The sequence below is a fragment of the Trichomycterus rosablanca genome, chromosome 10, assembly GCF_030014385.1.
Source record: "Trichomycterus rosablanca isolate fTriRos1 chromosome 10, fTriRos1.hap1, whole genome shotgun sequence".
Lineage (NCBI taxonomy): Eukaryota > Metazoa > Chordata > Actinopteri > Siluriformes > Trichomycteridae > Trichomycterus > Trichomycterus rosablanca.
This window is the reverse complement of record NC_085997.1, coordinates 28,044,063-28,188,241: the sequence shown is the minus strand read 5'-3', so window position 1 is coordinate 28,188,241 and position 144,179 is coordinate 28,044,063. Positions and strand designations below refer to the sequence as shown.

The following is a 144,179-nucleotide window of genomic DNA, read 5'->3' as shown; positions in this document are numbered from 1 at the left end:
CCAGCACAACCCACACTAACACACCACCACCATGTCAGTGTCACTGCAGTGCTGAGAATGATCCACCACCCAAATAATACCTGCTCTGTGGTGGCTCTGTAGGGGTCCCGACCATTGAAGAACAGAGTGAAAGCAGGTTAAAAAAGTATGTAGAGAAACAGATGGACTACAGTCAGTAATTGTAGAGCTACAAAGTGCTTCTATATGGTAAGTGAAGCCAATAAAATGAACAGTGTAGAAATAAGGAGGTGGTTTTAATGTTATGGCTGATCAGTGTACACTGAAGATATAACATTTGCACCTTTAAGGGTACCACCCCACCAACCAAAAAGAATACATACTTTTTAAAGTATCCTATTGAGTGTGTGCAGTCATATCATGCCTGGTGCTCAGGTAAAACATCTGTTTGTGTGTAGGGGTGTAAGCAGTGTGGTACGCAGGTGTGTAAATAAACACACAGGACAGGAACTAGCTGTAAAGATCATTGAGATCACAGCGGAGAAGATGACTCCGCAACAGTTGGAGGAGGTTAAAAGCTCTACAATAAAAGAGATTCATGTCCTCAGTGTGGTGAAAGGGCACCCGTCGATCAGTAAGTTATACATTTCAATATTTTACCTGGTACACTTGATGTTTTTATTTCTCAAAACAACCATTCTCTTCTGTTTTTAGTCACTCTTGTAGATTCCTATGAATCAACAACCTTCATCTTTTTGGTATTTGACCTGTAAGTAATAGTTTTAAGTTTTGTTTTCTGTTTTTTTTTTAGTTGTAGCATAAGTAACAACATTTTATTTGTGAAAGTATTTAATAACATTGTTTTACCATGCATTTTTATTCTTCTTTTTATTTATATAAACCCAGCATGAGAAGGGGTGAGCTGTTTGATTATCTAACAGAAAAGGTCACTCTTAGTGAAAAGGAGACCAGGTGAGAAGTTGTAGCCATGGTTTGTCTGTAATGTTTAATATGATCTGAAATTCAGGGAATGGAGAGAATGTCAGAACTTGTAACAATGCATTCATATTCATTTATAAAGAATGCATTTATTTGTCATATGTACATACACTGATCAGCCATAACAGTAGGAACATATAGGAACACTTTGTAGTTCTACAATTACTGACTGTAGTCCATCTATTTCTCTACATACTTTTTTTAGCCTGCTTTCACCCTGTTCTTCAATGGTCAGCACCCCCACAGGACCACCACAGTGTAGGTATTATTTAGGTGGTGGATCATTCTCAGCACTGCAGTGACACTGACATGGTGGTGGTGTGTTATTGTGTGTTGTGCTGGTATGAGTGGATAAGACACAGCAGCGCTGCTGGAGTTTTTAAATACACTCACTTTAATGTCCATTCACTGTCCACTCTATTAGACACTCCTATCTAGTTGGTTCACCTTGTAGATGTAAAGTCAGATGTAAAGACAATCGCTCATCTATTGCTGCTGTTTGAGTTGGTCATCTTCTAGACCTTCATCAGTGGTCATAGAATGCTGCCTACGGGGCGCTGTTGGCTGGATATTTTTGGTTGGTGGACTGTTCTCAGTCCAGCAGTGACAGTGAGGTTTTTAAAAACTACATCAGCATTGCTGTCACTGCAGTGCTGAGAATGATCCACCACCCAAATAATACCTGCTCTGTGGTGGTCCTGTGGGGAAAAACATTAATCTCTGTTCTTGGTAATTGATTTATGTCAACTGATCATGTTCAGGAGTATGATGCGTGCTCTTCTGGAGGCAGTTCAGTATCTTCATTCCCTTAATATCGTACACCGGGACCTCAAACCTGAAAATATCCTCCTGGATGACCAGGGACACATCAAACTGTCAGATTTCGGTTTCTCAGTACAGCTGCAACCTGGAGAAAAGCTGAGAGGTGAGTGGTCAATAAAGATACAATAGTCCTCCCAGTTTTCTGTGAATTTGCTTTCAAAAATATGGAATGAAAAATGTCATAAACTTTAGAATGCACTTCATTCTAAGTGCCGTGTTGAATTCATCTTGCGCCGTCCTGCCTCTGAGATGAATCCACTTCTTCGCACTCTATCCATTCTATATCCACTCTATACTGTCACCACACAGCAAGAAATTCCTGGGTTTGATTCCCAGGTGGAGCAGTTCGGGTCATTTCTGTGTGAAGTTTGCATGTTCTCCCCTTGTCTGCATGGGTTTCCTCCGGAAGCTTCGGTTTCCTCCCACAGTCCAAAGACGTGCAATTGTGGTGAATTGGAGATACAGAATTGTCCATGACTGTGTTTGACATTAAAGACTTGAACTGATGAATTCTGTGTAACAAGAATCTGTTCTGTCATGAATGTAACCAAAGTTACAAATGTTAAAACATGTTAAAATCCTAAATAAATAAATAAATAAGTATCCATGCTGTATACATAGTACCTGCAGTTAGTCACGTAGTAGCTGTCTTGGTGCAGTAATGTAGTGTTTAACTTGCTGTGTATGCTGTGGTTTTTAAAATGTTATATTATATTATATAATATTGTAGTTTAAATAATCGTTTATTGTGCCTCATTTAGAAATTAAACTTTATCATAGGTATGTGTCTATATGGAAAGCATATTATACACATAGGGTTTAGTAGTATCCATGCTTTGAAATGGTTTAATATGGGACTATTGTATCTAATTATGATATTAGTGTCTAACTTAAATACAATTATTATAATAAAATAATTTTTTGTATTAGAGCTGTGTGGAACTCCAGGATATCTTGCACCAGAGATTCTGAAATGTTCTATGGATGAAACACATGAAGGATATGGAAACGAGGTTGACTTGTAAGTACAGATTTAATAAGCACTTTTTGATGAGCACATGCCACAGCAGTGTTGTGCTGAATTCTGCAGCCCTGTGGTCAAATGCATCCCCTTTTCATAATTTTAACCAATAACGAGGGACTAGAATAGAATGAGAATGGAATGCCTTTATTTGTCATTCATACATACTCCGATCAGCCATAACATTAAAACCACCTCCTTGTTTCTACACCCATATAGGAGCACTTTGTAGTTCTACAATTACTGACTGTAGTCCATTTATTTCTCTACATAAATTTTTAGCCTCCGTTCACCCTGTTCTTCAGTGGTCAGGACCACCACAGAGCAGCATTATTTGGGTGGTGGATCATTCTCAGCACTGCAGTGACACGGACATGATGGTGGTGTGTTAGTGTGTGTTGTGCTGGTATGAGTGGATCAGACACGGCTTCGCTGCTGGAGTTTCTAAATACCGTGTCCACTCACTGTCCACTCTATTAGACACTCCTACCTGGTTGGTCCACCTTGTAGATGTAAAGTCAGAGACGATCACTCATCTATTGCTGCTGTTTGAGTTGGTCATCTTCTAGACCTTCACCAGTGGTCATAGAATGCTATGGGGTGCTGTTGGCTGGATATTTTTGGTTGGTGGACTATTCTCAGTCCAGCAGTGACAGTGATGTGTTTAAAAACTCCAGCAGCGCTGCTGTGTCTTATCCACTCATACCAGCACAACACACACTAACACACCACCACCATGTCAGTGTCACTGCAGTGCTGAGAATGATCCACCACCCAAATAATACCTGCTCTGTGGTCGTCCTGTGGGGGTCCTGACCATTGAAGAAGAGCATAAAAGAGGGTTAACAAAGAATGCAGAGAAACAGATGGACTGCAGTCAGTAATTGTAGAACTACAAAGTGCTTCTATATGGTAAGTGAAGCCAATAAAATGGACAGGGAGTGTAGAAACAAGGAGATGGTTTTAATGTTATGGCTGACCGGTGTATACTTGCTCAGGGGCCCAACAGTGGCTGCATGGCAGAGCTGGGATTTGAACGCTCAACCCACTAGACTACCACTGTCCCCTATATTATACATTAAAATATTAACATTGTTCAGTTGCATCTTATTATCTAATTCCCCTACGTAATCCATCCCATGACAACAAAGCTTAAACTAACTACTAGCTACTGACTTATGGTATTTAGGTACAGTTGCAATTGGAAATATTCAGCCCTCCTCAACTTAACAGGAGCACCAATGCTGACTCTCTACTAATTTAATTGTTTGCTTACCTATGTTTTGCCTAAAATTATCATTAATCTGTGGGGTTTTTTTCAAGATGGGCATGTGGTGTGATCTTGTTTACTCTTCTTGCTGGCTCTCCACCTTTCTGGCACCGCAAACAGCTGCTGATGCTAAGAATGATCATGGAGGGTCGTTATCAGTTCAGCTCTCCAGAGTGGGACGACAGGTCTGACACAGTTAAGGACTTGGTAAGACTTTATACACAAGGTTGCTTATAAAGTAGTTGTTGTAATTCTGTTTCTTTGTGTACATTTTACTTGCCAAATTTGTAGCATTATTTATGCAATATACACCAATCAGCCATAACATTAAAACCACCTCCTTGTTTCTACACTCACTGTCCATTTTATCAGCTCCACTTACCATATAGAAGCACTTTGTAGTTCTACAATTACTGACTGTAGTCCATGTCTTTCTCTGCATGCTTTGTTAGCCTGCTTTCACCCTGTTCTTCAATGGTCAGGACTCTCCCAGGACCACTACAGAGTAGGTATTATTTGGGTGGTGGGTCATTCTTAGCACTGCAGTGACACTGACATGGTGGTGGTGTGTTAGTGTGTGAGTGGATCAGACACAGCAATGCTGATGGAGTTTTTAAACACCTCACTGCCCCTGCTGGACTGAGAATAGTCCACCAACCAAAAATATCCAGCCAACAGCACCCCGTGGGAGGCGTCCTGTGACCACTGATGAAGGTCTAGAAGATGACCAACTCAAACAGCAGCAATAGATGAGCGATCATCTCTGACTTTACATCTACAAGGTGGACCAACTAGGTAGGAGTGTCTAATTGAGTGGACAGTGAGTGGACATGGTATTTAAAAACTCCAGCAGTGCTGCTGTGTCTGTTCCACTCATACCGGGTGGCACGGTGGCTCAGTGGGTAGCACTGTCGCCTCACAGCAAGAATGTCCTGGGTTCAATCCCCAGGTGGGGCGGTCCGGGTCCTTTCTGTGTGGAGTTTGAATGTTCTCCCTTTGTCTGTGTGGGTTTCCTCCGGGTGCTCCGGTTTCCTCCCACAGTCCAAAGACATGCAAGTGAGGTGAATTGGATCGCTAAATTGTCCAAGACTGTGTTTGATATGACCTTGTGAATTGATGAACCTTGTGTGATGAGTGACTACTGTTCCTGTCATGAATGTAACCAAACGCACACACACGTACGCACACACGCACACACACAGAGATAAGACAAGACAAATCCATTTTTTTTGTTTGTTCTTTTATTTTATTTTATTTTTTAGTTCTTTCCTCTCTCTTCAATTACTATTACTATTACCTTTCTTCTCCCTGTTGTCTGCTCATTTCTGTTTCCTCTTTTACACTCCGCTCTCACCCCCTTTTTTTTCCTGTTTGTTCATTATTTTGCTTATATTATTGTCTTTTTATTATATGTTATGTATATCTTCCCTCTGCGTTATGACCACACTTTAGTACTTTGCATTAACAACAATAATAAAGTTTAATTGGTCCCCCAAAGAGGGGGGGTGGTGGTGGGTAAAAAAAAATAAAAAAAAATGAATGTAACCAAAGTGTAAAACATGACGTTAAAATCCTAATAAAACAAACAAAACATCCACTCATACCAGCATAACACACACTAACACACCACCACCATGTCAGTGTCACTGCAGTGCTGAGAATCATCCACCACCTAAATAATACCTGCTCTGTGGGGATCCTGACCATTGAAGAACAGAGTGAAAGCAGGCTAACAAAGTATGTAGAGAAACAGATGGACTACAGTCAGTAATTGTAGAACTACAAAGTGCTTCTATATGGTAAGTGGAGCTGATAAAATGGACAGTGAGTGTAGAAACAAGGAGGTGGTTTTTATGCTATGGCTGATCTGTGTATATCACTATAAATGTAATATATATTTTAGATCTCAAGACTTTTAGTTCTGGATCCCACGGTTCGTCTTTCAGCTGAGCAAGCCTTAGCTCATCCTTTCTTCCGCCAGTACCAGAGGGAGGAGGTGCGGCTCTTTAGCCCCAGAAAGACGTTCAGGGTAGGCTGTATGCTCAAAAATTTACTGTAACAGAAAGCACTTAAGCAAGCAGAAGTATTTGTGGGGTTATTTCTTTTTCTTTTAATGCTTAAGTTTATAACTGAATGTTAATATTTTTCCTCTTCAGGTGTTGATCTTAACAGTTTTGTCCTGTATTCGGATGTATTCCCGCTATAATCGGGCCAGACCTCTTACACGAGAGCTCCTGATAAGAGACCCTTACTCTTTGAGAGCTGTGCGAAAGCTTATCGATGGATGTGCTTTTCGCATATATGGACACTGGGTCAAGAAGGGAGAGCAGCAGAACCGTGCCGCTCTTTTCCAGAACACTAGCAAAATCCTTATACCAGGTCTTGAGGATCTTGACAGCTAGAGTAATGTATATTGTATGTCTAAAGATATTCCACACATGTTTATTAGAATTTTAATAAGAGTATGTTTTATTGTTACAGATATTCATTTGGTCAGACGTCAGATGCACACAGTCTATTTTTATGTTTCTTCTTAATCACTGTGATATTAAAGGTGGATGGTGCTTCATTCATACAAGCTTATACTAGAAAGACCTCACCTTTTATCTTTTTGGTAATTTGTTTTTAATATTCACTGATTTCAGTGTATGAATGTATCTTCTGTTGGACCTTCAGACTACAGTTGCAGCTCTTCTTTGAACACATTCACTGCAGACAGGGCACACACTGAGCTATAGTGAACAGCTGAATAAGCAAACACTGGACACCAAACGTGGAATATTTGGATCAGTTATCTATAATACATGGACTTACGTTTCAGCCAACCATTCCTTTTACAATATTATTCCAACTATCCAGCTGACCTCATTTCATCACTGCACACTTAAGAATCATTTTAATGAATGTTTTACATTTACATTTTAATTTACATGTTTTATGACTGAGTACTGTATTAACTATTAATTAATTAAAACGTTTACTATGTTACTACTCGAAGGAAAGCAGAATTTTCAAAATGCTGATATGCCTACATTAATCATTTCTGGAAAATGGAATTGTCTGGTGCACAGCAGCAGTAATGCAGATTATTCTTTCCATAAATGTAAATTTGTAATTAAATAAATGCCTTATCATTTTATATAAAAGCTTCGAGTACATACTTCTATTTTCAGTGTTTAGAATTGTATTAAAATTCATGGCAAGGGTTTCCATGGACGGGCAACTGTATGCAAGCTTTACATCACCAAGTACAATGACAAAGTGTCAGACGAAGTGTTATAAAGCATGCCGCCACTGGACTGTGGAGTGATAAATCACGCTTTTCTATCTGGCAGTTTGAATGAGTCTGGGTTTGGCAAATGTTACCTGCCTGACTGCATTATGCCGATTGTAATGTTGGTGGAAGAGTGATAATGCTGTGGGGTTGTTTTTCCAGTGGTTGGCATAGGTCACTTAGTTCCTATTGTCTATAGAGTGTATATAAAGGTCTAAGTCTGTGGAATTTTAAGCTCCAAGTTCAGATAATGCACAGGGTAATATAAGATTTTCTAATATTATGCTGGAATGCAATACACTGATCAGCCATAACATTAAAACCACCTCCTTGTTTCTACACTCACTGTCCATTTTATCAGCTCCACTTACCACATAGAAGCACTTTGAAGTTCTACAATTACTGACTGTAGTACATCTATTTCTCCACATATCTTTTTAGCCTTTCACCGTGTTCTTCAATGGTCAGGACCACCACAGAGCAGGTATTATTTGGGTTCTCAGCACTGCAGTAACAATGACATGGTGGTGGTGTGTTAGTGTGTGTTGTGCTGGTATAAGTGGATCAGACACAGCAGCGCTGCTGGAGTTTTTAAATACCGTGTCCACTCTATTAGACACTCCTACCTAGTTGGTTCACCTTGTAGATGTAAAGTCAATCGCTCATCTATTGCTGCTGTTTGAGTTGGTCATCTTCTAGACCTTCAGCAGTGGTCACAGGACGCTGCCCACGGGGCGCTGTTGGCTGGATATATTTTTGGTTGGTGGACTATTTTCAGTCCAGCAGTGACAGTGAGGTGTTTAAAAACTCCATCAGCATTACTGTGTCTGATCCACTCATACCAGCACAACACACACTAACACACCACCACCATGTCAGTGTCACTGCAGTGCTGAGAATGATTTACCAGCCAAATAATACCTGCTCTGTAGTGGTCCTGTGGGGGTCCTGACCATTAAAGAACAGCATGAAAGGGGGCTAACAAAGCATGCAGAGAAACAGACTACAGTCAGTAATTGTATGACTGCTTTTATATGCTAAGTGGAGCTAATAAAATGGACAGTGAGTGTAGAAACAAGGAGGTGGTTTGTTATGGCTGATGAAATTATTTAGCAAACACTTCTTACACTAATGCAAGGGGATAATATACTGATGAGATGTGGAGTAATGCTGTTAAGGGGGTGTTAATATTCTGAGCCTTTATGGGGTCACTGGCTGGAATGTGCATCCTATACAGGGTCTAGTCACACCTTGCAACATGGATATGATCCAGACTCACCACTGCCATGACCAGGATAAAGTGGTTGCTAAAAATGTTCATGAAGGCTACATAATGCTAAGGTGAATGTTAGAAAATACAGCTTATCATGTATTTAATTACTGACTGTAGCCCATCTGTTGCTCTTTACACCCTCATACCCCATTTATCAATTGTTGGGGACCCGTATAGTAACCCCACTGAATAGACAATGTTTGGTTAGTGGGCCATTCTTAGTACTACACTGACACTAACATAATAGTGTGTGCTGTTCTCGTATGAGTGTATCAGGTACAGCAGTGTTGTTAGGATTTATAAATACTTGTTTTTGTTTATTAGGAACACAGTCTACTGTACTGACACAGCAGAACATAAAAGCTTGTGGTCACTTTTTAGTTTGAAGCTTAATCTCCAGTGCAGCAAACGCTGTATTAAGCTGATCAGTCGTTTCCTGCAACCGTTTTTCAAGCTGAGCAGTCAAGCGCATCACTTCCTCCTTTACTTCCTTTTGAATTATTCTCCTAAGTGTAGCCTTTGGGGATGAATCTAATGGAGAAAATACGTATTAGTGTGCATGCAAATTTACCTCACTGAGATCATATATGTAGGTTACAGATTACAAATACAGTATGTGCTCACCAAGCACTTTATTAGATACACCTATCTGTATGTACTTTTATTGATTATGTATTTATTTTATAAGCCACACCTACATTACAGATTAACTTTGTCATACATTTACTGACTGTAACCTGTTGCTCTGTACACTGTCACCCCCACCTTCACAAATACACAATTCAATACCCTTTGATCAAAAAGGACCCCTGTAGGATCCCTATTTTCCTGATGTTATTTTGGTGGTGGACCTTTCTAATCACTGCACTGACACTAGTTCACTAGTGACATGACATTGTGTGTTGTACTGGTATAAGTGTTATTTTCATGACACCTCACTGTCAATGCTGGGAAGAGAATAGTGCTCCAACCCAAAATAGAACACTCACAGCATCCAGGTATTTGAAAAATCTCAACAACACTGATGTAGCAGATACAATCATACCAGAACAACATTCAATGTTAGTGTCAGTGTAGTACTGAGAATAGCCCACCAACCAAACATTGTCTAGTCAGTGGGGGTCCTATACGGGCAATTGATAAATGGGGTACATGGAGATGACAGTCAGTAATTGTTCATTTACACCGATCAGCCACAACATTAAAACCACCTCCTTGATTCTACACTCACTGTCCATTTTATCAGCTCCACTTACCATATAGGAGCACTTTGTAGTTCTACAATAACTGATTGTAGTCCATCTGTTTCTCTACATAAATTTTTAGCCTGCTTTCACCCTGTTCTTCAATGGTCAGGACCACCACAGAGCAGGTATTATTTGGGTGGTGGATCATTCTCATCACTGCAGTGACACTGACATGGTGGTGGTGTGTTAGTGTGTGTTGTGCTGGTATGAGTGGATCAGACAGGAGTTTTTAAATATCGTGTCCGCTCACTGTCCACTCTATTAGACACTCTTACCTAGTTGGTCCACCTTGTAGATGTAAAGTCAGAAACGATCGCTGCTGTTTGAGTTGGTCATCTTCTATACCTTCCTCAGTGGTCACAGGATGCTGCCCACAGGGCGCTGTTGGCTGGATATTTTTGGTTAGTGGACTATTCTCAGTCCAGCAGTGACAGTGAGGTGTTTAAAAAAACTCCATCAGTGCTGCTGTGTCTTATCCACTCATACCAGCACAACACACACTAACACACCACCACCATGTCAGTGTCAATGCAGTGCGGAGAATGATCCACCACCCAAATATTACCTGCTCTGTGGTGGTCCAGTGTGGGTCCTGACCATTGAAGAACAGGGTGAAAGCAGGCTAAAAAAGTATGTAGAGAAACAGATGGACTACAGTCAGTAATTGTAGAACTACAAAGTGCTTCTATATGGTAAGTGAAGCTGATAAAATGGACAGTGAGTGTAGAAACAAGGAGGTGGTCATAATGCTATGCCTAATGGTATGGTAGGTGTAGCTTTTAAAATAAGCAGTAAAAAAACACCCAGCGCATACGCAGACACGATTGGCTGTGTCTGTTGGGAGGGATGGTGAAAGGAATTTCTCAGTACTGCTGAAACTGTGACCTTTGCTGGCTGGGTAACGGTGCTTGCAAGAGAGTGAATAACAGAGAGCAGTGTGTAACTTTCCGGACGCGATAATGCTCTCTGTGTGAAAACATCTATTGCAGGTGTAGTGGTGTATTTTACAGTTTTTAATCCATTTCAGAGACATTTAAATGCAAACAAAGATTTATTGTAGAGTAATTAAATTCAATGTTCATACCTTGTTTAGGTTCATCTGTCTCTGTGGGCAGGGTTTCTGTACCAACAATTCCTTCTTTATTTGCTGCATGTGCTTCCTTTTCATTATCTTGTTCTTCCTCTGACATTCAAACATTAAAAAATATGTGGCTTATTCTCTAAAAAACAGATAAACAGTGTTGTCTTGTACCAACAAATAAGGGTTTACTGTACCAGAGCTGGCTGGTTCCTCTGCTGCAGGTTCCTCATGCAGCCCATTGTAGGACAATGACAAATCCAAATACATCTAAGCGTGAGAAGAATGTGCATTAATAAAATGAATGAAACAGAGCTTAACATAAAGTTTCTGCTTAATGTGTATACAGTCATGCTAACATACCTGTGGGGTGAAAATGTACTTGTAGAGCATGTAGTGTCTCATATAAGTGTTGATGAAATATTTTAGAATCTTAGTTACTTCTTCTAAATTAAAAAGATCAATACTGAATGGAGGTCTCTACAGAGAAATATCAAGAAAAAAATGTTGGGGTTAAAGACCTATTTTTTTGCACAAGAAAGCTATTATTGTTACCATACAAAAGTGGTACATTATTTTACTCCTAGTTTTCCAATGTCAAATATAGATGCTTATATACACTGACCAGGCATAAAATGATGATCACTGACCAAGTGAATAACTCTGATCTTTTCATCACGGCACCTGTTAGTGGGTGGGATATATTAGGCAGCAAGTGAACCTTTTATCCTCTAATTTGATGTGTCAGAAGCAGGAAAAATGGGTTTGACAAGGGCCAAATTGTGATGGCTAGACAACCGAGTCAGAGCATCTTTAAAACTGCAGCTCTTGTGGGGTGTTCCCAGTCTGTAGTGGTCAGTATCTATCAAAAGTGGTCCAAGGAAGGAACAGTGGTAAACCGGCGACAGGGTCATGGGCAGCCAAGGCTCATTGATGCACGTGGGGAGCGAAGGCTGGCCCGTGTGGTCCGATCCAACAGACGTGCTACTGTAGCTCAAACTGCTGACGAAGTGAATACTGGTTCTGATAGAAAGGTGTCAGAATACACAGTGTGTCGCAGTTTGTTGCGTATGGGGCTGCATAGCCGCAGACAAGTCAGGGTGTCCACCGCCGAAAGCGCCAACAATGGACACGTGAGCATCGGAATAGGACCACGGAGCATATAATGCATGGATAATGTTTTAAGGAGCACAACAACGAGTTTGAGGTGTTGACTTGGCCTCTAAATTCCCCAGATCTCAATCCAATCGAGCATCTGTGGGATGTGCTGGACAAACAAGTCCGATCCATGGAGGCCCCGTCTCGCAACTTACAGGAGTTAAAGGATCTGCTGCTAACATCTTGGTGCCAGATACCACAGCACACCTTCAGGGGTCTAGTGGAGTCCATGCCTCGATGGGTCAGGGCTGTTTTGGCAGCAAAAGGAGGACCAACACAATGTTAGGAAGGTGGTCATAATGTTATGCCTAACCGGTGTTTATACATATGCACAAACACTGCAAGGCCAAAAGTATGTGGACACTTTCATAATTAAAGGTGCATATAATCAAGCATAGAGATCTGCAATCTGTAAAACACTTGAGTGAAATAATCCGGGACTGTTTATCTTTGACTCATACATTTGACTCATACAGGAATTCTAAAGTACATACCCTGACAGAATGAACAAGTAGAAGCTCACTGCAGTAAGTAAAACACTGGTCCATGTTGTTGAGGGGAGTTTCTAAAAAGATTAATTAACATCTTAGAATTTTAAAAGACATTTCAACAAGTCAACTATCATGTTTGGATGGTAAAGATTTGTGGCTTTTGTGTCTATAAGTGACCCCCATTATAGAGCAACACAAGCTGTTCTTTCAAACAAAATATCTCACCTGCATTGAGCTGATGCACATTCTTTATGATTGAGAGTAGAACCGAGGTTTGTTCTGTATTGAATTTTTGCTCTCTGCAGAACAGTACTGTGTTAGTATAAAGCTCCAGTAGAATACCACGTCGTGGTTCAGAATCCTCAATGTTCAGGGCATCACAGAGAATCCTATAAAAAGCAAACATTAACCATCATTTTAAGTAATTGCATTACATTATTACATTATTAAGCACCTATGTATGTCATGAAGGTTTTAAAAATAGTATTTTTGTGCACCTTTCAATCTCTGGAATAGACTGTGCCTTGTTGACTGTATCTGTATCATCGTAACTAAGATCCGCCCTGCAGGTTTATACAACAGTACAATTATTATTTGTAGTTTTAAGTTGAAATACGTCTCATTTTATTTGAATTCAGTATATAACATACCATAACAATATTCTGCCCTTAAGGTGAGTAGACTCCTACAATGGGCACAAAGAAGTCAACAGCTATAATTAATCATGGTCACTAAAAAATCAAGGTCATGCTACATAAAGAAAAACATTACAGAACTTTCATAATAATACTGAGTTCTTTATAAATGGCAGCAGAAGACAATAATCTCCCAGAACTGCCATGACATGTAAATTATAAATGTACATTATAAATGTAAACTTCAACTGTATTAAGAAATAACTGGTGCATAAACTTACCGACTTCTCCATCTTCTTGAAATAAAAATGTGATTGTGTGGTCTTACTGCTGTAATTCTGAAATATAACGGAAACATATCAATAAAATAACTTACCACTGAATGTTTGGTCCCCAATGCTCTTAGCCTTTTTTTATACTACTGCTTTTACATCGATACTGCAGTGCCAACAATGCTGCTCCTAATAGATGGGATGGAAACCTGGCGTGTTTACAACAAACATGTCCAGAACTTACAACGGACTTTATCACAGACTGGACTGAACAATGAAGAACTCCAATTATTTTTTTTTATTTTTTTTTTGCTAGTTATAACTTTCAGATCAATGTAATTTTGTGTTTGTATGATTTGTTTAAATCCTATTTATTTAAAGTATCCTCCAGGCCACCCAAGTAGGATGGGTCCCTGCTGAGTCTGGTTCCTCTCAAGTTTTAAAAATTTTAAGGGAGTTTTTCTTGCCACTGTCGCCCTCGTCTTGCTCAATAGGGGTTTTTGGTCTGTTGGGCCTGGATTCTATAAAGTTGACTTGACAAATAGATAAATATATACTGCTCTAATGCGTGTGTACATGCTGCAAATGCTGTTCATTTACGACAAACTCTTTCCAAATGAGTTGTACAACATCAGTTTATATACACAAATCATTGCAGCAAAAGACTAAAATGGATAGTGTTAGAATAGTGAGATAAGCTTTATACTTTGTCCAGTATGTGTATATAAAACATAGTATTGCTAAATTGTTAGGTAACCCGTGTGTTTTACTTTTGTTAACAGAAATGTGATTTAAAATTAATAATGTTAATTTACACTAGAAGTATTAATACATAATTAATTACTACTTAGGAAATGTAGATCCAATAGTCATATTCCAAAATGGATGTGTACGTAGTGTACATGCTAAGAAGTGCGTAAATTATGACGTCAAAAAACAAGTTTTAGCTGATTTAGACCAGTTCCTATTTTCTAGCTAAGAAATCTCTGTTAACAATGGCATCTTCTACTGTCCTACAAGGTTCAGCCATAACATTGAAACCACCTCCTTGTTTCTACACTCACTGTCCATTTTATCAGCTCCACTTACCATATAGAAGCACTTTGTAGTTCTACAATTACTGACTGTAGTCCATCTGTTTCTCTACATACCTTTTTAGCCTGCTTTCACCCTGTTCTTCAGTGGTCAGGACCCCCACAGGACCACCACAGAGCAGGTATTATTTAGGTGGTGGATCATTCTCAGCTCTTCAGTGACACTGACATACATGGTGGCGGTGTGTTAGTGTGTGTTGTGCTTGTATGAGTGGATCAGACACAGCAGCGCTGCTGGAGTTTTTAAATACCGTTTCCACTCACTGTCCACTCTATTAGACACTACTACCTAGTTGGTCCACCTTGTAGATGTAAAGTCAGAGACGATCGCTCATCTATTGCTGCTGTTTGAGTTGGTCATCTTCTAGACCTTCATCAGTGCTCACAGGACGCTGCCTACGGGGTGCTGTTAGCTGGATATTTTTGGTTGGTGGACTATTCTCAGTCCAGCAGTGACAGTGAGGTGTTTAAAAACTCCATCAGGGCTGCTGTGTCTAATCCACTCATACCAGCACAACACACACTAACACACCACCACCATGTCAGTGTCACTGCAGTGCTGAGAATGATCCACCACCCAAATAATACCTGCTCTGTGGTGGTCCTGGGAGAGTTACATAAGGTTGTTTATTTTTGCCAGTGTTATCGCATTCACAGAGCCTCTGTGTGAGACTCTGTCTGTGTAATCCTTCTCTGAAGACAATATTAAAACTCTTTTCTACTCACAATCCAGTCTTTGAGGTATTTAATTAAAGGTTTTTTCACCATAAGACCTTTTTAGTAGTAACTCAAGTTAAGTAGCAACGATATACACTTGTGTAAGTGTACGCAGGTGCTTGTCGACGTCTCAGGTGTCCTCCTACCTGTTGTGTGTTTGCGTCGCTGTTTTGTCAAATGTATGTGGCTGTTACCTATAATCAGGAGACCCTGCTCAGTATTCGGGATGTGTGGTGGTGTTATTTGATTCAGCGCATTAAACCATTAAATAAGTTTATCCCACCGTTACTGCTGCTGACGGTTCCTCTGGATAGCTGTTGTCTTCGTTACCTCGGCGACAGTCGAACTGCGCCGGTTGCAAAAGGTCTAGAACTGCAAAAAGGTCCAGAACTAAAGAATATGTTTTACAAACATCTGTTAACAGAAGATATACATTTATACACATTTTTTAATTATTTATCCCACCCCCCATATATAATTTATATTAAGTATAAAGGGTTTGTTGTAAATGAACAGAAAAACAGCTTGTAGCCTACATCATTTATAAATGCATACATACATAAATACAGTATATATACACACACACTCAAACAACTACATGATCTTTTATTTAAAACATTTGTACCTTTTAAAATTCTAATGAGCTAACTATTTGTTCACAGTTATTAATTGTTAGTTAATTGATTAATAAAATTGGTAATTATAGTATACACCGATCAACCATAACATTAAAACCACCTCCTTGTTTCTACACTCACTGTCCATTTTATCAGCTCCACTTACCATATAGGAGCACTTTGTAGTTCTACAATTACTGACTGTAGACCATCTGTTTCTCTGCATGCTTTGTTAGCCCCCTTTCATGCTGTTCTTCAATGGTCTGGACCCCCACAGGACCACTACAGAGCAGGTATTATTTAGGTGGTGGATTATTCTCAGCACTGCAGTGACACTGACATGGTGGTGGTGTGTTAGTGTGCGTTGTGCTGGTATGAGTGGATCAGACACAGCAGCGCTGATGGAGTTTTGAAACACCTCACTGTCACATCTGGACTGAGAATAGTCCACTAACCAAAAACATCCAGCCAACAGCGCCCCATGGGCAGCGTCCTGTGACCACTGATGAAGGTCTAGATGACCAACTCAAACAGCAGCAATAGATGAGCGCTCGTCTATGACTTTACATCCACAAGGTGGACCAACTAGTTAGGAGTGTCTAATAGAGTGGACAGTGAGTGGACACTGTATTAAAAAAAACTCCATCAGCGCTGCTGTGTCTGATCCACTCGTACCAGCACAACACACACTAACACACCACCACCATATCATTGTCATTGCAGAGCTGAGATTGATCCACCACCCAAATTATCCTGATAGTAAGTTGTTACCAGTCGTAATATGCAATGTGAATCAGATCCTTGTCATCCCTCATAACATGTTTTACTGATATTAAGCAGCACATAACCTACAAATAAAAGAATCATTTTGCCTACTTATGAATGTTTCTTAATAGCTAACTAATACCCATCAGCTATTAATAAAATAATACAGTAGTCTTTGAGCGCTTTGTGCACTTCTATGTGTCTTTGTGTGATTATGTGCGGCTGTGTGTGCTTTTGTGCGTCTCTTTGCGTTTTTTATGTTTTTGTGCACTTCTGTGCGCCTTTGTTCTCTTTGAAGCGTTTGTGTGCGCTTGTAAATAAAATATTTAGGTCGCAAACCAGCTCTACCCCTATTTTAATAGATTTAGCTTACTTCCTTAATTTTTTTCCCCCTTTTTATCTGCCTTTAGTGCATCCAATTGTTCAATTTGCATTGTGCTTCCTCTCTGTCTATGCCAAACCCTGCCCTGACCGAGGAGATCGAAGCTAACCCATATCCCCTCCGAAACATGGGCAGCAGCCGGATGCATTTTTGCCACCCACACATTGATGAGTGTGGTGCCACCTAGTGTTGCATGCGGAGAGACACACCGTAAGGGCACTCCTCCTCATCTCTGTGCAGGCGCCTCTAATCAGCCGGCAGAGGTCGTAATCGCATTCTGACAGAGATAGACCCACATCCTGTTCTTTGTCCCACCCCCCAACTGAGCAACCGGCCAATCGTTGCTCATACAGCCACTCAGCCTCGAACCGCTGCGCCACCTGAGTGGCTACTTCTTTAATTTTACTTTTAAATTTAGCAGACGCTTTTATCCAAAACGACTTACAGTTATGACCGAACACGATTATGAGCAGTTGAGGGTTAAGGGCCTTGCTCAGGGGTCCAACAGTGGCAACGGTGGGGCTTGAACCGGCAACCTTCTGATTACTAGTCCAGTACCTTAACAACTGAGCTATCAAGCTAGTTCAAATCCACTGAAAACAAAGTTTAAGCTCTCTTAGTAAAATATTTAAGATAAGATAAGACTTTATTGATCCCCTTAGGGAAATTAACTTGTTACAGCAGTAGGAAGACAGGAAAAACAGAAAGAAATACAACTAAGTTAAAATATTGCACACATAGTGTGTAGTTGTTTACTATCAAAAATATCAAAAAATAATATATACATTAGAAATATGCAAAATATAGTAATAAATTACATATTGCATTTCTTATTACACCATGAACATGTAAGTATAGGTATGGGTGACATATTACATATTATTATTGTTGTAAGCCCTGATGGCTGCTGGAATGAAGGACCTGCAGTAGCGCTCCTTCTTTACACAGGGGGTGGAGGAGTCTGGTGCTGAAGGAGCTTGTTAGGTCCCCTACAGACTCATGTAGTGGATGTGCGGTGTTGTCCAGGATGGATGACAGCTTGGCTATCATCCTCCTTTCTTCCACCTCCTCTACAGGTTGGAGAGGACAGTTCAAGACAGAGCTCGCTTTCTTGATCAGCTTGTTCAGTCTTTTTCTGTCTCTCTCCGAGATTGCACCTCCCCAGAACACCACTCCATAGAAGATGGCTGTTGCTACCACAGTGTCATAGAAAGATCTTAGCAGTGGTCGGCACACTCCAAAGGACCTCAGTCTCCTCAGTAGGTGGAGGCCCTTTCTATATAGGGCACCCGAGTATTTAGTATTATTTAGTATTTAGTATTTAGTAGAGTATTTAGTAAAATACTTAGTAAAATTTATTTATCAAACGTAAAGTCTATTAATATATTTCTAATATTACTACATTGACAGTAAATATTAGTCAGATTTAGTAGTTCTGGTTAACTTTAATAACCCTGGATGTCTTGTGCAACCTTTAGTGTGAGACTTTTATTGTGAAGTTACCAGCGCTGATTCTATCACAGAACTCGTCCCACTGTTATTCACTGTTCCGGTCTTTGCGGCTAGCAAAGGTTTGTTACTGTGTTCAGACGTATTTCTGTACAATTCAGTCATTCGGTATTAAACTAAAATGTTTTTATCTCTCAGAACTTGCACAGACCTAAAGTGCGTTAATAATGAAGGAGCTAAACGTTTAAATTAGGTGAAAACGTCCGTGTTTACTGCTTGCTTTTATCATTAGCTATTTGGCTAACTACCGTGTTGTTAGCAAGCTTAAATTAACTGGTTAGATATAAAAATGTAGGGTTATAAACATACAATAAAATAGGGCGTTGTTTTAATCTTAGTTTTAAGCTACATATACACATACATATGTGTTAATTTAACTAAAATACAACACGTCATTTAGCGCATAGCATTAAGCTATTAGCATTCTAAAATATCATTTTATTATCTCAGCCACTGTTACTTTAATTACATTTACATTTTCGGCATTTAGCGGACGCTTTTAACCAAAGCGAATAACAGTTGTGACAGTATACAATCTAAGCAAGTGAGGGTTAAGGATCTTGCTCAAGGGCCCAACAGCAGCAACCTGGCAGTGGTTGGGCTTGAACCGGCAACCTTCTGATTACTGGTCCAGTACCTTAACCAGTAGGCTACAACTACCCTAATTACAGAAACATTGTGAAATTGTGTGTACAAAACACTTTAATCATTACTAGTATACTTCATTTTCTTATTTTTTGTAAACAAATTGAGAACTCTTAGGTTGACTTATATAAATGTCATTAACTACTGTTATAATTAATTACAAGCCAATTAGGAATAAATACTTATTAATTCATTTGGCATCTCATTTGTTTTCATTTATTTTGTCTCCTTAATCACTGTTTAGGATACCATGTTTTAAATGTAGCTAAAGTTGTCAACCATCTCTACCCTTTCCATCGATTTGTTTGTTTGTTTATTAGGACTTTAACGTCATGTTTTACACTTGGGTTACATTCATGACAGGAACGGTAGTTACTCATTACACAAGATTCATCAGTTCACAAGGTTATATCGAACACAATCTTGGACAATTTAGTGTCTTCAGTTTACCTCAGTTTACTTGCATGTCTTTGGACTGTGGGAGGAAACCCACGTGGACACGGGGAGAACATGCACACTCCACAAAGAAAGGACCCGGACCGCCCCGCCTGGGGATCGAACCCAGGACCTTCTTGCTGTGAGGCGACAGCGCTTCCCACTTAGCCACCGTGCTGCCCCCTTTCAATAGATATAAAGGAACCAGATTGGGAATTTGGGGCCATACCATTGCAGCAGTGATACTGCCACATTATAAGACTTGACTTAGACAACTAACTAACTCAATTATGCTCACACACACACACAAGCATTCTGACTGACAACCATGCAAGATGGGAGAAAAGGTGTCAGGAAGACTTGTATTTGTAAATCAGCCGTGTGTCTTTTTTATTATAGATGTTACTGCATGCTCAATAATCCAGGTACACAAATCCACAAAGTTGAATCAGTTCATCTGGACACAAGTTTGGTGTAGAGATACGTTTTACACTCATCTAAGTGACTTCTTCAGTCTGAACTGAAGAAGTCACTAGGATGAATGACGAAACGTATCTCTACACCAAACTTGTGTCCAGATAAACTGATTCAACTTTGTGGATTACTGTATAAAACTGTAGTAAGCTTACACGTAAACAGATATTCTGGTCAGTAGCGAACATGTATGTGTTTCAGTAATGCTGACCGAAATGATCAGCCAGTGTGTATACCTGTTGTCCCCTCCATTAACATGCCATTGTCCTGTCAGTTTTACAGATATGCTGGCAATGGTCCACCCAGTTAATATGTGTGCCAGATCTAAGTGTATGTGCAGGTGAAAATTGGCAGCTGGGTGTATTTGTAATGTTAAATTATTAAAAAGAAATGTAAGCAGCTGTCTTAATCTTTTTTTTTTCTCCAAGTATAAACCTTTATTTTTTCACTCTCTTATCCTTATTGTTTACCTTGCATATTTTTATAACTGAATGTGTTGTACTTGATTAAATGTCTACTGTAACTGCTAGTAGTTACAGAAAATCCCAATATTTTAGTATCTATATTATTATAATAATGAAAAATGTTAGAATGAATAACAAAGCAAAGCCATATTAAAATAAGATAAACAGTGGTAGATAGATTTTCATGCAAATGCATTTTACAATTTAAAAGTACATTACAATTTAAAAGATTCTGGTTTTATTGGATTATTAGATTTACGTTCATTGCCTAACTTGTAATTTTACTGTTATCTGCTTTTATAAAACATCAGGAAACAATGTCTGGAACAGGAGGAAAGCGTTCCTCTGGAGGGGATAGCCCTCCAGGGCCACCTGAAAAGAAAATGAAAAAAGAGGAGAAGACTACGACCACTCTTATTGAGCCCATTCGTATTGGAGGAGTTTCTTCCACGGTGGGTTTTTGCTGCTATATTATCCTCACTTTAGAGAGGCCATCCTGTGGAAGCCAGGCTAAGATCTAATGCAAGATTTTGTATTATTTTGCAGGAGGAAATGGACATGAAGGTCATTCAGTTCAAAAACAAGAAGCTGTTTGAGCGCCTTGAGCAGAAACAGGCAATTGAAGATGAGCTTAGAGAGAAAATTGAGAAGCTTGAAAAACGACAGGCGACTGATGATGCGACACTTCTAATTGTCAACCGTTACTGGACTCAGGTATACACAGACATAAAATATCAGTAGAAACAGATGACACAACTTAGGTACTTCTTCTGTCACATTGCATTGTAAACTTTCTACATCACATTTTGTAAAAATGGATTAGTAATCATTAACCAAAGGTTTTCTTTAATGAATTTTTTGTAGATATTTTCAGTTTATGAAGTTCTGCCGCTTGCACAACCCCCAATCTATGTCTGTTTTAGTGCAACAAAGCTTTGTAGTCATTTTAACACCTAGTATAGTCTCAGTAATTAGTAAAGTGTAGATGCAGCATAAACTTGCAGTTATTCAGATAACTCACTAACTATATAAATATTTATTTATTTAGTCTCTACAGTGCATTCATATTAAGTCATTTCATATTTACCCCATAGGCTAGATTTTACCCTGTAAGTTATTAACAATGTACAGTTGTTGTTTAAGGGTTTAATCTCAGTTGTAAGATTAGGGTTGGTATACCTAGTGCTGGCTACAAGCAACTGGCTGTTTTTAAAAGCAGGGCTGTCTATAATACAGCCACTTTACTGAGTGTCGTATTATCATTTACTGTGCACCTATAACTAATTTTATTATATAGACAATTATTTAACTCTAGCAAAGTTTAAAAAGTAAATCATGCCCCCCCTTCATCCACTTTTTGTATGCTGTAGTTGATTCTATATGTATATTAAACATCTTTTTATGTACTGTTTTATTTGTATACAGCTGGAGACACATGTTCAAGAACTGCTGCAACGGGTAGAACCTGAGGGAGCTCCAGTGCCTGTGCAGGCCCCTATTAGTCCTCCAACCTCTGCTGCCGATCCTGGTCCGGATCCCTCACCTGCCCCTGCTCCTGACATTTCTGCTTCTTTGAAAACTACAGTGGAAGGAAAGGATGGCCTTCCTCAGCCTCCACCACCAACAGAGGAGGAGGAGAAGGAAGAAAAGCAGCAACCTGAGCAGGATGTTCAGGATCAGGAGCAACACCAGCAGCCTGATGCAGTGCAGAAGCCTCCTGAGGGACCAAAAGAGGATGCAGTTCCTGGTAAACCCACATTTTCTTCATTTTGTTTGAGGTTAAGTATAGAACACAAAATATTTTTTTCTCACTGAGTGTATCTCTCATCATCTTATTTATTTGCAGCCCCTCTTCCACTCCCCCCACTGAGTGAAAGTGCAAAGGCCTTCCTCTCTACACTGGATAACAGCAGTGAGGAAGAGCTCAGCTTGCAGCTCCAGGACAGGATGCAGTTCAGCAAGGGTGCAGTGGCCAGCATCGTCTGCATCTTTGACCGGCTGCACAGCAGCATTCAAGATCTGTGTACTCGTGTTCAAGCAGCAGGTAAAAAAATCACACCCTGTAATTTACCTTACTTCTAACTCTGGTTAGAACGAAATATGGCTATTTTCACAAAACAAGCTTTTTGTGCTTTGTTCACTCCAAGGTTCGGCACATTGCGGCGATTAGGGTGGTGTGTACGTCTTTCACATAGTACACGTCAAAAATGCTTTCTGCTGCCTGCTCCACTGAGTGACAAATAAAATAATACACAATACTGAATGACAGCATTAACAGTTTATTCACATGCAGTTTTGTATGAAATATATTTTAGTTTAAAATTAAAATGTGTCGTCATTTGGAGACATGAGAAAAAAGGAAACGGGTTCATGGAAGTATCGTTTTAATCAAACGGTGCATTTCTATATATTCTATACATTCTATTCTATCTATTGTATACTATTCTATACAACATCAGGAAGATTTGGCCATTTCTTTCCATGGAATCCACTCAGATTCTTGTCCAGTCACTTGAAATCTCACGGTTGGACTACTGCAACTCCCTCCTTGCAGGTTCTCCTACGTCCACTATTAAACTCTTGCAGCTCATTCAAAATGCAGCTGCCCGTCTGGTTTTTAACCAACCTAAACACTGCCACATCACCCCACTGCTGTGTGCTCTTCACTGGCTTCCTGTAGCTGCACGCATTCAGTTTAAAACACTAATGCTTGCCTACAAAGCCAAAAATTATTTTGCTGTCTTTAAAAAATGATTAAAAACCCACCTCTTTACTAAGCACTTAAGCTGACTTGTACTTACTTACTAACGCTCTTACTCTTTTCTTAAAAAAAAATGAACTAACTCTGGGTTCTAACAGAGTTTCAGCAGATTTGTGCTCTTGGACTGTTGTCTACTTAAACTCAAGAAAGGTAATGTTTACTATGGAAGCACTTCTGTAAGTCGCTCTGGATAATAGTGTCTGCTAAATGCCGAAAATGTAAATGTACATTTCTCTCATTAAAGAGCTACAAACCCACAAGTAAGTACTGCACTGTGATGATGGTTTTTACAGGACAGATTTTAGACCCACCAAGACGAGGATAATGAGGTTATGTAGGATCAGTGAATGAAAGAAGCAAATCAATTTTTAAATAATAAATATATTTTTTCATTTTAGTATGTGAGGATGACATGCAACGAGAGACTATTGCCACAAATCGCACCCTGCTAGAGGAGAGCAACAAACTACAAGATCTTGCTTCCTCGCTACAAGGCAGACACCACAAAATGTCACTGGAGGTACTTATTACACAGGCTTGAGTACATGTGTGTGTATGTGGTGAAGGAGGTTATTGCCCTATTATTCCTCCCTTTGCTCCCTATGATACCCATGCTAGCCAAAAAGAGACTGACATAGTTTTCACAACTGATGTTTCCTCACTGAGAACCCTAACACATTCAAAGAACACTCCATTAGGACTTCTTTATTACTCTACCAGTCCTGTTGGCACCTTGACCAGACAGTAAGGGTTGCTGATGCAGCCTGCTTTTCTGATGTCAGACTTGGCCATTTGTGCATCCGACCAGGCCAGTGGCACCACTAAGACTTGAAAAGGGTCTCAACGTTTTTGCTTGAACTGTAGTTCTTTATACCACTGATGCTTTAATCTCAGTTTAAATCAGCTGTTAGCCTTTCAATCAAATACGCATAAAGATTAGGTAATGTACTAATATGGCTTTTGATAAGTGGTTCAGTGCTATTGCTATACTATCCTGTAAAACCAAGTGTGAAGTATTAATAAATAAATGATTGTACTTTTAGTACCCAAGAATGCAATGTTACAAATCACTCTCTTCTTCTGCTGTTCCTGTAGTATAATGAATTGGTTGACAAAGTGACTAGCTCTGAGACAAAAGTGTCTGAGATGGAGACTGCTGTGGAGGACCTGCAGTGGGACATCGAGAAACTTCGGAAGAGAGAGCAAAAGCTCAATAAGCACCTAGCAGAGGCTCTTGAGCAGGTCAGGCTTTTTTTTATTTCTTTCTTTAAACTTTCTTTTGTCATTTTGATTAGTTTTGGTGCAAATGCATTTAATAACATGAAATAATTACATGAATTGTTTTTCTACTTTTCAGCTAAATTCAGGCTACTACACTTCTGGTAGGTCTGGTGGACTAACTGGTGGTCAGATTACTCTCAACATACAGAAGGTAATTGTTGGTTTGGGATTATTTTTTATTTTTAAATTGACTTTTTTAATTAGATGTAGGCAAATGTATTTAATTTCTAAACAATTTTAATTCGAATACCTGTTTACAACTGTGTTGTCAGTTTGAGTCGCTGAATGCAGAGTTGGAGCAGAATCAGGAGTTAGCTAATAGTCGCATGGCAGAACTGGAGAAACTGCAACAGGAGCTTCAGGAGGCTGTGCGGGAAAATGAGAAACTTAAGGTACTGAATTTCATCGTGTGGGTGCAATATCATGTACGTACACATTAATAGATTATTTTCATTCATTCATGTGCACCAATCAGCCAAAACGTGGATCACCTTACAGTGCATCCTAGAGTAATTTCTTCTTTTGGAAAACAATTCACACATGCTCAGCTGTCCACATGATCTTGAGGAAAGCAAGATTCTTCTGATCAGTTAATCTCTCATTGCTCTGATGTCCAGTTAGATGATGGACAGGAGCTAGCATTGGCACTGTGTCTTGTTTGCGGTCCAAATACACAAAGGTACAATGCACTGGGTTTTGAAACATTCACCTGATCACCAGCATTAAAATGTCTTCAGATAGAGCCACAGTAGCATTTCTATAGACACCATAACCTTAATATCCTATGGCATTGATTAGTCTTGGCCAACAGCCTATCAGTGGTTTATGGCTTGTCCCTTCTCAGACCACTGTTGGTGGTTACACACCACACCCTGCTGTTTCAGAGATTGTTCATCCCAGTCTTGTGGCCATAATGTAGATTTCTACTGGCCAATCTGCAGCTGCTTCTTATCACCTTGCTGTATTTAATTCCCACACAGAGCTGTTTCGTGTACAGAGAACAAAGCTAAGCTTCAAATGACTTAATATGACTTTGTTTCTGGCAGCACTGGCGCAGGTGCGAGTATTGCATATCACAGTGGAATCAGGGAAGACCTCGATTGACCTTCTCTCCCTAAAACACGGGCAATTTTGTTTGTGTAGACACCCAGCCAGGCCGGTGACACTGCTGAGATTGGAATACTTTGCATTGGTTTGTTGGTTAACAGTAGGTTATGAGAATAATGTAATGTGACGTTTGTATCTTTTTAAGATTGACATTCGGAATGTCCCAGAGGAGGTGGTGAAGGAAACGACAGAGTACAAGTGTCTCCAGTCTCAGTTCTCTCTGCTGTACAACGAGTCTCTAGGAGTGAAGACCCAGCTGGACGAAGCCCGGGCTCTGTTACTTACTGCCAAAAATGCTCACCTGCGTCAGATAGAACACATGGAGGTGAGCATATTAAACGCATGCAAGTCTTTTATATTCTACATATGCATATTTGCAATTTGAAAATGCTTCCATGTCCACCTGTTATTCCTAAGAACAGAACACCTAGTTCCGAGTTTTCAACAATTTTAAGATTTTCGTTATGACCCCAGCACAGTTCCACTACCCACCTCATGTGGGGTGGCTAAGTGAGTAGCACTGTCGCCTCACAGCAAGAAGGTTCTGGGTTCGATCCCCAGGTGGGGCGGTTCAGGTCCTTTCTGTGTGGAGTTTCCATGTTCTCCCCGTGTCCGTGTGGGTTTCCTGCGGGTGCTCCGGTTTCCTCCCACAGTGCAAAGACATGCAAGTGAGGTGAATTGGAGATACTAAATTGTCCATGACTGTGTTCGATATAACCTTGTGAACTGATGAACCTTGTGTGATGAGTAACTACCGTTCTTGTCATGAATGTAACCAAAGTGTAAAACATGACGTTAAAATCCTAATAAACAAACAAACAAACCAACCCACCTCATGTGCAGGCTCGAGCTTCGTTGAAGGGTACTCTTTTGAGTTGCCAAGACCAAAGTCAAATACATCTCATAGATGCCTACCGGACATATGTGGTGGGATATGGTTATTATCCAGTCTCAAGAGTAGACTACTGTTGTGAATGGAAATTTAGGTGGTGCAATGCTTTGTTGGAAGTTAATGCACTTGACTCGTACTGTTTGTTGGGGTGCTATTTATTTTTAGTTTTTTCTTTAATGTTGTATAATGGGTTTGCATACATTTTGTTTGTTTCTAGAGTGACGAGCTGTCTCTGCAGAAGAAGTTGCGGACCGAGGTCATCCAGTTAGAGGACACGCTAGCCCAGGTGCGCAAGGAATATGAGATGCTTCGGATAGAGTTTGAACAAAACCTGGCAGCCAATGAGCAAGCAGGTAAAGCCTCTGGTGATTTTTTAAGATGAAGTTAATTTGGGGTTCATTTAAGTTCATAGTGTACATTTTAGACAATTCAAGTGAATTCCCCAGACACACTTGCTTTACTGTAACAATAGAGGAAGTGAGGAAATGTGAAGGGGTGGTGTATCCTGTCATCGTTTTTTTTTTTATTTGTCACTATTTTGGTTGAGTGCTTACCATGCATCAGATAGTCAAACCACTACCTGCTTATCAGTCTCACCATTTCTTGTGCTTTACTGGCTGTTGTTTCCAGGCCCAATAAACAGAGAAATGAGGCACCTTATTAGCAGTCTTCAGAACCATAACCACCAGCTCAAGGGTGATGTGCAGAGATACAAGAGGAAGTTGCGTGAGACCCAAATGGAAATTAACAAGGTTGGCTTTACACGTTCACACCCTAAGATCTAATCAGTTTTTAATGAAATGTATACAAGGATTCTTTGCAGTTGCTAAGATTGTTCGAACGCAGACTAAGCGTACATTTTAAGCGTATGTCACAAGTAAATTACACGCTTTTATCCAGATATTTAAATTATATCTGGATTTATATATTAAAACTAGTAAAATTAGGTCAATATAGTTTTACAGGTGCTTTTACAGGTGTCAGCTTTTATTTTGTTATAATGGCTGTTAAGTATCAAATAACTTTAGGGCTCTAGAGTGATGATAGTTTGTTAATGTTAATGATGCCATAGCCATCTAGGGCCAGGAGTCCAGCAGAACATAACTGAGATACATATTTGGTAGACAGGCTGGAATTCCATTTCCTTATATAAAAGCCACACCAGCCTGGTGAGTTCAATGTGTATGGAAGCAGCCAGTTAGCACCAGCCCCCAGTTACATTAATTTGTTGCATAACCTGCCGTTTGAAAAGTGGTAGTTGTTAGCTACACGTGCCTCAGAGGAAACCAGTTACCCCTCAGCCTCTGAAGTTGGTAGCTGTTGTGCAAAAGCAAACCATTATCAAGATGGTAATGACTACACTGTGAGAAAAGGGGGGAATCTGATTTAGTCTTACAAGTCTAGACTTTATCTTTAAAAAAACATGTTGCTAATTACTAGGAATAGACATATATATGTAAATGAGGAATGCAATTTCTTTTAACCGACAACCAGCAAGATTCAAAAACATCAAACAGAGTTTCATGACCAAACGGCTTTATTAAACCACTAAAGCTTAACACGGCAAACAGTGCATTCATTTCCAACAGTAACATGAGCTTAAGCATCATGACCACAAATAGTGCAGTATTTAGAATGTAGATTTCAAATTAAGTAAGCTAGCTGTCTATTACAAAGCAGGAACAACTAAACATGGTAATTATAGAAAGATGCAGCCAGTTTCTGCTCTTATATATATATATACAGTGTATCACAAAAGTGAGTACACCCCTCACATTTCTGCAGATATTGAAGTATATCTTTTCATGGGACAACACTGACAAAATGACATTTTGACACAATGAAAAGTAGTCTGTGTGCAGCTTATATAACAGTGTAAATTTATTCTTCCCTCAAAATAACTCAATATACAGCCATTAATGTCTAAACTACCGGCAACAAAAGTGAGTACACCCCTTAGTGAAAGTTCCTGAAGTGTCAATATTTTGTGTGGCCACCATTATTTCCCAGAACTGCCTTAACTCTCCTGGGCATGGAGTTTACCAGAGCTTCACAGGTTGCCACTGGAATGCTTTTCCACTCCTCCATGACGACATCACGGAGCTGGCGGATATTCGAGACTTTGCGCTCCTCCACCTTCCGCTTGAGGATGCCCCAAAGATGTTCTATTGGGTTTAGGTCTGGAGACATGCTTGGCCAGTCCATCACCTTTACCCTCAGCCTCTTCAATAAAGCAGTGGTCGTCTTAGAGGTGTGTTTGGGGTCATTATCATGCTGGAACACTGCCCTGCGACCCAGTTTCCGGAGGGAGGGGATCATGCTCTGCTTCAGTATTTCACAGTACATATTGGAGTTCATGTGTCCCTCAATGAAATGTAACTCCCCAACACCTGCTGCACTCATGCAGCCCCAGACCATGGCATTCCCACCACCATGCTTGACTGTAGGCATGACACACTTATCTTTGTACTCCTCACCTGATTGCCGCCACACATGCTTGAGACCATCTGAACCAAACAAATTAATCTTGGTCTCATCAGATCATAGGACATGGTTCCAGTAATCCATGTCCTTTGTTGACATGTCTTCAGCAAACTGTTTGCGGGCTTTCTTGTGTAGAGACTTCAGAAGAGGCTTCCTTCTGGGGTGACAGCCATGCAGACCAATTTGATGTAGTGTGCGGCGTATGGTCTGAGCACTGACAGGCTGACCCCCCACCTTTTCAATCTCTGCAGCAATGCTGACAGCACTCCTGCGCCTATCTTTCAAAGACAGCAGTTGGATGTGACGCTGAGCACGTGCACTCAGCTTCTTTGGACGACCAACGCGAGGTCTGTTCTGAGTGGACCCTGCTCTTTTAAAACGCTGGATGATCTTGGCCACTGTGCTGCAGCTCAGGTTCAGGGTGTTGGCAATCTTCTTGTAGCCTTGGCCATCTTCATGTAGCGCAACAATTCGTCTTTTAAGATCCTCAGAGAGTTCTTTGCCATGAGGTGCCATGTTGGAACTTTCAGTGACCAGTATGAGAGAGTGTGAGAGCTGTACTACTAAATTGAACACACCTGCTCCCTATGCACACCTGAGACCTAGTAACACTAACGAGTCACATCACATTTTGGAGGGAAAATGACAAGCAGTGCTCAATTTGGACATTTAGGGGTGTAGTCTCTTAGGGGTGTACTCACTTTTGTTGCCGGTGGTTTAGACATTAATGGCTGTATATTGAGTTATTTTGAGGGAAGAATAAATTTACACTGTTATATAAGCTGCACACAGACTACTTTTCATTGTGTCAAAGTGTCATTTTGTCAGTGTTGTCCCATGAAAAGATATAATGAAATATTTGCAGAAATGTGAGGGGTGTACTCACTTTTGTGATACACTGTATATATATATATATATATATACAGTGTATCACAAAAGTGAGTACACCCCTCACATTTCTGCAAATATTTCATTATATCTTTTCATGGGACAACACTATAGACATGAAACTTGGATATAACTTAGAGTAGTCAGTGTACAACTTGTATAGCAGTGTAGATTTACTGTCTTCTGAAAATAACTCAACACACAGCCATTAATGTCTAAATAGCTGGCAACATAAGTGAGTACACCCCACAGTGAACATGTCCAAATTGTGCCCAAATGTGTCGTTGTCCCTCCCTGGTGTCATGTGTCAAGGTCCCAGGTGTGAATAAGGAGCAGGGCTGTTAAATTTGGTGTTTTGGGTACAATTCTCTCATACTGGCCACTGGATATTCAACATGGCACCTCATGGCAAAGAACTCTCTGAGGATGTGAGAAATAGAATTGTTGCTCTCCACAAAGATGGCCTGGGCTATAAGAAGATTGCTAACACCCTGAAACTGAGCTACAGCATGGTGGCCAAGGTCATACAGCGGTTTTCCAGGACAGGTTCCACTCGGAACAGGCTTCGCCAGGGTCGACCAAAGAAGTTGAGTCCACGTGTTCGGCGTCATATCCAGAGGTTGGCTTTAAAAAATAGACACATGAGTGCTGCCAGCATTGCTGCAGAGGTTGAAGACGTGGGAGGTCAGCCTGTCAGTGCTCAGACCATACGCCGCACACTGCATCAACTCGGTCTGCATGGTCGTCATCCCAGAAGGAAGCTGACGCACAAGAAAGCTCGCAAACAGTTTGCTGAAGACAAGCAGTCCAAGAACATGGATTACTGGAATGCCCTGTGGTCTGACGAGACCAAGATAAACTTGTTTGGCTCAGATGGTGTCCAGCATGTGTGGCGGCGCCCTGGTGAGAAGTACCAAGACAACTGTATCTTGCCTACAGTCAAGCATGGTGGTGGTAGCATCATGGTCTTGGGCTGCATGAGTGTTGCTGGCACTGGGGAGCTGCAGTTCATTGAGGGAAACATGAATTCCAACATGTACTGTAACATTCTGAAACAGAGCATGATCCCCTCCCTTCGAAAACTGGGCCTCATGGCAGTTTTCCAACAGGATAACGACCCCAAACACAACCTCCAAGATGACAACTGCCTTGCTGAGGAAGCTGAAGGTAAAGGTGATGGACTAAACCCAATTGAGCACCTGTGGCGCATCCTCAAGTGGAAGGTGGAGGAGTTCAAGGTGTCTAACATCCACCAGCTCCGTGATGTCATCATGGAGGAGTGGAAGAGGATTCCAGTAGCAACCTGTGCAGCTCTGGTGAATTCCATGCCCAGGAGGGTTAAGGCAGTGCTGGATAATAATGGTGGTCACACAAAATATTGACACTTTGGGCACAATTTGGACATGTTCACTGTGGGGTGTACTCACTTTTGTTGCCAGCCATTTAGACATTAATGGCTGTGTGTTGAGTTATTTTCAGAAGACAGTAAATCTACACTGCTATACAAGTTGTACACTGACTACTCTAAGTTATATCCAAGTTTCATGTCTATAGTGTTGTCCCATGAAAAGATATAATGAAATATTTGCAGAAATGTGAGGGGTGTACTCACTTTTGTGATACACTGTATATATATATATATATATATATATATATATATACAGTATATACAGTATATACAGTATATATATATATATATATACAGTATATATTGGTACATGTACATTATTATACCTAAGCATAGGCTTAGCATAAAACATGATAACAGTGGAAATTTGTCTTCTTTTTTAAAACTCTAAGTTTATTTTAAATAGCTGTATTGTACCCTAAAACTTTACTACAATGACGATCTGTGTTGATTAGCTCAAGTGCCAGAGTGGAGACACCAGCAGTATGTTAAGTATGGAAGAGAGTGCAAGTGATGGAGGACTAGAAGTAAAAAAAGAGGAAGATGAAGACCAAGACGAGGAGGAGGAGAGAAGGCGTGAGTTGGAGAGGCAACGAGCACGTGAGCGAGAGAGAGAGGCGGAACGAGAGAGGGAGAGGGAGCGAGAGCGGGAAAGGCTGCGCAATGAGGAGATGAAAAGGAAAGACTCGGACACCCTAAAGATGCTCAGGACAGAGCTCAAGTATGCATTATATTTCACACATTATAGTACTTCATCTGCTTGTACATCAGGTCTGTGCAGTTGTACTGGTTTAAAGTTTGGCAGGTTGGTGGATTGTTTGAATAGGATTAACTTTGAGTTTGGGGTCTTGCCTAACTGCCTAAGCTGTGCCAACGTTTCTTATGGAGTGAGTTGGTGCTACTATGCAGCTGTGCTACCTTGAGCATCACATACTGCACAGACTTACCGCTTTGATGCTGAGGTTTTAACGCTTGTCACTGTGCTTACAGTTCAGTCTGATTGCCCTTGTTTGGCACCTTTTGAAAGTACTAGCAATAAAAGAAACACAGCCTGCATGATCTGACCACATCTGCTTTCAGTTTTTCTTCTCTCCGTCATGCTTCTCCTAGGCCTACAGTTCATTACAGTTCTAATCATGTTTGTGATTTACACAAGATTATTTTGCTGTGTGATGTATTTTAGTATTATATTTGATTGCTTCATATTCTGTCAACTTTCTGTGCTTTATCAAATGCAAATGGAAGAACTTGGTTTGCTGTAAGCATATCCGAATACCAGAGAAATGCACACCAGCAGCTTGCAGAAAAAGCAGCATGTGGTCACTGACTAAGGTTTTTTTTTTTTTTTCAAAGCTAGGCTATTAAAGGTGTAAGATGCTGTGGTTGCACAAAATGCATGACAGCCTTAAAATATAAGTAAGATAAGTAAAATCATTGTATTATTGTTATTGTAATTATTGTAATTATTCTAAATTGTAATTTTTAATATAAAAAAATCTAATGATTTAACTTAATCTAATAACTTAACTTATCATTAATTTTTGGACAATTAATTAATTATATATTTCCTAATTATATGGTTTTATTAAAAAGAACTTCGTAGTCTCTTTGTAAGTTATTTTTATGGACTCTTGATTATAGATTAAAAGAGCTGTTATTGTTATATATGCTGATTTAAAATCTAAAGATTTGCCTTTTTAACCAATCAGGAAAGCTCAGGAGTCTCAGAAGGAGATGAAGCTGCTGCTCGACATGTACAAGTCTGCACCAAAAGAACAGAGAGACAAAGTGCAGCTCATGGCAGCTGAAAGGAAGTCTAAAGCAGAGGTCTGTATGGACTTGAGTACAGATCACTTTTGTATCCATACATATCGTGACAAAAACACCCATACATGAATTTGGGTTGGAAAATCTGCTGATTTTTGACAGGTGGATGAGTTGAGACAGCGGGTTCGGGAACTGGAGGAGAGAGAAAGGAAGGAGAGTAAGAAGCTGGCTGATGAAGATGCTCTGAGGAAGCTTCGAGTGGCGGAAGAGACCATTGAGCACCTGCAAAAAAAGCTGACTGCCACCAAGCAGGTGTGCTAAGTTTGGCTATACTTAGTTATTATATATAGGTTGGTCACTTGTAAGAAAGCAACATAAGTAGACCCCTGGGTAGACCTCTGGCTGCCGGCCCGGAGGTCTGTTATATTGGTTGAGAGTGGTATTGCATGTGTCCTTTTCTGCATAGGCTTCTCACTAGAGCAGGATTAAGTGGCCATTATACCTGCTGTGAGAAAAATATACAAAAGGTGGCAAATTTATAATAAACAAAAAAACAATACTGATCAGGGTTGCTGTGGGTCCAGAGCATCACTGGCGTCAATGCTGGAAAATACCTATTAAAGGGCACCAATTAATTACTATACAACAATATGTATTAACCTTAAATGGAAGCTTTGCTATTAGCTGGCTGGGCACCTGCACAGACACACAACTGGCTATGTGTCTGTAGGGCAATTGATTTTAGGAAGTGATATCTGATTGTGGATTTGCTATTATTCCTAGTGTTGTATATTCTCAATCAATCTCTGTCGGTATATGCAGGAGGAGGAAGCCTTGCTAAGTGAGATGGACGTGACAGGACAGGCGTTCGAGGACATGCAAGAGCAAAATAGTCGGCTAATGCAGCAGCTGCGTGAGAAAGATGATGCCAACTTCAAACTGATGAGTGAGAGGATCAAATCTAACCAGATATACAAGCTGCTAAGAGAAGAGAAAGAAGAACTGGCTGACCAGGTGCTTACTTTCAAAACCCAGGTATGCAAAGAACACCAAGCTTTTTTGTGAACACTAAGCACATCTTGCAAAGATATGATGGTTCTGTTAGCAGTGAGAAAATGAACAATGATGATCTTCTTTCCAAGGTTGATGCTCAGTTGCTGGTAGTGCAGAAACTGGAGGAAAAAGAGGGCATCCTTCAAAGCTCCCTTTCATCTTTGGAAAAAGAGCTAGCAGTACGCACACAAGGTCTAGAACTCAATAAGCGCAAAGTAAGGACAAGATCGCAGATGGGTCTTCTGTCTGTGATTTAAGTTTAAGATCATTGTACTTGATAAAGTGGTGTGAGATTAATTCTGTATCATACAGAATACAAAGATATATGATCCAGTATACCTTGCATTCTTATACTTATCTTTGTCACAGGCAGTGGAAGCAGCTCAGCTAGCTGAAGACCAGAAGGTGCAGTTAGAACACACTCAGGCCAAACTGAGGGAGATCCAAGCCTCAGTGCTGGAAAACCGAAGTGCACGCGAGAGAGAGAGTGGCAATCTCAAACGCGCACAGGTGAACTACTTACTGACTGGCTTACATACAATTAGCATCTAATTTTTCCACATGACTGGGAAACTCAAAGCACCTTTCACGTAGCATTTTAAATAGTAGCACTAATGGTAGTATTCTAATTCGTCATGTGTTAATGCAGAATAAAGTACATTGGGATGCAGCCAAAGATGATTACTTTCAGAAACTCTGTCTGATTGAATCATGGTTAATGATAATAGAGCTTGCTCTCTTTTGTACAGCCTTTCCATGTAACTGTAGTGACAATCATTCCATAATATTTTACCATATAGGCTTTGTACCAAACAGCTTACTGCATGCTGAATTCACACACCCTCTTCGACATGTGTCCAGTTCTTAGCACCTATCAGTGTTAGGTTCCCACACACAACTGTATTGCATATAGAAAGCCATGCTAAGATCCATGTCACTCCCCCTTTACCCCCCAGTTACGCAGACACCCAGACCGGTCCTGAAGAATGCATATCGCAGGAGCAGTTTGACCCTGTCCAGCCTTCCCTCCCTTAAAAAATATTCAGTTGTGTTTGTATGGGTGCCCAGCCAAGTTGGCTATGCTAAGATTTAAACTTGCAAGTTTTAGCACTCCACAGTGGTGTGCTAGCACTTTAGACTGCTACACCACCTGATGGCTGTAGCTTGCTAAATTTTACTACAGCTGTATTTACACAGCTGTAGGACACAGCCCAACGTAACAGTTTGCCATGAAAACTCGATGTGTTTGGTTTTGATCTGCCACTCAGGATTTCTGCAGGCAGATATGTGAACAGTGCTGCTTGGGAGGTTAAAAACGTTATGTCTAGGAAGCTCTTTTATGCCATGTATGCATTGTGCATTTTAGGAAGACCTGTCAAGACTTCGCAGAAAGCTGGAGAAGCAGAAGAAGGTGGAGATGTACACTGATGCTGATGAGATCCTACAGGAGGAAATTAATCAGTATAAGGTAAAGAAAATGGATTCGCAGATGCATATTTGTATTTTTTTTTTTCATTTATTGCATTGTTTCTGACCGATTACATTGTTTTCAGGCTAAGCTGCGCTGTCCGTGTTGTAATACCCGAGACAAGGAGACCGTACTTACCAAGTGCTTCCATGTCTTCTGCTACGAGTGCTTAAAAACCCGCTATGACACACGTCAGAGGAAGTGTCCAAAGTGCAATGCTGCTTTCGGGGCCAATGACTTCCATCGCATTTACATCACCTAGGTCCAGAATGAAATTGACACCTATATGAACAGTAAAACAATGGGAAGTGATTGTCAGAGCAACGAGTATGTGTTTTGTGCAGTGATATTCTGCTCAGAGGGCCACTTCCAGAAGATATGTTGGTGCTAGTGACCAAATGGACAAGTATGCAGACTGAAGTGGTGATGAAGTGGGTGAAGATCGTAGCTAACAGCACACAACCAGTGCTTGTTAACGGCTGATTTATCTAAACTTCTAGGTTGTTGCACTTGTTTTCTAATCCTGTAAGTTGTTCTGTAACTTAGTGTTTTTACTTGCATTCGCTTTATGAATATGTAGTGAATTTCACAGTCCCTGCACACCACTTTGTTTCTTAAACTTAACTGTCGCTTGTGTAATTTGGTGCAGATATTTTGACAAAAAAGAAAAGTGTGAATTTTTGTTGGTTTTTTTTTATTGTGGAACTTGTGCATCCAAACCAGAACAGTGCAGTAACTGCATTTATACTATAATGTTTAATGGAAACTATTTAAAGAACAACCATCATGAACAGACTGGACCAACTGAACAGTTTTACTCTGGTGTAAGTTCTTGCCCAGAGAAATAATATTACATTCTTTCTGTGACTGTCGTTGCTGTGTGTTAATACTAAAACCTTACATCTTATTCTGGAACGCATAGCATTGAACATGTGTGACTACATCTGTGTTGGAAAGGAATCCTATCGACAAATAATTTAAGGAATAAACACCATAAATCTGTATACTTTAGTTTCACAACTACGCGCACTTCGGCAATGTGTCTTTATTATCACAGGCCCTTCAGGGGCCAGCAGTTAAGGTGGGGTTTCCTTCTGTACTCACAGAGGTCTTAAAATAATAGGAATGTACGCTTGCGTGCAGGTGCTTATACAAAGATTTTACTTCGATTACCTTTTGACCTGCATTATTAGGAAAACAATTTAATTTGGCTTGTACTGAATGCTAAAGCAATAACATTCATAAAACAGGTTGTAGTCTAGTACCTTTATCTCTCAAGCTAGATATTTCCATATTAACATTGTGAACCAACTGCTGCTTGTGAAATCCCCAGTCTGTTGAAGGAGAGCCGCTTCTTTTTACCTGCCAGTGTTAGATTCTCACACAGACGCCCGATCCCCAGGTGGGGCGGTCTGGGTCCTTTCTGTGTGGAGTTTGCATGTTCTCCCCGTGTCTGCATGGGTTTCCTCCCACAGTCCAAAGACATGCAAGTGAGGTGAATTGGAGATACTCAATTGTCCACAACTGTGTTCGATATAACCTTGTGACTTGATGAATCCTGTGTAATGAGTAACTACTGTTCCTGTCATGAATGTAACCAAGGTGTGAAACATGACGTTAAAATTCTAATAAACAAACAAACACAGGCGCCCGAACCAGTCCTGGAGATCACATATTGCACCAGTTATAGGGACCCTGTTTGCTCTTTTCCTCCTTCAAACACAGACAAATGGGCTTTTGTGGATGCCTGGTTAGATCAATGGTTCTGCTGAGATTTGAACTCACAAGTACTCTGCAATAGTATAGAGCTCAATTCTGTATGCTCAATATTAAAACATTTCATATAGGTTTAAAGTCACATTTCATGCATTGCTACATTATCCAAATGCAGTTTGCAATTATTTTAACATCACAGTAGGGGTAAATGACTTCATAGACGCACTTGATGAATAACAGTAAGACATGACTGGATTATTAAGTTGTTGATCACACAGTGCATAGCTGCCATGCATTTGGATCAGTAAAGTTTAACATTGTGTTCAGTGTTTGAGGGGAAAATCTGTTCTCATGTTGTTGGGTTTAGTGTCTGTAACTAAGTAACCGTGTGTTTTTCCTCTCGGCGCTGTTAATTCCTCCCAGACAGTGCGCGCTTGGCCCGCTATTAGAATGACGTCGCTGGGTGTGGTGACATTAACGAGTCCACTGGGTTGCATTAGCGCTGTTCGATTCAGCTGCTTTTGGAGTCGCATCCGATCCCGATTCCACGTACTGGGAGTCGACTCAAGGAGTCGATTACAGAATTACTTAAGTATTCCAATAAAAAAAAAAACAAAGTGCAAAATGGACATTGTAAATGAAATGGGTGCAGTATTATATACAATATAATTCAGTCTATTGGTCACAGCAAGCAGGTTTCTAGTCCATTTCAGGGTATCACACATTTATATGTTTATTTACTCACAAAAAGGGGAAGACATTTAATTAGGCCTTCTATCTGCAGCCAGTCTAACATCTTTAAAATTCAAAATATTTTTGGATATTCCTCCATCCACCAAAACGTGCCAACATGTGGTTTGGTAACTCAAAATTACCAATAAATGAGGCTCTGATCTTTTAATATATCTTATAATATACTGGTGCTGGTCATAAAATTAGAATATCATGAAAAAGTTGATTTATTTCAGTAATTCCATTCAAAAAGTGAAACTTGTACATTATATTCATTCATTACACACAGACTGATATATTTCAAATGTTTATTTCTTTTAATGTTGATGATTATAACTGACAACTAATGAAAACCCCAAATTCAGTATCTCAGAAAATTAGAATATTACTTAAGACCAATACAAAAAAAGGATTTTTAGAAGTGTTGGCCAACTAAAAAGTATGAACATGAAAAGTATGATCATGTACAGCATTCAATACTTAGTTGGGGCTTCTTTTGCCTGGATTACTGCAGCAATGCGGCGTGGCATGGAGTCCATCAGTCTGTGGCACTGCTCAGGTGTTATGAGAGCCCAGGTTGCTCTGATAGTGGCCGTCAGCTCTTCTGAATTGTTGGGTCTGGCGTATCGCATCTTCCTCTTCACAATACCCCATAGATTTTCTATGGGGTTAAGGTCAGGTGAGTTTGCTGGCCAATTAAGAACAGGGATACCATGGTCCTTAAACCAGGTACTGGTAGCTTTGGCACTGTGTGCAGGTGCCAAGTCCTGTTGGAAAATGAAATCTGCATCTCCATAAAGTTGGTCAGCAGCAGGAAGCATGAAGTGCTCTAAAACTTCCTGGTAGACGGCTGCGTTGACCTTGGACCTCAGAAAACACAGTGGACCAACACCAGCAGATGACATGGCACTCCAAACCATCACTGACTCTGGAAACTTTACACTCCTCCAGACTCTGGGACCTTGATTCCCAAAGGTAATGCAAAATTTACTTTCATCAGAGAACATAACTTTGGACCACTCAGCAGTCCTTTTTGTCTTTAGCCCAGGCGAGACGATTCTGACGCGGTCTCTTGTTCAAGAGTGGCTTGACACAAGGAATGCGACAGCTGAAACCCATGTCTTGCATACGTCTGTGCGTGGTGGTTCTTGAAGCACTGACTCCAGCTGCAGTCCACTCTATGTGAATCTCCCCCACATTTTTTAATGGGTTTTGTTTCACAATCCTCTCCAGGGTGCGGTTATCCCTATTGCTTGTACACTTTTTTCTACCACATCTTTTCCTTCCCTTCGCCTCTCTATTAATGTGCTTGGACACAGAGCTCTGTGAACAGCCAGCCTCTTTAGCAATGACCTTTTGTGTCTTGCCCTCCTTGTGCAAGGTGTCAATGGTCGTCTTTTGGACAACTGTGAAGTCAGCAGTCTTCCCCATGATTGTGTAGCCTACAGAACTAGACTGAGAGACCATTTAAAGGCCTTTGCAGGTGTTTTGAGTTAATTAGCTGATTAGAGTGTGGCACCAGGTGTCTTCAATATTGTACCTTGTCACAATATTAAAATTTTCTGAGATACTGAATTTGGGGTTTTCATTAGTTGTCAGTTATAATCATCAACATTAAAAGAAATAAACATTTGAAATATATCAGTCTGTGTGTAATGAATGAATATAATATACAAGTTTCACTTTTTGAATGGAATTACTGAAATAAATCAACTTTTTCATGATATTTTAATTTTATGACCAGCACCAGTATATACACTGATAAGGCATGACCACCTTCCTAATATTGTGTTGGTCCCCCTTTTGCTGCCCCACAAGCAACAAACTGAGATGCATTGTGTATTCTGACACCTTTCTATCAGAACCAGCATTAACTTCTCTATTTGAGCTACAGTAGCACGTCTGTTGGTTTGGACCACACGGGCCAGCCTTCACTCCCTACACCTCCCTCCTTTTCCACCCATGCACTCTGCACAGGCGCATCTATCCACCAATCAGGGTCCTTTCACAGCGTTTGAAGACCCCGCCCACATATTCCTCCCTGCAGGAACTTGCCAATTATGCCTGCTAGATGGCGCCCAGCCGACCGGTGGCAACGCCGAGTTTCAAACCGAGGAATTCAGAATTTCGGCACTGGTGTGCTAGCGGAATATCCCGCTGCACCACCTGGGCGCAGGGTCTGATCTTTGGTGATGTACTGGTGCTCTTTCCAGGGTGTTTTAATGATTCGGTATCACCTTAACCCTCAGCCGGATTAAGTAGTTACTGAAAAGAAATGAATAAATAAAAATGTATACTTTTGCTTTTTCATTTAAGCTAGCATGGCAGCTATCTTCTGTAGTTTGTCTACACATTATATAAAGCTCTGAAAAAAAATTCACTCAAATTTCACTAAGATTTTTCTATAATCAGCATTAGCATTCCATACCAGTGTTTGTTTAAAGTTTCACCTAAACCAGTGGTGTCCAAACCTTTTTCAAGGAGGACCATATTTGACAATTGGAAAGTCCCTGATGACATTATTTTAAACAATTAAATATGCATATAAATACATTTATTATTTATTAGTATTATTATTTAATAATTTAATTTTCACACAGCAAACAACGAAGTAACCAAATTTAAGTGTTCAGATGAACAAATCAGAACATACAGAGCTATCTAAGTTTCTAACAGAAATGTAAAACTTTTAGAGACTCAAAGACAAAGACAGTTGGGGTGCATTTACGAAAAAAAAGCTAACAGAAGTTACGACACAGGAACACTAAGTTTCTCTAAATTATTATTGGCCATAAGTTTTCTCTACCACTGAAATTTTTAGGTCGTTGTTTTAGTACAATACGTCACTTTAAATTTTGTTCCCGTTTATCGTTGTTTGTACAGCCTGTGTCGCTTTTATCTCGTCATATCAATAAGTACGTTTCATTCACGGTTTTGCAGCTTTTCATATGAATGCGTACTTACCATCTGGTAAAAAGAGGAATTGCATAGTAAATTTGTATGATTAATTTTTTTTGTATGTGCTGGCGGGCCACAAATAATGCAATTTAAGACAGAAGACGCATAAAATAAAGGCCGTATAAAATCTGACCTTGGGCCATGATTGGCCCGCGGGCCGGACTTTGGCCATGACTGGCCTAAACCAAATCGTCTTGTTTGAGAAAAAGTATAAAAACTGCTGTTGTTATCCCTATTCTCTTGTAATAGAATTAGCTGGCTGGCAAGACAGTGTGTCTGTATCTAAAAATAACTGGAATAAACAAAATAATCATTAACCAAGCCAAGAAAATTAAAAAAGAAAAGATTTGTGTGAGGAACAGAAGGTTTTAATTCTGGCTTTAGTGGAAGGAGAATACAGTTAGTGTCAGCTTGCTTCCATCCTTACAATTTGAAAGATAGTGGTTAAAACCACTTCCTGGCAGGAATAAGGCTGTGCAAAGCTATGAATCATCCTTTATTAACGAAAAACAAAGAAGTGCCAGGGTAAAGTAAGAAAACCAGGACTGAACAGTATAAGACTGAGTAAGGCCATCACCTTTGATGAATCCAATCAGCACCCAACAGCAGTGTGAAAGACTAATGAAGAGCATGCCAAGTCACATAAAAACTGTGATTGAAAATCAGGATTATTCATCCAGATATTGATTTCTGAACTTTTCAGAGGTTAAAATATTAGTAAAATTAATATAGACTTCTTTGCTATATTATTCGAGGACTAATGTTGAGGACTATTTTGACTATGCGTTTGTCATTTTCTGCAAATAAATGCTTTCAGTTCTCAAATACTCAAACACCTGCCTACAAATACAAACTATTGGGCAACTATTATTTTCCAGTGGTCTCTTAATTTTTTCCAGAGCTGTACATTTAAAACATGATAGTGCCCTCCCACAGGTTTTGGATTCACTGTGACCCTGACCACAGTAAAGCCGTAAATCATGCATCAGGTAGTGTGGTCACCATGCGTCACTTCTGGTCACCATGCGTTTTCATACAACATCTGAAAATAAATTGTGGATTGGCTATTTGAAATTACTGTAGTGTGAATGAGTAAGTGAAAAGTGTGTGGTACACTGCAATGGACTGACTTCCCATCACTCAGTATGATTGAGTATGCTCTGAACCCACCTCGACACTGATCAGGATGAATCAGTTATTAAATGTGAATGAATCAAATAAATCATGGGGTGTGGTTTGTAGTGCCAGACTGTCAATTTGTGGAATCTATAACTCAAAAAAGATTGCTATGGCTCTTAATTCCTATTTGGGCGGCAAGGTGGCTCAGTGGGTAGCACTGTCGCCTCACAGCAAGAAGGTCCTGAGTTTGATCCCCAGGTGGGGCGGTTCGGGTCCTTTCTGTGTGGAGTTTGCATGTTCTCCCTGTGTCTGCGTGGGTTTCCTCCGGGAGCTCCGGTTTAACATTAAACTTGTGAACTGATCAATCTTGTGTAACGAGTAACTATACCAGTAACCCGTCATGAATATAACCAAGGTGCGTAAAACATAAGGTTAATATCCTAACAAATAAATAAACATATATCTTAGGTACAGATTACATTTCATATTGCTGGGTTTATTGTGCATTTCAAAGTCCTCAGGTCCTTTCTGTGTGGAGTTTGCATGTTCTCCCCGTGTCTACGTGGGTTTCCTCCAGGAGCTCCGGTTTCCTCCTACAGTCCAAAGACATGCAAGTGAGGTGAATTGGAGATACAAAATTGTCCATGACTGTATTCAACATTAAACTTGTGAACTGATGAATCTTGTGTAATGAGTAACTACCGTTTCTGTCATGAATGCAACCAAAGTGTAAAACATGACGTTAATTCTAATAAATAAATAAACATATACCTTAGGTACAGATTACATTTAATCAGTGTGTAAACTATTGCTTATATCATATTGCTGGGTTTATTGTGCATTTCAAAGTCCTCGGGTCCTTTCTGTGTGGACTTTGCATGTTCTCCCCGTGTCTCACAATGGCTAACTGTTGCCTCACAGCAAGAAGGTCGTGGGTTCAATACCCAGGTGGGGGGGGAGTCCAGCTTTGTTAATGTTCTCAGAACGTTCTTTTAAAGTTATGAAAACGTTCATAGAACGTTACCTAAACCTCATTTGCAACAATAATTTAACATTCTGGGAACGTTGTCTTGGAATGTAAATTTATTTTCATTTATTTAGTTATTTAATTCAATTATGATACAGAAAATGTTGCTAAAAAAACGTCCTTAAACTTTTCCACATTTTTCTTACACATCTCACTTACCCTGGAATGTTATCTTTCAATGTTTGAAGATTTATAGTCCCAGTTTTCCCAATTTAATACAAGTTAAAGAACATACCCAAATACATTTTAAATGATTTTTTTAATGTTGTTTGCTCATAACATTAGGAGAACGTTTACATAACGTTAGTGAAAGTTGTGGGAACGTTCCCTGTTAGCTAGGAAGACACACAGGTGAGGTGAATTGGAGATACTGTGTTTGACATTAAACTTGTGAACTGATGAATCTTGTGTAATGAGTAACTACCGTTTCTGTCGTTAATGTAACCAAAGTGTAAAACATGACGTTAAAATAAAATCCTAATAAATAAATGAATAAATAATTCCTACTTTCTGGAATCGGAGAATCAACTCTTTGGAATCGACTCCCAGCATTATGATTCATATCTTGTTATTAGAGGCTGGTCTGTCCTAAAACTCTTGGGAAGTTCTTACCGAGGCTCCTTCTGTTTCTTGCTAAACGAAAAATCTATTTTATAAACTATTTTTATAAGAAAAATTAAAGAAATACTGTTTAATTATTGTCCCTTACATTATCAGAACTTGTTACCGTGAGGCGTTTGGGGTAAACGTTTAATAAATAAGATAGTCTGGCACCGTGTGGCAGAGGGAAAGTGGCTCTCAGGATGCCCTGTAGTGTCACTAAACGCCATTCTTGTCCAGGAAAAGCTCTTTCAGTGTACATAAAGCGAGTCTGAGTACAGTCGAGAGGAAATGAGTCATAGTGGCTGTAGCCAGAGAGTGTGTGGGTGTGGGCGCTGTTAAAACAAGGCCCACACACTCAGCCTGACTCATTCACATGTTAGCTCAGCTCCTCACTCACACACACCGGCCGCGGGGTTTCTCTTCATTCTGAAACTGTGAAATTTCACTGTACACACAGAGATGAGTATCAACACTGTTCTCCGTCTGCTCTGCCTGACTCTCGTGGCTGGAACTCATTTAAACGGGATTAACGCGGACAAATGTAAGAATATTCTTTACCTTTTTGTTATGCTAGTTATTTATTAGCATTTTAATGTCATTCATGACAGAAACGGTAACTACTGGTTACACTAAATTCATTAGTTCACAAGTTTAATGTCATACACAGTTCATGGGCAATTTCGTATCTTCAGTGCACCTCACTTACACGTCTTTGGACTGTGGGAGGAAACTCCACACAGATGGGACCAGGACCGCCCCATTTGGGTATCGAACCCAGGACCTTCTTGCTCTGAGGCGACAGTGCTACTCAATGCTATCCCGTTTTAGGATTATTGACTAAACCGTACATTCAATATGCACTTAAACTTTCCATTTCTTTAACAAACAGAATGATAAATAAGTCACAGTATGTGTATCTGTCCTGGTTTATGTCCTCACTTGATGTTGATGAACGCGGCTCGTTTCCTTTAGCAGCTGGAGTTCCCACCGGTTCCGCATTCCTACAAGCTTATTTCACTCCATCACGCGGCATGAGAGCTGAACTGCTGTCCCGCGCGCCCGTCCTAAATGACACCCTGTGTACTCCGTAGTGCACTACACGGGACGTTTGAACAATCACTTCACGCGATACGTAGTGCACTTGTGTAGGGATGTGGTAGTCGTTTGGAGTCGCTCCAGTCCTCATGCCGTTAGGAGTCTGTGTTTGTATAGTTTGGAACAGTGTTGTCTGGGTGGAGCAGCTAATGCGCGGATGTGCTGTTTGGAAAGATGTGTGCACTTGGTGTGGTTTTTCCACTCTTGGAAAAATATAACAGAATTCCTCACTTGTTCTTTAATTTGGTAACAGTATTAAATAAAATGATTTCTATTCTGAAATGTCCCAACATTTCTGAGCCTCATACAGTTTAACTGTTGTAGTTTATCCAAAGTGACTTACAGTATACAATCTAAGCAATTGAGGGTTAAGGGCCTTGCTCAAGGGCCCAACAGTGGCAACCTGGCAGTGGTGGGATTTGAACCGGCAACCTTCTGCTTACTAGTCCAGTACCTTAACCACTGGACTACAGCTGCCTACAGGACTGTCAAGGTTTCTGTTAGTGGTGTAAGGAGAAATATTTAAGGATATACGTAGAACAAGCTGAAGGATGTAGATAAATGTTTTTTTTTATATGCTCAAACCACACAACCCTTTAGGGTGCTAAGTGGTGGTTTGATACAGGCAGTGGCGGTTCTAGACCATGTGTGGTGGGGGGGCCAGGCAGGGGCCAGACAGGGGCCAGAGGCTATGTTAGAGGGGCCAATTACTTTCTGCCCAAATGTGCGTTGTGGGCAATAAGAGGAAACAGTCGATATTCAATAGAATTCAACATTTTATTTATGATGTAAACAGATCAACAAAGAATCACCATTTAAGGCATTTGCTCTGCTTAAATGTCATTTATTCAGTCCTTTTCATATTCAATTTGAGTTACATATACTGTATTCCTAGGGAGGCCGGGGGGGGGGGGGGCAAGCTGGTTGTCACTGGCCCCCGCTGCACCCACCCCCTAGAACCGCCACTGGATACAGGGCACCTTACAGCCTTGGTTTGTAACACAGTCACACTCACTTTGTGTCTTGATTTGGGAACAGTTTCACACGTTCACTTTCTGAAGACAATTCACATCATCAGTGTTATTTATTCCATTTTTTATATGCATTTTCTCCCTTTTTCTCCCGATTTTTAGTGCGTCCAATTTTTACCCAATTGCATTATGCTTCCTCTCTGTTAGTGCTGACCCCCCGCCCCTGATCGAGGAGAGCGTACTGACACACGTCCCCTCCAAGACGTGAGCAGTAGCCACAGCATTTTTTCACCTGCACCAGTTGAGTTCATATGCGATTCAGCCCTGTGCAAGGAGAGCCACACCCTGATCAGCATTATTCCTCTACTCTGTGCAGACGCCACAACCAGCCAGCAGAGGTCGTAATTGCATCAGTTATGAGGTCCCTATCCGGCTCCCTAACCCTGTTTGAACGACAGCCAAACGTTGTTCATATAGCCGTCCAGCCCAGCAGGATGGCGGAGCTGAGATTCCATGTATTCGATGTATTCGAAATCCTGGTGTGCTAGCGTATTTTACCGCTGCGCTACCTGAGCGGCCATTTATTCCATTTTTAATAGGGTGGCACAGTGTCTCAGTGGGTAGCACTGTGGCCTCACAGCAAGAAGGTCCTGGGTTCGATCCCCAGGTGGGATCGGTCCGGGTCCTTTCTGTGTGGAGTTTGCTTGCTCTCCCCGTGTCTGCGTTGGTTTCCTCCTACAGTCCAAAGACATGAAAGTGAGGTAAATTGGAGATACGAATTTGTCCATGACTGTGTTTGATATTACACTGATGAATCTCGTGTAATGAGTAACTACAGTTTCTGTCATGAATGTAACCAAAGTGTGTAAAACATTATGTTAAAATCCTAATAAATAAGTAAATAATACCATGTTTAACAGCTCTACTTAAGATGTCTTTAACAATAAAACAAATTCTGCAGAGAAAGTGGATCCAGAAAGTACTGACCTTGACGTTTTGCTCACTTTGCATTGTGGACTATATGATTGCCATTGTGGAATAGAATTGCCATTTTGCCCATAAATCTACAGTTAATTAAACTTTATTACCCCGTGCAACGCAAGCAAAGGCTGTTTTTAATTGTCTCTGAACCAATAACAGAAACGTGATTTGCTGTTCAGTGTGAAGTTATTTCTTTGCTTATTTCTGATTGTCTCTTTGAGTCATATAAAACAGGCAGACTGCTTTGAGCAGCTCAGTAGCACAGACAGGTTCTGTCATTGTGAACAGGAGAGGCAATTTAACGTGGTGATTTTGTTGCTTAATAGTACTTACTTTTAATAATTTTTTAATTAATTTAATAGCAGTTAGCTGCTAGTTATTAGCAGCTTATCTGTCTGACGTAACTTTACTTGAAACCTTTCTTTATGGTTTTTTTTGTCTGAATTTTGCATTTAATAAACATACATTGTAGGAAAACCTATAATGCATCGTTTTCTGATTAAAAAAAAAATCAACTGAACTTAGATAAGATTCCTTTATTGATCCCCATGGGGGAAAGTCGAGTGTTACAGCAGCTCCAGTACAGTGTAAGTACAGTAAATAGAGTAAATAAAAAAAGGGTAGGAAAAAAAAAAAAAAAAAAAAAAAAAAAAAAAAAAATATATATATATATATGCAATTACTACTAAACAGCAGTATGACTGTAGAGTCCAGTGCTGGGAAATGGATTGGGGGGGGGGGGGGGGGTCTTTGAGTGGCTTGTCAGTATGGGGACAGCCCCCCCCCCCCCCATTATTTTACACTATTTTTTGATCAATAAAACGTTTCTGACTTGTTGATATTAAACTCTAACGTGTTTTAGATTTTGATAGGATGCTTTGAGCTTGTCAGTTACCCACTAACTAATGACGGTTGGTTATTGATTTAAATGTCCTCGTGGGCTACAGGAGATCTTTGATATGCTCATTTAACTGAACGGGTACAAATTTTCACACTTTAAAACGTTCCCAGAGGAGTGAAGGCTTGTATTACCATAATAGGGTCTTAATGAGGGGGGCAACTTTCTAATCAGTTGCCCACATCATTTTGGTCACATATTGTAAGTAGACCTTGATGTGAAAATAATCAGCTTTAATGCTGTTCACAGTGTACTGTTCTAAAATTACTGCCACGTGCTACATGTTACACTATTTTTTAATTAATAAAACGTTTCTGACTCGAATGTGTTTTAGATTTTGATAGGATGCTTTGAGCTTGTCAGTTAACCACTGACTAATGACGGTTGGTTATCGATTTAAATAACCTTGTGGGCTACACAAGGGAACAGGAGACCTTTTAAATGCTCATTTAACTGAACGGGTACAAATCTTTAAAATGTCATAGAAGGCCTTCCCTGATGAGTGAAGGCTTGTATTACCATAATAGGGTGTTAATGAGGGGGGGCAACTTTCTAATTCTAATAATTTTGGTCATAGATTGTAAGTGGGCCTTGATGTGAAAATACTCAGGTTCAATGCAGAACATGTCAGTGCTGGTCAAAAGTGACTAAGTATTGAAGCTTTTTACCTACAACTGCGTCAGTAGTACTGCACAGCTGTAGGTGCACCTACGTAAAAATATTCAAAGTGCAACAAGTCGAAAGGTCTATAAGTAAACTCACCTGTTTCATGCTTACCACAGTAATCAGTGACTTATACACACAGGAAGTGTGTTCAGCTGATTTCTCACTTGCTTTAGTTGGTTGGTTTTACAAACAAGATTAAAATTAGTATCTTAAGATTATTCATGCAGTACAATCAGTAATCTTTACTTTATAAATTTGTATATCTAGAATAGGCAGAGACCTTAATTATCCTGTAGAATATGACATATTTGCAGTCTAAAACTGAGACTGTAAAACTGCTCATTTGGTGAATTCTGTGGTACCTGCCACACCACAAGGTTTCAGCTTTGTTAAGTGCTTGCGTCAGGAGTGTACGTGACAGGTTAAACTGAATTGCACTGTTGTTTCAGCTTCTCATGAAGTCACTCCTTCCTGTGATGTTTCTCTGTAAGGGTTCTGGAGCGGCATCATAGTCTGGTTATGCTCAGACATTCACGCGTACGAATCATTGCTTGTGCACTCGAGAGTATGAGTAATACCGCTTTCCCACAAATGCTCAACCACATCATTTGAACGGAATTTCCCAGCTCGTTTCATATGAATAAGACCCTGAATTCCTTTCTTCTTCAGACGAAAGCATCTTCACCTTCATGAAACACCATGCTGTTATTGTTATTGTGTTTACATGTGCAACTAAATGAACTTGTTTTTTTCCCTTCTCCCTATACAGCCTGTACGAAAACTGACTTCTATAACAGTGATATTGGTGAATGTGTACCCTGCTCTTCATGCATACAGTACCCCAAAACCCCATCGTGTGACACATGTGAGTTTTTGAATTATTTATCTAATAAAAAATAATGCACATATACACCGACCAGGCATAACATTATGACCACTGACAGGTGAAGTGAATAACACTGATTATCTCTTCATCACGGCACCTGTTAGTGGGTGGGATATATTAGGCAGCAAGTGAACATTTTACCCTCAAAGTTGATGTGTTAGAAGCAGGAAAAATGGGCGAGCGTAAGGATTTGAGCGAGTCTGACAAGGGCCAAACTGTGATGGCTAGATGACTAGGTCAGATCATCTCCAAAACTGCAGCTCTTGTGGGGTGTTCCCGGTCTGCAGTGGTCAGTATCTATCAAAATTGGTCCAAAGAAGGAACAGTGGTAAACCGGCGCCAAGGCTCATTGATGCATGTGCGGAGCGAAGGCTGGCCCCTGTGGTCCGATTCAACAGATAAGCTACTAATGATGGCCGTGATGGCCATGGCCTCTTTCAGAGGGATAATGCGCCCTGCCACAAAGCAAAAATGGTTCAGGGATGGTTTGAGGAGCACAACAACGAGTTTGAGGTGTTGACTTGGCTCCAAATTCCCCAGATCTCAATCCTATCGAGCATCTGTGGGATGTGCTGGACAAACAAGTCCGATCCACGGAGGCCCCACCTCACAACTTACAGGAGTTAAAATATCTGCTGCTAACATCTTGGTGCCAGATTCCACAGCACCATGCCTCGATAGGTCAGGGCTGTTTTGGCAGCAAAAGGGGGACCAACACAATATTAGGAAGGTGGTCATAATGTTATGCCTCATCTGTGTAATTCATTCACTAATTTTTTATGAGGTGGACAAAACAGTCACATCAAAGTGGAGCTTGATTAATTACAAGCTGCACATGTAAGTTGATTTATGATAAAGGGCATGTGTTTGGTATAAAAGAGCTCTGACAATAGGAACTCCGATTTGTAACATTTTTTCAACAAGTTTCACTAAGGATAAATATTGGGTGTAACTAAGGGGAACAGCATTACCACATAGCTGCTAAGAGCTCCAAAAGTACAGCCTTGTAAATTTAAAGCTTTAATTGATGACAGGGCTGCCAAAGGTCAGTGTGCAAAGACACATAACTCTTTAATACATATAAAAAAACAATACATTTAAGGTATTTTAAAAGACCAGGTTTACCATATGTTGCAAACTTTGTATCCTAAAGATGTTCCTATATTCCTGAGTGATATTGTCTCCAGGATGTTCTGGAGAAACACTATCCATATGGTCAGAAGGAGCTGGAATCGACCAGATGGCACTTACCAATATTTGTAATAATAATGTCTCCATATAAACTTCTTTAATTATACAAGAGTGGTTTGATAAACACCAGGATAAAGCAAGTCAATGGACATTGTCTCAAAGCAACTTTACAGAATTCAGGACCGACAGACCAAAAACCCCTGTTAAGCAAACCAAGGGCGACAGTGGCAAGCAAAAACACCCTTAAAATTACAGGAAGAAACCTTGAGAGGAACCAGACTCAGCAGGGACCCATCCTCCTTGGGTGGCCTGCAGAATAATTTAAATGAAAAAGCAGCCTGTATGACCTACACAGTTACTAGATATATACATAAATAAGTCCTGGAGTGCAACGGGTGATTGGGTGGTACAGTGGTAAAACACTCTAGCTCACCAGTGCTGAAATCTCAAGCTTGCTAGTTCAAATCTGAGCTATGCTACCAGCCAGGCACCTGGTCAGTGGCACCTGCTCAAGGATGCTGAATAATGGAGATCAGTGTGTGAATCTCTTTACGTGATACTGATCCTTGTGTGAACCCTGTGTAAACCAGCCTCGTGCAAGTGTAAAGAGGGGAGGCATGTCAGAGGGGACATGAGTTAGGTACGGCCTTCCTCATCCACAAATAGGCAGCAGTGAAGGAGAGACATAAGCAGGGTAACTGGATATGACTAGATTGGAAAAAAAAGCAGTAAATGCATAAATAGAATACAATATATACATGTTATGGAATGCAGACTTTGAAGTAGGTCTTACCACACCCCACCACAGACCACTATCTGTGTGATCACAAAAATGTAATCTGATTATTAAGCAATGGATGTCCTAATCCAAAACAGCCTATAAATGTATCGAGAATGTTTGTCCATCCCATGTAATCACACAATAAAACTTTCTTTTCTGTGTATTTTTTGTGGGCCAAGTTGCAATAGCCTAAAGCAATAGAAACACTGTGCCGCCATCAGGACTCTTTTAGCCCATGCTGTGAGTTTTTGAGCAATAGCAGAAACTCCTTCAATAACACTGTCCAATGGTTAACAGGCCCACCGCCATCAGAGCCTCTTAATTCCTGGAGGGTGGCAGCCATCACCAGTTTCTCAGTGCTGGCAGCTGTGGTTGTTTTCGGAGCTTTGGTTATAGGAGTGCTGGTACATCAATGCAAATCCAAAAGAACCCTAAGTGGTAAGAACTTAACATACTAGTACTAAATAACATTTCCAATGTTTTAGTTAGTTTGTGTTTTAGGAAATATGCTCATGGTTTTTTATTATTTAAATAAATATTGTTTCTCTTCGAGCGCAAAAATCTCAATGAATAAATCTTTTTAATTATTTAGAGCCGATTGAAGAAACTACAGGCCCTCTTTATCCTGTATAGGCATATAAGTAAGTACCTGTTCATTTATTAATGTGACTTCTAGGGATGTAACGATACACTCTACCCACGATGCGATACGATTCACGATACTGGGTTCACGATGCAATTTCTTCCCGATTTTTTTTTTAAAACAAAATGAAATTGAAGACAAATTATGACAAAGTTTCCTTTTATTATTTCTCTTTAAAATAAAAATAAAATACTGTATTTGTGATTATCTTTTATTTATCTAAATAATGAATTCCCTTTTATTTTTGAGGTAGGTACAAAATGTCAAATAATGCTTATTGTGAAAAAAACAAATCCCACATTATATTAATAAACGAATAATAAATGAATAATTCAGATAAAGAAAGTATCCTCACATAAATAAATTTGGCTGGAAAATTCCGAACCTGGCAACCCTGTAGTGACGTCAACCAGGCGAGGTGAATAGCGCCAGTGCCCTCTGCTGTTTAAAGTGAATATCGATTCATCTTAAATGAATAACCGAATCGAATTGTGGCACTAGTGGTGCATCGTTACATCCCCAGTGACTTCTCATTTTCTTTTAAGGAACACATAACGTTTACAAACAGTCATATTATAAAAATGCATAGCCAAACAAGCATTTACATTTAGAAAAAGTTTGGGAACCTATTGGAATTACCTGGAAAAACCATTAACTACTGCATTAACTACTTCAGATGATGTCTGTTATTGGTCCAAGTCCTAAAAATAAGCACACCCTGTCTAAATGTTTTACATCAGCCATTGCCCTGCTGATGTCTTAAGACATTTGCAATCCAAGACAAAAAGTCTATTTACAACGACGGCGTGTTAGGGCCACTTTAAAGAAAAATATTTTTTTAAGTTTCGATTTTGAGAATAAAGTCGAAATTATTCAGAGAATAAAGTTGAATCGATTTCAAGATTAAAGTCGAAATATTATGGCCATAGCAACTTTCGTATTGGTTTCACAAATAAAGAAATCCTCGATCTCCTGCACATCAGCAGTTTGTTATTAGTGTAAGGACGCTGAAACGGCTTTGCATTAAACTGTGTTTATTTAGAAGAACGTGCGCCACCGGTGTGCTCGGCGTCTGCGTCGTCGCCAGTACTTCAACCGAGGCTTATGGACTCGTACGACAAACTAAAGCTGTGTGGCATCGCTATAAATGGTTGCATTGATGGTTTTAGTCATCATGTCATTTGGATGGAAGCGTACAATACAAACAAGACCCAATAGTATTTGCGGGTTATTGGATAACCACAGTAACATTATAGGCTGCCCTCAGTGCTTGCAGGTACTGAGGTCCAGGTACAGAGACCCGTGCTTCTCTGAACTGACAAGCCTACGACGGCTGCACACTCTTCGGCCATAATATACGACTTTATTCTCGAAATTAGTGACCCTAATACGCCGTCATAATATACCAGCATAACATTATAGATTATAAATATTATTTAAGAATTTAGGGTCTTTTGTTGCATTCAGTCAACATCCTACAGAAAATATTCTCAATACAATTTTTTTAATGTATTGTTTTCCAATGAGGGTGGGATGGTGGCACAGTGGGTAGCGTTCTCCCTATGTCTGCATGGGTTTCCTACAGGCTGTTCCGGTTTCCTTCCACAAGTACAAAGACATGCAGTCAGGCCAATTGAAGCTACTAAAAATTCCTATGTGGGGGGTTTCCTACCGCCCACCCAATGAAATACACCCAGCGTGACCCTGACCAGAATAAATTGGTGGTAAAAGAGATAAATGAATTAATGTTTCTTTAAGATTGCATCCCTAAACAATGATGCTCTCTTCACAATGCCTCACAGATAGACTGTTTAGCCAAAAGTATGTTTACACCTAACCATAAACTTGTTGGACATCCTCTTCCACTAAACAGAGTTGCCTTCTACTCATGGCTCTTCTGGGAAGGCCATTCACAAGACAATCAGTGTTCCAGTTTATCCCACAGGTGTTTAATATTGTCCAGGAAAGGGAAGACTTCCTAGAGCCTGTCTAGAACCTACATCTTGTTAACCCAAAGGCAGAGAATTATTCAATTTATCAATTACTTTGGTAGATCCTTAAACATGACGTTAAAATAATCCTAATAAACAAACAAACTTACATGTGATTATCTCTTTTTATTTATTTCAGCTATCCTAATGGAATAGAGCTCCAGACATGATGAGATGATGGTTCAGTCAGAGAGCTGGCTGATAAATAGACTACAAAGTGTACTTTGAGCAGCATGTGATTCTTCTAATTTATTATTATACTGGTAGGTTAAGCATAGAGGTGATTAACACTCCAGAACATGCAGACGTTGTAGTGTCGCTGTGAGCTCAGAAACCTCAGAGACTTGGTCATTCACTGTACGTGACGTGTGAGCAAACCTGCGGTGCTATTTAGGAGGAATCCTCTACACAGCTGCAACTCGCCTTACAATGGATGCATCAATTCGTTTTAACCTCTGTGTTCATTTTATAGAGCAAAGTCCCTTATTCTGTCTATTTTTATATCTTTGACCTCATATGTCTTTTTAAACCAGCAAAAACTGCCTTAAACCTCCAGAGCTGCAGACATACATTTTGTACAGGAGCTATTTACCTGCACGTTAGATGTATTCTGGCCTAATGAATGTACTGTGTAATCCCTATTGTATAGATGAACGACCTGTTTATATTTGAGTACTATGCACTGTTAAGATATACACATTATAGTATAGAAAATGTTCTAAGACTGACTGGCTTTGTAGCCTGTCTGTGGTGTTACAGATGTAGGATAAACAACCTCTGAGGTCATTTGTATCTTAGCAGCTATTACAGGTGCTACCAGCATATGACAGAGTCGAGTAATGTTTCCTATTATGAACGGGTTAAGCTACATGGCCAAGTGTGTTGACTCTTTGTAGGTGCTAGATTCAGCTTATTTAGCCACACAGACATGCACTCTCCTTAGACAAACATAAGCAGTATAATGAGTCGTACTAAAGTGCTTAGTGAATGTTTAAAACACGGCACTGTGAAAGGATAGCACCTTCTAACCAGACCAGTTACATCTGGAACGACTGCTCGGCCACAGACATCACTATGCCCAATGCCAAGCACTTGCCTAAGTAGTATTAATCACATCATCATCGGGCAGTGGTTGCACAGCAGTTAAGATACTGAACTGGTAAACAAAAGGTTGCTGGTTCAAGCCCCATTATGACCAAGGTGCCACTGTTGGGCTTCTGAGCAAGGCCCTTAACTCTCAATTACTCGAATTGTATTCAGTAATAATTGTAAGTTGCTTTGGATTAAAGCTACAAACGTAAATGTATTGGACTTTGAAACAGTACAAACGGTTCCTGAGGTCGGGAATCACTTCAGCCCTCTGGTGGTTTGATGATTCTGGGTTTGATGGATGCTGGGAGTATGCTATAGTTGGCAACCTGGGTTTGGTAAAGAAAAATATGACTGTTGGTTTGTAATTCTGCACCGTTTAATAATATTCTAAACAACTGTTTCCAGTGTTGTGGAAACTGAGAAAGGATTGTTCCTGTTTCAGCATGACAGTGTCCCTGTGCCCAGTGTGAGGTCCATAAAGAAATGGTTTGCTAAGTTTGGTCTAGTTGGAACAGAAAATATAAGCAGGAATTATTGCCCAACATCAATGCCTGACCTCGGTAATGTACTTGTGGCTGACTGGAAGCAAATCACTTCAATATTGTTCCAAAATAAACAAAAAACTCCCACAGGAGTGGAGGAACCCCATATAAATGTCCAAAGTGATTGGGTGTCGGATATCTACAAATGTTTGGATATATTGTGCACTTAGATAAAAGTTGATTCAAGTGTTGAGTCACAAATCCATAATCGTGATCACTGATGGGTAATAAATGGTTTCATAAATGAGCAAAACCTCATAGCGCTGTTAGAATACTGAGATCTGCTATAGTGAACGATTATACTTTATATAGCCCACTGAGAAACAGCTCTTTCTGGTCTCTGAGATATCAAGAAAGAGTTTAGAAGTGGTAACAATCATGCAGTATTATTTTCTGTAAGAGCTTTATATTCTTACTGGTCATTGTAACAGTGTTGATGGAGTAAATGTTAAAGAAACAGTTTGTCCCTTTACTAATGTTTACATGATGTTAGACTACAGAACAGCCTAATCATTTGTAAGCAATAAACTGAGACAAATATTGCATATTTAATAAACTTGTATACCTATAATGTGTAAACATTTCATTTCCAGTAGCACCTTACTTGCATGATACACCTAGTGATGAACAAGGACACATCTTCAGTGATAGTACCTGGGGACAAAGGGTGTTTCGGGTCTTTCAACTACAGACCCCCTTACCCAGGCGACCTGACCGGGAGTGATCAGTTCCCAGCCTGTGTCAAAGTAGTAATAGCCCACGGTTTGTCCCTCCTAATCCACAACTATCTTGAAGCTTTCTCTGCTGCTTCTGAAGCTTGTCTGATGGCTTTCCTTTTCTGTGACCTTCCTGCAAAGCCCCTCGCCCCCACTTCAATTTGCAAGCGGCTAAGTGGGTAGCACTGTCGCCTCACAGCAAGAAGGTCCTGCGTTCGATCCCCAGGGGTCCTTTCTGTGTGGAGTTTGCATGTTCTCCCCGTGTCTGCGTGGGTTTCCTCCCACAGTCCAAAGACATGCAAGTGAGGTGAATTGGAGATACAAAATTTCCATGACTGTTCGATAAAACCTTGTGAACTGATGAATCTTGTGTAATGAGTAACTACCGTTCTTGTCATGAATGTAACCAAAGTGTAAAACATGAAGTTAAAATCCTAATAAACAAACAAACAAACAATAGGCAAGCACTGTGCCCTCCACCATGTTCTGCGGCACTCCTCCACCAGCTCCATGTATTTGCCCCTCTTCCCTTTCGTTGGCCTCCTCTATCTGTTCTTCCCAAGGTACTGTCAGCTCCAGTATGACCACCTGATATAACATATCCGAAACCAGCACAATGTCTTTGTTTAAGTTGCTTACCCAGGTCCATGTGTTGTTGAAGTTTATACATGTAAACTGAAAGTTAAAATAATGTGTGTCGAAGGATTTTCATGATTTAAATGACAAAAAGAAAGAGAAGGAAGAAAACTTGCAGAACAACTTAAATTTGAGGACAAAAACTATTGAAGCAGCCGTGTCTTTTTTTCATGGCGTCCAAGTCCACGGGTAAAGCCACCTCCTGGTTTCTACACACACTGTCCAATTTATCAGCTCCACTTACCATATAGAAGCACTTTGTAGTTCTACAATTACGGACTGTAGTCCATCTGTTTCACTACAAACCTTTTTAGCCTGCTTTCACCCTGTTCTTCAATGGTCAAGACCACCACAAAGCAGGTATTATTTGTGTGGTGGATCACTCTCAGCACTGCAGTGACACTGACATGGTGGTGGTGTGAATGGATCAGACACAGCAGCGCTGCTGGAGTTTTTAAATACCGTGTCCACTCACTGTTCACTCTATTAGACACTCCTACCTAGTTGGTCCGCCCACGGGGCGCTGTTGGCTGGATATTTTTGGTTGGTTTATTCTTAGTCCAGCAGTGACAGTAAGGTGTTTAAAAACTCCAGCAGCATTGCTGTTTCTTATCCACTCTTACCAGCACAACACACACTAACACACCACCACCACGTCAGTGTCACTGCAGTGCTGAGAATGATCCACCACCTAAATAATACCTGCTCTGTAGAGATCCTGACCATTGAAGAACAGGGTGAAAGCAGGCTAAAAAGGTATGAAGAGAAACAGATGGACTACAGTCAGTAATTGTAGAACTACAAAGTGCTTCTATATGGTAAGTGGAGCTGATAAAATGGACAGTGAGTGTAGAAACAAGGAGGTGGTCATAATGTTATGCCTGATCGGTATGGTCCAGCAGATTCTAATTCATGTCAAAACTGGTTTTTCAGGGAGCTCTTGGCTTATATCTGACTGGTCAGATTCCCTCTTAGCATAAGTTGATGATTCGGGTTCTTCCTTTTATGGCTAATTTGAACTGACATTGTAGAACTTTTCTACATCACCAAATGTTAGAAACACAATAATATAAAATTCTAATAATTTTATTTTGGATAAAGTATGTTTTCCAATAATTCATTTAAAGGTAAAGTTAATAGGGCCGCTCAAATGGCGCAGCTGTAAAAACACACGCTGGAACCAGAGCTGGGATCTCGAATACATCGTATCGCTGAGTGGCCACATGAACAACGATTGGCCTGTTGTTCAGATATGGGCGGGACTAAGCCGGATAGGGTCTCTCGCTCATGACTGGTGCAATTACGTCCTCTGCAGGCTGATTGATGGCGCCTGCACAGAGATGAGAAAAGAGTGCTCTCAGGGTGTGTCTCTCCGTACACAACGCTGAGCTGCACTGCACTCGTCAAAGTGTAGGTGATAAGATGCATACGGCATGCTGCCCACGTGTCGGAGGGGGCGTGGGTTAGCTTCGTTCTCCTCAATCAGAGCAGGGATCGACATTGGTGGAGAGGAAGCATGACGCAATCGGGCAATTGGACGTGCTAAAAAGAAAAAAAAAAACAACATAAAGTCCACATTAGTAAAGTTTACAAGGAGAAAACAGCTTCACATGTTTAAAATGCCCCACTACCACAAATATAAGACAAGCCAAGCATTCAAACATTTACATTGTGTTTATTGAGTTCCAGAAAGTGAGGGCAAGAACATCTACAAATAAAGAGTATCTGCTTAGTTCTCTACTTGAAAAAGAGAAACATTGATTATACGAACAAAAATAAATATTCTGTATTTAAGATATATGTAAGTGATTAAAGTGAATCTGGAAGATTCAGAAGTCAGTGGAGTTTTATGACAAATGGCACCACGAAGTTCTACAACTCCTATTAAATAATCAGTTAGCACTGAAATATAGGCCTAACTGAAAACTACTAATACCTTGATCCTAAGTAGGGCAATGATATGAAATGGCACATAGAAATACAACCATAAATCATATCCTTGACACAAATATACTTTCCCATGATGCTTTGTGCATCAGACAAAAACATGATTTCATTATTTATATTATCTCTAGTGACTGAGGTGTAAAACCTGAGTATTTGAAAACATACTAAAAAAAAGTCTGCAACAATGTGTTCCTGCTCATGATAGAGTCCGACCGATCATGAACTACTGGGTCCCTTAAAATAGCATCTGTATAGTTACAGGCTCTCATTATTCACCACCTCCTTGTTTCTACACTAACTGTCTATTTTATCAGCTCCACTTACCATATAGAAGCACTTTGTAGTTCTACAATTACTGACTGCAGTCCATCTGTTTTTCTACATACTGTTTTACCCTGCTTTCACCCTGTTCTTCAATGGTCAGGACCCCCACAGAACCACCACAGAGCAGGTGGTGGATCATTCTCAGCACTGCAATAACAATGACATGATGGTGGTGTGTTAGACACAGCAGTGCTGCTGGAGTTTTTAAATACCGTGTCCACTCACTGTCCACTCTATTAGACACTCCTACCTAGTTGCTTCACCTTGTAGATGTAAAGTCCGAGAAGACGATCGCTCATCTATTGCTGCTGTTTGAGTTGGTCATCTTCTAGACCTTCATCAGTGCTCACAGGACGCTGTCCACGGGGCGCTGTTGGCTGGGTATTTTTTTGGTTGGTGGACTATTCTCAGTCCAGCAGTGACAGTGAGGTGTCCACCATGTAAGTGTCACTGCAGTGCTGAGAATGATCCACCACCCAAATAATACCTGCTATGTAGTGGTCCTGGGAGAGTCCTGACCATTGAAGAACAGCATGAAAGGGGGCTAACAAAGCATGCAGAGAAACAGATGGACTACAGTCAGTAATTGTAGAACTACAAAGTGCTTCTATATGGTAAGTGGAGCTGATAAAATGGACAGTGTGTGGTTTTAATGTTATGGCTGATCGGTGTATAAAGTAGGTTAAATAAAAGTTATATTCAAAAGAATATTCATTTACGTACATGACACACTGAGAAAAGAAATCTCAACTTCACTCTTTAGATGAACTGATGTTGAAATGTTTTTGGAGCAGAAATCTTAAAATGATTAAAATCACATTTAACTCAAACACTGATTAACAGAGTTGCTCAGATATTACCAGAGTATAAACAGTTTTTTTTTAATAAATACAGTTCTTCGATATTTTCTTCTTTCTATGGAATAGCTGGTACTGTATTTGTTGTTATTTGAAGTTATTCATGATGTAAAATGTTCAAACATTAACTTAACTGTAGACAAAAATGTCCTAAAAACACAGAAACACGTATATAGACCCCCTGCTTAAATCATGGAAATCAATATTTTAATATCAAGTATTAACCAAAAAAATAAAAAATATCGGTCGGACTCTACTCTCACAGGCTCATCTCGAGGGGCCAAACGTGATCCCGTAATGAGAAAACATGCTGTGAAAAATATAAAAATCTGAGTGCTGAGTTCAGTGTGATCCTACACTTGTTAGGGTGGGAACAAAGCTGATTAAAAAAAGCCTTCATTTAAAAATACAAGCCACCAGAGTGATATCAAATAAGCAAACTACAAATGGTATAATTACCTAATATCTAGGTATGCAGAGTGAGGTTTGTGTGCAGGTAGTAAATCTTTTACACTGTTCTTACTGTCCAGTGGATAGGTATTTTGTTATCATGGATCGAAGCTGGCTAGCTGAAATGCAACATGTCATTTAAGCATGTAGTGTGCAAAGAACAATTCACATACAGCAAAAACCCTTATAGCAGTTGTAGCCTAGTTGCCAGTTCAAGACTCACCACTGCCAGGTTGCTACTGCTGGGTCCTTGAGCAAGGCCCTTAACCCTCAATTGCTTAGACTGCATACTGTAAGTGCCAATCCCTGCTCTGATTGAGGAGAACGAAGCTAACCCACGCCCCCTCCGACACGTGGGCAGCATGCCGTATGCATTTCATCACCTGCACTTTGACGAGTGCAGTGCAGTGCAGCTCAGCATTGTGTACGGAGAGACACACCCTGAGAGCACTCTTCTCTCATCTCTGTGCAGGCGCCATCAATCAGCCAGCAGAGGTCGTAATTGCACCAGTTATGGGAGAGAGACCCCATCCGGCTTAGTCCCGCCCATATCTGAACAACAGGCCAATCGTTGTTCATGTGGCCTCTCAGCCTTAGCCGGTAAGACAGAGCTGAGATTCGACACCATGTATTCAAGATCCCAGCTCTGGTTCCAGCATGTGTTTTACCGCTGCGCCACCTGAGCGGCCTGCCGTAAGTCGCTTTGGATGAAAGCATCTGCTAAATGCCGAAAATGTAAATGTAAAACACTTCTTCGACTGCACAGGTAGTAAAAGTAAGTAACGGAGGCTGTGTGGAGCCAGATTACCACAGCAGGATATGAATCTGTGTGCAGTCACCTACAAGAAATGCAAAAGGGACACCAGTAGATCCAACAAACCTTAAAGATAGCAGAATTATACAAAGGATTTATTTCTCTTTATGCTGATTTATAGGCTGGGTGTTTCACAATATATAAATATCAAACTCATGTCTGTTCAAATCAATTATAAATTTGAGCATACAGACGGTGATAAACACTCTGCTTAATATAAATTTTACAAATAAATATCATTTTTAATATTACCAGTTAATAGAAGTCAAAAATAAAACTAGCAACCAACATAATAATCAGGGTCAATGATGGGTTTGGAGTCTCTCCTGGAAATACTGGACACAAGTTTTAATTTATGCTATTTTTGATCTAACTAAAGCGACCCTAGGCATGAGCACATTCAAAATTTTTCCTTTAACTTCTGTCTTCCCACGACCTTTCCTTTTGAATGACCATAGGGTGTTTATAAGCTTTTTTTACTAGCCTATGCAGCATTTTATATACTAATTACATTTTTTATTAGTGAATACTAATAAAAAAATCGAGTGATGCTCACATGGAGAAAAGCAAAGAGGACTGCAAAATGTGTTTTACCACGATTGTTATTTTAAAAGCACATAACATTAAAACCACCTCCTTGTTTCTACACTTACTGTCCATTTCATGAGCTCCATTTACCATATAGGAGCATTTTGTAGTTCTACAATTACTGCCTGTAGTCCATCTGTTTCTCTACATGCTTTGTTAGCCCCCTTTCATGCTGTTCTTCAGTGGTCAGGACTCTCCCAGGACCACTACAGAGCAGGTATTATTTAGGTGGTGGATCATTCTCAGCACTGCAGTGACACTGACATGGTGGTGGTGTGTTAGTGTGTGTTGTGCTGGTATGAGTGGATAAGACACAGCAAAGCTGATGGAGTTTTTTAAACACCTCATTGTCACTGCTGGACTGAGAATAGTCCACCAACCGAAAATATACAACCAACAGCGTCCTGTGGGCAGCGTCCTGTGACCACTGATGAAGGTCTACAAGATGACCAACTCGAACAGCAGCAATAGATGAGCGATCGTCTCTGACTTTACATCTACAAGGTGGACCAACCAGGTAGGAGTGTCTAATAGAGTGGACAGTGAGTGGACACAGTATTTAAAAACTCCAGCAGCACTGCTGTGTGTTATCCACTCATACCAGCACAACACAGTGCTAAGAATGACCAACCACCCAAATAATACCTACTCTGTAGTGGTCCTGGGAGAGGGCTAACAAAGCATGCAGAGAAACAGATGGACTACAGTCAGTAATTGTAGAACTACTAAGTGCTTCTATATGGTAAGTGTGTGTATAAACAAGGAGGTGGTTTTAATGTTATGGCTGATCAGTGTATGACCATAGCACTCCGATTTTAAGCAGATGACGGGCGATTGTGTACTTCTTTGGCTATTAAACTAAGCCTGGCTAGTAAAAAAAAAAATCATCACTTAATTTTAATGTGTATTTTTCTTACGCAATCACGTTTAGCCCCTGAAGACTACTTGCAGGCAGTGCTGGGGTAAAGTCTGGGTAAATATACTCCCCCCAGACTATTAGAAATCTATTAAAGTACCAGACAGTTTGTTACATTTGGGTGCACTATGAAAATAACAATAAAACATTCAAATCTAAAATGGTCTCTGACAGGCACCATCACTTATTCTAAAGTTTTTACAGTATCACTGTCCCTACCAGAGGTAGTTTCACGTCAAAGCCAGTCTTAAGTGTCCTTTAAAGAAAAATATTTCAAAATACAACAGTACAGGAGGCAACTAATGCCAAGATCAGCATCTGTTCTGGACACCGTCTCGACAAATACAGCAGAAAAACCTGATGTGATATGATTATTGGCATTGGGTCCTGGGTGGGGAAGAAATATCCATAACAAAGTAATGTTTCGAAATCTTCCTGCTCCCTTTGAACGGTGAGGTTAGAGTGTAAGCCCAGCAGTTTTTTCCCCTCATAGAAAAGGGTCCACACCCAGATCCATTAAGCCATCTGGATCCATGTTAAAAGAGGACTCGAAAGACTGCTGGGCATTCTGATGCAACTTCTGGTGGTGGCGCAGGTTGGACTTACTGGAAAAACGCTTATCACAGAGAAGGCAGGAAAAAGGCTTCTCTTTGGTGTGGATGCGTCTGTGACAGATGAGCTGGGTGGACACGCGAAAGGCCTTGCCGCATTCCATGCACTGGTAGCGCTTTGGCTCGACATGAATCCGCCTGTGGTTCTTCAGTGCCATCAGGTTAGTGAACTCCTTCTGGCACACTGAACAGTAAAAGGAACCGGTCTTGTGGCTGTTCTTGTGGTTGAGCAGAGATCCGGCGTGTCGATAAGAACGTCCGCAGTGCTCGCACACGTGGCTCTTCTCCCCTGCTTCACCGTTCTCTTGTTGATCTTGCGGATCAGAAAAGCTCTTACCCACAGGACTAAACCCTGGATGCATTTTAGGGAGACTTGGGAGCTCCACCTGCTGGTCCATTTCAGAACCCCATGACAAACCTTGTGGCACCGATGCGCCTTGGTGATCATGCTCCTGTTCCTGCATGCCCCGGTGGAGCTCCTGGTGCTGCTGAAAGCTGGCCATGTTAGGGAAGTTCTGCTGGCACACATTACAGTAATACGGCAGTCCCTTGCTGTGCACCTCCATGTGGCTTTGCAGGTGTGCAAACTCACAAAACGTCTTTCCGCAATCCGGACAGCAGTGGCGTGCCATCTGCAAGTGGTTTTGCAGTTCCAGAGGGTCAGTGAAGGTTTTGAGACAGAGGCTACAATTGAGAAGGTCAGCAGAATGAGTCTTTTTATGGTTCAGGAGAGAGCCGGCGTGCCTGTAGGAGCGCCCACACTGATCACATCTACAATTAAAAGATAACGAGAATTAGTTTTAGTGAAATAAAACAGCATGTTACCTCATGACCATACAGAATAGCTTTCCAAAATATGTCAAGGTATTCCACATATCGGGTGCTCGGGTGGTGCAGCATTTAAACTTGCCAGCCCACCATTGCTGAGATCTCAAGGTTGAATCTCAGCTCTGCTATCAGCCAGATTGGGGCCTACACAGACATGATTAGCTATGTCTGGAGAGATTACTCATAACTGCTGCAATTGCAGCGTTGCTGGATGATTGATGGCATGGTGAATAATGGAAAGTATTTCATGACTCAAAAGGGTGTGTTTAAAGTATGGGTCACTGCAGAGTAGTCCAAAAATTAAGAAAAAAAAGAGTATCTTTTGGTAGAAAGTCCATGCCATTCATGTGTTGTGTAACATAATATTTACACTGATCAGCCATAACATTAAAACCACCTCCTTGTTTCTATGTACACTTACTGTCCATTTGATCAGCTTCACTTACCATATAGGAGCATTTTGTAGTTCTACAATTACTGACCATCCATGTGTTTCTCTGCATGCTTTGTTAGCCCCCTTTCATGCTGTTCTTAAATGGTCAGGACTCTCCCAGGACCACCACAGAGCAGGTATTATTTGGGTGTTGGATCATTCTCAGCACTGCAGACACACTGACATGGTGGTGGTGTGTTAGTGTGTTGTGCTGGTATGAGTGAGACCAGAAATTAGTTCACCAACCAGCCAACAGCGCCCCATGGGCAGCGTGCTGTGACCACTGATGAAGGTCTACAAACAGCAGCAATAGATGAGCGATCGTCTCCGACTTTACATCTACAAAATGGACCAACTAGGTAGGAGTGTCTAAGAGTGGACAGTGAGTGGACACGGTATTTAAAAACTGTCTGATCCACTCATACCAGCACAACACACACTAACACACCACCACCATGGTATTGTCAGTGTAGTGCTGAGAATGATCCACCACCTAAATAATACCTGCTCTGTGGTGGTCCTGTGGGGGTCCTGACCATTGAAGAACAGCATAAAAGCGGGCTAAAAAGGTATGTAGAGAAACAGATGGACTACAGTCAGTAATTGTAGAACTACAAAGTGCTTCTATACGGTAAGTGGAGCTGATAAAATGGACAGTGAGTGTAGAAACAAGGAGGTGGTTTTAATGTTATGGCTGATCTGTGTACATTGGTGATACAATTAGTGAAAAACGAGGAAATTCCAGATAAAGCCATAGAAAAAACATATATAGAAAATACATACAGTGTATCACAAAAGTGAGTACACCCCTCACATTTCTGCAAATATTTCATTATATCTTTTCATGGGACGACACTATAGACATGAAACTTGGATATAACTTAGAGTAGTCAGTGTACAACTTGTATAGCAGTGTAGATTTACTGTCTTCTGAAAATAACTCAACACACAGCCATTAATGTCTAAATAGCTGGCAACATAAGTGAGTACACCCCACAGTGAACATGTCCAAATTGTGCCCAAATGTGTCGTTGTCCCTCCCTGGTGTCATGTGTCAAGGTCCCAGGTGTAAATGGGGAGCAGGGCTGTTAAATTTGGTGTTTTGGGTACAATTCTCTCATACTGGCCACTGGATATTCAACATGGCACCTCATGGCAAAGAACTCTCTGAGGATGTGAGAAATAGAATTGTTGCTCTCCACAAAGATGGCCTGGGCTATAAGAAGATTGCTAACACCCTGAAACTGAGCTACAGCATGGTGGCCAAGGTCATACAGCGGTTTTCCAGGACAGGTTCCACTCGGAACAGGCTTCGCCAGGGTCGACCAAAGAAGTTGAGTCCACGTGTTCGGCGTCATATCCAGAGGTTGGCTTTAAAAAATAGACACATGAGTGCTGCCAGCATTGCTGCAGAGGTTGAAGACGTGGGAGGTCAGCCTGTCAGTGCTCAGACCATACGCCGCACACTGCATCAACTCGGTCTGCATGGTCGTCATCCCAGAAGGAAGCGGATGCACAAGAAAGCCAGCAAACAGTTTGCTGAAGACAAGCAGTCCAAGAACATGGATTACTGGAATGCCCTGTGGTCTGACGAGACCAAGATAAACTTGTTTGGCTCAGATGGTGTCCAGCATGTGTGGCGGCGACCTGGTGAGAAGTACCAAGACAACTGTATCTTGCCTACAGTCAAGCATGGTGGTGGAAGCATCATGGTCTTGGGCTGCATGAGTGTTGCTGGCACTGGGGAGCTGCAGTTCATTGAGGGAAACATGAATTCCAACATGTACTGTGACATTCTGAAACAGAGCATGATCCCCTCCCTTCGAAAACTGGGCCTCATGGCAGTTTTCCAACAGGATAACGACCCCAAACACAACCTCCAAGATGACAACTGCCTTGCTGAGGAAGCTGAAGGTAAAGGTGATGGACTAAACCCAATTGAGCACCTGTGGCGCATCCTCAAGTGGAAGGTGGAGAAGTTCAAGGTGTCTAACATCCACCAGCTCCGTGATGTCATCATGGAGGAGTGGAAGAGGATTCCAGTAGCAACCTGTGCAGCTCTGGTGAATTCCATGCCCAGGAGAGTTAAGGCAGTGCTGGATAATAATGGTGGTCACACAAAATATTGACACTTTGGGCACAATTTGGACATGTTCACTGTGGGGTGTACTCACTTATGTTGCCAGCCATTTAGACATTAATGGCTGTGTGTTGAGTTATTTTCAGAAGACAGTAAATCTACACTGCTATACAAGTTGTACACTGACTACTCTAAGTTATATCCAAGTTTCATGTCTATAGTGTTGTCCCATGAAAAGATATAATGAAATATTTGCAGAAATGTGAGGGGTGTACTCACTTTTGTGATACACTGTATATAATTGATTTAGAATAATTCTCAGTGAATGCATTTTGTTTTAGCCATAGGCCTTCCACTCATGTGTCTTGTCATTTGACCTGCAGCCTGATGAAACTCCAACCACATGCATTTAGTCAAATGACCACTAATGGTCAGTGTTGTTTCTCATGTTCAGCTGTTTTCCCCTTCAACATTAGCATTTTTAGGCTGCAGCTTGAAAAAGGCAGCTTTGACCTTCTTGACTACATGCTTTTATTTCATCAGAGAGCTGATTGTCTTCCAAACTACACCAAACAATAGGGTTTTTTTACTGTGGATACTATATGGATCAGATTCGTCTTTAGAGTTACGCCTTTTACACAATTTACACTCGTCTCTGTCTCCTAATTGATAACCCTTAAGCATATAGATAGTGAAGTTAGAATGGGAAAAGTGAATTTCTGTACTCTTTTCTGTACGTTTTCTCTTTTTATCATTGGGAAACTGGTTTCTATGGATACGTGTGGTAGCAGAACTACAGCGAATAACATTAGCCAAAACACTTGATCCAAAAGAAAGAAGACAAACAAGTATAAAAGCACAGAAATGGCAATCTGAAATAGTGTAATTATCAGACTGCCACTAAGTGGTGGGTATTTTGCTCTGTATTTTCCTTACAGGAGGAGGAAAAAAACACCACTTTAGGTGAAGGGAATGGAAATGGAAAAAGGTCAGTGCAAAGCAGTTTAACCGAGTGACAGCAGTGCCACTCATTACAGAAGTGTGCTGATTAAAATGATCTGACGAGAAGGGAAAACACATTTCAGAACAAACAAACAGACTAAGACCACCCAAGAAGGATGGGCCCTGCTGAGTCTGGTTCCTCCATTGTAAAAAGCGCTATATAAATAAATCTGACTTGACTAAGATTTTTGTAGTAAATGAGCAGCACTGCAAGTTCAGGCTTGTGCCCTCTGAAATTTGTTTAATACACTCAATTTGTAAGCATGGGCGCTGTGGTGATGCAGCGTTAAAATACACTAGCCCACTATCTCTGAGATCTGAGGTTTGAATCTCAGAGGTGCTATCGGCTGGGTTGTCTATACAGACATGATATGGCCATGTCTTGGGAGAGCGAGGCAGCCTAGCCGGTGGTAGGCGCACTTCTTAGTGCGCTTTCAGTACCAGTCCCAAGCCTGAATAAAAATGTGGGTGGCGTCAGGAAGGTAAAAACTGAGACGACACCTAAATATAGGCCAAAAAAGGTTAGAATTAATTACATACACCAATCAGGCATAACATTATGACCACCCCCTTGTTTTCACACTCACTGTTCATTTTATCAGCTCTACTTACCATATAGAAGCACTTTGTAGTTCTACAATTACTGACTGTAGTCCATCTGTTTCTCTACATACTTCTTTAGCCTGCTTTCACCCTGTTTTTTAATGGTCAGGACCCCCACAGAGCAGGTATTATTTGGGTGGTGAATCATTCTGTTGTATGAGTGGATAAAAACTCCATCAGCATTGCTGTGTCTTAAACACCTCACCGTCACTGCTGGACTGAGAATAGCCCACCAACCAAAAATATCCAGCCAACAGCGCCCCGTGGGCAGCATCCTGTGACCACTGATGAAGGTCTAGAAGATGACCAACTCAAACAGCAGCAATAGAGGAGCGATCGTCTCTGACTTTACATCTACAAGGTGGACCAACTAGGTGGGAGTGTCTAATAGAGTGGACAGTGAGTGGACACGGTATTTAAAAACTCCAGCAGCGCTGCTGTGTCTGATCCCCTCATACCAGCACAGCACACACTAACACACCACCACCATGTCAGTGTCACTGCAGTGCTGAGAATGATCCACCACCTAAATAATACCTACTCTGTGGTGGTCCTGACTAGGGCTGGGCGATATATTGAGTTTTAAAGATATATCGATATATTTTCATACGCGATATAAGATAAGACAATATCGCTTATATCAATATAGATGTTGCGTTCCAGTTAGATCCGACAGTTCGTCGTTCCCTTCTCCCAGTTTGTCTCTGCACATGTTCACCTGCCCCGCCTCTCTCCCTCACTGAACACAACTCGCCCCTCCCCCACCACGTCAGTCACCCGCAGGGTATGTTCTAAACAGCTCTAGTGACTATAGAGCGCCGTCTAAAAATGATATTTTCGTTGTTGATCTCTTTGAATCAATAACACTTGCATTGATGTAGATTTGAAAATGATAATACTGAATATAACATTTCAAGAACAAAACTGTTTGATGTTTATATGAGCTTTGATCTGGTCTGGATGCGGAGTTTTATATCGGGCATGTGGAAACGTTGGGGGAACGTTCGTGGGGGAACATTGGGGGAACGTTCGTGGGGGAACGTTGGGGGAGCGTTCGTGGGGAAACGTTGGGGGAACGTTCGTGGGAAACGTTGGGGGAACGTTCGTGGGAGAACGTTGAGGGAACGTTCATGGGGGAACGTTGAGGAAACGTTCGTGGGGGAACGTTGAGGGAACGTTCGTGGGGAAACGTTGGGGGAACGTTCGGTGGAAACGTTGGGGGAACGTTCGTGGGGGAACGTTCGTGTGGAAGCATTGGGGGAACGTTCGGTGGAAATGTTGAGGGAATGTTCGTGGGGGAACGTTGGGGGAACGTTGGTGGGGGAACGTTGAGGGAACGTTCGTGTGGAAACGATGGGGGAACGTTCGAGTGTAACATTGGGGGAACGTTTTCTCCCAAACGTTTTCTCAACAATCCACCCAAACGTTTTCTCAACTATTCACCCAAACGTTTTCTCAACAATCCACTCAAACGTTTTCTCAACTATTCACCCAAACGTTTTCTCAACAATCCACCCAAACGTTTTCTCAACTATTCACCCAAACATTTTCTCAACTATTCACCCAAACGTTTTTTCAACAATCCACCCAAACGTTTTCTCAACAATCCACCCAAACATTCCCTCAACAATCCACCCAAACGTTTTCTCAACAATCCACCCAAACGTTTTCTCAACAATCCACCCAAACGTTTTCTCAACAATCCACCCAAACATTCCCTCAACAATCCACCCAAACGTTTTCTCAACAATCCACCCAAACGTTTTCTCAACGATCCACCCAAACGTTTTCTCAACAATCCACCCAAACATTCCCTCAACAATCCACCCAAACGTTTTCTCAACAATCCACCCAAACGTTTTCTCAACAATCCACCCAAACGTTTTCTCAACAATCCACCCAAACGTTTTCTCAACAATCCACCCAAACATTCCCTCAACAATCCACCCAAACGTTTTCTCAACAATCCACCCAAACGTTTTCTCAACAATCCACCCAAACGTTTTCTCAACAATCCACCCAAATGATATTTTCGTTGTTGATCTCTTTGAATCAATAACACTTGCATTGATGTAGATTTGAAAATGATAATACTGAATATAACATTTCAAGAACAAAACTGTTTGATGTTTATATGAGCTTTGATCTGGTCTGGATGCGGAGTTTTATATCGGGCATGTGGAAACGTTGGGGGAACGTTCGTGGGGGAACATTGGGGGAACGTTCGTGGGGGAACGTTGGGGGAGCGTTCGTGTGGAAACGTTGGGGGAACGTTCGTGGGGAAACGTTGGGGGAACGTTCGTGGGAGAACGTTGAGGGAACGTTCATGGGGGAACGTTGAGGAAACGTTCGTGGGGGAACGTTGAGGGAACGTTCGTGGGGAAACGTTGGGGGAACGTTCGTGGGGGAACGTTGGGGGAACGTTCGTGGGGGAACGTTGGGGGAACGTTCGTGTGGAAGCATTGGGGGAACGTTCGGTGGGAATGTTCGTGGGGGAACGTTGGGGGAACGTTGGTGGGGGAACGTTGAGGGAACATTCAGTGTGGAAACGATGGGGGAACGTTCGAGTGTAACATTGGGGGAACGTTTTCTCCCAAACGTTTTCTCAACAATCCACCCAAACGTTTTCTCAACTATTCACCCAAACGTTTTCTCAACAATCGACCCAAACGTTTTCTCAACAATCCACCCAAACGTTTTCTCAACAATCCACCCAAACGTTTTCTCAACTATTCACCCAAACATTTTCTCAACAATCCACCCAAACGTTTTCTCAACAATCCACCCAAACGTTTTCTCAACAATCCACCCAAACGTTTTCTCAACTATTCACCCAAACGTTTTCTCAACAATCCACTCAAACGTTTTCTCAACAATCCACCCAAACGTTTTCTCAACAATCCACCCAAACGTTTTCTCAACAATCCACCCAAACGTTTTCTCAACAATCCACCCAAACGTTTTCTCAACAATCTACTCAAACGTTTTGTCAACAGTCCACCCAAACATTCCCTCAACTATCCACCCAAACATTCCCTCAACTATCCACCCAAACGTTTTCTCAACAATCCACCCAAACGTTTTCTCAACAATCCACCCAAACGTTTTCTCAACTATTCACCCAAACGTTTTCTCAACAATCCACCCAAACGTTTTCTCAACAATCCACCCAAACATTCCCTCAACAATCCACCCAAACGTTTTCTCAACAATCCACCCAAACGTTTTCTCAACAATCCACCCAAACGTTTTCTCAACAATCCACCCAAACGTTTTCTCAACAATCCACCCAAACGTTCCCTCAACAATCCACCCAAACGTTCTCTCAACAATCCACCCAAACGTTTTCTCAACAATCCACCCAAACGTTTTCTCAACAATCCACCCAAACGTTTTCTCAACTATTCACCCAAACGTTTTCTCAACAATCCACCCAAACGTTTTCTCAACTATTCACCCAAACGTTTTCTCAACAATCCACTCAAACGTTTTCTCAACAATCCACCCAAACGTTTTCTCAACAATCCACCCAAACGTTTTCTCAACTATTCACCCAAACGTTTTCTCAACAATCCACCCAAACGTTTTCTCAACAATCCACCCAAACGTTTTCTCAACTATCCACCCAAACGTTTTGTCAACAATCCACCCAAACGTTTTCTCAACTATCCACCCAAACGTTTTCTCAACAATCCACCCAAACGTTTTCTCAACAATCCACTCAATTGTTTTGTCAACAGTCCACCCAAACATTCCCTCAACTATCCACCCAAACGTTTTCTCAACAATCCACCCAAACGTTTTCTCAACAATCCACCCAAACGTTTTCTCAACTATTCACCCAAACGTTTTCTCAACAATCCACCCAAACGTTTTCTCAACAATCCCCCCAAACGTTTTCTCAACAATTCACCCAAACGTTTTCTCAACAATCCACCCAAACGTTTTCTCAACTATTCACCCAAACGTTTTCTCAACAATCCACCCAAACGTTTTCTCAACAATCCACTCAAACGTTTTCTCAACAATCCACCCAAACGTTTTCTCAACAATCCACCCAAACGTTTTCTCAACAATCCACCCAAACGTTTTCTCAACAATCCACCCAAACGTTTTCTCAACAATCCACCCAAACGTTCAGTCCAAACATGTGAGGGGGGTTTAACGAGAACGCTACTTTTAATACCACACAAGCTCAGTGCAAAACAACAGAAGAACATGAGCACAGCCGGAAACGATAAATTGTGATACCTTCCCTACACACTCGCTCCCTGCGCCCTATAGTGCACTTAACATTCTTAAAGGGCCAGACAATATATTTAGTGTGATTGCAGTAAGGCAATTTGTCTGTTTTTTGTCCGGCCTTCTTCGTCCGCAGTTTTCGAGATATCGACCCCGTTCCAACGCCAAATCGTCTGGCCTGTTCGGGAATACAGCGCTTGTATACAGGTTTTCGATCCGCCCGCCACGCCTGCTTTTCCGACAAATTTTTCCCATAGACTTCCATTCATTGAGAAATTGAGATATCGACGCCGTTCCAACTCTAAATCGTCCGTCCCATTAATGACATCACTTCTTGAAGAAAACTTTTTGATCCGCCCGCCCGTCACGCCCGTTTTTTGGTCCCATTGACTTCCATTCATTTTTTTGAATGGTTATTTCTATAACCTTTACATAACCTTTATTTAACCTATAAGGCCCCATTCACTTCCATTCATTTTTGAAAGTTCGAGATATCAACGCCGTTCCAACTCTAAATCGTAAAGCCCACTGATGTAACCCCGACTCAGATACAGCATGGGGATTCGAACCCATGCCCAACTGCCATGCCTGTTTTTCAGCCCCATTCACTTCCATTCATTTTTTGACAGTTCGAGATATCAACGCCGTTCCAACTCTAAATCGTAAAGCCCACTGATGACACCCTGATTTAAATACAGCAAGGGGATACGCACTCCCTCTCACCTGCCACGCCCAACCGCTGCACCGCAATCACACTCGCATTTTCTGCAGGAAATGCACATCTCTAGTTGTAATTCACATTACACGACAGGAGATACCTTAGAAACAACTTTCTTTTTTTTAGAATAGCTCTTTTTTTTTTAAGTAAAAATAGTTCTTGTGTGAAGCTTCCCCAGCATGAATTTTAATAAAAGTGCCTGTAAAAAATTTGGAACATGTAGCTTTGTCTCAGAAGTGTGTTTTTGTTAATACCTTATGGGATAAAAAAATATCGAGATATATATCGTACATCGCCGTACAGCGAAAAAATATCGAGATATTATTTTTGATCCATATCGCCCAGCCCTAGTCCTGACCATTAAAGAACAGGGTAAAAGCAGGTTAAAAAGGGATGTAGAGAAACAGATGGACTACAGTCAGTAATTGTAGAACTACAAAGTGCTTCTATATGATAGAAACCAGGAGATGGTTTTAATGTTATGGCTGATCTGTGTATCTGTAAACACAAATTCCTGAAACGGCATCAAAAAGACAAACCAAGATATGTGGGTTACGACCTAAATCCTTCAGAATAAAAAAAACTTTACTCACGAGTAACACTTGTCTCCGGCATCCTGACTGATAGGAGAGCGTGATGCGCTGTTTTTGTAACAGCTATGTCTCTTCAGTCCAGATTTGCCCTTGAATCTCTTGCCACATGTTTGGCAAGTATGAAGGGTGACTCCTCTGGCATGGATCTTTTGGTGGTTGTAGAGGATACTGGAAAGGCGGAAAGCTTTGCCACAGGTTGGGCAGACATACTTTTTCTTTTGTGTGTGGATTCGGGTGTGGTTACGCAGCGCCATCGGATTGGAAAACGGCTTGGCACAGAAGGAGCAAGTGAAATGACCAGTCTTGTGTGTGTTCTTATGGTTCAACAGGCTGCCTGCATGACGATAGCTTCGGCCACAAATGTTACACCTGTAAGGTCTCTCGTCTTTTACTTTAGGCTCATTTGTACTGATGTTATGCTGAGGTTCTGCAGGGGCGGATTTAGGACCAGGTTCTTTGTTAAAGGTGCAACAGGAGTGGCCTACAAGTAGCTCAGCAGTGGGAAAGGCCAAGCGGCAATTCTTGCACGTTAAATCCTTTGACCGTCTGCGACCTTTACGCTTTGCTCTCACTGCTGCTGCATTCCTGCGATTGTGTTTGCAAGTATGATTCAGTAACTGTTTCTGTCCCCGGAATGACCTACCACAGTCCTGGCAGCAGTGCTTCTTGGCTGAGAAGTGAGTCCGTAAATGGTTCTTCATCGCCAACTGGTTGCTGTAGGTATTGTTACAGATAGCACAATAATACTCTCCTGTTTTGTGGGAGTTCTTGTGGTTAACCAGACTACCAGCGTGCCGATAACTCCGCCCACACTGATCACAGACATAAGGCCGTGGGTCATTAGGATCACCTAAATGGGCGTCCTTTTCCGGGCTAGAGTGTTCACTCTTCAAAAAGTCTTTCTGCCTGCGCCTTCGACTGCTTCTTCTTTTGTTGGCATTGATGGAGTGCATTCCACTCACAGACACATTCCCACTCATCTCCATGAGGGTCTGAATCTGTTTGTTGAGTTCCTCAATCTTGGCCTTGTTTTCTTGATGAACTCTTTGATGGTTCACCAGTTGTTTGTGGATTTTGAACGCTTTCCCACATTCTGTGCAACTGTGCCTGATGGAAGGAAAAAAAACAGCACTGGTGAGTCAGTATTATAATGGCATGACATTTCTGCTGAAGGAATGCTGCTTGTTTAAGGTTAATAACTAAAACGGAAGAGAACAGATTTTTGATGGCATTCCACTTAAACTGAACATAAATCCTCCTTTGTGGTAGAAAGTTGGCGGTACACGATTCCCGGGGATTTGCATTTTCACTTCTACAGCCGTCATGGTAACTATAATACTTTAAAACTGCTCTAGGAATGCAACTAAATACACTTCTAGAGGACGTTCTTGGATTTCTCTAACTTATACGTGTATTTATGGGTTGATTACTCAAAAAAGATGCCAAAAGACCCTACCAGATTCAAGTTTTCTTCCCAAATCCCTACTTTTCCCAATCTAGTCATTTCCAATTCCAAACTGTAAATCTGCTGCCGCTTGCAACCCTCGATCTGATCTGTACCTCAAACACTTCCAATAATAACATCCAGTCACTGGAATCCGTAGCCTAGTGGGTAGAGCTTTGGGCTATCAACAGGAAGATTGACGGTTCAAATCCAGCCTCTGCTATGCAGCCACTGTTGGGTCCTTGAGCAAGGCCCTTAACCTTGTCTGCTCCAGGGGCGCCGTACGATGGCTGACCCTGTGCTCTGACCCCAGCTTCCAAACAAGCTGGGATGTACAAAGAAAGAATTTCATTGTACTGTACAACTGTGTATGTATATATGACAAATAAAGTATATGAAGTATATCTATCATAGATAGGGATGAGGTTTGTTTGTTTATTAGGATTTTAACGTCATGTTTTACACTTTAGTTACATTCATGACAGAAACGGTAGTTACTCATTACACAAGATTCATCAGTTCACAAGGTTATATCGAACACAGTCCTGGACAATTTAGTGTCTCCAATTCACCTCAATTGCATGTCTTTGGACCGTGGGAGGAAACCAGAGCACTTGGAGGTAACCCACGCTGACACGGGGAGAACATGCAAACTCCACCTGAGAATCGAACCCAGGACCTTCTTGCTGTGAGGAGACAGTGCTACCCACTTAGCCACGGTGCCGCCCGATAGGGATGAGGTAAGGTGACAAAATGTCAAAATGCAGATCGATAGAAGGGTTAGTCAGTAATTGTTAGGGATGTAACGATTCACCACAATACAGTTATTAACCGATTCAAAAATTCCACGATTCAAATCGATTTGACATGTATAATGAATCAATATTTACTTTTAACTGGTTAAACGTCACTGGCGCTATACACCTCGCCTGGTTAAACGTCACTGGCGCTATACACCTCGCCTGGTTAAACGTCACTGGCGCTATACACCTCGCCTGGTTAAACGTCACTGGCGCTATACACCTCGCCTGGTTAAACGTCACTGGCACTATACGCCTGGTTGCCAAATTCGGGGGTTTTCAGCCAAATTGGGCTTAATTCGAAATTGTTTTGCATAGTTTGTACCTACCTCAGACATAAAAGGGCATTCATTATTTACATAAATAAAAGATAATCACAAATACAGTATTTTATTTCTTTTTTTTTTAAAGAAATAATAAAAGAAAACTTTGTCATAATTTGTCTTTAATTTCAGTTTTTTTTTTAAATCGGGGAAAAAAATCGTATCGTGAACCCAGTATCGTGAATCGCATCACATCGTGGGTAGAGTGTATCGTTACATCCCTACTAATTGTCATTCACTAAGTGCATCTGTACGGTACATAAAGCTCAAAAATGCTTTAGTGAATTTTATTTGGACTTAAAGTTTTATCTATTAATCACAGCATCTGGGTTCCTTCCATTGCGCTTACACCAGAGTAACATATAAAACGAGAAGACGACATAATTACACAATTTCATTGCTCTATTCCCACTTTGGGAATGGACTGCATTTGGTTTAAGCTAGCGTGACTAAGACGAATCAGCAATTTCAAATTTAACCTTGTTGGTATGGATTCATCAATAGACCAATCAATCGATAATGATATTCATTGCTGATCATTATTTTGAATCGATTTCATCTACTGCTTATAGTTGCGCCAGTTCTAAGTAAAGAAGTCAATATTTCATACAAACCCTTCACTTACTTTTTAATATCGAAGTGTGTTCTCTGGTGGTTCTTCAGGGCCAACAAGTTATAAAAGCGCTTCTGGCAAATGAAGCAGCGGAACACGCCTGTCTTGTGTGATTTCTTGTGATTCAAGAGGGAGCCAGCATGCCTGTATGATCGTCCACACTGGTCACATCTGTACAGCCGCTCTCCATTTCCTAGACTTTCTCTCAAAGGTTCGACTTCTCGTCCCAGAGCGCTGACGATATCTGGTTTCTCTTCACACAGTTCGAGATTCTCAGCACTTTGCTCTGGGCAGTTATGATTTTCGAGGTGATGAACGCTTGTAAAGAATACACCACACTTCCCACAAATAATACTTTCTATTTCCTCTTTTGGTTTGAGCCCACTGGGGTTCTGTGTAACATATTGTTCTGGTGGCTTTTCCTCTGTATCGCTGTGAAGCAGCTGATGCGCCTGTAGGTCCTGTTTCTGTGTGAAACTCTCACCACAAGTGCTGCAGATAATCAGACCTTGTTGGATTTGACCTGGTTCTTCATCTTTCTCGGGCTCAAGGGAGGACGTAGAGGAGGGACCAGATGATGACGAGGTTCTGTTGGTTTGAGTGTGCCCCCGGAGGTGGCTTCTAAGAGCTCGCATGCTGGAATAGTGATTGCCACAGATAGAACATTGATACATCTCTTCATCTTCTTCCTCGTCTTCATCATTTTTGTAGGGAACCTTCTCATGGTCACTCAGCATCTGCTCGTGCATAGTGTCATGAATGTTTTGTCCTGAAAAATATGCACTTTCGTTGGGTACCTCGAAAACAAAACTCTCCCCAGTCTCTTCTAAGGGTTGCTTAAAATCTGTCTTGAAGTCAATATCTTGGCTGTCTGACTGATACTGCTGATTTAAAAGTGGACACGTGTGTGATTTGATCCCTGCAATATCGATGAATGTCTTTCCACAGTCCGCACACATGTGCCTCCCCATGAGGGCTTCACCCTGAGGTAGATCATCCTGATGTCGGTCCTCAGAAAAGGAACTGTCGAATTGTTCATGGAATTCCGTGTCATCTAGATCGTTAACGTTCTCCTCATCTGAATTCATGTACGCAGAGTCTTCCAAATCCTGAGAAAGGTCTAGAACATGCTCATCACCGTCCTGTGCGGCAAAGCCTCCCTGCTGATTTTCATGCGTCAAGGGCTCAGAGGAAAGCCAGTCACCTTCTGCCGTAGATGTCAGCATGGTAGGTCTGCCCTTATGGATGCGAAGATGACTGCGCAGGGCGGCCAGATGCGGATAGTTCTTGCGGCAAATAGAGCACTGGAAAACGCCCGTCTGATGGGAACGCTTGTGGTTAATCAGACTACCTGCGTGTCTGTAACTTTTGCCACAGATTTGACACTTGAAACGGCGGTCAGAGCTCCCAGCTTCTTCTTGCTTGTAATCCTCAGTAGCGTGTGCTGATGGTTCGGGGTTAATGTCTTGACAAGGCGGCTCCAGGTCCTCTCCCTGAGTATCTGAAGTAGTCGGGTCGTCACCGATAGGATGAGGTACATATATATGACCATTTTCCATTGGTCCCTGGGTTTGGTCATAATCAACAGTTTTGTCGAGTAAAGGAGGCAGTGGTGGAGTGTCACTGGAGGGTGGATACTGATTAGAATCAGGAGAATGAGTAATACTATTATTATATGAAAAGTGGGCATCCTCTGGTATACTTGCAGGGAGCTCAAAGGAAATCGAAGAGGAGTTATGCAAAATAATATGATTCTGAAAATCATCTTCATTAGCAAACGCCATCTGACAAAGGTGACAGAAAAGGACATCTGTAACCCCATTCTGCAATACATTGGGTACCTGTTTGGACTCAGAGGCTTTGCAGGGCTCAGGGGTACCTGGGATGACCATGCTGGGACGACTTCTGGTTTTACTGTGGCTTCGCTGGTGACTGCTAAGAGCGGCAAGGTTGTTGAGCTGTTTAAAACACACCGGACACTCAAATATTCCCATCTGATGAGTTTTCTTGTGATTTATCAGGCTTCCATTATGTCTATATGACTTATCGCACATATCGCACTTAAACGGTCGGTCACCATCGTCACCAGCTGGGTCACTTTCAGCAGCCGAGCTTAGGACGCTCTCCGACATCAGATCATTGTTAAAGCCATTTTCAGAAGTAACAGCCAAACCCATGTTGGCTGCCAAATTAGGCATAGTGTTGAAACCCTGCTCATGTATTTGCTGAAGCGGCTCATTTTCATGAATGCCCCCAGTCTGATTTTGTTCCAGATTGTTTCTCCTGGTCCTTCTTTTAAACTCTCGATTGCCGTGCACCTTTTGGTGGGTAGTCAGTTGAGCTGCTAGGCGAAAGGCTTTCCCACACTCCTCACAGGAATATTTCTTTCGTGAAGTGTGAATTCGCAAATGGCTTTTAAGAGCCAATGCGTTAGAGAGTCTCCGAGCACATATCTGACACTGGAAGGTGCCGACATCATGCGTTTTCTTATGATTGGCCAAGCTACCGGCATGTCTGTATCCTCGTCCACACTCATCACATTTAAATTTCCGATTTAAATCCTCGTCAGACTGATGACAAAAGTCTGAATGCTCTAAAAGACTGGGCATGTCTGAACATGCTATACCGCAGTGCTTGCATAAAAAGCCCTTGGTTCTGCTTGGCTCTTGCATAGCCAAGAAGGTATAAGAAAATGATGTATAGGATTATTAAGAGCCAGTTTGTCAGAGGTGGGCACCTTTTTCATAGGTATGGTTCTTGTCCTTACTTCAGTCAAACTGATGTGAAGTCCAAACGCAAAGATAACATTTATAAAGAAAGAAACAGATGTGTTTTCTTCCATGCCATTGAAAATCAGATAACAGGGTTCACAAGGGCACAACTCCAAATGGATGCTGAAGAGAGAAAGAGAAAAAATGAAAGGTTTAAAAAGCAATATTTGTGCTTCATACTCATGTAAATAATGTTTGGCTTATAGAAGCTACTGTTAGTGAGTGGTAAAAGAGTGATGTTAACCTATCTTAAACGAGTTTTAAGTAATTAAGTTATTTCTAAGTTAATTATAAAGTTTTTTAGAATCCATGAGACAAGATTAAGATTTCACTCCACTGATATATTTTACATATACACCGATCAGCCATAACATTAAAACCACCTCCTTGTTTCTACACTCACTGTCCATTTTATCAGCTCCACTTACCATATAGAAGCACTTTGTAGTTCTACAAGTACTGACTGTAGTCCATCTCTTTCTCTGCATGATCAGTGTAATAAGTAATAATATAGACTGTGAATTAGGCAAGTCTTGATCTAATATTAAGCGTTGGTATAAATGCCAATATTGGCTTATTGTACCAATAGTACAATTACATACTACAGTATGTAGCACGTATGGATGCAGGTGGAAAACTCACATTCAGGGCAGTGGTAACTCAGCGGTTAAGGTACTGGACTATTGTACTGGCTACTTGGTTATTGTAAAGTTACAGGTTCAAGCCCCACATATGAAGGTTGTTATTGTTGGGCCCTAAAGCTTCAACAGCTTGAATTGTACACATAAGCCCAGCTGCAATTGTTAGACAAATTGGATAAAAGCATTGGCTAAACAACATAAATGTTCATTAAGAGTAAATTTAAGTATATTAGACTGGGAAAACAATTCAAACTAAATTAATATAAAGTTTTGCAAAGCATGCTGTTCTTCAGTGGTCAGGACTCTCCCAGGACCACTACAGAGCAGGTATTATTTGGATGGTGGATCATTCTCAGCACTGCAGTGACACTGACATGGTGGTGGTGTGTTAGTGTGTGTTGTGCTGGTATGAGTGGATAAGACACAGCAGCGCTGATGGAGTTTTTAAACACCTCACTGTCACTGCTGGACTGAGAATAGTCCACCAACCGAAAATATCCAGCCAACAGTGCCCCCATGGCGCCCAGGTGGCGCAGCGGGATATTCCGCTGACGCACCAGCACCGAGTTTCTGAACCTCCCGGTTCGAGGCTCGGTGTTGCCACCGGTCGGCTGGGTGCCATCTGGCAGGCATAATTGGCAGTGCCTGCAGGGTGGGGGACCGGACTATATGTGGGTGGGTGGGTCTTCATGCGCTGTGTAAGGACCCTGATTTGCAGAAGAGACGCCCGTGCAGAATGCACGGACGAGAAGAGGAGGGCTGTACACGTGTAAAGAAGGCGTGGGGCAGCGGCGTGCTCTCCTTGGATGCAGGTCTGGTGTGCCTGTTAACAGCGGAAGACAGATTGGAAGCGCTAAAAATTGGGAGAAAAATTGGGGAGAAAATTCAGAGAAAAAAAAAAAAAAAAAAAAAAAAAAAAAAAAAAAAAAAAAAAATTAAAAATTAAAAAAAAGTGCGCCCCCATGGGCAGCGTCCTGTGACCACTGATGAAGGTGTAGAAAATGACCAACTCAAACAGCAGCAATAGATGAGCGATCATCTCTGACTTTACATCTACAAGGTGGACCAACTAGGTAGGAGTGTCTAATAGAGTGGACAGTGAGTGGACACGGTATTTAAAAACTCCAGCAGTGCTGCTGTGTCTGATTCATTCATACCAGCACAACACACACTAACACACCACCACCATGTCATTGTCACTGCAGTGCTGAGAATGATCCACCACCTAAATAATACCTGCTCTGTGGTGGTCCTGTGGGGGTCCTGACCACTGAAGATCAGAGTGAAAGCAGCCAAAAAAACGTATGTAGAGAAACAGATGGACTACAGTCAGTAATTGTAGAACTACAAAGTGCTTCTATATGGTAAGTGGAGCTGATAAAATGGACAGTTAGTGTAGAAACAATGAGGTGGTTTTAATGTTATGGCTGATCAGTGTATAAACACTGGCTTAACTAATCTTAACTGTTGCATACCTGTTTTATTTAGCTTTATTTATCATTTCAGTTATAGTAATATCATATACTTTACAAAGCAAATAAGCTATAGTGCATCAGACAGTTTTGTATTACATTAAAAAGTAATTAAACCTAAATATATTATTTTAGAATAATTACAACTGTACTGATTACTTAGTACTGATGACTTTAGGGTCTTTAATTCATCTTAATGAACTGACAGTATTGTATCTGACTTAACTTGAACGTATACATTTATTGCTTTATCAATATATTGATTTTGAAACTGTATACAAAGCTCAAACATTATCTGATCACTCATAAAATTCAGTTTAAAATAATTTTTACTTATTTACAACCCCAAATCAGAAAAAGTTGGGACAGTATGGAAAATGCAAATACAATAATAATGCAGTGTTCCTTACATTTACTTTAACTTGTATTTGATTGCAGACAGGATGAACCTGAGATATTTCATGTTTTGTCTGCTCAACTTCATTTCATTTATTAATAAACATCCATTCCTGCATTTCAGGCCTGCAGCACATTCCAAAAACATGTTGGGATGGGGGCAATTTAGGACTAGTAATTAGGTGAAAAAACTAAAATGATGTGATTCCACTCAAAGGCCAGGGTCTGTCACGGTATGGGGGTGTGTCAGTGCCCTTGGCAAAGGTAATTTACACTTCTGTAATGGCAGCATTAATGCAGAAAAGTACATTGAGATCATAGAGCAACATGTGACATCATCTTTTCCAGAGATGCCCATACATTTTCAACAAGACAATACAAAACCACATGCTGCACACATTACAAAGGCATGGCTGCTGCAGAAGAGGGTACGTGTATTGGACTGGACTGGCCTGCCTGCAGTCCTGACCTGTCCCTACTAGAGAATGTGTGGAGAATTTTGAAACGAAAAATGCGACGACGACCCCGTACTGTTGGCAAAATTACAAAAGGGTAAATGCTTTACTGTCCCGACTTATTTTGGAATGTGTAGCAGGCCTGAAATGCAGGAATGGATGTTTAGTGATAAATGAAATGAAGTTAAGCAGACGAAACATGAAATATCTCAGGTTCATCCTGTCTACAATGTAATTAAAGTCAAAGTAAATGTAAGAAACTCTGTGTTTTTTTATTACTTGCATTTTCCATACTGTCCCAACTTTTTTTCTGATTTGGGGTTGTACCATCGACTCTAGGGCAGTTGTAGCCTAGTGGTTAAGGTACTGGACTAGTAAGCGAGAGGTCGCCGGTTCAAACCCCACCTCTGCCAGGTTGCCACTGTTGGGCCCTTGAGCAAGGCCCTTAACCCTCACTGTAAGTCGCTTTGGATAAAAGCGTCTGCTAAATGCCGTAAATGTAGTCGCATGTTATGTAAGTATACGATGACTTATCAGACCAGTGTTAGAAGACTGACACCACAGTTTACCTCATATATCACATTATTGCACCTTTCCTGGTGACATGCATGATTTTCAGATCTTTAGCTCAGACATTTTAGCAGCTGGTTTGTAGATCAGTGAAGGAGTTTGGAGGGACTGAACCAGCTGCCGAACACAATGAACCTCTGTTTACACAGTAAACAATCCCCTAACATGCTAGCTGCCTGAGCTAGCTATACAAATATAACATTGTCATTAAAGTTCTCGACGTGTTTTCATCTATACTAACCTTAAATGTGATCGATATTGATCAACAATACCGTACAGATAACGACTTTTTCTGAAATTCACTTTTACTGAAAGCGTTTAAATAAATCTAACACTGACGCGCACTGACTGTGCGAATGCATCTAGTTAGCATGTTAGCAGTTAGCATAACGAACGCACCACAAGCACAATGGTTTACAATAAAATGTGACAGTTTTGTCAGTAAACAGTGATAAACGGTACATACATCAGACATGGCAGACTCGTTCAGGTGAATCGTTATCCTCCGATGAGCTTTAACTGCTCGCTGTGGGGTTCAGGGCGGCTAGACACGTCCCCGTTCTGCCAATTGTCTTCTTACACTTCCTGCTCCCAGTACGTGTGCACCAGTGAAACGGTCCGACTGTGTAACACTTGTTCCATTAGGGCAACAATAATCACAGTTACCACCGTCACATTTATTTATTAGGATTGCATTCATGACAGAAAAGGTAGTCACTCGTTACACAAGTTTAATGTACAATTTTGAATCTCCAATTCACCTCACTCGCACGTCTTTGGACTGTGGGAGGAAACCCACGCAGACACGGGGAGAACATGCAAACTCCACACAGAAAGGACCCGGACCGCCCCACCTGGTGATCGAACCCAGGACCTTCTTGCTTCAGACCTTCAGTGCTACCCACTGAGCCACCACACCTCCTTATTTATACAATAAAAGCAACCCCATGTGACCCCCCCTTCAATTTGATACACAATTCAATTCACTTGCTTTAAAGAAATAGTTTCAACAATTAGGCTTCATGTTCTTCAGATAATTTGAAATGTCTTCCAACCTTATTTGTAATAAATAAAATAACAAAAAATATAGACCTGTGCTTATTTAAAGGAATGAACTCTAATTTTGGTTCATTTTAAAAAGCACTTCTAAGCTGGTTCTTAACAGGTTCTATTTTCTAGTAGATTTCTGAGGCTGGTTCTGAACAGGTTCTATTTTCTAGTAGATTTCTGAGGCTGGTTCTCAACAGGTTCAATTTTCTAGTAGATTTCTGAAGCTGGTTCTCAACAGGTTCTATTTTCTAGTAGATTTCTGAGACTGGTTCTCAACAAGTTCTATTTTCTAGTAGATTTCTGAAGCTGGTTCTCAACAGGTTCTATTTTCTAAAAGATGTCTGAGGCTGGTTCGCTACAGGTTCTATTTTCTAGTAGATTTTTGAAGCTGCTTCTGAAGAGGTTCTATTTTCTAGTAGATTTCTGAGGCTGGTTCTTAAGAGGTTCTATTTTCTAGTAGATTTGACTGACAATACAGACTTGAGCATGACAATATTCACCTGCTGCCAATTGACTAAATATTGTAGTACTCATCCTACATGCTGTGCACTTTAAAGTTATTTTTTTTAATATTCCACACGCTGCTAGCTTACATTATCTGTATATCACTGTATATTGCCATTGGTATGTTACCATATACAGGTCCTTCTCAAAAAATTAGCATATTGTGATAAAGTTCATTATTTTCCATAATGTAATGATAAAAATTAAACTTTCATATATTTTAGATTCATTGCACACCAACTGAAACATTTCAGGTATTTTATTGTTTTAATACTGATGATTTTGGCATACAGCTCATGAAAACCCCAAATTCCTATCTAAAAAAATTAGCATATTTCATCCGACCAATAAAAGAAAAGTGTTTTTAATACAAAAAAAGTCAACCTTCAAATAATTATGTTCAGTTATGCACTCAATACTTGGTCGGGAATCCTTTTGCAGAAATGACTGCTTCAATGCGGCGTGGCATGGAGGCAATCAGCCTGTGGCACTGCTGAGGTGTTATGGAGGCCCAGGATGCTTCGATAGCGGCCTTAAGCTCATCCAGAGTGTTGGGTCTTGTGTCTCTCAACTTTCTCTTCACAATATCCCACAGATTCTCTATGGGATTCAGGTCAGGAGAGTTGGCAGGCCAATTGAGCACAGTAATACCATGGTCAGTAAACCATTCAACAGTGGTTTTGGCACTGTGAGCAGGTGCCAGGTCGTGCTGAAAAATGAAATCTTCATCTCCATAAAGCTTTTCAGCAGATGGAAGCATGAAGTGCTCCAAAATCTCCTGATAGCTAGCTGCATTGACCCTGCCCTTGATAAAACACAGTGGACCAACACCAGCAGCTGACATGGCACCCCAGACCATCACTGACTGTGGGTACTTGACACTGGACTTCAGGCATTTTGGCATTTCCTTCTCCCCAGTCTTCCTCCAGACTCTGGCACCTTGATTTCCGAATGACATGCAAAATTTGCTTTCATCCGAAAACAGTACTTTGGACCACTGAGCAACAGTCCAGTGCTGCTTCTCTGTAGCCCAGGTCAGGCGCTTCTGCCGCTGTTTCTGGTTCAAAAGTGGCTTGACCTGGGGAATGCGGCACCTGTAGCCCATTTCCTGCACACGCCTGTGCACGGTGGCTCTGGATGTTTCTACTCCAGACTCAGTCCACTGCTTCCGCAGGTCCCCCAAGGTCTGGAATCGGCCCTTCTCCACAATCTTCCTCAGGGTCCGGTCACCTCTTCTCGTTGTGCAGCGTTTTCTGCCACACTTTTTCCTTCCCACAGACTTCCCACTGAGGTGCCTTGATACAGCACTTTGGGAACAGCCTATTCGTTCAGAAATTTCTTTCTGTGTCTTACCCTCTTGCTTGAGGGTGTCAATGATGGCCTTCTGGACAGCAGTCAGGTCGGCAGTCTTACCCATGATTGCAGTTTTGAGTAATGAACCAGGCTGGGAGTTTTTAAAAGCCTCAGGAATCTTTTGCAGGTGTTTAGAGTTAATTCGTTGATTCAGATGATTAGGTTAATAGCTCGTTTAGAGAACCTTTTCATGATATGCTAATTTTTTGAGATAGGAATTTTGGGTTTTCATGAGCTGTATGCCAAAATCATCAGTATTAAAACAATAAAAGACCTGAAATATTTCAGTTGGTGTGCAATGAATCTAAAATATATGAAAGTTTAATTTTTATCATTACATTATGGAAAATAATGAACTTTATCACAATATGCTAATTTTTTGAGAAGGACCTGTATTGTGTACCTCTGCTTATATGTACATACATACATTGTTTACTGAATACTGTACAATATACATGCACACGTCATTACATTTTCTATATATTGCCTGTATATAGTCTTATAGTTTGTATATTTTTGTGTTTAATGTTCTGCAACTTACGTACATTGCTTGTATACTGTATTTATACTAGAGAGATACCATCAGAATCAGAATCAGCTTTATTCGCCAAGTATGTTTACACACACAAAGAATTTGTTTCCGGCTGTTGTTAGCTCTCTACAATTTACAAACAATACAATATACAGACAAGACTATATATAGACAATAGTAGACCATCAGCTGAAACCAAATTTCTTGTGTGTATCCACATACAATACAGTTTTACTAAACACTTTTACTTTACAGTTTTACTAAACACTTAGGCTGACTTGTACTTATTTACTAACATTTTGTTCCATTCTTCTCCATTTCAAAAAAAAAAGAAAAAAAAAGGCACTTTGGTTCTAACAGGTTTTAGCAGATGTGTTCTTTGACCGTTGTTTTCCTAAACTTGAGAAATGAAATGTTCACTATAGAAGCACTTCTGTAAGTCGCTCTGGATAAGAGCGTCTGCTAAATGCTGAACATGTAAATGAAAATGTAAATACAATAAATCTGATTCTGATAGATTTCTGAGGCTGGTTCTCAACGGGTTCTATTTTCTAGTAAATTTTTGAGACTGGTTCTTAACAGGTTCTATTTTCTAGTAGATTTCTGAGACTGGTTCTTAACAGGTTCTATTTTCTAGTATATTTCAGAGGCTGGTTCTAAATAGGTTCCATTTCCTAGTAGATTTCTGTGGCTGGTTCGTAACAGGTTCTATTTTCTAGTAGATTTCTGAGGCTGGTTCTTAACAGGTTCTATTTACTAGTAGATTTCTGAGGCTGGTTCTTAAGAGGTTCTATTTTCTAGTAGATTTCTGAGGCTGGTTCTAAACAGATTCTATTTTCTAGTATATTATCTAGAAGATTTCTGAGGCTGGTTCTGAACAGGTTCTATTTTCTAGTATATTATCTAGAACATTTCTGAGGCTGGTTCTTAAGAGGTTCTATTTTCTAGTAGATTTCTGAGGCTGGTTCTAAACAGATTCTTTTTTCTAGTATATTATCTAGAAGATTTCTGAGGCTGGTTCTGAACAGGTTCTATTTTCAAGTAAATTTCTGAGGCTGGTTCTAAACAGGTTCTATTTTCTAATAGATTTCTGAGGCTGATACGAATTAATTACAACGTGATTACTTTTGACAGTCTAAAAATAAGCCAATTTATTGAAAGATTCAATTTAATTAACCAAAACATGTTCATAATGTGTGAATCTGCGAATGTTCTATGGCCGGCTTCGTGCAGACTTGAACTCCGCATGGTCCTAAAGCCTGCTTACGTAAGTCATACTGGCTGATATTTACGTCCTTGGTACAGATCGTACAGCCGGATTATAGAGAAGACCAGAGAAGATTCTGGATTTAAATACTGCAGTTACTGGTAAGAAGCTTTATTCAGATTGCAGACATTATAAACCATTTAAATGACACTATATACAGTGTTAGTTTTGGGTTAATACAGACCCTCCTCGTCTGTTCAGCGGTCCTAAAGCCAGCCATTTTGAGTTACAATCGCTGTTACTGTACTAAGTGAACGTGTGTTTAAATGACTGTTTATTTATTTGCTCTAGTAATTGTTGCTTATTGTTTGTTTATACTGGTCTAGTCATTCATCTGAACACTATTTAACTCGAACAAAACGAAATAGTTGTCATGATGCTCACTAACTTCCTCCAGAGAGTGTTGTCGTCGGTAAGCTAATTGTCCCTGAGGTCCTAATGCCGGCCATTTTGTGCTGCCTTGCACTCCAGTCCCTGTTTACTATTCCCACTTTTACAAACCATTAAATTAACAAATATGGGTTAAAATAAATGCTATGTTTTTCTCTCTCTTTCTTTTTTTAAGAACCATAAATCGCTGGGCCAATATGTTAATGACTTTTATAGACTACAGGACTTGGAAATGTGAACTCACACCTCGGCTGCCAGCATATTCTCACAATCACTATAAACGACAACTTTCTAGTAAACATTTCAATAAGCCCTAAAGTGTTCACTTTCTCTTAAAATAAACGTTTGGAAATGATTAATTTAATTGTGTGTGATTAAATAAAACCACTATGCATACAAAGACAATAATCTTAGATTTTTAGTCTTTCCAATTCAACAATTCGAGTTCATCACCACAGGGTTCTAACGAAAGAATTGCAATAAAATAACAACATCCAGAACATGATTTTATATAAATTTATTCAGGTATATTGTCCAAAAGCCCAAATTTATATAAAACATGCTCTGTTTCCATTACAGCAGTGTGATTATATTAGATATTTATTTATTTTAACGTCATGTTTTACACACTTTGGTTACATTCATGACAGAAACAGTAGTTACTAGTTACACAAGATTAACCAGTTTACAAATTTAATGTCAAACACAGTCATGGACAATTTTTTATCTTCAATTCACCTCACTTGCACGTCTTTGGACTGTGGGAGGAAACCGGAGCACCCTGAGGAAACCCACGTGGACACGGGCAGAACATGCAAACTCCACACAAAAAGGACCTGAGGATCGAACCCAGGACCTTCTTGCTGTGAGGCGACAGTGCTACCCACTGCTGTATTAGATATGTATGTATACACCAACCAGGCATAACATTATGACTGCTGACAGGTAAAGTGAATAACACTGATTATCTCTTCATCACGGCACCTTTTAGTGGGTGGGATATATTAGGCAGAAAGTGAACATTTTATCCTCAAAGCTAATATGTTAAAAGCAGGAAAAATGGGCGAGCGTAAGGATTTGAGCAAGTTTGGGCAAGCCATAGCCTAGTGGTTAAGGACCTGGACTAGTAACCAGAAGGTCGCTGGTTCAAGCCCTACCACTGCCAGGTTGCTGCTGTTGGGCCCTTGAGCAAACCCCCTTAACCCTCAATTGCTCTGACTGTATACTGTAATGTAAGTCGCTTTGGATAAAGACGTCTGCTAAATGCTGAAAATGTAAATGTAAATGAGTTTGACAAGGGCCAAATTGTGATGGCTAGACGACTGGGTCAGAGCATCTCCAAAACTGCAGCTCTTGTGGGGTGTTTCCGGTCTGCAGTGGTCAGTATCTGTCAAGAGTTGTCTAAGGAAGGAACAGTGGTAAACCGGCGACAGGTTCATGGGCGGTTGGGGAGCCAACAGACGAGCTACTCTATTATCTTGGTGGCAGATAACACAGCACACCTTCAGGGGTCTAGTGGAGTCCATGCCTCGACGGGTCAGGGCTGTTTTGGCAGCAAAAGGTGGACCAACACAATATTAGGAAGGTGGTCATAATGTTATGCCTCATCGGTGTATGTTGCTATTAAAAATAGTTGGTCTGAATATGGTCTGGATTTAAGTCAGATAAATTAACATTAAGAAAAATACAGGCCTGTTATGATATTCGATCAATACCTTTAATCAAATCACTGGTGTTTGTACTTTTGCACACATTTACTTAAAAATAAATCTTGATCCTTAGGTGATTAAATGTAGAAAATTCTGTAAAGCTTAAGGATTCATGCGGAACAAAACTGAAGGGTAAAAAATGGAAGGAAAGTCAGATCAGTTGTTCATCATCTTTATTTTTAATCAGTTAATTTTACTCTTTTAAAAAAAATAATATATACATTCGTATCCTTTGTGGTTTATTATGGTGGAATGCTTTCTCAGTTGATTTTCATTTATCATTTGAGAAAGAAAGTGACATCTTTCCATGCTTTTGCTATAGCAGACATTACGTTGGCCACTGGTGACCTTAATGGGTGGCAAGGAGATCCTAATGCGTGGCCTCGACCTAGTGAGCCGTGGGAATGAGATAAATATGTTGTGACCTCGATTTAGGCAAACTGAGAAGATATGCTGAGACGTATAAGATGATAAAATGATATGAATGGGTATGTCCGTTTACAGTCATATACAGGGGTTGGACAAAATAACTGAAACACCTGTCATTTTAGTGTGGGAGGTTTCATGGCTAAATTGGACCAGTCTGGTGGCCAATCTTCATTAATTGCACATTGCACCAGTAAAAGCAGAGTGTGAAGGTTCAATTAGCAGGGTAAGAGCACAGTTTTGCTCAAAATATTGCAATGCACACAACATTATGGGTGACATACCAGAGTTCAAAAGAGGACAAATTGTTGGTGCACGTCTTGCTGGCGCATCTGTGACCAAGACAGCAAGTCTTTGTGATGTATCAAGAGCCACGGTATCCAGGGTAATGTCAGCATACCACCAAGAAGGACAAACCACATCCAACAGGATTAACTGTGGACGCAAGAGGAAGCTGTCTGAAAGGGATGTTCGGGTGCTAAGCCGGATTGTATCCAAAAAAACATAAAACCACGGCTGCCCAAATCACGGCAGAATTAAATGTGCACCTCAACTCTCCTGTTTCCACCAGAACTGTCCGTCGGGAGCTCCACAGGGTCAATATACACGGCCGGGCTGCTATAGCCAAACCTTTGGTCACTCGTGCCAATGCCAAACGTCGGTTTCAATGGTGCAAGGAGCGCAAATCTTGGGCTGTGGACAATGTGAAACATGTATTGTTCTCTGATGAGTCCACCTTTACTGTTTTCCCCACATCCGGGAGAGTTACGGTGTGGAGAAGCCCCAAAGAAGCGTACCACCCAGACTGTTGCATGCCCAGAGTGAAGCATGGGGGTGGATCAGTGATGGTTTGGGCTGCCATATCATGGCATTCCCTTGGCCCAATACTTGTGCTAGATGGGCGCGTCACTGCCAAGGACTACCGAACCATTCTGGAGGACCATGTGCATCCAATGGCGGTGCCGTGTATCAGGATGACAATGCACCAATACACACAGCAAGACTGGTGAAAGATTGGTTTGATGAACATGAAAGTGAAGTTGAACATCTCCCATGGCCTGCACAGTCACCAGATCTAAATATTATTGAGCCACTTTGGGGTGTTTTGGAGAAGCGAGTCAGGAAACGTTTTCCTCCACCAGCATCACGTAGTGACCTGGCCACTATCCTGCAAGAAGAATGGCTTAAAATCCCTCTGACCACTGTGCAGGACTTGTATATGTCATTTCCAAGACGAATTGACGCTGTATTGGCCGCAAAAGGAGGCCCTACACCATACTAATACATTATTGTGGTCTAAAACCAGGTGTTTCAGTTATTTTGTCCAACCCCTGTACATGAACACCTAAGACCATGTATATGGTTCAGTATGCTTTATGTTAGCTGTGGGCAAAATAAAAAGATCATGGTGCCACGCCCTTCCTTATATGTTTGTTTAGATCAGTTAACATTTTCTCACATGAGCGCAGGAATTAACAACACTCAGACTCAGTATTCACACTAGAAAGTACAAATATGCTGATATGGCTACAGGTTTGTCTCTTGTGGGTGTTAAGTCAACCACTAACAGTTTTGGTAGCAGGACACTTTCGAACTGACAAATGCTTAACTTCTAGTCTAGTAGCCCTGTGTAAGCATTGTGTAAAGCATTATGAATATTACACAATATTACATGCTTAATGGATCTTAAGACAAGGGAAATGAAACAGAAGCTATTGGACACGAACAAAGGAAAGGGTTAAAATTGTTTAGTCCTGGGTAGGTAAAATGACTGAGAGAACAGATGGACCTTGATGGTTACAAAAGAAAAGTATGTGGAAGTATCTGACTTGAAAAATAAGTTTCAGATTTGAGATGCGTTCACAGAAAGGTAATTAGATGGATGGATGGTATCCATCTAAGGGCAAGCTGTAGCCTGGTGGTTAAGGCACTGGACTAGTAAACAGAAGGTTGCTGGTTCAAGCCTCACAACTGCCAGGTTGCTGCTGTTGGGCCCTTGAGCAAGGCCCTTAACCCTCAATTGCTCAGACTGTATACTGTCACAGTACTGTAATGTAAGTTGCTTTGGATAAAAGCATCTGCTAAATGCTGAAAATGTAAATGTATTAAGTGTTAAGTATAGTGTTAGAAGTAGGATTTTACATTTTCAGCATTTAGCAGACGCCTTTTATCCAAAGCGACTTACAATTGAGACTGTATACATTGCAAGCAGTTAATAATAATAATAATAATTATAATCCATTTTATTTATGGCGCCTTTCAAAACACTCAAGGACACCTTACAAAGGCAAGAAAGTAACAGACATCAATAAACCATTCAAATCTAATAGAAATCAATAAAGATCAATACAATAAAATCAATACAATAACAAAAAATCAGTACAATCTCTAAACAGTCCAATGTAATCACTGTTAAACAAATATTGGGGGTAGTAGTACCAATCAAGTTTGAAAGATTAGTAGTAGGCTAGCTTGAGAAGGTGAGTCCCCCCCCACCCAATTTTTATCCCCCAGTCTAGTCATGTCCAATTACCCTGAATGCATCCTCTATACTGATTCGACCCTTCACCGCTGACTGAGGACGCCTCTCAACTGACATGCGCCCCCTCCGGTACGCACAGTCAGTACAGACTGCATTTTTCACCTGCACGAGTCGAGTTCATATACTTGACGGGCACTGTGCACGGAGGGCCACACCCCTATCAGCATTATTCCTCAGCCCTGTGCAGGCGCCATCAGTCAGCCAGCAGGGGCCACAGTCGCACCAGTCATGAGGACCTATGATCCGACTAACAACCCTGAACAACAGCCAATCGTTGTTCATACTGAAACCCAGCCTAGTCGGAAAGGCAGAGCTGAGGTTCGATACGAGAGAAGGTGAGTTTTAAGTTGGGATTTAAAAGTAGAGAAACAATCGATAGTACAGATATGGATTGGGAGGGTGTTCCAGAGAGAAGGGGCAGAGTGGCTAAAAGCCCTCGCGCCCATAGTCGACAGGCGGACAGAAGGAATAGGCAAGGCAAGGCAAGGCAAGTTTAGTTGTATAGCACCTTTCATACACAGTGGCAATTCAAAGTGCTTTACATAAGGAAAAATTAAAAATTAAAAGCATTAAAACATTCCTGAGATCTAGAACCTCAGAAAGACTTCTTGCAAACATTTAGTTACAATTAAAAACATGAAATTCAAACAAGAGAGATAAAAATTAAGAACTTGAAAAATTAAAAGAAAATATTGTAAAATATACCCTACAATTTGGTAAATACGAAATTAAAACGAGAAATAAGCAAATAAAACATAAAAACTAAAAGAAAATATAGTAAAATATACCTTACAGTTTAGAGAATATGGAATTAAAACAAGACTAAAAGAAATATGGTAAAATGAGGGTAATAGTAAAAATATCGAGCTCAATCATAGGCACAAGAAAAAAGAAACGTTTTTAACCTGGATTTAAAGATTTCTATGTTTGAGGAACATCTAATATCTCCTGGCAGTCTGTTCCAGTTATATGCAGCCCAACAACTAAATGCTGCTTCACCATGTTTAGTTTGGACTCTGGGCTCTACTAGCTGACCTGAGTCCATGGATCTAAGAGATCTACTGGGTTTATATTCTCTGAACATTTCTGAGATGTATTCTGGGCCGAACCCATTCAGTGATTTGTAGACCAGTAGCAGCACCTTAAATTCTATTCTGTAACTAACCGGAAGCCAGTGTAGAGATTTCAGAACTGGAGTGATGTGCTCAGTTCTCTTTGTCTTGGTTAAAACTCTTGCAGCAGCGTTCTGAATGAGCTGTAACTGTTTAGAATAGAAAGCTGGAAGGCTGAGGAAGACCTAAGAGTGCAGGTGGGATTGTAGACTTGGAATAAATCGGAGATGTAAGATGGTGCTAGACTATGTAGAGCTTTGAATGTGAATAATAAGATCTTGTAGTGTATGCGATAATATATGGGGAGCCAATAAAGCTCTCTGAGAACTGGAGTGATGTGTTTAGTTGAGGGTGACCTAGAGATAATCCGTGCAGCGGAGTTTTGGACTAGTTGGAGTTTTTGTAATGATTTTTGAGGTAAGCCGAATAGGATTCGGGATGTTACCAGCGCATGGACGAGAATGGCAGTACTTGTTTGACCGAGGAACGGGCGTAGGCGGTTATAAGTGGAAGTAGGCAGATTGTGTAATGTTATTGATGTGTGCTTTGAAAGAAAGATGTTTCAAAGTTAAAAGTTTTCAAAGTAACGGAGAATTTCGGTTTTATCTATATTAAGCTTCAGGAAGTTTTTAGAGAACCAGTTTTGGTTAAGGGCCTTGCTTAGAGGCCCAACAGTGGCAAGCTGGCAGATGTGAGGCTTGAACCAGTGGCCTTTCATTTACTAGTCCTGTACTTTAACCGCTAAGCTACCACTGCCCACGTGCAATTAAAGAGTTTTAAGGGAGTGTTCTGAAAGAGCGATGGTTTTAATCTGAAAGGAAAAAATCAGACACCAGGTTGTTGGGATGATTATTCAGGGCTTTGTGAGATAAAAATCATTAAAGTGGTCAGCCAGCTGGGTTTTGAGCTATTAAATGCTTATGGGGAGATCTGGAGTGGGAAATTGAGGCAGAAGTGCTGGAATGCATCAGTAGTCAGGGGCAAGATGTTGTCCATGCCCCCCAATTCAACTCAATTATTTTGTATCACTGCACTGAATTGAATATTTGGCAGCTTTTGTCTGTTGTACTTCTATTCAGGCTTTCTTATTAGTATGCCATTGTATTTTAAATAGGGATGTAAGGATGCACCACAAGACAGTTAAAGATCGATTCACATGTGTAACGATTCATTTCGGTTTATGTGTATAATGAATGAATATTTACTTTAAACAGCAGAGGGCACTGGCGCTATTCACCTCGCCTGGTTGACATCACTACAGGGTTGCCAGGTTCGGAATTTTCCAGATTTATTTATGTGCGGATACTTTCTTTATTTGTATTATTCATTTATTTATTTAATGTGGGATTTGTTTTAAAATTTTGTTGACACAAAAAGGGGATTGTGCAGCATTGTTTTGCATTGTTTGTACCTACCTCAGAAATAAAAGGGCATTAGAAAAAAATTAGTTGAAGCTACCTTTGTACCAATTTTAGACTATGGGAATATTTTATACAGACATACCTCAAAGACAACACTGCACTCCCTAGATTCGGTTTATCATTCTATGATAATGGCACATGTGCAAGTTATTCAACTCATCACTGCAAACTCTTTGAAATGACTGGTTGGCTTCCACTTTTAGTACGACGGCAAGTACATTTTGTCATTTTTGTGTATAAAGCAGTTATTGGTCAGCTCCCACCATACTTGTCTAAATTTTTATCATCAAACAAGTCTTTGTATGACTTACGATCCAGTAGCTATATACAATTGGAAGGTCCAGTAGTTCGGTCGAAATTTAGAAAGACAGCATTTAGTTACAATTTAGCACCTTTTGTATGGAATGATTTACAGAAACATTTAAAATTGAAGCAGTTTATTTCTTTGACTGAATTTGAAGTAAAAGTCAAAAATTTAGCTTGTTCGTGTTAAATGTATACATGTGTACTGTATATATCCTCCTTATGTTGTTGATTGTGAAATATTTGTGTTATATGCTGCTGTCTTGGCCAGGCTCACTTGTAAAAGAGATTTTTAATCTCAGTGTGACTTTTCTGGTTAAATAAAGGTTAATAATAATAATAATAATTCATTATTTAGATAAATAAAAGATAAGCACAAATACAGTATTTTTTAAAGAGAAATAATAAAAAGAAACTTTGTCATAATTTGTCTTTAATTTCGTTTTGTTTAAAAAATCGGGAAGAAATCGTATCGCATCGTGGGTAGAGTGTATCGTTACATCCCTAATTTTAAATAACTAAATAAGTAAGCCCATGTTGTTTTTCTCCTTGTGTGATCCAACAGTTGCACATAATTAATCGTTATTAATGGTAATAGTGAAACATGTTTAATCCGGTTCTCATCTTTAGCATTGTTTTAAAGGTGTTTATTAAGAATTACACCAACTTTTCTTTGTAGGTGCTCAAGCTAGTAGTTCTGCTACCTTGATAAATGCTTTACTGACATAATCATGATGCATTTTAAGATTTAAATGGTTAAATGGTAATACTTGTGCCCTAGAACGAATAAGATTTAAATTTGTCACCTTTTTATAACAAAAACTTGTTCACTTACAGCAAAAGGATGGCCTCGCCTCAATCTGGGACCCCACCTACTGCAGGGCAGGATAGTCCACCTCTAGAAAATGAACCCAACAAAGAAAGCAAGGACGCAACTGTCAAACCAACAAGAAGAAGAGGCAAAGGGAAGCCGGCTAAATCTCAGCACCCATTTAAATGTTTGACCTGCCAAGAAACGTTTTTGAGCCCCTCAGCTTTACAGGGCCACAAGCTTTCAGCTCACAGAAAGGAGAAGCAGCAGCCTTATACCTGCGCTCAGTGCAGCAAGACCTTCTCCAGCCGGGCACAGCTATCTAAGCATCAGCGCACACATACTGTGCAGCGTCCATTTCAGTGCTCTCAGTGCCATAAAGCGTACAAGACCCAGACGGAGTTGCGCAACCACAGCCGCTCCCACACCGGAGAAAAACCCTTTGTATGTACTGAATGCGGCAAGGCATTTATGCAGGCCATCTGCCTGCGCATTCACATGACACAACACAGTGGCGAAAGGCCTTATTCTTGTGCGCAGTGTGCCAAGAGCTATCCTACACTTTCCAAGCTAAAAGTTCACCAGCGCTCTCACACTGGGGAGAAGCCGTACTTCTGTGTAGAATGCGGGAAGAGTTTTGCTGACCCCTCTGTATACCGCAAACACCGGCGTAATCACCAGGGTCACCGGCCATATTCCTGCGAACAGTGTGGAAAGACATACACAGAGCTTAAAGATCTGAAGAACCATGAACGTTCTCATACAGGAGAGAAGCCCTACCTTTGCTCAGACTGTGGCAAGGCCTTCTCCAGATCCTCCTCCTTAGCCTGTCATTTGCGCATTCACTCAGAAAGCAAGCCCTACCAGTGTGAGCAATGTGGCAAAGGCTTCACCCAACTCTCCTCCTACCAGTCCCACCTCCGCACACACTCTGGAGAGAAGCCTTTTCTCTGTCCACAGTGTGGTAAGATGTTCTCAGATCCGTCAAGCTTCCGCCGCCACCAGAGGGCACACCAGGGTTTCAAGCCTTACCCCTGTGACAAGTGTCCCAAGAGATTTCGGCAGCCGGCTGACCTAGCCGTCCACCAGCGTGTGCACTCGGGCCAGAGGCCATACAAATGCCAAAACTGCGATAAGGCCTTTGTTGCGTCCTGGGATCTGCGGCGACACATGCTGGTGCACACTGGCTTGCGGCCTTTCTCTTGCACCGAGTGTGGGAAGTCATTCGCCGAGCGCTCCAGTCTCAACAAGCACAAGAGGGTTCATTCTGGAGAGCGACCTTTCAGGTGCCAGTTGTGCTCTAAGTCATTTGTCATGGCATCCAGCCTGCGCAAGCACGAGAGGACCCACTTGGACCGACCCGTCCCGCAGGAGTTGGTTCCTGATTCTGGGCAGGCGTTTTCACAAAACGCAACCCCACAGTTCTCATGCACTCACTGCGATATGATGTTCGGGACATGGGAGGAGGTGCAGGCCCATTCCAGCCTGCACAACGTCTCACCTCCATCAGAGTCCACAGCTTCCAACAGAGGTCCTTTTGTTTGTGAGACTTGCCAGGCTAAATTCAGTCAGTTATCTGATCTCCAAGCGCATGAGAAGATGCACCCCCAGCCCCGACCACATGTTTGTGATAGCTGCGGTAAAGGTTTTCTGAACAAGGCCGGATTACGCAAGCATCAGCGCATCCACTCTGACAGTCGGCCACATTGCTGTGCTGTCTGCGGCAAGACTTTCCTTTTTGCCGCTTACCTCCGCAAACACTTGCGCACGCACCGTGATGGCGAGTCCTTATCACCGCTGCCACAGACAGACATAGCAAACGCACAGCAAGTTCCATCCCCACCGAGCGCAGCCTCTCCGGTAGATTCAGATCCCCCCACAATTTCAGTAAGTGTACCTGTTGGTGTACCAGTCTCTGTGTTCCAGGCAGTGTCAGATATATCCAGGCATGTGTATATAAATAAAAGCGAGAACCTTTAAACATTTTGCCAGATTTTCTTGCTGACCTGAGTGGATTCAGTCCAAAAAATTTATCATACACTGATCAGCCAAAACATTAAAACCACCTCCTTGTTTCTACACTCACTGTCCATTTTATCAGCTCCACTGACCATATAGGAGCACTTTGTAGTTCTACAATTACTGACTGTAGTCTATCTGTTTCTCTACATACTTTTTAAGCCTGCTTTCACCCTGTTCTTCAATGGTCAGGAGCCCCACGAGACCACCACAAAGCAGGTATAATTTAGGTGGTGGATCATTCTCAGCACTGCAGTTACAATAACATGGTGGTGGTGTGTTAGTGTGTGTTGTGCTGGTATGAGTGGATCAGACACAGCAGCGCTGCAGGAGTTTTTAAATACCGTGTCCACTCACTGTCCACTCTATTAGACACTCCTACCTAGTTGGTCCACCTTGTAGATGTAAAGTCAGAGACGATCGCTCATCTATTGCTGCTGTTTGAGTTGGTCATCTTCTAGACCTTCATCAGTGGGCAAAGGACGCTGCCCATGGGGCACTGTTGTCTGGATGTTTTTAATTGGTGGACTATTCTCAGTCCAGCAGTGACAGTGAGGTGCTTAAAAACTCCATCAGCATTACTGTGTCTGATCCACTCATACCAGCACAACACACACTAACACACCACCACCATGTCAGTGTCACTGCAGGGCTGAGAATGATCCACCACCCAAATAATACCTACTATGTAGTGGTCTTGTGAAAGTCCTGACCATTGAAGAACAGTTTGAAAGGGGGCTAACAAAGCATGCAGAGAAACAGATGGACTACAGTCAGTAATTGTAGAACTACAAAGTACTTCTGTATGGTAAGTGGAGGTGATAAAATAGACAGTGAGTGTAGAAACAAGGTGGTGGTTTTAATGTTATGGCTGATCAGTGTATATGCTTGCATACACACAAAAGATGTCTCTCTTAAGGTTGTTGTCCCATGTTACTTTACATTCTTATCATGACTTGATTATGTTAATATGCATTAAATTACAATAATATTGGTAGTAAAATAAATTTTATTTCCTTAATTCGCTTCACTTTTGGATTACCTATGTAACCCCGTTTCTTACTAAAACCTTTAATTACCAGGTTGCTTTGCTGGTAATGGTTCTGCTTTATGACTTATAGCAAATCAAATCATCAAATAATCGTGGTATTTCTTCTACAGAATGCTTCTTTGTTAGTGTAATAAAGTTTGTTGTAAAGTTTGTTAGTCTTTTATGAACTATTATGCATTTTAAGACTTTTATTGAATTACTTCTGTGGAATTACTTCTATGTTGGGGTTTATTGGATTTATTTAACCTGTCTATTCTGTATCACCTTGTACAAACCTAAGTATTAGTAGAGTACTAAAATATTAATGTGAATTGAACCCATCAGATGAATGATGCATTTAGTAAGCCACTGTGTTTCTACCTAGGTAAATAACAGCCCACATGCATGATATATAGACAGAGTCTAATAATTATTAATCACTACGTAGCAGTGTTGGAAATGATTACATGTGGTGCAGCGGTTAATCGCACTAGCTTACTTCCGCTGCAGAGATGGGTCGCAGAGATGGGTCGCACACACAATGATATCAGACTTCGACTCGGACTCGTTTCAAATGACTCGGACTTGACTCGTGACTCGCAAAAAATGACTTGTGGACAACAGAAGTCAGTATGTGTTTACATTAGTTACGCTCCCTACTCCCTTTGGATAGTAGTGCACTTCACTGTAACAGCTAATGTGAATGAAACGCTCCTACAGAATTGGCGCTAATGATTGAAAGAACCGCTTTTTTGAATCAATCAGACCTTCTGATTTAAATTTTTAGTAAGAAATGCTGTTTTTTGCATGTATTTAGTTTCCAGCGTCACACAGATGATGTGTCAATGAAACGCTTGATTGGCTTTCTAACGAGTTAGTGTTTTACTTCACAACCGGGAAAAGTTTGGAGGTTGTTAATTATAAGCACATTTACAAAATAACGGATTATATTTCTAATGGGACAAGCGCTTGTAAATCTAATAGCATCTGGAAGAACATAGGCTAAGGTAAGCATTGGTTATGGATTCTTTGCTGTGTTTTGGATTTTGGCCGCTGTGCCGGGATTTGCAATGAAAACAAAACGTCAGTTTATGGAAAGTAAAGGCACGTAAGGCAAGTAAAACAGCAAAATACAATTGCTAATCTGTTGTTGTTTTTTTTATCTGAACTTACATATTATTTGTTTATTTCTACACTACATTTCCAATATATGTTTTGTGTATAATATATTGACTTGGACTCTAGCCTACAGACTCGTGACTTGACTCTGACTCGTATTTTGTGACTTGTGAACATCTCTGTACTGCTTCCATCCACGGTTCGATTTTCCAGCTGTGCTATCGGCTGGTCGGGCGTTTACATACACACATGACTGCCTATGTCTGGAGTGGAGACCGAGGCCCTGCGATGGATTGGCGCCCGGGTTCGGGGTGTGTTACTTCACTGCAGCCAGTAATTCCAAAGCAAAGCTTGGCATGACTTTTAACTTGTTTTATATTGTTTTAGAGGTAAATGCTAAATTGTTCAGTCTTTAAGTGCTCATGAATGTATCAGTGTTTTACATGAACATGTCAGTGTATTACATGAATGAATGATGATAAGATGTAGCTTGTACTGGGCTGCTACAAACACCTTTATGTGCCAATTTATCATTGACTTGCCAAATGACCTGTACTTTTCTCTATATTATATATTTAATAAAATGACATGTCATTTTTATTATTTGATTTATTACTTTTAAGTCAAAAAATGATTTGATTTACTTCATAACAGAGGAAAAAACAACTAAACTTTAGTATCTATTGTGACCTTACTAGAGAAAACATTGCGAATGACAATTTCTGATGATGATAGCAGTTTAGCAGACTATATACTGAGAAGCTCTTAATAGTAGCATTGTCAGCATTGCTGAAACAGAAGACGAACAGTACCCTTGATCCTGAAGGACATTTTCTCTAAGTAAGTCTGTTTAAGTTCAAGTTTAAATATTTTAAACTGTTATAGTTAAATATGCAAGAATCTGTAGACATCTAAAAATCTGTAAATAATATGAGAAACCTAAAATGAGTCTGAAAAAAAGATTACAAAATGTACATATGTATAATTACTAGGGCTGTCATTAAAATTTTAATCACGATTAAAAAAATTAATCGAGATTAACATTTTGGATCAAACTATTTTTATTGGGCTGTGTTTGTGCCACATAAATATGTGTTTCTGTGGTAATCTGCGCTGCTTTAACACACCAACATTGTGTTTAGGGATAACACGGGTCTTTCTCCAGTTTGCGTCATGAGTTATAAATTACTCGAGCTGTTGCTGCTGCTACATATTGTGAAATATAGGGTATTTTAAAGAATAATTTTCAAAAAGCGTGAGAAATCATCACTAGACAAAATGACAGTTATTAATTGACGCTTTAATATCATCTTTGGTCAGAGCACGGATTTGTCTCGTCAGGCATCTGCACGCACAGATACATGTTACAGGCAAAATGAGCTCTGACTCTTTATTTAAGAGGAATTTGGATGGAAAGCCCATGAACTGTACATGTCGTGGGAACATTACAAACTCTGGTGTTAAATGGATCGCAATGGACTGTAGACGCTTTAACATAGTTAACGATGTGGGTTGACATGACATTATACTTGTTGGGGTCCTTCACGACATGAACTCAACCACTCACCTCACTGCCCCCCAATTGGCTGCACTCGCCAGGTCGTTATTATTATATTACAATTACATTATTATTATTATTATTATATTACAAAACTGCATTAAAAATACCAGAGGCATGAATTTGGACTTGAAGTCTAGCTTCTGAGTGCAGTGGCGGTTCTAGACCATGTGAGGTGGGGGGACCAGGCAGGGGCCAGAGGCTATGTAAGAGGGGCCACTGCCCCCCACCCCCCCACTGGTGTTGCATCTAGAAATGGTTTATATTATGAGCGCCTGTTTTTAGTGGCAGGGTTATGAACAGGAAAAAATCCTCACTTTTGTCAGATAATGTAAACAGACTTGTCATTTTAAATAATTGACAAAAATAATTTAGATTTAATAATTTTATCATAATTTTATGAATGTTTTTATTGGTAAACATGTTCTTGCGATAAAAATGTGCATAACTGTTCAAATTGTGCTTAGTTATTAGTTAGCGATTCATTGCAATTAATTTGGTTCTTTAATCACGTGACAGCCCTAATAATTACTATAATTTACATTTTATTACAATTATATATTATTTTCTGTGATTTTTATCTGACTACAGATAGTGAGTTCTTGAAATTAATAATCATGAAATTAATTACAAAGATAATTATTTAAGATATTAAGATATTCTATAATAATTTTTAATAATTTAGTAATTATTTATTTTGTAAGAAGAAAGGTTTTGAACAGAAGTTCTTATCATCTGTGTTTCTGTGTAATATGTAATGCTATAAGAGGACACATAAGTTAGAAAAGTTGAACAGTTGTTTAACGTTACCCATGCCATGCTGTGACAAACATTTTGCTCCTCACCTAATTTGCTAAATTTTGCTAATTTATCACATTTAATGTTTCAGATTGTTCTTACTAATTCTAATAAGATAAAGAAACCAGTAAACACAAAATGCAGGTTTTTTAATAATCATCCCATTTACAGAAGATAAAGATTTATTCCAAACCTAGATCACCCATGCGTAAAAGTAATTGCCCCCCATAATTGTTACCTAATAACAGTTAAATGAATTTAAACGAATTTTGTTCTACTCTTCTTTGCAGAGTCTTTAATTGGTTTTACAGTAGATGAGGTTTTAAGCTTCCTGTTTAAGGTCTTGCGACAGCATCTCAATAGGATTCAAGCCAGGAATTTGACTCAGCCAATTAAAAAAATTATTTTTGTTTTATTTGAGTCATTCAGAGTGTATTTGCTTTCATGCCTCAGATCAGTGACCTGCTTCATAACCCAAATACACTTGAGCTTTAGGTCACAAACTGCCAAGTGAATGTTATCCTTCAGGATTTTCTGACAGAGAGCAGAATTCATGGTTCCATCAAGTATGACAGGTTGTCCAGGTCCTGTGGAGGCAGACCCAGCTCATATCATTGCCATTACTATGTTTGACTGTTGTTATCAGCTTTATGTCAAGACAAGTCATGTCAATTTTATATGTATAGCGCTTTTTACAATGAACATTGTCTCAAAGCAACTTTACAGAATCCAGGACCTACAGACCAAAAACCCCTGTTGAGCAAGCCGAGGCAACAGTGGCAAGAAAAAACTCCCTTAAAATTACAGGAAGAAACTTTGAGAGGAACCAGACTCAGCAGGGACCCCCATCCTCCTTGGGTGGCCTGGAGGATCATTTGTATAAATAGGATTTACACAAATCATACATACACACAAATTAAACTAAAAGTTAAAACTAGCAAAAATAATTGGAGTTCTTAATTATTTGTCTGTGATAAAGTGCATAGTGAGTTCTTGACATTTTTGGTGCAAACAAGCCACTTCCGTCACATCTAGCAGGAGCAGCATTGTTGGCACAGCAGTCTCGATGTGCAGTCTGTAACCTCGGGGTAAAACAACAGAAAATGTAGTTGAAATGTGAAATCGTATGTCATCCAAAAAGTTTCACATTTAGCTCATTAGTCCATATGAACAATATCGCAGAGACTTGGGGGTCATCTAGACTTTTAGCCTCTGTGTTCTTCTGGATCAGCAGTGGCTGGCACCTTGCAACTCTTGCATAGATGTCTGGGTTCTTTTGTAACCTCTTGGATGATTTGTCAAGTGTTCTTAGTGAAACTTTGGTTGGCCGGTCACTTCTGGGAGGGTTCACCTCTATTCCACTATAAGTTTTTACCATTTGTGGATAATGGCTGATTCACTGGTTCACTGTGGTTTGCTGGAGTACCAGTTTTAGCAATGGCCTTGGAACCCTTTCCAGACTGCTAGATTCCATCTGTATATGAATCTCACAATACATGAAATCCTTGTTTAAAAAACAGCATTTGTGTTTACATGGGTTATTTTTGTTTAATATTAAAAGTGGTCTGATGATCTGAAACATATGTGTGACAAATATTCCAAAATAGAAGAAATTAGTAAGGGGCAAATACTTTTTCACAGCACTTTATTTACAATTTTTTTTTGACATTGGATTGAACATTGTTAGCTAAATCAAAAATTTTATTATGGTACCAGTGTGGTGATGGTAAAGGTAATAAAAATCCCATCAAAGTTGTTAAGCATGCAAATATTGGTTTGCGTTTTAAGACAGGAGACGTTCAGCCTAAGAAGAAATGGCAGCTATAGTTACCGGTCTGATCCCCATTCTCCGTACCGCTGTGGACGCCAGCGCCACCTACAAAGGGCGCACGGTGTGGTTCGGCTTTCTCTGCATTCGCCTCGTGACCCTTTTTGTGGCCGAGATGCCGTGGTTTAAACTGGACTCTGACTTCAGCTGCAACGTCACTGGAGACCTGTGCAGTCGAGCCTGCTTCAATAAACACTTTGACAAACCCGTGGTAATGGCCTGGAACTTCATCTTCATCCTTTTGATCATGTCGGTGCTGCTCATGGAGCTCTTCACTGCCCATGTGCACTCTGTTTTTCAAAAAAAGAGTTCTAAAAAGAACAATCAGGTGGAGCTGGAATCTCTAGGTGGGCTGAAAAGTGCGAATGACCCTGCCAGTAACCCGAGTGGAAAGATGATCCTGGATATGCATGGAAGCAGGAATGCTGTGCTGTTCTACCTTTTAAGTGTGATGCTACGAATTATGGTAGAGTTATGGTTTGTGTATGTGTTGCTTTTTTGGAATCTGCCTAAACTAACGGTAGAGAGCTTCCTTTGTACAGGAATTTCTAGATGTCCAGTACAGGAGTGTGTGGTGAGGGCTAGAGTGGAGAAGTGTATGTCTATCTATGCTCTGGCGTCCATTTCCGTCTTGGTTATTATTAGCAGTTGTATGTTCTCTCTGTACTTTATTTTTCATTACCTGTGTAATTGCTGTACCCAAGGATCCTCTACTGTGTAACTATACAGCTTGAAAGTTTATCCAAACAGCTAAGTGGTCCTTTGTGTGTCTGTCTGTTTTCTTGTACATTATATGACTGATAGTATGGGGACACCTGACAATGCATTTGTACAACATCCCATACCAAATCCACAGACATTAATGTGGAGTTGCCCCAATCCTCCATTCCTCTAGGAAGGCTTTTCCCATAATTTTGGAGTGTATCTTTGGAAGCTTCTTCCCATTTAGTCAAACAAGGACTTGTCAGGTTAGTAGCTGATATTGGAATAGAAGCCGTTCCAAATCATCCTAAAGTGTATAACATGGGGTCATGGTTTGGGCTCTGTGCAACTCCAAACTTATCAAACCATTACTTCATTGACCTTGCCCTGTACACAGTGACACAGTCATGCTAAAATACACTGATCAGCCATAACATTAAAACCACCTCCTTGTTTCTACACTCACTGTCCATTTTATCAGCTCCACTTACCATATAGAAGCACTTTGTAATTACTGACTGTAGTTCATCTGTTTCTCTGCGTGCTTTGTTAGCCCTATTTAATGCTGTTCTTTAATGGTCAGGACTCTCCCAGGACCACTACAGAGCAGGTATTATTTAGGTGGTGGATCATTCTCAGCACTGCAGTGACACTGACATGGTGGTGGTGTGTTAGTGTGTGTTGTGCTGGTATGAGTGGAGTTTTAAACACCTTACTGTTACTGCTGAACTGAGAATAGTCCACCAACCAAAGATATCCAGCCAACAGCACCCTGTGGGCAGCGTCCTGTGACCACTGATGAAGGTCTAGAAGATGACCAACTCAAACAGCAGCAATAGATGAGCAATCGACTCTGACTTTACATCTACAAGGTGGACCAACTAGGTAGGAGTGTCTAATAGAGTGGACAGTGAGTGGACAGGGTATTTAAAAACTCCAGCAGCGCTGCTGTGTCTGATCTACTCATACCAGCACCATGTCATTGTCACTGTCGTGCTGAGAATGATCCACTACCTAAATAATACCTACTCTGTAGTGGTCCTGTGGGGGTCCTGAACATTGAAGAACAGAGTAAAAGCAGGCTAAAAAAGCATGTAGATAAACAGATGGACTACAGTCAGTAATTGTATAAGTACAAAGTGCTTCTATATGGTAAGTGGAGCTGATAAAATTGACAGTGAGGTGGTTTTAACGTTATGGCTGATCAGTGTAGAGAAGTGTTTCCTCAAACTGGTGCAACAAACTTGGTAAATATAATTAATTTAATGTCCTCATACTTTCTGCCATATACTGTAGTGTGTTACCTCATAACAATGTTAATATTGAATGAAAGAACAACAGCTTTTCCAAATATTTGTTAGATATGCAAGAAATGTAATACATTTGTTCAAATACAATGTGTACGTGTTAACAGTATTAGCTCAGTGCTTAGCATAGTGCCAAGTGCTTCTTGGTTAAGGTGTTAAAAATGTACGTCAACAAAGGAAACCTTGTTTTCAGACAAGCTTGTTATTTTATTATCTATAGTAGCATGCAAAAAGTTTGTTTAGCAATTACTTAATAAAGATTATAAGCTCTTAAAGTAGTTATAAATAACAACTGAAGTGATTTAGCTAATTGAGCATGTTGATTGTTGGTTGGTTTGGCAGGCTCAGTTGCAGAGGTCTGTGCTGCAGCATTGTCTCTCCACCAGGGGGGGCACTTTCACCTCACATTCATGTGCACTGGCACACCTGCGTACCTCACCATCTAAAAGTCAAAGAGCAAGAACAAAGCATCGGTTTAATACTCTTTACAAAGCACAACGTTTCTGAAACTCAGTCAAATTTACCATGAGCTACACCTTATAGGGGTGACAAATTAAAGCAAAAGAAACACACAACATAATGTTTGTTTCTAAGTTGTTGGAGCAGAACAGCTTCAGTGTGCCTTGGTAAACATTCATTCATTCATTCTTTTTGTTATCCGTTTATACAATTAGGGTCACGGGGGTAGGGGGGGCAGTTGGGTTGCTGGAGCCTATCCCAGCTTTTCAATGGGCGCAGGGCACACAGTAACACCCTGGACAGGACGCCAGTCCATCGCAGGGCAGACACACATACACACACACACCCATTCACTTATAGGGCAATTCAGTGTCTCCAATTAACCTGACTGCATGTTCTTGGACTGTGAGAGGAAATTGAAGCTCTTGGAGGAAACCCACGTAGACTCGGGGAGAACATGCAAACTCTGCACAGAAAGGACCCAGACCGCCCCGCCTGGGGATCGAACCCAGGACCTTCTTGCTGTGAGGCGACAGTGCTACCCACTGAGCCACCGTGCCACCCGCCTTGGTAAACAGTAGGTTCTATACATTTCTAAAACTCTCCAGGGATGAAACAACATTCAAAAATCACCAATATTGTCTCTTGATAATGGTGTTGAAGAGCACTGTTTAACACCTCTGTCCGAAGTCTCCCATAGGCATTTATCCGGATTAAGTCCTGTGACTCATATGACATATAATGTACATCCTATCAATGTGCTTATTTCCTGTACATACTTTATATATTTTTAACACAAAACAAAATACAGTGGTAACTCGACGTGCCCAAAACCCAAAATCTTTAAAACTCGATGCCCTGCATCGAGAAATTTGTACCCTTAAACGTGACTGCCACTTTGTTCAGCACTTGGCTTAAGCATTGCGGTAACACGTCAACAAAGTGCAAATATAAGACGAATATGCATTTGTGTGAAATAATCGTCAAATAACTACATTACCAGGTTTCCCATACATCCTTATGGGGAAAATACCTTAAAACTCAACTCCTTTTAAACTTAACACCACTCCCAGAACCAACTGACATCGAGTTTTAAGGTACCACTTGTACATAAATTATCCTTACTTTTGAAAATATAATGCTCCATTAATACAAAATAAGAATTAAATATGAATGCTCCATTAATACAAAATTTACACACAAAAATGTATTGATTGAAAATCTGAGACATGTTGCATCAAGAAAAAAGTTCTTCTGTATAATGTTGTTGTCATTGGTGTTACAGACATAGTGTGATTTCAGCAACTGTACAATTTTTACGTTATAAAGTGAAATGTAGAGCAGCTGTAAAAATTATAAAATATTACTAATTGTATGCTCATATAGAATAAAGAGCAAGTACAAGACATATTTGTCAAATAAATGTTTTCATTGTTCAGTTCTGAGTTCTGATTAAAAGTCTTGATTTTTAATGATTTGGTGTAAACTGCATGAATACACAGAACCAGGCAGCTCTATGTCGAGAGTTTATAAAGAGAAATCTAGAGTGGTTGTTAAAGACTGTAAAATATTACTACAGTAATTGTATGCTCATATAGATTAAGTATCATTTATACTACATACATGCTGGTTCATGCATTCTGATCCTGATGCAGTATGAGAGATCCATACTGCACTCCTGCTCCTCTGTCTGATCACAGAACGGAAAGTCCTTGTCAACACTCTTGCAGAAGTTACACTTCAGGCTCTGCGTAACTGACATATTCACATACTTAGTTGTTTCGGTTTAAAACTGCATGACCTTTTTGTTTTAAATTAACTGTACTTTGCAGAAGGACTTTAACAAAACAGGCATCTAGAATATGATCATATTATTTTAAATTATGTCATTTGGGATTTACAGCATACATTAAAACATTAGCTAGGAAATTAGACCTGTGAACTCACCGCAGAGCAGAGCAACAAACACAGTCACGACTAACATTCGGGGTCCCATTTTGATACAACTGAGGAAAAAAATGACAAGTATTATTATTAATTAAATCAGTATCAGATAAATACGAGTATGTTAAAGAAACAATGCATGCATGTAAAAGAGCAAGATTTATCTGACCTTATATTGACTAGGAAGAGCATGAACATTTTTTATCCATGTGTATATATATGTAATTTGATAAACAGTGACCTACATCCAAACATCCCAATGATAATAGCGTACACACGAGTATCACATGTCCTCTTTCACCTTCCTTACTTTTGTAATTATTGTAAAGCAGGCTATTTAAAACCAAAGCGTCAAAAGAGTCATCAAGCTCAGCTATTTCAATGCTTTATGAATTACAAGGATTACATATGTTTATGTATGTAAAACACCTGACTACATATCAAAAATACTGGTTTTAATAATGAGCTATAAATAGGCTTAGTTGAAGTACATTGTAAATGTAGATTTGAGTCAATGTAAGAAAAACACCGCCTTCAACAGCACAGCATTGTCAGTTTGCTCATGTGATAGCAGCGCAAGGCATAACATTATACAGACTTGGGTCAAAATCTCCAGTAAATGTTTTCATGAAACATCAGAATGTGGATTTGCATGGTTGTTGGTGTCACACAGGCTGGTTTAGATACACTGATCAGCCATAACATTAAAACCACCTCCTTGTTTCTACACTCACTGTCCATTTTATCAGCTCCACTTACCATATAGAAGCACTTTGTAGTTCTACAATTACTGACTGTAGTCCATCTGTTACTCTACATGCTTTGTTAGCCCCCTTTCATGCTGTTCTTCAATGGTCAGGACCCCCACAGGACCACTATTTGGGTGGTGGATGATTCTCAGCACTGCAGTGATACTGACATGGTGGTGGTGTGTTAGTGTGTGTTGTGCTGGTATGAGTGGATCAGACACAGCAGTGCTGCTAGAGTTTTTAAACACCTCACTGTCACTGCTGGACTAAGAATAGTCCACCAACCAAAAATATCCAGCCAACAGCGCCCCATGGGGCAGCGTCCTGTGACCACTGATGAAGGTCTAGAAGATGACCAACTGAAACAGCAGCAATAGATGAGCGATCGTCTCTGACTTTACATCTACAAGGTGGACCAACTAGGTAGGAGTGTCTAATAGAGTGGACAGTAGGTATTTAAAAACTCCAGCAGCGCTACTGTGTCTGATCCACTCATACCAGCACAACACACACTAACACACCACCACCATGTCAGTGTCACTACAGTGCTGAGAATGATCCACCACCCAAATAATACCTGCTCTGTGGTGGTCCTGACCATTGAAGAACAGCATGAAAGGGGCTAACAAAGTATGTAGAGAAACAGATGGAGTACAGTCAGTAATTGTAGAGCTAAAAAGTGCTTCTATATGGTAAGTGGAGCTGATAAAATGTACAGTGATTGTAGAAACACGGAGGTGGTTTTAATGTTATGGCTGATCAGTGTATACCTGATAATGCTGATTTTTTGGGAAGACATCCAGTGAGCAGCTGTACTGTTGGAAGACATGCCTTGTTGTTAAGAGAGGTCAGACTGGTTTAAACTGATGGCTTCAACAGTTCAGCAACCAATCTGTACAACCGAGGTTAGCAGAAAAGCATCTCACAGTGCATCAAAGGTTGATACAACACAACACAACACTAGGTTCCATTTCTGTCAGCTAAAATCTAAGGTTATATAGGACTAAGGCACTGCAACAATGGACAGTTAAAAGCTCAGTCTTGATTTCTAATGCAACATATACAACCCCAAATCAGAAAAAGTTGGGACAGTATGAAAATGCAAATAAAATAATGCAGTAAAATGCAGTGTTCCTTACATTTACTTTGACTTTTATTTGATTGCAGACAGTTTGAACCTGAGATATTTCATGTTTTATCTGCTCAACTTCATTTCATTTGTTAATATACCTCCATTCCTGCATTTCAGGCCTGCAACACATTCCAAAAAAAGTTGGGACGGGGACAGTTTAGGGCTAGTAATGAAGTGAATAAAAAACTAAATAATGATGTGATTCCAAACAGGTGATTGTAATCATGGTTTGGTACAAAAGCAGCATCCAGGAAAGGCTGAGTCTTTAATGAGCAAAGATGATCAGAGGATCTCCAGTTTGTCAACAAATGTGTGAGAAAATGATTGAAATATTTAAAAACAATGTACCTTAAAGAAAGACTGGAAGGGATTTGCATATTTTTCCCTCTACAGTGCATAATATCATTAAACCATTCAAGGAATCAGGAGAAATTTCAGTGCGTAAAGGCCAAGGATGCAGACTTAAGCTGAACGCCCGTGATCTTCAATCCCTCAGACGGCACTGCATCAAGAACCGCCACTCAACAACAGCTGATATAACCACATGGGTGAGGGATTACTTTGGCAAACCTTTGTCAAGCACTACAATACAGAGTTACATGCACAAATGCCACTTAAAACTTTACTGTGCAAAAAAGAAGCCTTATGTTAACCATGTCCAGAAGCAGCGTCGACTTCTCTGGGCTCAGAGGCATCTAGGATGGACCACCACAGTGGAAACGTGTATGTGGTCAGATAAATCAGAATTCTAGGTTCTTTTTTGGAATGTGTAGCAGGTCAGAAATGCAGGAATGGATGTTTATTAATAAATGAAATGAAGTTGACCAGACAAAACATGAAATATCTCAGGTTCATCCTGTCTGCAATAAAATCACAAAGTCAAAGCACATGTAAGAAACTCTGGGTTTTCCATGCTGTCCCAACTTTTTCTGATTTGGGGTTGTAGATGGTAGGATCAGCCTTTGGTGTAAACTGCATGAATACATAGAACAAGTCAGATCTGTGTCAAGAGTTCAGACTGATAATGATGGTGAAATAGTATGAAATAGGGAATGCATGTTTGAACCCCCTCCCCCCCACCACACACACTTCCCTGTCCCAAATACAATGGTTTAAGTATTCATTTTAAGTTATACAAAGAGATCATCATATCACTACAGAATTGAGGTCACGTAACAATGGAGAACCATTATGCTGGTGAAACCTATACTGGTGCCTCTATTTTTCCTGACTGGAAGACAGGCAGGACAGACAAGTAAATGGAGGGGTGTAACAGAATACTGTTGCAGAGCAACACGTCTTAGCCTAAAGAATTGGGTTGGGACATTTCACATAGATTTAAAAGTAGAAAATCATAAAAGAGTAATACAATAAATCAGAAAACCACACAGCACCATTATGTAATATTATTTATTTAGAAACACACCATATAAAAATCAACAAGGCAGTCAGATGCAGACAGTAGTAATAATGAGCTATAAAATGAACAGCATGTGTGTATGAATGTGTGTAAATAGCTGTTGTTATTCCAGCGATCCACTGCAGTCTAACGGGAAAATGCAGTGCTGTAATCCTCTGCAACTCTTCTATACAGACACATCGAAAGGATCAAACCACATATCTGTGGACACACAACAGTAGGCATTTTGGGTAAACCTGAATATCACATCTCTTTCACATTAGGGATGGGCCATGGCAAACTGTAATGACAAAACACAAATAGACATGCATGCAAACACACATTTATAGAGACATTGGCTTGTGTATTACTGTAGCGCCTTAAACTTACTAATATACACTGATCAGCCATAACATTAAAACCACCTCCTTGTTTCTATACTCACTGTCCATTTTATCAGCTCCAATTACCATATAGAAGCACTTTGTAGTTCTACAATTACTGACTGTAGTCCATCTGTTTCTCTACATACCTTTTTAGCCTGCTTTCACTCTGCTTTGTTCTTCAATGGTCAGGACCCCAACAGGACCACCACAGAGCAGATATTATTTAGGTAGTGGATGATTCTCAGCACTGCAGTGACAATGACATGGTGGTGGTGTGTTAGTGTGTGTTGTGCTGGTATGAGTGGAGTTTTTAAATACCGTGTCCACTCACTGTCCACTCTATTAGACACTCCTACCTAGTTGGTCCACCTTGTAGATCTATTGCTGCTGTTTGAGTTGGTCATCTTCTAGACCTTCATCAGTGGTCACAGGACACTGCCCATGGGGCGCTGTTGGCTGGATATTTTTGGTTGGTGGACTAATCTCAGTCCAGCAGTGACAGTGAGGTGTTTAAAAACTTCATCAGCATTGCTGTGTCTTATCCGCTCATACCAGCACAACACACACCAACACACCACCACCATGTTATTGTTACTGCAGTGCTGAGAATGATCCACCACCTAAATAATACCTGCTCTGTGGTGGTCCTGGGAGAGTCCTGACCATTGAAGAACAGCATGAAAGGGGGCTAACAAAGCATGCAGAGAAACAGATGGACTACAGTCAGTAATTGTAGAACTACAATTAAGTGCTCCTATATGGTAAGTGGAGCTGATAAAATGGACAGTGAGTGTAGAAACAAGGAGGTGGTTTTAATGTTATGGCTGATCGATATATATACAGTATATACTGTATATGTACTCTATATACACACAGACCAAATACAGAACACGCCACCAGTAGAAGCAATATACCTTGCCAGTACTCCACATTGAAATCTCTGTTAAAATGTGAAAAAACAATAACGTTAACCACTGAATGCTTCCAAAATTATAAACTTATTTAAAGCTTATATACTAAAAGCAACTGCAATTAGTAAACTGTTGCTCTGCTTTTGAAAACCATGGTGCCACAGTGATGTGACATTTAGTACAGTAACATAAATAATATACTACAATAGTTGTGTTTTTATAAACTATTCATCACAGCTATCTGGTTATAAATAAAAAGCTGTGCAGTTATAGTCTGAATAATACTTCTAAATTTAACAATTCTATATCCACTTAGTAACCTGGAGAGTTGAACATGGCTGCCATGAGACTTTCTTGGGTGGCAACAGCGACAGGAACGGTTAAGACAACAAAATAAAACAAGGCACAGCCACTGAAGACACTACGACACATACAAAGCACATGAAAAAGACACTGATGCAGACAAATGCATTGATAATACTTGGTATACAGTACTTTATCATACAAAACATGACGTGGCTTCTTATAATAGTTAAGTATACAATTTTACATTTAAATTCAATAAAAGGTTAGCTTCTGTTAATTTCATGAAACAACTTTGACTTGACAGTTTATACTTACCTCCACCACAGCTATAGCAGCTAGCACTGCAAGAATGATTAGAATATGTTCATCCAGCCACTTTTTAATAATGCCCTGGCAACCCTGGTAAAATGGAAGAACAATGCAAATGAGACAAAAACACAAGCTGCTACCTGCACGCTCAGACAGTTTGAACTCAAGATATTTCATGTTTTGTCTGCTCGACTTCATTTCATTTGTTAATATACCTCCATTCCTGCATTTCAGGCCTACAACACATTCCAAAAAAAGTTGGGACGGGGGCAGTTTAGTGCTAGTAATGAGGTGAAAAAACTAAATAATGATGTGATTTCAAACAGGTGATTGTAATCATGGTTTGGTACAAAAGCAGCATCCAGGAAAGGCTGAGTCTTTGATGAGCGAAGATCATCAAAGGATCTCCAGTTTGTCAACAAATGTGTGAGAAAATGATTGAAATGTTTAATAACAATGTACCTCAAAGAAAGATTGGAAGGGATTTGCATATTTCTCCCTCTACAGTGCAAAATATAATTAAATGATTCAAGAAATTGGGAATTTCAGTGCGTAAAGGCCAAGGGCGCAAGCTTAAGCTGAACGCCCCTGATCTTCCATTCCTCTCAGACGGCACTGCATCAAGAACCACCACTCAACAATAGCTGATATAACCACATGGGTGAGGGATTACTTTGCCAAACCTCTGCCAAGCACTACAATACAGAGGTACAAGCACGAATGCTACTTAAAACTTTACTGTGCAAAAAAGAAGCCTTATGTTAATTATGTCCAGAAGCGACGTCGACTTCTCTGGGCTCGGAGGCATCTAGGATGGACCATCACACAGTGGAAACGTGTATTGTGGTCAGATGACTCAGTATTCCAGGTCTTTTTTGGAAAAATAGACGCTGTGTGCTCTGGACCAAAGACAAAAAGGACCATCCAGACTGTTATCAGCAACAAGTCCAAAAGCCAGGGTCTGTCATGGTATGGGGCGGTGTCAGTGCCCTTGGCAAAGGTCATTTACAATTCTGTGATGGCAGCATTAATGCAGAAAAGTACATCGAGATCTTAGAGCAACATATGCTGCCTTCAAGACGTCATCTTTTCCAGGGACGTCCATGCGTTTTTCAACAAGACAATGCAAAACCACATGCTGCACACATTACAGCGGCATGGCTGCAGAAGAAGAGGGTACGGGTACTGGACTGGTCTGCCTGCAGTCCTTGACCTGTCCCTAATAGAGAATGTGTGGAGAATTTTGAAACGAAAAATGCGACAACGACGACCCCGTACTGTTGCACACAAGACGTGTTTGCAGGAAGAATGGGACAAAATAAAACATTTACATTTTCAGCAGACGCTTTTATCCAAAGCGACTTACACAATGAGCTGAACACAATGAGCAATTGAGAGTTAAGGGCCTTGCTCAGGGATCCAACAGTGGCAACTTGGTGATGGCGGGGCTTGAACCGGCAACCTTCTGTTTACTAGTCCAGTACCTTCACCACTAAGCTATCACTGGCCCTGAAACACTAAATCACTTGGTCTCCTCGGTGCCAATATGGAAAGGAATGGCAACATTACAAAGTGGTAAATGCTTTACTGTCCCCCTTTTTTTGGATTTTTAGGAATTTTATTTGCATTTTCCATGCTGTCCAAACTTTTTCTGTTTTAGGGTTGTATTATTAAATAAAAAGTATTATATATTAGCTTGCACTTGCATTAGCTTGCACATTTGAACAAACATGTAGCCAACATGCACTTATCTGACCTAATTGAGGTCAGTGATAGCTCAGTAGACTATTGATCAGAAGTTGGCTGCTTCAAGCACCACCACCACCACTTGATCCACAAACCACAGGTTAATAACTGTGATATATTCACTTTAAATGTACACATCTTTTGACTTTGTACATATAAACCTAAAACATTTGATTGTATACATACACAAAGTATTTTAAAACAAAACAAAACAAAAGAAACTTGTTGAATATGTCCTTGTCTACCAAAACTTAATAAAAGAAACATGTTATGAGGAGGACTTCCTACCGTACCTGTTGATATGCCTTACACTCGTCAATGTTGGGACAGGTGCATATCTCTGAGCTCTGTGCTGTTGCATTAGCTGTGATGTTTTCAGAGTAGTAACAGGAACAGGGGGCTATTTCCCAGTCACTTATGCCCTTCCAGCCACAGCACTCAGCCTAAAAAAATTCAGATAATTAAGACCTTACAGACATCTTATTAAAGGAGCAGTTAAGCTGATTTTAGGAAGAGAGTTATAGCATGGCTTGGATATACAGTGACTGTATATGTTTTTGCACGCTTTATTGTGGACATCTGTTCTTCAACTTGGCTCTTACCTCATGTTGAAGGAACTCTAGGGTCTGTTTAAAATCTTGGAGACTTGAGTCATTCTTTCCAACTGACTTAATGAGTTCCACAACATGGTGCTCTAGGGAACCCTGAAACTAGAAAAAAAAGGTTTATCATTTACACATTTTGTAAATATATAAGGGTCACTTGTCCTGATCTGCAGTTTTGTGTCCAGCTGTAGTTTTTTATTTATTAATTTAACAAATATACACCGATCAGCCATAACATTAAAACCACCTCCTTGTTTCTACACTCACTGTCCATTTTATCAGCTCAACTTACCATACAGAAGCACTTTGCAGTTCTACAATTACTGACTGTAGTCCATCTATTTCTCTACATACTTTTTTTTAGCCTGCTTTCACCCTGTTCTTCAATGGTCAGGACCACCACAGAGTAGGTATTATTTGGGTGGTGGATCATTCTCAGCACTGCAGTGACACTGACATGGTGGTGGTGTGTTAGTGTGTGTTGTGCTGGTATGAGTGGATCAGACACAGCAGCACTGCTGGAGTTTTTAAATACCGTGTCCACTCACTGTCCACTCTATTAGACACTCCTATGTAGTTGATCCACCTAGTAGATGTAAAGTCAGAGCAGATCGCTCATCTATTGCTGCTGTTTGAGTTGTTCATCTTCTAGACCTTCATCAGTGGTCACAGGACGCTGCCCACGGGGCGCTGTTGGCTGGATATTTTTGGTTGGTGGACTATTCTCAGTCCAGCAGTGACAGTGAGGTGTTTCAAAACTCCAGCAGCACTGCTGTGTCTGATCCACTCATACCAGCACAACACACACTAACACACCACCACCATGTCAGTGTCACTGCAGTGCAGAGAATTATGCACCACCTTAATAATACCTGGTCCTGTGGGCCAATTCAGACTTAGCTCTTCCTTGTTGCTGAACTCGAGAGCTTGAGATCTCAGTACTGGTGGGCTCGCGTGATTTACCACACGTTACCCTAGCGCTCCACCTGACCTTCTTTGTCTGTGTGGTGAGATAGGTTACTCAGTTTAAAATAATTGTATACCATTTTAAAAGATATAAAAACATATCAGTAATTCCATAAAGTTCTTGCAGAAACAAAATACCTTTTATGCCTGTTTTATATGATTTTTCTTCCTTTGTAAAATTGTATTAAGCACATTTTTGAAGTCCTTATTTGTGTCACAAAGTGTACTCCTAGTCATGTGTACTCTTCCCTCGAGGGACAAAAGTTAAAAAAAAAAAGAAACAGGGTGTAACCTCTTGCTCCGCTTGACTTACTGTGCTTCGCTGTGTATAAAGCAAAACTCCACCAATGATCTGCGCTGCAAGTATCAGGGTGAGCAGGAGGAAGTACTGCAAATAAACATGTAGCAGTTCAGCCCTGATCCACTATTCACTCAAGTAGAGCAACACATTGCATTATTATTGTAAATTGTAACTGATATTGTAGTTAAACTATTCTCTGTTAGAACTGATATTTATAAAAAACGTCTAATCGTTAATAAATATTAAAATCATGCAAAACATGCAGATCATTTTTTTGTTACTTACCACTCCCAGCATACATTTAAACTCCTTCAGTGCACCAAGGCTTCCAAAAAAGCCTAAAAACATAGTGACCGCACCACTGATAATCAGCAAATAGGAGAAGAGAGACAGGGATAGGAAGCGAGGAGCAGGTACTGTAAAAAATACACAATAAATGATTACATCCTACAAAATCAGACATATCAGCATGATAAAGTTTACAAACTATATTAAAAGGGGCTTTTTTCTAGTATGGTTCTGTAACAGTAAAAGCCTACCTATCTTAAAGTGGACACCAAAAATATTACTACATATTACTAAATATTATAACATGCTTGATAAATATACAATTCCAAAAGCATGGACATTATGCATTCAAGATAGATATAGGCAGGTACAATATTTCTGACATCTGCCAAACCTTTATCTGTTACACTGCTAGATAGTGACATGTTATTTATCACTACAGAGAATGTATTACCACTGCCCATATGTCTAAGTGATTTACATTGACATGGCGTATGGCACTTGGCATAGCTCAGTGTTACTGGGCTATTGTGCCTGCTCTACAAACATCCAGTCCACAGCTCCAGACTAACAGTTCATCTGATTGAAGGAAATGTAATAATTTAATTAGCCTAATTGAGTAAAGGAAAATAAATATGGGAGAATATGTGAGAACTTTAATTTAAGACTGATGAAAAGCATCCAAGGTGAATGCCATGTGATACAATGTTCACATCCCTCCTGTTTTGAAGACAATTTGAATAAAATGTGGTATAATAGTAAAGAGGGGTCCAACTCCATAGTAATGCTTGAGGTTTTGAAAAGAATGTCATATATGGAACAGTGGTAGCCAAGTGGGTAAAACTTTGGGTTATCAACTGAAAGGTTGAGAGTTCGAATGGCAGCTCTGCCATGCAGCCACTGTCCGGCCCTTGAGCAAGGACCTTAACCCTCTCTGCTCCAGGGCGCCGTATGTCCGACCCCAGTTTTTAAATACCGTGTCCACTCACTGTCCACTCTATTAGACACTCCCACCTAGTTGGTTCACCTTGTAGATGTAAAGTCAGAGACGATCGCTCATCTATTGCTGCTGTTTGAGTTTCATCAGTGGTCACATGACGCTGCCCATGGGGCGCTGTTGGCTGGATATTTTTGGTTTGTGGACTATTCTCAGTCCCGCAGTGACAGTGAGGTGTTTAAAAAACTCCATCAGCATTGATGTGTCTTATCCACTCATACCAGCGCAACACACACGAACACACCACCACCATGTCAGTGTCACTGCAGTGCTGAGAATGATCCACCACCCAAATAATACCTGCTCTGTAGTGGTCCTCTGGGGGTCCTGACCATTGAAGAACAGGGTGAAAGCAGGTAGAGAAAAGTATGTAGAGAAACAGATGTACTATAGTTAGTAATTGTAGAACTACAAAGTGCTTCTATATGATAAGTGGAGCTGATAAAATGGACAGTGAGTGTAGAAACAAGGAGGTGGTCATAATGATATGCCTGATCAGTGTATATATGACAAAAAAAGGAATTCTCTCAATAAACCTTTGGTCAGGTTCCTACGGTGAACATTGTTATGTAAAAGGTGGATCTACTTTTGCAAAAAAAGAATAAAATAAAAAGATTAAAGATAAATATAATTAATGAGTACATCTACTGTATATTTGATGTTGATGTTGTAGGTCGATGAGTGCATAATCGATGAATTCTTTATCAAGAGACAAACCAAAAAGATACTCACTGAGAAAGATCGACTCTGAAAATATTATCCATAGTCCCAGAGAAAGGAGAGCTGAGCCCAGAAACTACAGAGTAAAATTACAGATGAAATTTGATCACATGACATCACAACAACTAAATTACTTATAAGAGACTGGGGTTAGAAAACACACAGTTTTGTCAAAAAAAACAAACAAAGTGACTTACATTACAATATATAGTCTGAGCAATTGAGGGTTAAGGGCCTTGCTCAAGGGCCCTACAGCAGCAACCTGGCAGTGGTGGGGCTTGCACCTGTGACCTTCTGATTACTAGTTCAGTACCTTAACCACTAGGCTATGACTTGCCCTCAAATTTGCCTTAGATTTTTTTCTTTTCCCCATTGTTTTCCTTTTCTCCCATCCAGTATTTTTTCATTCCTGGTTACAATTCTGCTGCTTGTACCACCCCCCAGGGGGGCAGAAAAGGGTCTCAGTGTAACAACCACCCCATGATACGGTTAAAGTTACTTGCCACTTTACACTGATCAGCCATAAAATTAAAACCACCTCCTTGTTTCTACACTCACTGTCCATTTTATCAGCTCCACTTACCATATAGAAGCACTTCTACAATTACTGACTGTAGTCCATCTGTTTCTCTACATACTTTTTTACCTGCTTTCACCCTGTTCTACAATGGTCAGGACCCCCACAGAGCAGGTATTATTTAGGTGGTGGATAATTCTCAGCACTGCAGTGACACTGACATGGTGGTGGTGTGTTAGTGTGTGTTGTGCTGGTATGAGTGGATCAGACACAGCAGCGCTGCTGGAGTTTTTAAATACCATATACACCCACTGTCCACTGTATTATAGACACTCCTATCTAGATGGTCCACCTTGTAGATGTAAAGTCAGAGACGATCGCTCATCTATTGCTGCTGTTTGAGTTGGTCATCTTCTAGACCTTCATCAGTGGTCACAGGACGCTGCCCACGGGGCGCTGTTGGCTGGATATTTTTGGTGGGTGGACTATTCTCAGTCCAGCAGGGACAGTGAGTTGTTAAAAAACTCCAGCAGCGCTGCTGTCTTATCCACTCATACCAGCACAACACACACTAACACACCACCACCATGTCAGTGTCACTGCAGTGCTGAGAATGATCCAACACCCAAATAATACCTGTTCTGTAGTGGTCCTGGGAGAGTCCTGACCATTGAAGAAGAGCATTAAAGGAGGCTAACAAAGCATGCAGAGAAACTGATGGACTACTGTCAGTAATTGTAGAACTATAAAGTGCTTCTATATGGTAAGTGGAGCTGATAAAATGGACAGTGAGTGTAGAAACAAGGAGGTGGTTTTAATGTTATGGCTGATCGGTGTACATCAGCTGGCAGTAGATTTTCAGAGAGCCGTACCAAGCATTGAGAGTAACATTACGCTCGTATTGAGACTTAAACTCAGAAGCTTTAATTCTGTGTGGTGGTGGTCTATTAGACTGCTGCACCACTCAATTTCCCCTATTGTGGTTTTTTTTTTTAGCTGGGTCCAAGATAAGAATACAGTTTAGATTATTAATTTTGTGGTGTGGTAAACATTAGAATGTTGTTTAACTTGTTTTGTCATATTTCTAATTAACTGTCAAAAATAAAATGATATTATGAAACCTTATTTTAAAAAGCATTTAATTTTTATGTTTTACCACCACTTTTCCTGGTCAGGGCCACGGTGGATTAGGTTTCCCCAGAATTACTTGCGGTTACTCTGGATCCCAGCAGTAGTGGGCTAGTGTAATTAAGCTCTGCGCCACCCCAGCACCATTATAAAACTTTCTAAACCAAATATAAGCTGCTGTATGTATATTTTTGATTTTTTAGACAAAAGAGGGATGTGTTTCGACCATTAAACAAAAAGATCAGTTACAGAAAGCATTACAAGCCATTACAATACCCCTTACAAGTGTATGTAAATGCATGTAATCTAACTTAAGGGCTACTGTCATAAGTTTTTTTTTATATTTAATTAATAAATAAGTAAACAACAGTTCTTCATGTGCTACTTACAAAAAAGATTAAGTTGAAGAGAAACAGGAAATATTTGGTGATACTGATGCAGCACTCAGAAGCCATATCTGCAATAAAAGTTTGTTACTTCTCAGTAATCATATAAAAATGGTGTAATTTAATACAAATGTATGTAAAATCACATATCCAAATGAGCACAATTTCATAAAATGTCATATTCTGCAGAGCATGACTTCTCAAGTCTCAAGTAAATATTCTTAAGTTCTTCTAAACTAAAACAATTCAGACTGTGACATTGTAGCTGGTTGGAATACAATTGTTTGTTATTGAATTGCTTACAGAATTCACACTTACACTGAAAATGTGAAAATAATGTGTGAATTGTGAAATTTACATGTGAAGATTCAATGTATTTCCTTGTCACATTTCAGGTTCTATTTCTTAATGCAGTGGAGCACTGTGTTAAGTGACAACAGTTTTCTGAAGTGCTCCTGAGCCTGTGTGGCTACATTTATCACAGTAGCATGACTGTTTCTCACACAGTGTTATCTGAGGGCTTAAACATATTCAGTAGTGGTTTCTGTTCTTGTCCTACATGGGGATCAATAAAGTCTTATCTTATCTTATCTGATGGACTGAGATATCTCCAGATTCCCTGAATCTTTTTACAATATTATGCATGGTAGATGGTGAAAGGCCTAAATTATTTGCATTCTTGTATGGATAAATGTTCTTTTGAGCTAATTCACCTGCTTATTGTGGAATGTTTTAAAACACTGTACCTTCAATATTCTATCAACATTCCATGCTTATTTTGCCTTTGATCCAACTTTTTTAGGTGTGTTGCAGGCATCAAATTCTCAATGTGTTTATATTAACAAAATACATTTAAGTTGATCAGTGATAAACTTTTTGCTTTTCTCAAATGTTAATCATTTTTTTGCATTATTGGTAAGTTATAGCTGATGTGTTAAGATGTTAGAGTGCTACAACACAGCCCACACCCATGTTTGGCATAAAAACAGCAACCAAAAGAAAAAAAAACATGCAAGGCCGCACCTGGATCTATCTCACATTACTCCAGCCCGGCTAAGACAATAAAGCCTATCAGCTTTCACTAGCAGAGCTTTAAATGTTTTATGTAGCAGTGAAGACAATAACAGTTATAATGAATATGCTACAATAATCATAGATTATAGATACTGGATTACAATGACGCTTCACATACCTGCATCTAAACATAATAATGATAATTATTTCTCTTTTTTTAAGCAAAGCAAATTATAAGCTCATATATCAAATTAATCAGCAATCAAGACTTTCAGTAGTTGTATATTATTCTTAAATGACTGACAGTAGGTTTAAGAAGTTAAATGTGACTAATACACTAGTTGTGTACACAACAAAGGCATCACCCCCTATAATATTGAATAAATATCAGTAACTTACCTCGTGTAAAATTTCCAAGTCAAACGGAAAACTGTCTAAGTGAAATATGGAAACCTTGTATGAGACCATGTAGAGGATACTTTGCATAACACACTGCATCTGTTTGAGACTTCAGAGCTCCACACAGCATGCAAAGCAGCTGTCCTGTGACTGGTTTCGAAACTCTTGGTTTCATAAATTATGTATTATATTGTACCATTTTAAAACAAAGTCCAAATAAAACATAGCTGATATTCAAGTATGTGAGACAGACTATTTTTTTAAAGCAAAATGTATTGTTCTAATAGCACAATAGTTTTACATGATTAGAGAACTATCAGTGTCCAGTCACCTTCTCCATGTCCCCAGGACTTCAAATATTTGTATAGAGTAGAACATATGATTTGTCATCAGGCATCAGGACCTCATCATATGAACACATATCACTTATCATCAAACATCACAATCACACAGTATCACGTTATCAAAGACCTGCTGCGACAGCGTGAGAAAATATCACTTGTTACACTGAGTCACTCTCAATTATTTGTTATTTGTTTAAGGTTCCTTCTAAACTAGGGCTGGCTCAATACCACTTTTTTATGTCCGATATGATACTGCAAATCGAGTATCTGCTGATACCGATACCAATCCGATATTGTCATTTCTCCCAAATCCCATATTCTGACACTATAAAGTACGCAGTATGAGAGATGGCACACCTTAAATATTTACTAATAAACTAAGTCAGACAGCCTTGATCCTGTGAGCAAACAAGTGGAATTGTAGTACTGACGTCCTAAATGACATTTAATAGCAAAATATGTCAAAATACAATATTAACCATGATTCATGTAGATAATACTAGCGCACAGCCAACAGCCAACACTGAATGAGCCACCGGATATTTAAAAAATACGTACTAAAATTAAACACACCAACACACTAGACATTTCTAATATCGTCACTTCAGTGGTATTATCTCTGGTATTGTCTGCTTGCTATTGAGTTCTGTTTGTTCCTGTTCACATGATGGAAAAATGCTCTGACAAGTTGGTGGATGACAGAATCAGCTCTGGGTGACTCAGAAATAAACGACTCAACTACATGATGGTTAAACGTAGTAAAAAAAAGACAAATAACAGAGATTAAGGTCAGAAAAATGTTAAAATAGAGCTCTCATGTGGAAAGAGGTTATTGACATTTTGTAATCAGTAGTGAAAACAGCCTCATGAGAAGCGTGTTGCAGCTTTCTGGTACTGTCCTAACTGGTACTGACGCTCAGTGCTGTAATTAGTGGTCTGTAATTACCCTCTGCTAATGGATTTTAGGGGGTGGTAAGGTCAGTAATTATATTTGGGGCCATGTACAGTCATTATGGCATCTGGGAATAAAATGGGGCTTAGTTACACGCAAGGGAGGTGCATCTTTGTAATAGGACAAGGTAGGAGGCTCAGCAGGGTCTCAATTTACAGTGAATAATGCTCTGCTTCTATAAATTACTTGATCTAGCTAACTTTATTTAGCTTTCTTATAACATTCATTTCTGTATATATTCTATTCCTTGTACATCTATACATTCAGTGAAGTGGTGAAAAAATAATGGCCACTTTTCTATCACTGCATATTTTTTACAACCCCAAATCAGAAAAAGTTGGGACAGTATGGACAATGCAGATAAAATAAAAATGCAGTGTCCTATACATTTACTTTGACTTTTATTTAATTACAGACAGTTTGAACCCAATATATTTCATGTTTTGTCTGTTTAACTTCATTTTATTTGTTAATATACCTCCATTCCTGCATTTTAGGTCTGCAACACATTCCAAAAAAGTTGGGACGGGGGGCAATTTAGTGCTAGTAATGAGATGAAAAAACTAAACAATAATGTGATTCTAAACAGGTGATGTCAACAGGTGATTGTAATCATGGTTTGGTACAAAAGCAGCATCCAGGAAAGGCTTTGATGAGCGAAGATGATCAGAGGATCTCCAGTTTGTCAACAAATGTGTGAGAAAATTATTGAAATGTATAAAAACAATGTACCTCAAAGAAAGATTGGAAGGGATTTGTATATTTCTCCCTCTACAGTGCATAATATCATTAAACCATTCAAGGAATCAGGAGGAATTTCAATGCGTAAAGGCCAAGGGCACAAGCTTAAGCTGAACACCTGTGATCTTCGATCCCTCAGACGGCACTGCATCAAGAACCACCACTCAACAATAGCTGATATAACCACATGGGTGAGGGATTACTTTGGCAAACCTTTGTCAAGCACTACAATACAGAGTTACATGCACAAATGCCACTTAAAACTTTACGGTGCAAAAAAGAAGCCTTATGTTAACCATGTCCAGAAGTGGCGTCGACTTCTTTGGGCTTGGAGGCATCTAGGATGGACCATCACACAGTGGAAATGTGTATTGTGGTCAGATGAATCAGCATTCCAGATCTTTTTTGGAAGAAATGGGCGCCATGTGCTCCGGACCAAAGACGAAAAGGACCATACAGACTGTTATCAGCAACAAGTCCAAAAGCCAGGGTCTGTCATGGTATGGGGCTGTGTCAGTGCCCTTGGCAAAGGTAAATTACACTTATGTGTACGTCCATGCATTTGCCAAAACGTCTTTTAAGTGTGGTGAAAAGGAATAGCAACATTACAAAGTGGTAAATGCTTTACTGTCCCAACTTTTTTGGAATGTGTTGCAGGCCTGAAATGCAGGAATGGATGTTTATTAATAAATGAAATAAAGTTGACCAGACAAAACATGAAATATCTCAGGTTCGTCATGTCTGCAATCAAATAAAAGTCTGAGTCAATTTAAGAAACTCTGTGTTTTGTTTATTATTTGCATTTTCCATACTGTCCCAACTTTTTCTGAAAACAGAGCTTGTGTATTAACTTTATCCTTGCATTTAAACATTTTAATATTTCAACAAAAAGGTTCCATAATAACCAGCATTTTTACAAAGAGGATAGCAGGTTTTTAAAGGAACTCTTATATCCACTCACGCAATATATGCAACTAATATCATCTCATTCTTTGGTCAGCACAGATCAAGATTCTGATTTGTCCACTTTAATTACATCTCATATATTTAATATACGTTTTGTGATGACAAATTGTACAGCAAATCCTTTGTGTTGTGTTCTTTTGCCCTCTCTCTTGCTCTCTTACTGTTTGTATGAGATTTTGTTGCCTCTCCCCCACCTCCCTCCACAGTGTAATAACACCATCAATTAAGATAAATAAAATTCATCCGAACAGAGTTTGATTATGATAATGGTGCATGTGTCAGAGAATATAAAAGACTGCCGTTTGCTCCCCAGGCACATCCATGAAGAGGTACAGACACATGACGAATGCAGTTACTCATGGAACTGTCATGATTTGATTACCTAAATCTAAATTACACACTGAGAATAAATAAACAGTGAAATTTGGTCTCAGGTATTTGGCATCAAGGATTTTATTTGTGGGATATTCATTGAGTGGACGTAGCGTACTATCATTTAAGGTAAGTGTGGTTTGTATATATTTTTTTTTACTTTAAATTTGTAAAGTTGAATACACAACATGTTACTCATTATATTACATTATATGATGTATGTTACGTATTATATTACATTATATGATGTATGTTATGTATTATGTTACATTATATGATGTATGTTACATTATATTAAATATATTACATTATATATATATATATATATATATATTATATACATTATATTATATATATATATATATATTAAATTACATTATATGATGTATGTTACTTATTATATTACATTATATGATGTATGTAACTTATTATATTATATATATTACATTATATTATATATACATTATATTACATATATTTGATATATACATTATATTACATTATATGATGTATGTTACTTATTATATTAATAAGTGTTAAACATTTTGCTTGAAAATTAAAATGTATAAAACAATATCTGCTTGTTTAACTTATATGAGTATTAGTATCTTAACTTGCTGAATTAGGATACATCTCAATAACTGTGTTTATCTGTTTATTTATTTATTGCAGATGCATTGGAGTTTTACATTATTTTTTATTACTTTATATGTCCTTGCTGCTCAGCTGTCGAGGACCCATAGCATGCCCCATGAGGTACATTCTATTCTCTTACTATTTTCATAACGACACAAAGTCATACATATGCTTATCTATCTGTATGATTATATGCAGGGTCTAGAGAAAAGAGGATGGACACTAAACAGTGCTGGATACCTACTTGGACCTTGTAAGTATTAAAGGGTGCTTTGCAGTAGTAATGTTTACTCTAAGACAGCGTTTTTACTCTGTTAACCAGTTTTTCATTTATCTAATTTTAAACATACAGATGCACATAGAACTCTGACTGTGAGAAATAGAGCTGTTTTGGGCAAGCGGGACAGCATGGAAGAAAAGTCCATTCTTTCAGCACATCAGCCCTCATACAGTGAGTTTCTATCCTTAATTGTATATGAATGTCTGTGATATTTATTTAGGGTAAAATCTATTGTTAAATTGCTTTGATAATACATTCTAAAATGTCAGGGTGGTACAAGGGCAAGCAATTAGTGATAGTACCTCACAACTCTTTCCTTTCTGAGCACCAAAGACTGTATAAGGTTTGGTGGGAGGAATCCGGAGTAGCTTGATGAAGCCTGTCAAATGCCACACTAAGGATTGACTGCTGTCTACTCTACCGTCCTCTCTGCTAGTTTAAATGTATTTGTTTGTTTATTAGGATTTTAAGGTCATGTTTTACACACTTTGGTTACATTCATGACAGGAACGGTAGTTAATCATTACACAAGATTCATCAGTTCACAAGGTTATATGAAACACAGTCATGGACAATTTAGTGTCTCCAATTCACCTCACTTGCATGTATTTGGACTGTGGGAGTAAACCAGAGCTCCTGGAGGAAACCCACGCGAACACTGCCCCACCTGGGGATCGAACACAGGACCTTCTTGGTGCGAGGCGACAGTTCTACCCACTTAGCCAACGTGCCGCCAAAGTGTGAATGTGTGACATTCGTGACAGACTGGTGTCCTTTTTATAATGCGTTTGCAGTCCATTCTCAGTCTGTTCTAACAATACGATCAAGACAAAGCAGCTAATAATGGTGAATAAAAAAATTAATGAATTTCATATGTGCACAATCAATAAAATGACATTTCTCCCTTTAAGGATCTCTTCCGGATGAGTCTTATCTTAACTTACTGCTGGAACTGATCATGAACCAACACAAGAAAGGTTAGATTTACTTTTACTGCATTTTTTTAATCAAAAAATTAGAAAGGTTTAAAAAAAGGCCCTTTTCTTCTCCAGTTGGACTGTGCCCCTGTGTCAGAAGCCATATAGACAATGTTTGATGGGTTAGGTCTGGAGGTCCAGTGGCCTGCACAGCGCCCTGACATAAAATCACAAAGAACACTTCAGCAATCAATTTTAATATATTACAAACCAGCAACATTGCATTTCAAAGCCTTCAGGGAGGGCTTTTATATTCATAATTAATAAAAAAAAAAAGACAATTAAATATTTTTATTTTTCTACATAAACTACAAGAAAATTGTGCAATATTTAGGTAGTTTAAGTAAAAAAAATTTATTTAGAAGAGTGGCAATCATTGACATTAACACAGCCATTTTTTAAACTGCATTTTCTCCCTTTTTCTCACGATTTTTAGCGCATCCAATTTTTTACCCAATTGCGTTATGCTTCCTCTCTACTCTTGCTGACCCCCGCCCCTGATTGAGTAGAGCGAACTGACACACGCCTCCTCCGACAAGTGTGCAGTAGCTGCATTTGTTCACCCGCACGAGTCGAGTTCACATGCCATTAGCCTTGTGTACAGAGAGCCACAGGCTGTTCAGTATTATTCCATTATACAACAGCCAAACGTTGTTCATGTGGCCGCCCAGCCGGATGGCAGAGCTGAGATTTGATACAATGTATTCAAAATCCCAGCTCTGCTGCGCCACCTGAGCAGCCAACACAGCCATTTTTGCTGCACATTTACCAAAAATCATGACTACATCCAAATCATGACTACATCCAAATCCCGACTACATCCACATGTTTAATCTGTTGGTTCTCAAGCTAATGATTAGTGGTAACTAAGGTGGTATAAAAACCTGCAGCCTCACCAGCCCTTTAGGCTATTTTGGTCATTTTGAATTTGAATCAGTTTATTATTGGCTGTACAAATAAACTGACATATTCCGTGATTTCCACATTTAGTCACATGCTCAGTTAAATAAATGGTGAGGTTAAAGCTCTGTGCAGTGCACCAAAACATGTATAAACAGTTAAGGTACTGGGCTAGTAATCTGCAGGTTGCACTGCCAAGCTGCCACTGTTGGGCCCTTTGAACAACCTTGATTGCTTGAATTGTGTTCAGTTGCAATTGTAAGCACTTTGGATAAAAGCATGAGGGAAAAAATGTAAATGTAAGCAATGGGTGTGTCTGAATCACCTTAACTTCTAATAATTATTCTTTTTTTATTTACTGTGTTTATTACAGAAGATGAAATAGCTAAGGACTGGAACAACTCTATGTATAACGACAACAGAAGACAATAAAAGAATTTGATTGCATTATTTTTCACTTGTGAATAATAAAGTACACACACACACACACACACACACATATATATATATATATATATATTTCAGTTTTTTAAGCTTTTCTGTTTTCTCTATCCAAGCCAAATTAACATTAAATTAACCTGATGAGGAAAGCCGTAGCCTAGTGGTTACGGTACTGGACTAGTAATCAGAAAGTTGCTGGTTCAAGCCCTGTCACTGCCAGGTTGCTGCTGTTGGGCCCTTAAACAAGGCTATATTATAGGTTATAGTATACAGGCTACAACAGGGCAGTTGTAGCCTAGTGGTTAAGATACTGGTCCAGTAATTAGAAGATTGCCGGTTTAAGCCTCACCACTGCCAGGTTGCCACTGTTGGGCCCTTGAGAATGGCCCTTAACCCTCAATTGTGTAGACTGTATACTGTCACAACTGTAACTATATACTGTCACAACTTTATGTCACTTTGGGTTAAAGCGCCTGCTAAATGCTGAAAATGTAAAATGTAAATGTAATGTAAGTCACTTTGGATAAAGGTGTCTGCTAAATGCCAAAAATCTAAATGAAGTGTTTTTTTTTAATACACATTTTACATAAGTATATTGGGGCAGGCATTTAGAGTAGCGGTCCCCAACCTTTTTTGCAGCACGGACCAGTTTCATATAAGATATAATTTTACGGACCGGCGAAGGCGGGAGGATTAAAATAGAATAACTACAGAATGGAAAATCAGTGTGAATTTCAGTTTTTTAAGCTTTTCTGTTTTCTTTATCCAAGTGGTTGAAAATGACAAGGGGTCAGGTTTGGCTGAGTGGGGGTAATAAACTTGGATCATCCACCATTATTTCTTGTCTTACATTTACCTTTGATCCCTAATCAATTGAAAAACCTATTAATAACTTCATACTACCGATTATTTCTGCATCCAGTGCTTAACATAATCACTATAGAGAATAGTATTGTTACCCATAAACAGAGTCACTGATCAGTGCAGAGTCTGACCAATCTAATAATACAATAACAGAAGACATGTACAGTACTGATGTGGTATGGCAGCATTTACTTGTGTCTACTTACAAAAAGGCCAGTGATAGCTTAGTGGTTAAGGTACTGGACTAGTAAACAGAAGGTTGCCGGTTCAAGCCCCGCCACCACCAAGTTGCCACTGTTGGGTCCCTGAGCAAGGCCCTTAACCCTCAATTGCTCATTGTGTAAGTCGCTTTGGATAAAAGCGTCTGCTAAATGCTGTAAATGTAAATGTAAAAGGGAACGGGTGCTTGCATACTTGAGTGATCAAGCATAACATCATATTTACAACCTTGTAACCTTTTAACAGCCAAGTTAGAAAAAGAAAAAAAAGGTCACAGGTTTTAAATAGCAGCACCATTAAACATCTCAAACTTAATAAATACAGAACTTAATGTTTATGATATTTAGACAATAATATTTCGCCCATATGTCTAAATAAGGAATCCTATATACTATTTCAATGACAATACTATTTTAATTTATGTTTCTTGGGAAAACAGGTTTGGCTGGCACAGTTTTAGTGTTGTTTGTATATCACATACATATATAGCCATAATTAGCATAATCAACTGGTAGCAAAGACTTTACATTTCTGCAAAGCAAAATGTAGAAATGTAGAACTATTTGGCCAAAAGTATGTAGACACCCCTTTTTTTTGATTGAGTTCAGGCCTTATTATCAAACATAAGTGCATGACTAACTAATGATATATGTTAAAAAGCCTTTCCATAAAAACGAGGGTTGGCCCAACAAACTAAGGGTCTGATGTTCACATACATTTGGCCCCATAATTACAAATTAGCCTGTGTCAACTGACACTGGCATAATTACCATAGTAGAACCCTGCATACTGTATCTGCACTAAGTCTGCATACCTTTTACTATCAGTTAAACACATTCCAGCCAGTGGTGTAATCTGTCAGTTGACGCAGGTTAATTTGTCTGTACAGAGTTTTAATTTTGTTTTGAAGCAACACTGCGGGGCCAAATGTGTGTGGATATCAGACCCTGAGCTTGTTGGGCCGACCCTCACTCTTATGGAAAGGCTTTCAACAGAACTTTGACGCAAGTTTGTGGGATTTTATGTCATTAGTTAGTCAGGTACTGATGTTAGGCCTAAACTCAACCATAAAAAAGGGGTGTCTACATACTTTTGGCCAAATAGTGTGTCTTCTCTCATTAGGTATGACTTATACACTATGAAAACAATCTAAAGGATTTTAGGTACATTTATTTTTTATAAATAAAACCAAAAACATGCCCTAAGCTTTTTTTTACTGTCTTTGGTAAATATGTTTTAAAACTATCATAGGAAATGTAGTAAATATAAGTAATATAATATACACTGATCAGCCATAACATTAAAACCATCTCCTTGTTTCTACACTTACTGTCCATTTTATCAGCTCCACTTACCATACAGAAGCACTTTAAAGTTCTACAATTACTGACTGTAGTCCATTTGTTTCTCTACATTTTTTAGCCTGCTTTCACCCTGTTCTTCAGTGGTCAGGACCCCCACATGACCACCACAGAGCAGGTATTATATGGGTGGGTGGATCATTCTCAGCACTGCAGTGACAATGACATGGTGGTGGTGTTAGTGTGTGTTGTGCTGGTATGAGTGGATCAGACACAGCAGCGCTGCTGGGGTTTTTAAATACCGTGTCCACTCACTGTCCACTCTATCAGACACTCCTACGTAGCTGGTCCACCTTGTAGATGTAAAGTCAGAGACAATCGCTCATCTATTGCTGCTGTTTGAGTTAGAGACCTTCATCAGTGGTCACAGGATGATGCCCACAGAATGCTGCCTGTTGGCTGGATATATTTTTGGTTGGTGGACTATTCTCAGTCCAGCAGTGACAGTGAGGTGTTTAAAAACTCCATCAGTGCTGCTGTGTCTGATCCACTCATACCAGCACAACACACACTAACACACCACCACCATGTCAGTGTCACTGCAGTGCTGAGAATGATCCACCACCCAAATAATACCTGCTCTGTAGTGGTCCTGGGAGAGTCCTGACCATTAAAGAACAGCATGAAAGGGGGCTAACAAAGCATGCAGAGAAACAGATGGACTACAGTCAGTAATTGTAGAACTACATAGTGCTACTATATGGTAAGTGGAGCTGATAAAATGGACAGTGTAGAAACAAGGAAGTGGTTTTAATGTTATGGCTAATCGGTGTAAGTAATATAGTAATAAATATAGTATAGTAAATGAAATGATCAAGAAATGTGCTTATTATTTTATAAAACATAATACTACTGTATATAAAAACGCAAAATATGAAATAATTGATTCTCTGAGCAAACCGGATGCCACATCAGCCACTAGGTGGCAGTATATTACCAATGTCCTACCCAGTGTTGCCAACTTAGCGACTTTGTCGCTATATTTAGCGATTTTTCAGACCCCTCTAGCGACTTCTTTTCAAAAAAGTGACAAGCGACAAATGTAGCGACTTTTTCTGGTGTTATTGGAGACTTTTGGAGACTTGAACGTGAAAACACATATTGTTCTGCAGTTACTGTCCTCAACGAGCAGCGGGTCCTGCCGTGAGCCCCTCCGCCGTCCCAAAGCACGGGCGGTCAGTATCACAGTCAGTGTTGCCAGATTGGGCGGTTTTCCACCAAATTGAGCGGATTTTGTTGGAAATTGGCAGGGAAAAACACACTTTGGCAGGTGGACAAAATTTGGGCTGGTTTGTAATTATTTTGGTAGCTTAAAATATAAATAGAAAAAGCTATTGCTAAAGCAGGTGGAATATAAATAGGTCCCCCTTCTCCCTACCTTCTCCCACCACATCCAACCCGTTGTCAAAAGTTTGATTGACAGGTTATTCTTTCCAGGCCAAGACACTGTTGCCACGCCCATCAATACACTGATTCATATAGACAAGTGATTTGAGTTGAATATGAAGGTAAGCAAGGCTGGTACATATTACATCACATATGTACGAGAGGGCAAACTTTCATTGCTTGCAAGTTTATTTTTATTTACATGCAAAGGGTTGTGTGTCCTAACAAATAATGTATTTTACAAACTTGGCAGGCTACTTTAAAGACATGCAAGCAAAAATAATTTGTCCTTTAGAATGTATAATTACTGATCTGTACATTTTAAGATATTAATTTGTAGGTCATGATGGTTTAATTGGTTTATTATTTGTGAAAAACTAAACATCATCTGCTTATCCTGTGTTTTGGGCGTTTTTTCATGCATTTTGCTGAAAATTACTGTCGCAATCTGGCAACCCTGCCTAGAGTAGCTCAGTGTTTTCTTAAAAAACAAAAACAAACCACGAATCAACAGAAGAACGTTCATTTGTAGTTCTAAACATATTTAGGGTGTTTTTACCCACTTTTTGTCTCTCCCACGATGTAATTCCTCTCTTCTACAGCGTCAATTACATGCAAATGGATCATATGCAAATTAGGCGATGACGTCATTTAGCGACTTCTAGCGACTTTTAGGACAGCCAATAGCTACTTTCCTTACTGAGGAGTTGGCAACACTGGTCCTACCACGCTAGCAGCCAATCGCCCCCAAACATTTCCAAAGCTAAAAACATAAAAAATGTGCCTGCGAGTTACCCAGAAAACACAAACCATGCGCACAAAATTAAACGCTATATTTGTAGTGAGCCTATTTAGCATGGTAGGCTTGTTTTTAACATTTCTTGTTCACGTAAATTACAAAAATAAAACTTAACTTGTATCGACGATAATCAGTAGCTTCCTCATGAATCTACACTGCAGTTAGCACACATTCCCCAACCCAGAAACCCTCAGGTGGTAGGTGGGTGATCTAGGCCCTTTCCCACATGCACACAATCATAAGCTCCGCACACATACCCATAATCCCAAAACTGTGAATATCCCCACTGTGGGACTAATAAAGGATTATCTTATAAGATCTTATAAATCTTATCTTATCCCCCAGAACTTGTGCCAAGTGTGCCATGGAATACATCAGTCATATAACACAAACTATTGTTATGTATGTGACATAAACCAGATAATCAGTTAATTAATCTTACATGTCAGTGTGATCCTTGTCCCTGACTTTCTCTGCAAAGATTTCCATCTGTGGTGTATATGAGGTGAACTTTTACCATAACTTAAATTTTGAAAAACACACGTCTGTTTCTTGTACCTTGAAATTGCTTGTTTGATTGATTCCATTTTGTCAGCATCATCCTTAAATGAGCTTTGGTGCTTTGTCAAATCTGTCCAGTCTTGTTGAATTGAATGAACGTCCACTTTTGCACGTTTAGCAGCCATACTAAGTTTACTAAGTTTGCACGAAATTGAAAGCTGACTCACGCCCAACACCAACCTTAAGTGGCCATAGGCGGAGGCGGTTAAGGTGGAGTAATTTATGCTTGTTAAGGTTAGTCAAGGTGTGAGCATATGGTTTAAGGACGGATCCAACTAAGGTGCAGCCCTGAGCATGAAATAAAAAACATTTTCTCTTACCAATCAGCATGCCAGGCAAAAGTGCTTCACGTGCCAGCTTTGGCATGCAATACCTACAGTGCAGATACCAAAGCCTGATCACACTGCAGTACTGTATTCACAGTCACAAGCAGTTCTTTAGGGCTTCAGAGTAGTGCAGAGTAGTGCAGAAGAGTGCAGTTGCTACAAACTGCACAGTGTCATTTTTAATGTAAGGATGCTCCACACTCAACAGGGGCATCCAATCTATCAGAGCTGGCATTACTCTTGCTCTTACAGCAATCTGTTTCTTGTGATCAGGTTGGGGGGTTGTCATTGTAAAACATTCAGCCAAATTAACAACCTGATGGGGCAAGCTGTAGCCAAGTGGTTAAGGTACTGGGCTAGTAATCAGAAGGTTGCTGGTTCAAGCCCCATCACTGCCAGGTTGCTGCTGTTGGGCCCTTGAGCAAGGCTGTACACTGTAACTGTAATGTAAGTCACTTTGGATAGAGGCATCTGCTAAATGCCAAAAATGTAAATGATGGATCATAACATCACACAAAATAATGAGTAAAGTATATTGGGGGAGGCATTTAGAGCAGCGGTCCCCAACTTTTTTGCAGCATGGACCAGTTTCATATAAGATATAATTTCACAGACCGGCGGGGGTGGGAAGATTTAAAATAGAATAACTATAGAATGGAAAATCAGTGTTAATCCTGAACTTTATTTCGATGCAACGATACGCTGCTCCCATCTAGTGCTGATTGGGAACAATAACACCCAAAGAGTATTGGAAATTTAATTTCTCTTTTAGTGGTCTCTAATTATTTATTCTTTCTGTGCAATACCGGTCCATGGCCCGGTGGTTGGGGACCACTGATTTAGAGCATATTTGATTATTATTGTGATTAGGACCTTGCTTTTGATAATCAGTCTGGTGAAAGTGGTAATCTTTAAAACCATAAGTCTGGGAAGTCACAAGATCAGGATCAGAATCAGTTTTATTCACCAGGTGTGTTTGCATACAGAAGGAATTAGTTTCTGGCTGTTGGTAGCTTTCTACAATATACAGATAATACAATATACAGACGAAACAATATGCAGACAATGTACAAATTTTAACGTCCTAACCAAAAGTTTGAAAGAAAAACAGTAGAAGATAAAGAATAAAAATTAAATAACAGTACAATTTAGTATTATTATAAGTTTAATAGATTTTTTTCATAGGGCGGCACGGTGGCTTAGTGGGTAGCACTGTCGCCTCACAACAAGAAGGTCCTGGGTTCGATCCCCAGGTGGGGCGGTCCGGGTCCTTTCTGTACGGAGTTTGCATGTTCTCCCCGTGTCCGCGTGGGTTTCCTCCGGGTGCACCGGTTTACTCCCACAGTCCAAAAAGATGCCACCAGGCTAATTGGAAACACTGAATTGTCCTATATATACCTAGCCGCTAGATGCACAAACCAGTGCGTTGTAGTGCCGGTCCCAAGCCCGGATAAAATAGGGAGGGTTGTGTCAGGAAGGGCATCCGGCGTAAAAATTGTGCCAAATCGATGCGCGGATCGTGATCCGCCGAGAGCCGACCCCGCAACCGAACGGGACAAAGGCCAAGGAAAAGAAGAATAGATTTTTTTCATAGTTTTATTTTACTCAAAACATTCAATATAGTAATAAAATAGAAGTATAAAACATATTATGCATTCTGAAACACATATTAATTACAGATTTTACATGTTTTAAATTTAAGTTCTTGTAGCAGCAGAAACCCCCTGGTTCTTTGCCCCACTGGTACTGTAACAACGGTTTAGAAACAGGTTTTTTTTTGTTCTACATCAGACAGCTATTTATATACAATGCTAAGCCCCCATATTTTAATATTTAAGCCAAAACTAGAAATGAGATAAAAGATGCCCAGAAAACACAAGCCATGCAGCAGAAATCCCCTGGTTCTTTACCCTCAATGGTACTGTAACAATAGTTTAAAATCAGGTTTCTTGTTCTACATTAATGACAGCTATTTATATACAATGCTAAGCCCCCATATTTTAATATTTAAATTAAAAAAGATAAAAGATGCCCAGAAAACACAAGCCATGCACACATAATTGAACACTATGTTTGTACTGTTGAGAAACATTAAACGTGTTCTGCTGCCCTCTAGTTACACAGGAGGTATAAGGAAGGACTCAAGGTCCTGTTAGACTTGTATATTACTTTTTGGATCTGCTATGGCACAGACTGGAGAGCTGACTGCATGATGGATGCGATTCATTTCGTTTAGCATTTTACAAGGATGCATGAAAACAGACTCAGTGAGACAAGAACATAATTGCCTAAACATCAGTTTGACCGCCAGTGCTGACATTAGGGATACTGAAATGGGGCTCTAGGTGCATTTCTTTGGTGACAAGGCAATATTAAAAATGTAACAGAAAATTAAAACATTTCTGCATATTGACTTTTAGAATAAGCCCAGTCAGACACTGTCTTAATGAAGACATGGCACTTGTTAAATTATGAACGCCAAACGAATTATATTCTTACAATTTAACATACACTATATTGCCAAAAGCATTCGCTCGTCTGCCTTCACATGCATATGAACTTGAGTGACTCCCATTCTTAATCCATAGGGTTCAATATGATGTTGGCCCACCCTTTGCAGCTATAACAGCTTCAACTCTTTTGGAAAGGCTTTCCATAAGGTTTAGGAGTGTGTTTATGGGAATTTTTGACCATTCTTCCAGAAGCGCATTTGTGAGGTCAGACACTGATGTTGGACGAGAAGGCCTGGCACACACTACATACTTAAATACTACTATTAACTTGCTATTACATTGATTATTTAGGATACAGCAGCTTTCTTATGCTCTGAACATGTTTTGCATGGTATAAAAATAAAAATAATTGTTATCCAAGTTATTTAATGCTGAAGTGCAAAGTGTTCTCCGATACACTACTAATATAATGATTTTTCTATCCTCATTTACAGTATTTCTTACAATCTCAGTAAATGGTTCTAATGGTTGGGTTTACTGATTTATTGGCATTTATTCACTGAGGGGTGCATGCACCCTAGATGACTGATCAGTAATAATTAAATCACGCTGTAAAACATTGACTCCTTAATGACTGATTATTGACTGAGGAAAATCAGTTTGCTGAGAAAGAATAAAAAGAAATAGACTGGCTGTTGTGCACAAAGCTCTCTAGGTTATATGTGCTTTAAAACACTGGGTAGCACTCACAGGAAGAAGGTCCTGGGTTTGATTTCCAGATGCAGCGGTGTGGAGTTTGCATGTTCTCCCTGTGTCTGCGTGGGTTTCCTCTGCAAGCCGATTCTCTCCCACAGTCTGAAGACGTGTAAGATAGGTGAACTGGAGATACAAAGTTAAACTGATAAATCATGTGTAACCTGTAACTACCTGTCCTGTCATTAATGTAACCAAAGTGTAAAACATGATATTGAAGTCTCAATAAATAAATCAATATTGTGTTGTTTTTTGATTTGCCAATATTGGCAGATGCCAATGTTCCCACACAATATTTTTTGACTATCAAGGCACAAACATGGTTGCACAACGCTTATATCATATACTGTATCTTTACTAATCAGGTCTAGAACTTGACACTTGAAATGTATTGCACTGCCCTTTTATTAACAAGGACTGGAACAAATTACTGCAAAATATCAGACAGACATACACTAGCATCTAAGGTGGTTCATTTTCACCAGCCAGTGTTTTTTCATGCAACGAGATCTGACCTGCACATCAGTTTAGCATGGCAGAAGCTCAAGTTATGACCACTACACAACTTTTTGCACTGATTTTTGCTCGGCGACGGGTCGGTGCTGGATTCGGGAGGAACTCGGTGTTCGCTCTGCGATCAAAACTCGGCTCTGAATCAATGTGAGAAACAGCGAGGGGAAACACAGGGGAGAGGTTGGAAACAGGTGGTGGAGCGCAAATATAGTTTCTATCAGAATACATCAGCACACGCGAGTTTTACAGTATTTCTGACCTGATCGTTCTCTACAAAACAAAATATTTATTAACCTCCAACTCACTATAGAACAAGCCATGCTGCTCGTGTTGCCAAATCCACTCAGATTCATTTATTTCATCAGCGCACAAACTCTGATCGCTCGCTACTTGTTGATGTGCATGTTTGGACGTGGTATCATTAAACCTTTCATCACTTCTCACGTGTGTTTTCGTGACGAAACGTAGTTTTGGAGAGCAGAGAAGCTCGCCTGTGATTCCCCCTGGTGATAGATGGTGTAGTGTAAAACCCCCCATCGCCGATCAGTCGTGTAGTGTGAACATTACAGCGACCAGGTGTTAATCAGAGTGTCGTATAGTGTAAACTTGGCATAAGCTGTTCAACAGCCAGGTGTATGTTTACATTACATTTACAATGTTGTAGCGTGTCAGACATATAAAATAATAATAAAAAATAAATGTTACTGTTTTCTGTTTTGGATTAATTATTTATGTAAACAAAATACACAAATATTTTTAATAATGAGTGTTTTTTGTACAATTATCACATTCGTTCTCTGAACATCTGTACATATTTAAACGAAACCTGTTAATGTAACTCAAATATGCCTAAATGTGTTGAATCGAAAATCGAATCGAAAATCGAATCGAAAATCGAATCGAAAATCGAATCGAAAATCGAATCGAAAATCGAATCGAAAATCGAAGATCGAATCGAAATCGAATCGATCCAGGAAATTAGTGGCGATACCCAGCCCTAATCACAACCACCAATGGGAAACTAAAAACATTGCCATTGCCAATCAGGCATATATCAAAAAGGGCCCACAGTACCCACTCTGGGAAACAGGGTGGGCATTAAAAAATACATAACTGTCACATCAACAGTTCCCGATCAGGCACTCGCGCCCCCCCAGACAAGTACTCGCGCCCCACAGGTTGAAAACCCCTGGCTTAGACAGTATACTGTCACAGTACCGTAAGTCACTTCAGATAAGGGCATCTGCTAAATGCTGAAAATGTAAAAGTAAAAGGTAAGGGCATTTCGATAGGGTATAATGCTGTCCTATATTACAAAGGCTTCATAATCTATTTCTTGCAACTATAAAATGTGTAGCTGGTGCTTGTATCGAGTAATACAATGAAAAAAAAGCAATTGCACTATAATGTCTAGTTGACTTGATGGCTAGTCAGAAGACTTCAAAGTATACACTGGATGTTCCATCAGCCCCGGTTCTGGACTGCTTTGCTTGGGGGGGCAGTAAAACCTAATGAGGGGGCATGTTGATAGTCATGTTTTTGAAGCCAGAAATATATTCAAGGCTTGATTTGTGCATGAATGATGACAGCCAAGCTATTGATACTGGCTTAAAGTGATGTATGAGGTAAAGAAATAAAAATGCATGTTTTCGAACTTAAACTTAAAACCCAATGATTAAAAAATACATGTTGATTATGTAAATGGAGAAAAAAGATTATCTAATTGTATTTCATTTTAATACGCCCCCTTAATTAAATTGCCATTACTAATAGAACAACTCTATTTCTTGAAAGGCTTTAATACAAATTTAAGTCAAAGCTGACAAATGTACCTACACACAGACTGAGAATATTCAAACGTGGAAATAGGAATGAGTGAGAATATTTATATTATTGGGAAATTAAAATATAAAGAAAACAAAAGAATACTAATTCTGTAAAAAAAAAGTGTTTACCAGTATACCTGCCTCTCTCGCTCACACTAACAGAACATATACTGCCGAACTGAACTGTTTGGGGCAGTCTGCCGATTTTTATATGACTCAAAGAGCCAATCAGGAATAAGCAAGGAAATATCTTCACACTGTAAAACAAAATGCATTTTTGTGATTGGTTCAGAGATAATTTTAAAAATAGCCGTTGCTTGCATTGTGCTTGGGGGGGAAAGACACAATTTGGGGGGGCAATGCCCCCCTCAGCCCCCCCCTAGCGCCGGCCCTGTGTTCCATTAATAATTATAAGTATTTTACCTGATTCATGTGAAGACACATTTACAAATGTCTTCCAGAATTACAAACAATTTCCTGCTACAGGTGGGGGTGTACTTATTGTCTTTTTGACAATAGTGTGGATTCATTTGATGTCACTCAGAGGTAAAATAGTTTGCGTCGAACATGAATAAAAATATATTTTTTAAAAATGCATTGTTATAGTGATGGGCGGATGTAATGCTTATGAAATTCCTTGCTATAAGTGTGACAGCCGATGATTAGCTTACTGTCAGTGAGTTACTGCTGTGGGTTTGCTTTTATAAGTAAGTAGATACAGCTATGGCCTTGAGCGTGAGAGTAAGCTAAAGCTGGGGGGGAATGAGGGCAGATGGGAAAAAGCATTTTTTGGGGCAAAGGTGGCAGATGCTGTCCTCGTTAGGAGGGCTGCCCAATACCGTCTGAGGTCTGTCAATGTCATGTGATCACTGATGAGCTTCCTGTGAAACATCTGAGCTCATCACCATTTCAGAACATTCAAATGAGAAGTTCAAAAGCTAATAGATTTAAACACATCATTTGTAGAAGTAGCAATGACATTTTGCCTTTGAGCAAGCATTTTTTCAAAGCCTGAGTAATCATGGATTGTGTGTGCTTAGATACTGTTGTTGAAAAGGTCTCCCGCTGAACCCAATGCACTCCGCAAGCAGTTAGAAAGGTTGTGATATCTCACGTTAAAATGCTGTGATGATCCATCTGTATTAACAGTACAGTAAATGCATGAACCAATGTGTTACCTGGAAACAGACAACAAAGAATACAAATAATCAACACAGAAAAGTAATACAGAAGAGTTATAAGGTTAATACACCAAATCTTTAATAATACAGTGAAAGTTAAAGAGTGATGTATAACAAATCAAGTAATGAACCAAATAAGTAAATGCATGCACACTATACACCAATCAGTCATAAAATAAAAACCACCGCCTTGTTTCTACACTCAGCTCCACTTACCATATAGAAGCACTTTGTAGTTCTACAATTACTGACTGTAGTCCATCTGTTTCTCTGCATGCTTTTTTAGCCTGCTTTCACCCTGTTCTTCAATAGTCAGTGACACTGACATGGTGGTTGTGTGTTGTGCTGGTAAGAGTGGGTAAGACACAGCAATTCTGATGGAGTTTTTAAACACCTCACTGTCACTGCTGGACTGAGAGGACTGCTAGTCCACCAACCAAAAATATATCCAGCCAACAGCGCCCTGTGACCACTGATGAAGGTCTAGAAGATGACCAACTCAATCAGCAGCAATAGGTGAGCGATCGTCTCTGACTTTACATCTACAAGGTGGACCAACTAGGTAGGAGTGTCTAATAGAGTGGACAGTGAGTGGACGGTATTTAAAAACTCCAGCAGCATGGCTGTGTCTGATCCACTCATACCAGCACAACACACACTAACACACCACCACCATGTCAGTGTCACTGCAGTGCTGAGAATGATCCACCACCCAAATAATACCTGCTCTGTAGTGGTCCTGACCATTGAAGAACAGAGTGAAAGCAGGCTAAAAAAAAGTATGCAGAGAAATAGATGGACTACAGTCAGTACTACAAAGTGCTTCTATATGGTAAGTGGAGCTGATAAAATGGACAGTGAGTGTAGAAACAAGGAGGTGGTTTTAATGTTATGGCTGATCGATGTAATTTCATTTCAGACTGAAAACATGGACAATTTTAAGCTAGAAATCAGAACTTGCCAATCCAAAGGTGACTAACAAAACCTGCCAGTTTAACCTTTGGAATGACATTTAACCTTTATAATAAGTTTTAGTTTAACATTTAAAATAAAATTTCCATGTGGTACATTTGGGAAATGGCAGCACAGGGGATCTGGGTTCTGTTCTCACCTAAGGACCCAACAGTGGCTGCATGGCAGAGATGGGATTCGAACTTTCAACCTATCAGTTGATAGCCCAAAGCCCTACCCACTAGGCTACGACTGTTCTAAGCTTTACATCATGAACTGATGGACAGGCATTCTTCATCACGATTTTCTAATAGAGAGCATACATTGTGGTTCTATCAGTCCTATCGCTGGTTTAAGCCCCACCACTGCCAGGTTGTCACTGTTGGGCCCTTGAGCAAGGCCCTTAACCATCAGTTGCTTAGACAGTATCAGTATCACGGTACTGTAAGTCGCTTTGGATAAAAGTGTCTGCTGAAAATGTAAATGCTGC

General features: G+C 40.1%; 7 protein-coding genes and 2 long non-coding RNA genes across 11 annotated transcripts in view; 5 read left to right on the top strand and 4 right to left on the bottom strand.

Moving 5' to 3' along the window:
- phkg2 (phosphorylase kinase, gamma 2 (testis)) overlaps positions 1–7,210 on the top strand; it is an 11,221-nt gene extending 4,011 nt beyond the window's left edge. Inside the window, exons 3-10 of the mRNA XM_063003755.1 lie at positions 417–592; positions 673–727; positions 865–930; positions 1,719–1,882; positions 2,710–2,800; positions 4,124–4,277; positions 5,974–6,099; positions 6,227–7,210. Of these exons, the coding sequence (XP_062859825.1) occupies positions 417–592; positions 673–727; positions 865–930; positions 1,719–1,882; positions 2,710–2,800; positions 4,124–4,277; positions 5,974–6,099; positions 6,227–6,472 (1,078 nt within the window). The 3' untranslated portion in view covers positions 6,473–7,210. The remainder of the gene's footprint in view (positions 1–416; positions 593–672; positions 728–864; positions 931–1,718; positions 1,883–2,709; positions 2,801–4,123; positions 4,278–5,973; positions 6,100–6,226) is intronic.
- Positions 7,211–8,904: 1,694 nt separating this feature from the next.
- On the bottom strand, positions 8,905–15,689 carry cfap119 (cilia and flagella associated protein 119). 2 transcript variants are annotated; one of them, XM_063003753.1, is made up of 10 exons: positions 15,593–15,689; positions 13,508–13,564; positions 13,242–13,276; positions 13,089–13,154; positions 12,817–12,980; positions 12,595–12,665; positions 11,306–11,422; positions 11,140–11,212; positions 10,949–11,047; positions 8,905–9,148 (listed from the first exon to the last, which is right to left on the bottom strand). In XM_063003753.1, the coding sequence occupies exons 2-10, from the start codon at positions 13,517–13,519 to the stop codon at positions 8,988–8,990; spliced, it is 798 nt and encodes a 265-aa protein (XP_062859823.1). In that variant the 5' UTR covers positions 13,520–13,564; positions 15,593–15,689; the 3' UTR covers positions 8,905–8,987. The 2 variants fall into 2 exon arrangements, with proteins under 2 accessions (XP_062859823.1, XP_062859824.1); XM_063003754.1 differs by lacking the exon at positions 15,593–15,689 and adding an exon at positions 15,504–15,588.
- Positions 15,690–20,911: 5,222 nt separating this feature from the next.
- Positions 20,912–36,729, top strand: rnf40 (ring finger protein 40). The gene is made up of 19 exons (XM_063003065.1): positions 20,912–21,052; positions 21,147–21,314; positions 22,026–22,347; positions 22,447–22,644; positions 23,760–23,881; positions 24,457–24,603; positions 24,719–24,793; positions 24,915–25,034; positions 25,895–26,074; positions 26,859–26,994; positions 27,272–27,393; positions 31,877–32,142; positions 33,131–33,248; positions 33,351–33,500; positions 34,011–34,223; positions 34,331–34,456; positions 34,611–34,751; positions 35,608–35,709; positions 35,795–36,729. The coding sequence occupies exons 1-19, from the start codon at positions 20,918–20,920 to the stop codon at positions 35,969–35,971; spliced, it is 3,018 nt and encodes a 1,005-aa protein (XP_062859135.1). The 5' UTR covers positions 20,912–20,917; the 3' UTR covers positions 35,972–36,729.
- Positions 36,730–44,238: 7,509 nt separating this feature from the next.
- LOC134321907 (uncharacterized) lies at positions 44,239–56,129 on the top strand. The gene is made up of 5 exons (XR_010013938.1): positions 44,239–44,405; positions 49,245–49,340; positions 51,631–51,771; positions 51,926–51,974; positions 54,107–56,129. It is a non-coding gene; the product is annotated as an uncharacterized LOC134321907 (long non-coding RNA).
- A 2,479-nt stretch (positions 56,130–58,608) lies between these two features.
- Positions 58,609–59,793, bottom strand: LOC134321905 (uncharacterized). The gene is made up of 2 exons (XR_010013937.1): positions 59,475–59,793; positions 58,609–59,371 (listed from the first exon to the last, which is right to left on the bottom strand). It is a non-coding gene; the product is annotated as an uncharacterized LOC134321905 (long non-coding RNA).
- A 2,880-nt stretch (positions 59,794–62,673) lies between these two features.
- On the bottom strand, positions 62,674–79,905 carry znf646 (zinc finger protein 646). Its single transcript, XM_063003752.1, has 3 exons — positions 77,152–79,905; positions 73,960–75,066; positions 62,674–64,231 (listed from the first exon to the last, which is right to left on the bottom strand). The coding sequence occupies exons 1-3, from the start codon at positions 79,809–79,811 to the stop codon at positions 63,337–63,339; spliced, it is 4,662 nt and encodes a 1,553-aa protein (XP_062859822.1). The 5' UTR covers positions 79,812–79,905; the 3' UTR covers positions 62,674–63,336.
- An 8,319-nt stretch (positions 79,906–88,224) lies between these two features.
- znf668 (zinc finger protein 668) lies at positions 88,225–98,844 on the top strand. Its single transcript, XM_063003958.1, has 2 exons — positions 88,225–88,251; positions 96,891–98,844. Exon 2 carries the CDS (start codon positions 96,898–96,900, stop codon positions 98,842–98,844), a length of 1,947 nt encoding a protein of 648 aa, XP_062860028.1. The 5' UTR covers positions 88,225–88,251; positions 96,891–96,897.
- A 2,974-nt stretch (positions 98,845–101,818) lies between these two features.
- gjz1 (gap junction protein zeta 1) lies at positions 101,819–105,937 on the top strand. The gene is made up of 2 exons (XM_063003957.1): positions 101,819–101,872; positions 105,177–105,937. The coding sequence occupies exon 2, from the start codon at positions 105,203–105,205 to the stop codon at positions 105,935–105,937; it is 735 nt and encodes a 244-aa protein (XP_062860027.1). The 5' UTR covers positions 101,819–101,872; positions 105,177–105,202.
- Positions 105,938–112,913: 6,976 nt separating this feature from the next.
- On the bottom strand, positions 112,914–122,543 carry cd37 (CD37 molecule). Of its 2 annotated transcripts, XM_063003749.1 has the most exons (9): positions 122,478–122,543; positions 120,456–120,519; positions 118,724–118,854; positions 118,451–118,525; positions 117,169–117,276; positions 116,860–117,009; positions 114,827–114,910; positions 114,526–114,626; positions 112,914–113,130 (listed from the first exon to the last, which is right to left on the bottom strand). In XM_063003749.1, exons 1-9 carry the CDS (start codon positions 122,541–122,543, stop codon positions 113,118–113,120), a joined length of 792 nt encoding a protein of 263 aa, XP_062859819.1. In that variant the 3' UTR covers positions 112,914–113,117. The 2 variants fall into 2 exon arrangements, with proteins under 2 accessions (XP_062859819.1, XP_062859821.1); XM_063003751.1 differs by lacking the exon at positions 114,526–114,626.
- Between the last annotated feature and the right edge of the window lie 21,636 nt (positions 122,544–144,179).

Bases quoted from the DNA above. Each gene is read 5' to 3' on its own strand.
- znf668 (XM_063003958.1), top strand. From the start codon at position 96,898: ATGGCCTCGCCTCAATCTGGGACCCCACCTACTGCAGGGCAGGATAGT.
- znf646 (XM_063003752.1), bottom strand. From the start codon at position 79,811: ATGCAAGAGCCAAGCAGAACCAAGGGCTTTTTATGCAAGCACTGCGGT. The intron at 75,067-77,151 runs GTAAGTGAAGGG...TCCTTCCATCAG, and splicing joins ACACACTTCGATATTAAAAA to GCACAGTTGCACAGAATGTG. The intron at 64,232-73,959 runs GTGAGTAAAGTT...TTTTAATTGTAG, and splicing joins GCCGGAGACAAGTGTTACTC to ATGTGATCAGTGTGGGCGCT.
- cd37 (XM_063003749.1), bottom strand. From the start codon at position 122,543: ATGGCTTCTGAGTGCTGCATCAGTATCACCAAATATTTCCTGTTTCTC. The intron at 117,277-118,450 runs GTAAGTCAAGCG...TTTTTTTTCTAG, and splicing joins TTTATACACAGCGAAGCACA to TTTCAGGGTTCCCTAGAGCA. The intron at 114,911-116,859 runs GTACGGTAGGAA...CCATTTTACCAG, and splicing joins AGTGTAAGGCATATCAACAG to GGTTGCCAGGGCATTATTAA.
- gjz1 (XM_063003957.1), top strand. From the start codon at position 105,203: ATGGCAGCTATAGTTACCGGTCTGATCCCCATTCTCCGTACCGCTGTG.
- rnf40 (XM_063003065.1), top strand. From the start codon at position 20,918: ATGTCTGGAACAGGAGGAAAGCGTTCCTCTGGAGGGGATAGCCCTCCA. The intron at 26,075-26,858 runs GTGAGCATATTA...GTTTGTTTCTAG, and splicing joins GTCAGATAGAACACATGGAG to AGTGACGAGCTGTCTCTGCA. The intron at 34,457-34,610 runs GTAAGGACAAGA...TCTTTGTCACAG, and splicing joins TAGAACTCAATAAGCGCAAA to GCAGTGGAAGCAGCTCAGCT.
- cfap119 (XM_063003753.1), bottom strand. The intron at 12,981-13,088 runs GTGCACAAAAAT...TGCTTTTTATAG, and splicing joins TCTATTCCAGAGATTGAAAG to GATTCTCTGTGATGCCCTGA. The intron at 11,423-12,594 runs GTATGTACTTTA...ATTTCTCTGTAG, and splicing joins TACTTGTTCATTCTGTCAGG to AGACCTCCATTCAGTATTGA.